Source organism: Scomber scombrus, chromosome 19 (genome assembly GCF_963691925.1).
Source record: "Scomber scombrus chromosome 19, fScoSco1.1, whole genome shotgun sequence".
NCBI classification, from domain to species: domain Eukaryota; kingdom Metazoa; phylum Chordata; class Actinopteri; order Scombriformes; family Scombridae; genus Scomber; species Scomber scombrus.
Window position 1 is genome coordinate 16805614 of NC_084988.1, and position 133036 is coordinate 16938649.

Below are 133036 nucleotides of genomic sequence, written 5' to 3' on the forward strand. Positions count from 1 at the left end.
TTATTTATGTTTTTCGCCATGCTGGTAGCTCTAGGGATGATATTTTCGGTATATCAGTGGGTCAGTTGGTTTATTTTGGTCCAGACTATCTATATTTATGATTTAGCTCAAAATGCCAGAGTCATACTAAAACTTGAGACTGAAGCCAATGCAGAGTTATATTTATGTGCAATGCTGCACTATATGCAGGCTCCAAAAAACATCCCTGGTTCCAACTGACTTTAGTTCAAAGAGTGTCAACTATAGAAATAAGATCTGAAGACTTATAGTAGCTTTTGTTAAATCAGCTGTGATTTACAGTTTGATCACCAGCGGCTCTCCCTGGCTCTGTCATACTGAGTCCAACTATTGTCGCAATGTTTCTGTAAGTCGAATGTTACTTAATTGTGATACCTGCCCTGTAAGCACAATTCATTAAAGTAGTTCGAGTTAGCCGAAATGGGCATCACTCTGCATTCCCAGTAAGCAAGTATTAGCTTTGGTCCGAGGTAGCAGGGCATGTTCCCAGAGAGTGAAAGGTAACACCCTGCACTCCTTATTTAGAAGGTCCTGGCTCCGAATGGAAAAGATGGCAACAACCATAAGCAGAACTCTGGGCTTCAAATCAGCTCCAATCAAAACCAATAGATTTCACACCTCGCTCTGTCCATTTTTATGTATGGGTTTGATTCCTAATCTAATTTATTCATCTATCTCTCTGGGTGTCTTTATGTTGTTTGTTTTATTATTCAGGTGACTGCTTAACTGCAATTTTCCACAAGGATTAATAAAGTGGCCTACCCTACTCCATATCTATACATCAAACCTCTAATGTTATTTTGTGTTCTAGTTTCTGTCAAAGAAACCCTGATGGAATAGATTTTTTAAAAACTGTTTGGACGTTTATTGCATCTCTATATCTTTGACTGCATGAAGGCTAATCTGCTGCTTCTGACCAAACTTCTGTTTCCCATACATTCACTAAACACTGTCTGTCCACAACTTCATCTGTATCTTGCAAACCAAACTACAACATTCTTATTAACCCACAACTTTTTGCCCCCATTTTGGCAATTTAAAAGACAGACTAGAAGCTTACTTAAATGAATTGTGAATTATGAATTTTTACTAAACCATAATGAAACCCTTGTCTACTTCAAAAAGAGGATGCACTCAATACAATTACAAGCGGCCCACCACTGTCTTTGGTTAAAATGATATAAATTATTGCTTCAAAGTTGAAAACATCCTCTGAAATAAGAGAGCAGACATCACATCAAAGCGCCTGTACTATAGAGTACATTGTTACTTATTACTGAATCAAAGACTTCTCTTCAGCTGATGTAGAACAGAGAGAACTTTTCACTTAACAGTCTGCTTTCTCATAAATAAAACTTTTTTTTAATATGAACATTCACCCTTAGAAATTGTGGATGTGGCCCAAAATACATTATTAGATACTGCTACCAAAAACAGCATGACCCAGTTTTGTATGTGGGTTTGAACAAGTCTCTAGCAATGAGAACGCCTGCTGACCTTGCAGGCATAGTTCAGAATGAAGAGACTTAAAATCACTCAGATGCAGTCATTTACAGGAAAAATCTGCTTATATAATTTGATCCCATGGAATTAGAGATTCTAGTGGAAGAGGTTAACAAAAATATTGAGTTATAACACACAAAACAATTACCAGAAAAAACGCCATATTGGAGAATATTTGTGACCAAAATTTCAATTTCAATCCAAAAATATTAACACACAATTACCTTTGAGATTTTCTCCTCCCTGTATTTTGCACACTGGGGTTTGCACACATTTATGCACACGCAAACCTTTATATTATGTGAAAGGGAGATTATTTCGCTTTATAGATGAGTGCTGTTGCTGCATTAACTTGTAATGACTTTTGTTTCAGCACCAGAGCTCGGACTTTAAAAAGAGATGCTCTTACCTGGTCACCAGAACTGACAGACTACTGTGCCTGCTGTATTCGCAATGATGAGTCAGATGAAGGGCGGCAGGCAGGCAGGCAGGAAGTGCGTGACAAACAAACCTCTCACTGACACCTAAATGAGAAACTGCAAGTAAATGTAACAGTCAAAAGAAGTCAGAAAGTATGCGCCATAGCTTTACTTAAAATGCCATAACCAAAGATGCAGTAGAGGCTTGATGTGTGTAGGTGTTATCTTTTCACGTGTATTTATGTTTGTAGTATTGTGCTTCCCTTTATCATAAAATCTACCCACATTTGCTCATTGTTTAGGATGCTTCTACTTCTCTCTACTGTTCTGTCAAGTGAATGAGGGATTGTTTGTTTTATATACTTAGTTTTCACAGCTTTCACAATGGCACGTCATCACTGTCGTGCCCCTTGTTTGAGTCCACCCACCACCCACTGGCAGCACAGTGGGACTATCCTCTTCACAAAAACAAACATACTGAAGAGCCCAACAAGTGAATGACCAAACAAAACAACCAACAGAACGTACTTTGTCCAGAATTCAGATGATACAGAATCAGTTGGATAAAATTACATTTATTAACACTGAATACAGCAAAATACTGTATGTTACACATAACTGAAGAGTTGTATACTTCATAAAACAACAATAAAGAGCAACAACTTTCAGATATGAATTACTGAGTTTTCTGCTTTTTGCTTTTTCTCCAATATACTGTGAGTTGCTTACCCTCCCAAAAGCTGCAAAACGCAATCCAAAAGAGACATATCACTGTGTTACCTTTTGAGCAACTATCAGAGGAAAGAACTGGATTACTAGTGAAAGTATGTTAGATCAAGTGTGCCTCATTATCTTGATTTAATGTGATTGAGAAGTGTTTAAATGTGGGTGTGGTAAACAAAAAGTCAGCTGATATCGAGCCTAATGCAATTCTCCATTCATCATTTGTCCTTTTTAATCAATGATAATGACTGGTGTCTATATGAAACCCTGTGGAGGCAACAGAACAACACTCTTGAGAGAGGGTCCTCTCACCGTTATTTTCACCATAATGTCACAGCTCATGATATAGAATGATGAAACTCTTCTGTTTTAAATTAAACCTACACAATGTTGATTTTAGATGCTCTTCACTATGCACTTCAACGTTTTTTCCAGTGTTTGTATACCATCCATTAGTGTTGTACCTCATAGCAAACATCCCATAATAAGAACTTAAGGCAGTTGAGTGCATCAGATGTTTGCAGCCATTTAAAATGGAATACCTTTGTCAGCAAATGCATCTCTGTAAAGTTTCACTTCAAATCTCTGCAGTGGATTTGAGCCAGGATTGCTTTTTGCTGAGAGTACATCATTCAGGAAGTTGTAATTGTTTCAACTTGACTGCCAAATCATCTTAATAAAAGCCCATTTATATTATATTTATATTTTATATTCTATTTTTCACTCCAAGCTTCCCAGAAGCATATTGATCACTGGAGAAGAATGTCCATTTGTTAGGGTCGTTGTGTTGATGCCGCTCGCTGTACTAACTTTAAGCATTGTTTAAATTGATATTTTGTGCCAGATCCAAAGTGTTGCTTTCAGAGAAAGCTTACAGGCACTAACTAGCTCTTATTCTTCCTGTTATTTGTCTTGTTGTTATTGTAATTTTTCCTATGTCAAGTTTTTCTTCTAACTCAATTCTGTCTTCCCCCTCGGTGTCTTTTAAAATGTACTGTAGAAAACAATCTATACTGTATTGTAATTTGATATTCAGTGTGTTTCCACACAGAACACAACTGTCTTCCATAAAAAACAAGAGCAGGGATGCCCCATACCCCAATGACCCAAACATGATATGTGTTTACATTAAGTGACAAATACCTCTAGGTGCTGTGGGCCATACCAAACGTGAATGTAATCAACCATACGTCAAAAAGAGTGAAAATATGCAAGTCAACTCAGCATGGAGCAGCAGAGGAAAACGGTTAGACTGGGACTGTACTTTAAAGAAACAGATCCTCCTTTATGCAATACGCCCACAGCTGTACATAATTCATCAGTAAACCTATGTGGATGACACAGCAGTAAGGGGAAGGATAAAGGCAAAAAAGTGAAATATAAACAAAATATGAGGCCCATGGGCATCATATTATGTGTATTTTTCTAAATCATATACTGTGGATATTTATAATTTAATAATAAAATATGAATGCATTAGAGAAACCTGAGCATTCTTAAAATAACGTTTTGGGGTTTGAAATGTGGAAAAAAGTAAAAAAAAAAAAAAAAAGAAAAAAAAAAGAGAATTAGATGCAAGACTAGACATGTTTCATTATGGAGGATTTCCTTTACTTACCCGTATAAACTGATGTAGTGTTGATGGTAAGACAGAAATGGCCTGAGAGCGCAAGACTGTGATGCTAAACCCTGCCATAAAGGTGGATATTGAGCTCCAACAGCACTCAGTGGAATACCTGACCACACTGGTGCTGAATACCCAAATCACAAGCCATAAGAGGGCTACTTGCTATACTGCTACCCCCAGGGCACCAAGCCTGCTGGGCTCAGCAGATCGCCTTTTGCAAAGAAGTAGACATACAGTTAAAGTCGAGATTTGTGTTGGCAAGATTTGACCTGTTTTAGGGCAAACGCTAGAGATCATACAACAACATGACAAAAGGTAAAATGTCAAAAACAGCATAGTGCATGAATCCACTGTGACTCATCTCAACGAGGACAAAATATGTTTTGTATTCTGCGTGGTGACTCATTCACTTTTTCCGCCTCTTCTTCTTCCTGTCACTTTTGTTCTCTATCTCTCTGTCTCCTCGTGTCTCTGTACACATTCCTTGGAAAGCATTTCATGCCTGAGCAAAGTTTATCTGCTTATCCTCAGCCAAACCTCATTGCCCTCCTCATGGCCTGAGGTTCACAAGCTTTGAATTTTTTGAGCGACACATCCACTAAGACTTATCAAAGTTCCCTATGATGCAACTGAGGGCCCGTGTGTTGATGGTTACACACTTGAAGCGCCTGCAGTGTACAGTACAGTGCACAAAGTACAGTGAAGCTTTCTGCAACCCTAAAGCCCATGCACATGATATTTATACACTTCAACTTGTACATGTCTATCAAAACCACAAACATGACAGACAGAGAGACATATGTGCCCTCATAAAACAGCCCAGCCTCCTCACTCGCACTCTTGTCTGTACACATGCTGTCTGGCTCCTGACATTTGCTGTCTGACAGTGGTGGAGCTGAGCTGTCAGAGTGCATCTCATCTGCTTCCTGTCGCACTCACACAGCATCAGTCCCCCTGTGACTCTATACAGCTAAATGGCAAAATGCCTGCAGAGGAACTACAGGAGTAATTCTTTAATGGCTCGGTCATTGGCAGTGAAAATCTTTGCTTCCAGTTTTATATGACCGGTATGGAATTCCAACTATTTAACCTACTGAATAATATATCATACTACAAAAGATGAATGTCCAAGCCACCTTATGCATTACATGCGTCTAAATGGTTGGTTGTGATGTTTCATCCACTTATCCCTGTATAACAACCTCGTAAAATACCCTTTAATCTTGCCAACATGTTAGTGGAATCTGATGTTTGGGAAATAGTGAGCCTATTTCATAAAAGGTTCCTTTCCATTCAGTTCTCCCCTGCACGTCCATGTACAGATGTAATGAGTTTTTCTCTTTTTACACAGGCAGGAAATACAAAGGGCCTGATTTACTAAAGGTTTGCATGTTCGGTTGGAGGGAGAGTTTGATGGAGTGGAGGTCCAGAGAAAGTCGTGAAGTATTTTGGTCTCACTTTAGGTAGAAGTGAGACCAAAATACTTCAAGCTACCGTCCGCACGATTTCAGAATTCCAGTTTTCAGCAGGCTTCCAGAAACAGAACATAAAAAAGACGATTCTGTTGTACTGTGAGAAGCAAAAAAACATGAAATTATTCATTTGTAATAGAACTGAAATAATGAAGCTCGTGAGCATAAAAGTCAAACGTCACCAAGCATTGAACTGCGAGTCCCCGACCATTGAGACCTGCAGGCCTTGTTAGATTCATGTTGTCATCAGCTGGCTTTGTGATATGAAACTATAAAGTTAATAATAATATGTAATGTGATGTAAAATAAACTCTTGGCTTGTGTGCTAGAGGAGATATTCAAATCTAGGTATTTTGTTTTTGTACTGTATATACATTGTTCATGTGAGTATATTGTAGGGCTCTATTAGGAATGGCCAATATGACATGAAATCCATATAACTGCACATTGTTGCATGTACCAATAGATGAAATGGCAATTTCTTTTTTATTTTTTTAAAAAGTGTGCAAGCGATAAAATCAATAGTAGTAAAAAATAGTAAGATTATGTACCAGAGTAATATTGGTGTTGCCAGAATAATATAACTGAATCTGATATTGCAAAGATTTTAAAGTGAAAAAGATATTGCACAGTTAAACTGAAGTGATAGTATACCCAAAATACTTATATGGCACAGTAGTGTGCATTAAAAAGTGCTGTTTGTCAATTATTCAGGTCGGGTGGGTGTGTGGTGGGAGTGCTGATAAACCATACAAACCCCCAACCTGGATAATTGACAAACTGCACTTTTTATGTACACTACTGTGCAATATATTTTTTCTAATCTATACTTTACATGACAGTATTTTTAAAATGAAATTCACCTATGTTTCTCCCTGTTCTTCCATCAAGTATGTTCCAGAGACAAATAAACAGGGCACCAGCACCAGACATCATGGGGGAACACAAGAAAAAAATAAACGCTTACAATAGTGTCAAGAGTGGAGAAGGATGGATTGTGAGTATATAAACTCAAAATTGGAAATTGGATCATGGCACTGGCCCTGGCAGATTGCAGTTTTGATATTTAATCTGAAAAAATGGCAAATTTTCAGGCCTGATTGGATTAAGTGTTTGTAGATTTTACTCTGTCCATACCAGTTACCCACCAAGTGATGAAAAGCTCATCGCTACTTTCCATTCCTTGAGTGTTCGTATCGAAGAAAAAGGGGATGGATTTGTAAGTAACATCTAACAATTTCTTAAAAAACAACCAAAATGTGTTATTTTTTTACTCTGAAAGAACATATTACTTACTATTAATATGATTATATTAATTATTATTACTATTATTATTATTACTATTATTGTTATTATTATTCTCTCTCTGTGTGTGTGTCTTTGCCTCTCTGTCTGCCTCGCTCTCTCTGTCTCTGTCTGTTTCTCTGCCTCTCTCTCTCTGCCTCTCTCTTTGTCCACAGCTGATCTGCATTGGCAATTCGGAGGAGCACAACACATCAGTACGCATTGTGTTGAATGACGGAGTGACCATTCCTGTAGATGATGGTCTGACATGTGCCAGGGACAAGTAATTCATGAGTGATTGTAATTGGCAAAAATGTCAAGATGTGTAGAGTTGTTGGTGTCTGATCTAAAACATTTTGTCTTTGAACATGAATTCAAAACTATCTGATTTCTTCTATTGTTGTGACATTACTGTTATTTCTTATTACACAATATCCATAAGTCCTAACTGTGTATGATTGTCATGTTTCAGTAAATTGCTTTTGTAAGTATACATGTTGGTAAGACTAACTCGGTTACTAATTTTTTGTTTTGTCTTGTGAACATTGACAACTGATTAAATGGCCAACATTTTTACATCTGTCTGTTTCTCCCTTTAATGTTTTTTTTGTTTGTGCTGAATCTTAAGAATTACAAATGCCTGGTTATGTTTAGCACATTAAGTTGTAATAACACATTAATTAGTAGTTTCTGACAATTTTCAGTTACACATAATGTTAAAATAACACATTTGAGTGTACATTTACCTGACACAATTTGTGGGTTAAAATGGTTTACACATTGATTGTGTTCAATTTAAAACATGTGTAGTCCCTGAACACACTCGCCACGTGTAAAAATTCTATCTCTTTTTGCAGTGTACCAAGAAGAAAACTACAACAGCCATGTGAACAGTTGTACAAGGCTGTACTTATGCACAGCAGTGTTGTGCTAAACTCGTCATGCTAACATGCTGACAATGACAACAAGCTGATGTTTGCCATGTTTACCATCTAGTTTAGCCTGTTGACATGCTAACTAGCTACTTATTACATAACACACTGACATGGATGTCTATACATCATAACAATCCTCCCAAGCGGGGTTAAACTCAAAAGCAAATCTCATGGTGACACTAGAGGAAAAGTCAGGGAATCTCCAAAGTCATGAAGACTACATTTAATGGCAATCCATCTAATCCATGTTGAGATATTTTATTTTGGACAAAAGTGATGAACCAACCAACCAACATTGCCATCCCTGGAACTGTGCCGTTAGCTAAAAATAATGAAGTGAAGCATTATTATACTGTGAGTGACTTCTTACCTATGGTCTACACACCTGCTTAAAAATCTGTCGAGAGAGTATAGTGGCAAGTATCGGTATCCCAGACCTCAATAACCTCATCTCACCTATGTCTGAATCCTCCACAAAGAATTTTATGATCTCTGTTCAGCCACCACCGACAAATGGACCCAAGAGCACAGTAACATAGTTGCCTTTGGGCACCAGATAACAGCAAAAGGGAGCCAGTTCAGTGGCGGAAAGGTCTTTTTTTTTTTTATATTGTAGTGTTAGTACTGCAGTCAAAAGCATGTGAACAGAGGATAACTAAAGGCAACGTGGAAGCTTTTGATGTCAGCTTCTTTTGTGTGCAAGCCTCATGGCTTTTAATGAGGCAACCTGCCTCATTATTGGAGCTCTGCAAGGCCCTGACATAGCTACATGGTGGGACCGCCTCTACTCACTGTTCTGAGGCCACAAATTACAGCAGCTTAGCCCCTCACTGGGACTAGAGGCCAACCTAGTCGGCCTTTCTAATGGCACCCGAGGGACACAGAATTGTACATACACATATGTTTGGCCAAAGCCAGCTTAATAGGCAATTCCTTTGTCAGTCCCATTAGAGAGAAAGTTTGAGATGTGAGGCGCGAATTTGGGATCTTGCCCCTATCGATTGAGTGAAAATATTCAGTGAGTTGTGACACATAAGGCAGTGGTTTCTACTTTCAACACAGACTGGAACTTTTCTATCATTTTGTTTGGCACTAATTTGCAGACACAGTTAACTGGAAATAAAGGTTTCCCCAGTCATGCCAAGCCTGTGACTGCATTTTAATTTCACCTGGGGACAGCTTAAAATCAGCATGGCCCAACAGGGCTGGAAATATCATCAGCAGAATTAATTTATATGGCTCACAGTCTATTAAAGTCCGATTAACAATATTTCATTACCTGTTCTGCAACTCTCCTTAAGTTGCTTTAAAATGGACCTTTTTGAATTTGGATGAATTCTGATATGTAAATATCAGTTTGTTCTTTAAACCTGATTATTTTTCCAAAGCTCTTTACATAATACTTGTTATGAAAGTTAAATTAATTTCTTTCTCAATCCAGTGTTCTTCTCCCTTACAGTATGTGCTCTTTCTTATTTTCTCTAATTTCCTTATTTCTTATGAACAATATGACATATACTTTTCAATGCTTTATTTAATGAGATGATGATAAATACATAACTAAATACATAAATACATACATAAAAGATTAATTTAATGAGAGAAGAAAGGGATTAAATAATGTCCATGTTTGGGCAGAAAGCAGTGTTTGTGTTGAAGCAGATATTAGCCCTGTTTGAGATACTACTCACTCCCATGCCCGGTTTCATTACACAGACATCTGAGGAATTTCCATGTGATCTGACCGTGAGCAAGTAGCTTGAAATGACCTAGCATGCTGTCCTTCAGACTCTATATATAACCATTGGTTCATGTTTAACACTCAGTCCAACATCATCTCATTAATGCCAGAAACTACCAAGTTATTATCCTTTTGTAAATAAGCAGTTTATAGTTTGTATTTGTCTGGTTTTCTGACAGCAGCCTGTGAATACAGTAGATAGTATCTAGGTAACCGGATGTTCCTTGAAAAAAAGTAAAAGTTCCAGCAACATTTGTAGTATAGAACAACTTTAGAATAAATTTGTTCTATACTACAAATGTTTCTGGAGCTTTAACTTTTTTTCTCTTTCTCCATGCAACTTGGAAGTAGATGAAGTTGTTCCCGAAACTGTATCTACTCGGTTCCTTGAATGCACTAATAAGAGTTTTGTTGAAACTGTGCAGTGTGCGGACTGAAACCAGTAACTACTTGGATCGATACCAGTCTAACAACTGTATGCTTTGGATGTTTGCAGGAAGCATATAAATTATCAAGTGTACATTGTCCAGTTTATGACATAAACATGTAGAACCAGTTCAGATCCTGTGCCCATGTGCGTAATTCACATTAATCATTTTTGTTGAATTATTTGTGTGCACAGGTACGGTTGTTAACAGATGTTTTTGTCCTAAATGGTCACTGCTTAAAATTTTTACTCCATCACTGCAATACAGTGAGTTAATTCAGACCACAGACATGGAAGGGTGACAGGAAAGTCTTTTCACAGCCAGCAGGGATGTTGGACTGTGACAAGGTGGACCTGTCCTTGACACAGTCCACAGTAGAGGCCTGTTCAAAGCTCCTTGACCCTCATGCACCAACAGACTCTTGAAACACTTCCAGGTTGTCCTGACTGAGATCTTTTTTTGCATTTTATTTAATCAGTTATGAATATTGTCAGTTATTTGTATTCCATTATACCACTAAATATGCCATTTGGTGTCTGTTTTCATTTATTTGTGGAAAAATATAAAGGTGTTTGTGAATGCAAGTCCAGAATCAACATACTGTTAATGAGACTACCTCTGAACTCTCTCTCTCTCTGTGTGTGTGTGTGTGTGTGTGTGTGTGTGTGTGTGTGTGTGTGTGTGTGTGTGTGTGTGTGTGTGTGTGTGTGTGTGTGTGTGTTTGTCTGTGTGTGCTAAGGGCATGCTGAGACTTGCTGAACTCCCTTCTATACTTAGCACCAGCAATAGTCATCCTGCTTGTTCTTGATGAAAATTGCGCTACATTAAAAATGGTGTTTGTTGCCCAAAGCTGTAGGCAAGGTGCCGAATGCTAATTGGGTGAGATGTCTGTCAGGAGTCCTCAGTGGGCTGATACCTGCGGGCCATTTACCCAGCACTACCCCAACTCTCCAATAAGGTGTTTATTTTGGGCATAGAGCCAGTGCCCATCATGTGGTCTCCCATCCTCAGCGCAGACAATTTAGTATCCCACCACACACCAGCAATGAACTTGCCCTCACATACACAGCCCATCCCATGAATTTGGCATTAAATCACACAAATTCTGCTGTATTCCTGATTTGGGGCAAACCATGCTGTGTTTTGCCTTGAGACATGCTTTCCATATTGTGTCCGCTTTACCAGCTTGTGTCATATTCAGATTATTTGAGCATGCATCAGAAGCACTGTTGCTTGATTTTGAAATGAATATGCGTCAGCATGCTTGCAAATATAAATCAGTAAGTACAGTATGTGGTGTCACATGTTCATCAGTTAGATCGGCCCATTTCAATACCCCTGAATAATTAATAGATACATACAACGTAACGTGTATGCTTCATGAAGAGAGAGATGAGAGACGAGAGATGAGAGAGCCACACTTAATGGAAAATAAACACAGATGGCCTCCCCAACTGCTGAGAAGTCCTGATGCATTGGCTGTCAGAAGTATGGCCTCATACAGCTGGGCCATTGAGTAAATATTAAAAGTGACATCTCTTCAAAAGTTTCAGGATATTCCTGAAAGATGAACCAAGGGTAATTCATAAAGTGCACTTTGATGGTTTGAAGTGTCGTACTTGTCTTTTTAGGAGTATCGAGCATGAATCTTTAATTTACATCCTAAATAATGTGCCATGGTTTATTAATGAGATTTTCTTTCCTGTGGTGCTGTGTGCTAATTGGTCGACGCTCTAGTGATGAGTGACAAGAGAATAAAGCCAAGGTAGCCACTTTGAATGACTTACACAGGTTGTGCTTCTGAAGGTCTTGCATGGTGTTGCAGGGTTGAAAGCTGTCAGACTTCTTTAGATGTAGTTGGAAGCAAACTTTCCATGACTACATTTACCCACTGTCATCAACACTTACACAAATTCTCATACACACACACTTTCTCTCACACACAGAATCTCTGATCTCAGGGTAGGATGGACTTGTGAACAAAAAACATATGTGATGGAGGTCAGAGCTAGCCCACTTTTAGTTTGCAGCCATTTTGGATGAAAGGACTCTTATGTATGCCCACCCTTGACTCCCCGTCACACCACATGTGCTGGTTGAGGACAGGGGAGGTCAAAATCAGATACAGCAGTGTCAGTCCCAGAATAGCAGTTATTACGAGCTAAATCACTGCTGGTCATTTATCAACAGCAGAGATGTAGTGCACATCACGAGTCCCATCTCTAATAATGATTACAGCCTCATGGTTGCTGTCGTATTACAATCCTAATATTACATCTGCAGTCAAGAGAATCAAAAGATTCACAAGGTGGATGAAACAACAGCAATTGTATCTTTAATCAATAGCTTATTGTTCCATTTATCTTAGTGCAAGAAAAATGTGGCAACATAAAACCGATTCCAGATAACAACAAAACTCTAATACTCACTTTGGACTCTAACTGCCTGCATTGTTTTTATGTGCACAATAACTTAAAGCTGTCTAAGCTAACAGCCAAGTCCTGGGGCACAAAATGTATTAATGCCAAGTGAAAAACAACAGTAAATTGCCTTTATAAGCTTGTGTCATGTTGAAATTACCTGTGGAACACACCTGAGGCTTCTGCACAGGATCAAATGACATTATTGTCTCTGTTTTGCCTTTTCATTGTTGTCTAGAGCAAAATTACATAATCACATGCCTCTTTATCAACCTCAGGGAAGCCAAGAGATATAGAGGGCTGTCTGCCCCATGTGTTGTAGCAATTCTGCTCTCTGTGCTGGTTGCTAGCTTCAGCAACAACAAACATCTTTTCAAACATTTCTCACCATTCTCAGTGGTTGACCAACTACAGTTCCTTTAAAAACTGAAAACTATAGAAGAGCTTAGAGTAACTTTTAGGGTAACTAAATTATAGTTGCATTCAACTATGTGGAACAGTCACATGTTTAGTTCACCAATATAAAAACTTTCTGTGCTCTCTCTATGAACTTTACCACCATTACAAGAGCAAGCATCCAAAGGGCAGACACTTTTATCCACTGCGATGCACAGGCCCACTGCCTGTGACAGAAGGTCCACCGGGACTACTATTTCCCTTATTCAATATGCCCTGCTCTGACACTCCAAATGACACAAGCTGATTCTAGCTAACATTCAAGGAAGAGTAAATGGGCCGTGAATTGGAAATCCAAAACCGCTCAATAGAATGGAGGGAGATCTTGAAAGGCTTTTGAGAGACTTACCTCTGTGTCCTTCCTTGACTCACATCAGTCAGCATCAGTGTCAACCCTAATCATTCTCTGTGTTGATAAAAGCATGTATTATTCATAGACTGGAGGAGCAATTCTAGATTAAAATATACAATCACTGTCTTCATACTCATCATCAATCATCTGTTTCTGCTTATGCTAAGTGCTATTGCAAATTTTCTCTTCAGTTTTTCAATGCCATTCAGTGAGTGTGAATCACAAGGTGTTATGGTGCTGTAATTATCTTCATCTATGTTGCATCCTTCTTTGCAAAACTACCCTCAGTAAGATTGCGGTTCTTTGACAACCTAGTTATTGGAAACAAATGGCTCATCATTGTAGCTGTTTATAGTCATCGCCTTCATCCTCCCCCACGATTACCTTGATTAAAGCCATAATTTGACTTTTTTGTGCATTTATAGTCACACAAACACACACACGCGCGCAGTCACTCTATAGTGCGCGCTCTTGCTCACTCGCTCCAGATTCCGGGAGATTGGATCTCATTTGCGGGTGTCAGGCAGCCGCTATCAATATGCGGGAGACTTGGGATGTCTGCAAACTGTACCCCTAAAACCACAAGATGTTACTTTTACTCTATAGTTTTGCCCTCATACTCCGTCGTAAACAAGCAGGCAATATGCAAACTAGTTTTTGACATTTTTACTTAGACCATAGACATTTAAAAAAAAAAAAGAAGGACATAACCACCCATACTTACATTACACATTCATTTGTGGCCTTCCATTCAGAAGTTTTGTGCTTCCATTTTGACCATTGACATCTTGGATTTTTCGAACCAAAAGTGAACAGCGTCAAGCTGACCCTAACGCTAGCTGCTAGCTTGGTTAGAACGGTTCATTTACAGTCTATGGACTATGATAATGCTAATGCTAAATTTCAATAGTGAAAAACAGGTTTCAAACCATTAAAACAAAATGTACTTACCAGAAAATCTAAACAACCTACTCCTTAGAGGATCTTTTAGTACAACTGTTGAACAAGACTTTAAGCAACAAAAATGTTGCTGATGAATTCCATGAACTGAAAACACTGAATAGTGACAGTTATGCCTACACTTAGTCTGTGAAATTGGGGTTACGCCATGGTTACATTACCTAACTAATGTTGTCACTGTGGTAGTGATTTTTCAATCACAACGTAGCCACACCCTAAAGCATAATCTGCTTTATATTCTTTTACTCTAAGAAACATCTTTTACTCAAGAAAGCAAATATGTGTATTTCCCATAATGCAAAATTATTCATTTAAGGACTACAATACAGATCTTTAAGTTGATAAATACATTCTAAAATTAAATGTTTGCATCAATATAGGATACAAGCCTGAAAAATTCTAATTTGCACATGCCTCTCGGTTCTCAACCGTCCTCTCCAGGTATGTTTGGCCTGGTGTCAGAGCTGGGTTTGCACTTCTCTTGTCCCCTGCCGTATCAGCGTAATAGAACACCCATAGAGTATGAAGCAGCCTGTTCAGCTCACTTCAACCCTCGCTCAGCACGGTTCACCTCGCATCACTGTTCGTCTGCACTGCTGGCCCTGCAGCAGCCACAGGCTACAGTACCTCTGTCAGACCTTGGACATGAAACAGATCATCTGGACAAGAACCCGCAGAAATTCAAGGATAAGACAGTCCATTAAACTAGAGGTGATGTCCCGGTACTTGTTCAGTGCTGGAAATCAGGATTTCAGTACAAGAAGATTTGTGGTGTCATTTTCATGTAGAACATTGTTTTGGCAGTACACTTTTTCAAATTGATGCACAGACACATGAAGCACACACATAGTTCTTGTAGGGGGTCTGTCTGAATCTGTCTCAGGAAGATAAATTAAAAAGGAGTTGACAGAAGAAGCACATTTTTCTCTCTTGAGAATAGTGACTGAACATGTTTCCCACCCCTGTTGTCTAAAGCAAAACACTGCAAAGTGCCTTAGTCCAGCATGCATTCCCTAGAAAAAACAACAGAAGAAACTTCAACAAGTTTGTTTTGGTCCCACAGACTTTGCCATTTTTGACAACCCATATCTATCAATCCAATACTTTTACAGCTAGAGGAAAGCCTTAGATGTTGCAGATACAAAGGATGGTGAATGACGTGTCATTCAAACAGGCTATGGTAAAGGAATTGTGGTCCTCACATAATAAATGCCACATCAGGCCTGGCCTCAAGCCAGGGATCATTTCAGGGGCCAAAAAGTGTGTGTGTGTGTGTGTGTGTGTGTGTGTGTGTGTGTGTGTGTGTGTGTGTGTGTGTGTGTGTGTGTGTGTGTGTGTGTGTGTGTGTGTGTGTGTGTGTGTGTGTGTGTGTGTAAAGGTGAGACCAGAGACTATCACTAAACTTTTCGTAGTAGCTATAGCCTGCTTGCAACACAGGGTGGTGGTATAATTACAAGTACAAAGCAGCTAACGAGTGCTTGTGGGATTAAATACAAGATGTTTTGTTAAATTCACCAAAACTACAAGCATACAGGACAGTAACACTTCTGCGGCTGAGTAACAGCAAGCAGACAATAGGAATGTTAATGTTGTCCTTGCCTAAAAGCATTACTTTCCCACTGCTTCACCATCGCAAATTGTCAACATGCCATGCTGTTGTGAAAATGTCATTCATAGCCCACAACAGCTTAAATAAACTTTGGGAGTAACTCGACTCCATTTTCTTCAAAACAAAATGCTTTGGACCTGTTATTTCAATGCAATATCACAAATTAACCAATTCCTGTGAACTTTCACTTTCACAATGTTCACATTCATGTTAACTTTCACACGAATATAGGGGCATTTGTGAGGATACAGAGATTGAAAAATATATAACCTTGAAAATATTTTGGGAGGAAGTTGAAGTGGAGGTTGGTGGGCAGCCAACTTGGAGCTTGGAACCTTGCCTCAAGCTCCTATAGGCTCAGTGACACCGAAAGATATAACGATTAACCCCAATCTCCCCGACTTATTATTGAAACTTCCTCAAGGCTGCAATCAATTAGGTAACAATTCACTGACTAGCATCTACAGTTATTTACATTTTACAGTCTAACTTAACTCTAATTTTTACAGAGAGAATTAAAAAAAACTTGAACTCTTTGTCTTTTAAACCTTCTAGTGACTTTTTTAATTCACACACTGGCATCTTACTTTTTGCCCATATTCCATTCTCAATTTCCATCCATCTTGCTTGGCATTCCACACACACACACACACACACACACACACACACACACACACACACACACACACACACACACACACACACACACACACACACACACACACACACACACACACACACACACACACACACACACACACACACACTCAATAATACACTCAATACCATACAAACTCTATTGATGTAAAGTGTGCTTCAGGGAGGAACACATCTGTTAAAGATGTGGATGCCAGTGCTGCAGTGTTGGAACAAAGGACAGAGGGTTAACATGGAGAGTGCTTACTGCATTTACACACACACAGACACATATTTGGCCACACTTCAGTTTTACTATAATTTTAGGCAAAAGTGCTTTCCCTGTTTGGTGTAAAAATGCTAAATATTTTTAAAAGTAAATCTCAGTTATGTGTTACTGTTTCAGGCTCTACACAGATTAAGCCCTCTGTGATTGTTGAGGCTCACAACCATCATAACACTCATTTATAAGTATTTTGAGGAAGTTTTTGTTCTAAATATAAGGCAACCAGCTTGCTTATAGGACAAAGATCATCAGAAGACAGAGAAATATCGAGCTGTGTATCATCCGCATATGAATTGTGGGATTCACTCTTTCTTTATAGTGATGACAAGTGGCAACATGTACAAGTTAAAAAGCAGAGGTCCCAGAATTAACCCTTGTGGAACCCCTTAGATGTCAGAAGTCAAATTTAAGGACTTTTAAAAGGGAATCTCCTAAATGAGCAGTAACCTTTATGTCCACTGTCCTATCGTTTTGAGAGGTTACTGTAATGAAAAACAACATTGGATTGCACATTTCGAAGGTCTGCTATGGGCCCCAAAACCTATGTGAAGATGTACTAAACTGCCTGTCAGAGTTGTTTGTCTAATAATGTTTGTCTGGCAATTTCACATTCATATTGAAATTTATATCTAATTGCAAATCATCCAGTTTTCATCACTTCAGAATTACAAGCAGAAGGTGAATTTACCAGATTCCGCTGGAGGTTTTGACACACAGCGTCATTTGCACAGTCGTATTGAAAATATTAATTAATTAGATTAGTTGATGAACAGAGCAAGCTATGGATGAAATCACAGCTACTGAGCTCAAGTCAAAAGACACATCTTCATGACAGGTGAGCTAACTGCTCAAATTTGGTTTAAAACTCCAGAAAAAGCTATTTTTTTTGTCAAACTATTTCTAAGGTCAAGAATTTTTATGCTCAACCTTTTTCTCTCTCTGCTCTACTGATCATTTTAATAAAGGTCAAACACTAATTGAAACCACACTGAAATAAACCAGTTACACACACTTTGGTATTTTTTATAAATGGCAGAGGAAGATCATCAGTGTTGATGACTTAGTTGCACATTGAAGGAAAGCATTATGTTCAACAAATTTGAAATAAATTATCTATTAATGGTTTTGTAAAGGCCATCTGAGTTGATAAAGCTTGGTTAATAAAGATGGAACTCAGGCAATTTGCCCCACATCCTCTTTCTTCTGCATACCTTGTTATTATTATTATTGACGTCGCCTAAAAGCCTCAAAGACTGACAGGATGCGTCAGCGGGACCATATGCAGTGTCTTGTCACCAGTTGGAGCTTTCTCTGCAGGTCGCCAGCTGCAGGTGACAGCATGGATTGCGACTCAAGCTGCTCTCTTTTTTTCTCTCCCACCTATGTGTCACTCCACTGTGCCTCACACCATGTGGGGCCTGGGATGACAGGCCACATACATTCAGCAACATTACATCATCAATAGGTTATTTGGAGGAATCATGGAGAGAGAAGAACATTGTGGCAAACAAATCACTTGCTATGACATTACACAAAAAATATTGGATAATGAATTCAACACAGATAGGGGGCCAATAGCTCCAAATCAGCACTCCTCCAAATTCAATTTAATAGTCATTTTAAACCACAGATGTTACAGAACAGAAGGAAACATTAGTGTTACTGATGTTTTACTGTCATATTAACTATGAAAAGCTGTCAGGTCCTCCACCTGAAAAGGACAGTTGAATGAAGTGTAATGTCCCCTGGGTTGTGCCATTACACATTAAGGCGTAACGCCATATGTCCTGTTTTATCATGGACCTGAATTGGAGAACAAGCCCATGCAGTCTGCTTAGCAACAAGCTGCTAAATGACCTTAACTTTCCCTTTTTATTCTACAAACAGGTAACATAATGGAGTTAAAGGCACTTTAACATGCGTCAGTCCTTCCCAAGGGACTAAGTTGTCTTTATTCTGTCGTGTTTTGATTGATTTGACTGCTTGAATTTTAAAAGAATAATTCATGATGTAGGGAAATACACTTTAGATTAGAAGATTGATCCACTCTCACCTACTCTGTAGATAAATTTTCAGCTACAGCCAGGTGATTAGCATAGGACAAATACTGGACAAGGGTAAATAGCTAGCTGGCTCTGTCCAAAGGTAAAATGATTTAGCCAATGTATACAACATGTAAAATAGTGGCTTTAGAAATACTGGCGTATTGACACCTATGGGGCGGTATTCAGTTTCACATGTAATTCACCAAAAGAAAGCCAAATGAAGAAAGTCAAATATCTGTAATATTTGCTGAAACATGGCCATAAAGCATACATTCCCTCAAGAGGCCATTTGACAGGAAACTGAAAATGAGATTCATTTTGCCGCCTCCAGACTTAACAGCTACAGTAATGTAATAGGTATAATATCCCTGGTTATTGCATGTCTTAATTGTTGCTATTTCATGTTGTGATTGGCCTCCCACAGCTTTTATTATGTCAATTTGTTGAGAAGGATTATATCATTATCATTATTTCTCCCATTGCTGTAATGGCCACATAATATGCTAAATAATGCAGGACTTCTGTTTCACGTTATAATTCACATTGAGTTTTTTACCTAATTGTCTCACAACTTTTTAAAAAACAATTAGTGACAAATGAGGCTTTTCAATTTTGCAATAACTATTCATTATTGTGAAAGACAATTAGTCACTTTTTATGAGTCACTTTTACATTTTTAAAAATGCAGCTCACTAACAGGGTGCTGGAACAATAAAGACCAGTCAACATGCCAGAGCTGTTACGGGCATTGAGGAGAAAGAGCTGCTCTCAGCGGCAGGCTGCAGCACTGTGTGGTGCCTGAGGTGTGGTGACATGATGTGAGTTGACAGGTGGCACCATTGGTAATAGGGCTAAAACTCCCTTCATGCGGCCTGCTGAGGCCTTGTCTTACCTTACTGACCAGTGAGTGCTTAGCCAGTACTTATTAATTATTACACCATAATTTAAAGTTACAAAATGGTCACACTTAGATTATGATATAGATTTAAAGTTCTGAATGACTTAAATAAATTTACAGCTAAAGCCAAAGATTGAGTAGGGTTTTTTTTTGAGAGATTTGGATTAGCCGCAGGGACAGATGTTGCAACTCTAATTTTGGGACGAAGATGACTCACTGTCTCAGAGCATTCAGACTTGTTCTAACTTCTTATGATGTCAGTGAATGAACAGTGTGAAGAACAGTTCTAAATATATATTGGTAAAGGTATCCTGAATATCAAATATGAGTTTACAAATCCAAAGGGACAGTTTAAACATCAACATTTCTGGCGTTGATTTCTTTATTTTTTTTTCCATCAAAAGAAATGCACAGATCAGCAAAGCTACTACATACAAATGGCCATACAATAGCAATTTCATTTTTGTTCTTGTTTGAAGGTGTTCAGTAAATTCTGGTGTGTCATTTATACACTTTGTACCTTGAACATTTGCAGTTATGCTGCATTCAGCAAAATAAATAAATAAAATAAATAACTAAATCAAACCAATGCTGTTCTTTCATGTTCAAATGAAAAAGTTCTGCCACAAACTATATATCTGGACAGATACTTGTCACTGCTCCAAGAAATCTACTGTACTTACATACAATAAAGAAAAAAACAAAAGTTTTGCATAGCTTCATTGTAATGTAGTTACAGTACTGTAAGGCACTTCATGAAAAAAATAGGCTTTTTTCTAAAATCCTACATAATAAACCTTTTTGCCTCTTCATTCTAAAACATCATCTCGATATGCAAGGTTACAACATCTGAAAAAACAACAACTTCTCAAATCACATTTTGCACACTATGTAAATCTACTGTACTCCACCACTTTTCATTTGGCATTAAGTCTCAAGTTCAACATTCTCAAAAAACTGAAGTTGGGTTCTTGTGCATAATATGACTGACACATTGTCCCATAACCCCACACAACCCAGTGTTTCTCAAAACGAAATAAAAAAAACAAAAACAAAATTGTGCAATGATTTGGGGTTATGTGGAGTAAAAGGCAACACGCTGTCAAAAATCGAGTCCCAAAACTAAAAAAACAAAATATCTGGGCAAATTACAGGTTGTTTCCTCATAGACCGGCACTGTACCATCGGTGACAGAGGTACATCTGGTTTCTGTTTTTTAGATAAAAAAGTAGTTTATTGTCTCTCTTCAAGTCATACCAAAGAATTGGTGCGATGACCGTGTGGTGTTCAGTCCAGCAGCTGTATGTAGGACTACATATTCCAGCAGCCTACTTGGTATGGACAGAGGTAAAGAGGATGCATCTGCTCTATCCAAGCTGATCTTCGTACTGTTTGCGAAAGCAGTCTCCAGCTGGGAAGAAATCCCAGCAGCGCTCCTGGTACATCTTCCACACATATGACTCCTGAATGCAGATATACATGATGAGTAAGTACACATTTAAATTTTACTCAAAATATTCAGATATTCAGTTTATGGACATAAAATTATACTGTAGGTAAAGCTTTGACTGGTACTGTACATGTATATAAAACATGCACAGATAAGGGCTGAACAATTTATTGTTTTAATATCAAAATTATGATTTGAAAGCTTTTTGAATTGGGAAAGCCCAGATTTGAATTATAAATGTAAGTAACCATTGTCTTAACAAGCTGTTAGAAGTGAACGTTTAAGCCAAAGATTTTTCCAGCTAATATTACAATACAAGTCTCATTAGGGTCCGAGCATCCCTCCATGGTGCACCGTCTCTTTTTGATCCTCATAATAGACCAACAGAGTGGAAGAGTGGTATTTTCATACAGCAGTTTCAGACGGTTAGCTAGTCAGCACGGACACAGCACCGCTGTATCTCCCTCAATGACAGGATCATAATTGTCTAATTCTTTCCAATCAGTTGAAGATTCCTCAGAGAAAGGTCATTAGTGTAGAATTATACTGTACCTGGCCAGTGTGCTCTGTCTCGTCCTTGTTGATAAGGTACATCAGGAAGAACCTTTAGAAAAAGACAAGCCAATGAAACAAAACAAAAATGTCACACCAAAAAAAAAGAAAAGAAAAGAGCATGACAAGCTTTGACATTCTCCTACCAAAACATCTCATCACAGTTTAAACACACATCAGAGTGGGGAAGTGGTTTGCTGAGGCATATTTGATCAGTACGACTCAGTATTCACGGGAAATGTCACATTTTGTATTACTAGGAGGCTTCAAAATGTCTGACGCAAGAGTCTAAACAAAGTAACACCATCCCATCTTCATCACGAATCACCTGTTGTTTCCCAAATCAAGTGTAAATAAAACGGGCCGCCTTATCTCTGTGGGCTTCACAGCATGCCAGATTATGATGAATACTGTATGAGAACACACTATCACAAACCTATTTTCCAATAAAGTTCATGGCATTAAATAGTAATGAAGCAACATAATGAGGTCGCTCTCATATCCTCCGGCCTGCTTACTGTGAGCGCAAATGGACTGAGACTTGCTATTGTCACGGGCATTATACAGAAACACTGGATAAGCAGGGAGTGCAGGGGAAACAGAGTGACAGATGGAAAGAATACCTGAAGGGCTTTAGTGTTCTGGATCACTGGGGCTATTAGTGACTTTGGCCCTCATTCTGTTGTAAAGTGCTAAAGCCATCAATCATGTGGTTAAATTACAGAGAAAATGAAAGATATGTTGGGAATAGATGACCACGATGATAAATTAATTTGAAATTAACCCTTAAAGAAGAAAACAACATGTTTAAAGATTAGATTAAATGCCTAAAAGAGGGATACTCACAGGTAATTGGCCAAATTGTGCTCTTGTAAGGTGTGAGTCTCAAAGCCGTGAGGTGTTGTGTCGAAGTAGTCATTACCGATCCCACAAATGAAACACTTGGTCTGAAGAGGAGAAGGTTGCAGATTTCCATGTGTTACTCCACTATTAGAACCCATTCACTTTTATTTAAAAAACAAAACATTCTCCCTCTCACCATTTATTAAGACCTGAACACTTGTTAATGTTAAGAGACAAACTTCATGTAAAATATGCCAGACTGAGACAGATTTCTGCATGATACAGAATGCCTTCCTTTTTTTTGCTGTGTCCTTGTTCTATGGTGATCTTAGTATAATGTGCAATTTAGGTAACTACATAGAGCACTTTGTGTTCAAATGAATTCATATAATATGATATTATAGTGATATGATTGTATTTTCGGTTCATATTTAAAAGTTACTTTGTACAATGAATTTAAAAAAGAAAATGCATTTTATCTGCTGTTTTTTTGTAGATTTCACCACAATGCAGTGGAGAAGGATTTTACATAAGCAACATCCCAAATCTCAATCCACCCATGCTTCTTCTGAACCTCCATAGATTGGCAAGTATAAGAGAGAAAGAAATCTACTCTCACCTCCATGTCCTCTTTGACTTGTTCCTGCTGGTCTCTCAGCTCTCCAAAGGCATCAATGATCAAACCTGCAACCATAAAGGAACTTCTGTGAGCATATTGTATACTGTATCTATTTAAACAATGTAGCCACAATCTTACATCCGTCACTTCCTAAAAATACAGCGCAGAGCGTAATGTGTATACACTATTGGGAGGTCTTTATATGTGTGGTAATTTAATGAGGCTTTAGATTACTCAGGATAAACTCAGTGATTAGATTATTTAAAACACTCAGTTAATGTCATGAAGTTAGCTTAAAAAGGAGTTGTGGAGGAGGCCATCAGGTCATCACAATGCCAGAGCTCACCCTGAATGATGGCCAGGAGGATGACGATGACGAAGAAGAAGAAGGTGATGTCAAAAAGGATACGGTAGAGCTCATAGGGATCACCGGCTGGATCCTCAATCTCATCCCCAATGCCTCCTCCCGCTCTCACTCCAACGTACATGTGGAACAGGTAACACTGTGGAAACAAGTTGAAGGTTAGTTTAAGCCTAAACATGTCTAAAATGTAACGAAAAACAGTCACAGTATTGGTGTCAGTATGGGATATGTGATTGATCCTTACAGTCATCATGTCATCACACTTCATATCTGGCTCATCCTCATCCTCACTCTTGTTGTAGAACTTCCTGAAAAAGTTGAAGGCCACCACCGTGTAGAGGTAGACCACAACTGCCAGCAGGCCAACCGTCAACACCAGCTACAGAGATGCACAGATGTTACTCAGCAAAGTCTCATTATATAAATATCTGTCGATTTATCCTACTTGTGGTAGAAACTCAACAAACACAGCAAGCATTCATTTTCTATTGAAATCATTTACTCTATCACTAGGAATATAATGGAACACCTGTCTGTGAAACTTAATGTGCTGACCAATCACCCAGATCAGTTGTCTAACCTGATGCAGATTCTACATGGGTTTACTTGTGAATCCAAACAGCTACAACAGTGGAAGACGCAGTAAACTACATTTAGATTGACAGCAATGATTGATCTTGCTTTCTGGCTGATTCCTGGTGGCCTCGCCATTTTTGTGTATCTCCACCCTTGGAGAATGTAGTGACATTAAATTTTGATTAGTGCCTCCAGTCAGTCGACACATGAATCCCTGCAAGAACTCAGTCAGACGTGGGTTTTAAATGAAAGCCTTTTGAACTTAAATGGCAAAGGACATTGGGCACATCTAAATTCTCATTTATGCATCCTTGCTTCTTTCACTTGCATCTCTCCCAATTTTGTCATGAGGGAGACATGAAAAGGTACGGGAATTGACACAACACATACAATATTTATTAGATGACACATCCTTGCTCAGCCAAGCATCATTTTGAAGAAACATCCATTATCCATTTTAAAATGTGGCAGCTACTGAAAAAAGTATAGTAATACAGGCATTTTTCACAGGAGCTGGTTGAACAAATCAATTAAAAGTAAAAAGTAAGTCAGATTAGTCCACTGTGATGCCCATGTTGCTCTGTGTCTGCTGTATGTGTAAATAAGTTACAGTTTGCTATAAGACATAACCCATTGATACTGTAGGTTAGTAACATATAAGGGCTTGGTTCTGTACCCTGGTGGTCAAAAATGCTTCAAGCTGCTTTAGGTTTGTTAATAAATAGACATAAATCCTGCCACTTATAGAATCCTACTGAAGATTCTATTTGGTTCTTTGCCTTTAAATTTGACAAGAGGCTTGGCACTCACTTCTGACATGACATCAGTGGGACAATAACAACAATGACTATGCATGGAAACAGTGATAAGACTGGCTTGTGCCTGCACATGGGGGAGCACTGTTACAACCTCAACCTAATCCCAGCCACTAACTCTGCAGTGACCCCTGCTGCTTGAAAGAAGACCTACAGCCTCCTCCTCCTCACCTGTTTGCCATTATGTGTAACAGAGGAGAGGATGGTGCGGAGGGTCTTGAAGCCCATGGCGATGTCCAGCAGATGGGCGGCAAAAAAGAAGTTGTTGTAGTGGCCCAGAATGGACATGGTGGTGTACCATACTAGATAAAGGAATGACTGGTAAAGAAAGAGTGAATGAGAAGTTGATCAAAATCCATCTATTCTATCATAATATCATCTGTCAAACCATTAATCATCACAAAGTAAACTCAAACTTACATTGTCTGTAAACACCACCCCCATTTTCCAGACATGGTACTTTGTATCGATTGAGCTCAACCTGTCAAAAGAGAATAGTTGATATGAGGGCCCATATTTTCTGATTAACCTCTATTTCTGCTTAAAGCTGGTCCAGTCCTTCTGCTTCCTATCTATCTTATCTCTCACCATGACACCAGTGAGGCCTCCTTGGCGACAGTTTCCTCTGTAGGGTTGAAATCCAGAGCACTTTTGTCCAACCCCAGCAGCTCTGCTATTCTCTCCGCTCCATACAGATCTCCGTACTTTTTGATCACCTACAAATAGCAGCAAAACAGGAACAGAGGATGACACTGAAGCTGACATTCAGGGTATATCACCAGATTTGGCTTATGGTTTGAGTGCACAACAGATTACACTAAAATAACATAAGCCACTTACTTTGCGTTTGACAAATTTATCCCAGTAGTTGTTGGGAAAAGAACTGAAAGACAGCACAAAAACAAATTAGGATTAAACTTTTGTTTATAAAAGATTATGACTCAGAATTTAACAACTGCAGTTGACTTACGGCGTGTTAATAACCAGTCTGTCCCACTGTCCTTTGATATCATCATCAGATGGCTGCTCTGTGATGTAGAGCCCTGCAAACTCCAGTTTTCTTGCTATCTCCTTCTCCCGCTTGAACACGACCAGAGGCACCTGGGACACACAGGGAAATCGGCTGCATCATCAGTATAATAAGGCAACATTCATCAATTTGCTGTGTAGTCAAATGCTCAAAAGCATTGATGAAATACTGTAAAACAATGCAGAAAGTCTTTTCTGCATGGGATTTTTTTTTTAATATGTTAAAAACAAATGTTTGGATTTTTTTATACAAGGCTAAATAAATATATCAAAATGTAATCATGTGCGATTTATTTTTACTCCTTTAACGAAACCCACACTTGCTAAAAATAGTCATAATGTACCTTTGTGTTTATGTATCAGTGGATGTTACTGTACCTTCAGGTAGTAGTATCCCACTACACACAGGAAAGATATGATAGTGTGGAGTATTGCCAGGCAGCGAAGCGTTGGCGCCATGTAACCTGTGCTCTCCTGCAGGACGAAATACTCAAGGGCACCTTCCTCCTCCTCCTCCCCAGCTCTTCCTCGACCATTCCAAGGGTCTTCATCGTCTGAGTAATCACCTGTCACCTGAAAGACAACACGATATTTAGCAGTATTTACTGAAAGAAGACACTAACAGCAATGTTTTACCCCTTCACTGTGCAGTATATATCATGATAACTAAGCAGTGAGCTTACTTTGTAGAAGAGAAGAATAAAGTTGATAGCAAAGGCAACGAAAAGTGCCAAGAACCGGAGGTTGTAGAAGTTTCTGGCCAGGTAGTTCTGTGAAAAATAATAATGTCATATATTAATAGCAAATATAACTTTCAAAATGTGTTTTAATAACAGCTATATATAAAAAGGGAGATATCTGACCAGCATCTTGGTCTGATAGATTTCCAAGCCAGCGAAGAAGCTGGCCATGAAGGCCTCTGGTGGTTCTTTCTTCTGCCCAGTCCTCTTCTTTGGGGCTTTCTTCGCCTCCACTGAAGGCTCCGGAGGGGTATCGTCTTTGGCCTTGTCATGGTCCTTCTTTTCACCATCATCTGAACTGCAACAACATACTTTCTGTTAGTGACTGACAGTCATGTGTGTACATGTAACCTTACTGCAACACATGTCAAATGTCAAAGTCGAAAACAATTAAGCACTTCGAGATACAAACATATACACTTGAGGGTGATTTATATGCACACTTAGAAGAACAGAGTGTTTGTTGGATCTCAATTCACATCCCATCAGGAGTTGACTAAAGTTCTGTTAGATAGCTGACTGTGTAGGAATATTTAGCACAACAATTACATGGAAATTAAACACAGAGGGGTTTTAAGAATGACACCAATTGCAACTCTTCAGAGAATGAACAATGAACAAAAAGACACTCACTCTCCTTTCTCTGAATCAGACTTGTAGTCTCCATTTGAAGCCTTCTTCTTTGCAGCCAACTAGAACAAATTGATTATTGTTATGACCATCAATTACTGCTAAATGTAAAGTGAGAGAACGTCAAAATGCAGACATCACTGGTGTAGTGTCTCAAGTGTCTATTAGTTAAGACGTGATTAGGTGTAGCGTTATTCTTACTCCATTTGATTTAGTACTGACCTGTGCCTTCTTCTGCCTGACAGCACTGGCTATGGATGGAGCATCCCCCACTACCACCTCCGACACATCCCCCAGACCCGGCTCAGATCCGTGCTTTCCCTCCTTTTTAGGCTGTATGTTGAGCAACTCAGCCATCAAGTCTGCCTCTGCTGCATCCCCTTGAGCCATCTGCCCCATCTCCAACAATGCTGACGCTTCATTTGCCTCCATCTTCTCCGTCTCTAACACATCTCCATGTATCCCAAACTGAGTGGGATCTGGCATGTTTCCCAAAATGTCTGTTACTTTCATGTTCTTGGCACCTTCAACGAGGCCACCCCCAAACATAGTGGTCCACAAGATGTGGAAGAATCCCCAAATGAGGCTGTAGACAAAGTGGAAGAGGCCTGTTATGATCATCCAGAAGAAAGAGAAGAAGCCTCGTACCATCTCCCTTATGCTCATCTTCCTGAATTTTCTGTATTGCCGCCTCATGCTCTTGAGAGTGAGCAGCTGGCGAAAGTGGCCGAGGCTCTTTCTCATGGAGATGCAGGCAATTGTGAAGGCTGATGATGACTCCAACATCACACTCTCTTCCTCTTCTTCCTCCTGGTTCTCCACGACACTCTGTTTGTCATCTTCGTCTTCCTCTGGACGCTCCACTGGGTCCGGCTCTGAAATTTGAGAAGCTAGTTGCATCTCAAAGATGGTGTCCTCACAGAAGTTGACAAACAGTTCCATCTTCTCGCTTTCCCCACCTTCGTTGACCACATCAAAGATAAACTGCCGCTTGGACTCTTTTACCTGAGGCTTTTCCCACTGGGTACGACTTGACTCACTGATCTCAAAGTAAACTCTCTCGATGCGCTTGGCTCCACCCATGATCTCAATGCGACCCAAATAAGGCTCAAAGTAGCTAAGAACACTCTCAGCCAGGTCAAGGAATGTTGAGAGGCGAGCATCATTAGGCATGTGCTCTGAGAGATTGGTTAGCAACACAGCTACATTAAAGCCAATGTCCTTGGCAGGTTCATGAAATCTCTCCACAAACTGCTCGTAGTTGAACATGTCATTCTCATCAGCCTCAGCACAAGAGAGAAGAAACTCAATCTCAGATTGGGAATACTGCTTCTGGTTCTCCATGGACTTTTGGAAATCCTTCTTTGAGATTACACCTTTGCTCTCAGGGTCGTACTCCTTGAAGCTGTCCGAGGTGGTCAAGTCTTTCAACTTCAGGAACATGTCGAAGAATTTTAGGATCATCTCCACATTGCTGGAAGATTCCACCAAGGTGTCCACCATTTGTTTTCCAATGGTACCGTTGACAACATTACCTGTGAAATGATGAGATGAAATGAGGAAAGTGGCCAAAGCAAACTGTGTCTCAATACACACAGTACAAAGTGACAGCCTCCATGCAGATTATACAAAGCTGCTTTGGTAAATATTTGATTCAATTCAAAGCAAAACAAATGCATTTTCTGTTTGATCAAAGTCCTAAAAGTGACAATATCCTTGCAAACTAATGCTGTCTGTACAGCTCCTATGGTGAGTCAGCAAAAAGTAAACCTTCGAGAAGAGACAGCATCATGACGATCATGTCCTTCTGCAGGTCCAGCAGCTCCTTCAATAATTCAATTTGACTGGAGTCCTGTTAGTGATGGGAAGACAGAAAAAGGAAACTTTATGACTCTTGCTGCAGTATATCACACAGTCTGCTGATGGCCTCCCTGTAAGGACACCGTCTAAGTTGCATTTGGTGAGATCAAGGCTGCCACAGATTGGGGGGACCCACAATGGCCCTGCTGAGGCCCAGAAGGCCTGTCTAGGTAACAACCATCCATCAGCACCAGGGTTAATGTTACGTTACTGTCCAAGAGCAGATGGCTAGGTCAGGCTGACTCATTTGGGGTCTCTATGGAGCCTGTATTCAGCATGCCATAAATCTGAGGCACACTTTGATTCGCTAAACCCCTCCACCTATGCTCTCGTTCTTCCCCGCGTCTACTGCCAGAGACACAGCCCTTCCTGATCACCATGAGATAAGGTTAGGTGTTTAAATTTCATCCCACTGCTGGCTTATTGGGCATAGAAGAAATATTATAGATGAAGTCATATATCATACAGCTGAGTGGAATGACATATGTGCTTGTACTGCAGTAGCCTGAGGTTATCCTTGAGCTTAGAGGGACCTCTAGTGGCAACAGATATTTAAAGGGAGCACCTGGCTGATGGAGACGAGTACTAATAATTAGCAGTACCACCATATAAATATACATGACCAGTTAAGTGTAGAATAATTATTAAAACTTTTCAGAGTTTTAATTAATTATTAATAAAGCATGGTTATGTTATTGGATTATCACTGATTTGTTTAATCTATAACCATAATTTTAATCTTAATGAATCTTATTTTTATTCTATAATATTTTATCATATTTTATAAGGTAATCATATTTTTTTTTTGTAAATAAACGTACATCTTCATCTACACAGTAACCAGCTGTCAAATAAATGATTTATTTGTAAAAAAATAAAAATTAAAAAAAAAGTAAACAAGTATTTATTTATACTTAGAAATATAGTGGAGTAGAAGTACAGTAATATAACACAGAAGTAGATCTGCAATGGTAAGTTGATTAATACATTTTTCAATAGAAAATCTATCTGCAACTGAAAAATATTCCTGCTCGAAAAACATTTTTTCAACCAGAAATGTCAAACATTCACTGGTTCAAGGCTCTAAATTTGAGAATTTGTTGGTTTTCTTGGTCTTATATTACTGTACTTTATTATATTATGGGTTTTTGCTATACCAAGTAGGACATTTAAGGACGTCACCTTGGACACAGGATACTGTGACGTGTATTTCTTACCATTTTCTGATGTCTTACTAACAAAATGATTAATTGATTAATCGTGAAAATAATCAGCTGATTAATCGTTAATAATAAAAATAATCATTAGTTGCATCCCTTTTCAAGTAAAGTACAAGTACATAAAAGGTATGCTAAGGTAAGGTACTTGACAAATACATATCAACAGAGCCAGAGTTATATAAGAGTAATTACCTGGGATAACTTCATCTGCATGTTTGCAAAAACATGGAGGAAGCCCACCACTGCATCCCACAGCCTGCTGTGAGCCAGACTTTGCTGGTTCCCAATACATGGACCCTGATGCACACAGCACAGGTTAGATAGAGAAAACAGAGACAATCACAACATCAGAAATATATGATTTACTGTAATTGTGTATTGTAACTGAGGTTTTCAATAAGTTCTTGTTGTGTACCTGTATATACTCAGTTAAAGAGTTGAACACCTGCTTAGCCACTGCCAGTGCTTGGGAGAAGTTCCTCTGACCAGCCTCATCAATAATATCCTTACCAGAGTAGTACCAATAAAAATCACTAATGGATTCCTAACAGAGGAAAATAAAATACATCAAGCACAGAGTACAGCATGAATGAAAATATGAAATATATGTTTCTTGATCCCTCTATAACAATCTCACACCTGGAGTCTTAGTAGGTAATCTACAGTACTAATGATAATGTTGACTGTAGTTGTGTTCCCTGTCTGAGTCCTTAGGAAGTTCTGAAAATCTAGAACAGATAATACAATCAGGGGAAAAAAAACAATAATCGTCAAGATCAGCAATAATACAATCAGTCTAAAGATCACCATGCCTCTAAAACTATGTTGTTTAAATACGCGCAGCTCAATCTTTATTTCAGGTGTATGGAAAAGCGTATACCTACCATTGTTGTGACCCTCACAGAGAAGCTGCAGAAACCTAAATAGATCCTTAGTGAACTCATCATTCTGCAGTACCTTGGAACCTGGGGACAAGAAATTAGATTATTGTCCTTTTCAATGATAAGGTCAGAGACTCATCATTTTAATGTTAGTACAGGCAATACAGCTCACATTGCTTTCATTTCCTCATAAAGCTGCTGTCTACTTGTCAAACAGCATCAAATTATGTGCACTATACAAAGACAAGGTATAGTGCATCATCTCAAAAACTTAAAATAATGTCAATAGGAATAACACTGAGCTCTGTTATTTAACACCAGCAAAGCTTTGTTGTTTCTTACAAACAAAGCTTTGGGAGATTTGATTCTTAGTACAGTAAACGCTGGTTAGTATCATCAAAATTAACATAAAATGTCCCACACGAATGACAAGCACGGACTTCTTGTAAAAGAAGATGTGTGGAAGCTTGAGTCAGTTTGGGTCATCTGACCATGGACTGAACAATCTATCCAGATGTCATAGGAGCATGCATATGTTCCTTCAGTCCAAGGTAAAAAGAAAGTGTTTATTATGCATTCAGGGTAAGGGAGAGGGAGGTCAGGGAGGGGAGGGACAAGGATTAGGAGGAATGAAGAAAAGGAGATGATTGGACAGCAATCAAGATGTCAGCATTGCAAAGAATGAGTAGAATCTAAACCATGTATTTACCCCGCTCACTCACGTTGACTGCGACCGATGAGATAAAAAACATGATAAGAAGAAAACAAAGAAACAAAAAATAGCAGACATAAGCAAAGGAGAAGACATTGAGATTCCATCAGAAGAAGTAGGAACAGGAGAGAATGATAGCGCTATATATATATATATCTTACATATAACTCACATTGATTTGCAACACTGACATGCGGTTACAATTAGTAAAAGTATTATAAATACAGTCTGCTCGCTAGGCAGGTATTTAGACTACAGATTAGACAGACATACAGTCACCATCACTTATGCCTGAGTTTATGAGGTGAGAATGTGCTGGAATGTGCATGATAACAAGATATTTATATACTGTATGCAACCCATCGGATCAAATAGAGACCTCTGATTAAAAAGTGGATTTACATGTGGATGCAGTTGTGACTGTGAGTGCTTTTCATTGATAGACAGGACTTGGACATACAGTAGCACAGGTGTATCTGCATGATGGATATACATAAAGACATGATGACATTCAAAATGACGCACAGGATACATGATATGGAGATGGGCTTGTACAACAATAAAAGAGCAAAAGAGAGTTTGGTCAAGCTAATGGCGAACGTTGTGTCCTGTGGCCAATTACAAGCTTGACTACGGCGCAATGACAGCATGAATCTGAATGAGACGTATCATGTAAGAGTCCTAAATATTTCATTGGTGAGATCCCTTACAGTTGAGGTAGGGGAGAGTAAACAGATCCACTGCTGTGGTTTGGACCATGTAATAAAGAGTGATTAAATATACAGAGTGCTGCCGTGGGAAATGGTCTTGAATAAAGCTTTTATAATATCTATTTCATCTTGAGATACACAGATCTACAACAACAGTTTATGGTTTAACCTTCAGCAACGCAGAGCTTTGTTAATTGTTTGCTTAACTTTCGGCATTGAGGTCTTACCTATGTTGTCCTTTAATTACAGGTATACAAGTGCCGGTAATAGATTCTGTATGATACTGAGGTATAAATATACACTGTCCTTACAGCAACATGATCAAGAGTTTTCCCTGTTTTTTCTCCTCACTTACTTGATCCTTCCTCAGTAACCATCCCCAGACCCTCTGCTTTGTTTTGCCTCTCAAAGGCATTCAAGTCCAGGACACTGACAAAGATGAACAAACAAAAATTTAAAAAATGTTAACCTGCATTTTTATATTCAGTATTTCAGCATTATATTTTTTATGTTGCAGTTGAGAAATAAAATGACATTTGGCTTCATTACCTGCAAGACATCATCAGTCCAGATAAACTTTTGAAAAAGCCAACGTCTCTTTTTTCCTTCAGGTAGTCCAGCATTTTCTACATCATGATAAAAGTCGATCACAAGAAGTACAATAAATAGCGGGTTGATGCTATTAACCATATATCAGCATGAAGAGCTACATCATGTATACCTGCTGGACCAGTATGTTTCCCCCGTTGAGAATAGAAATGCCCAGTTTGAGGGTGAAAGTCACGATAGCACCAAGTCGACCTGATGGCCACAATCCATATGTCATAGTTACATCACATGTGCTGGTTGTACGAAGGTGGACAGGTTAATGTGTGTTCTCCTACCTTTGCTGGCACTGATCATCTGGAGCACCATCTCTGCAGCCCCTCGGTCATGCAGTCTTGCTTGCTGGTACAACATCTTTTGTTTCTCCATCTCCTTTTCCTGTAAGACATCATAATATGCATCACTGTATGACTCAAAAACAAAATGAAAAGCAGAATAGTATTCTCGAGACATCAATAGTACCTCAAATGTTTTCTCTTTTCCCTCCTCATCTTCTTCCTCTTCTTCCTCATCTGCACAACTCTGAAAGACAAAACAGAATGTAAAACCTGCAAAAGTTTGCTGAACCGCATAAACTTTGGCAGAAGCATTTTAGAGAATGAAGTACCTTTGCCATCATATCTGCATATGCAATATACAAAGGATCCTCCTCCAAAGAACTAACAAAAAAGGGAGATAAATATCCACTGGTTAAACCTTGTTAGAATACCATCACACATAATTATATTAATTGCCACTGCAATGTTTGTACAGTAAGCAGCAAAATACTTTCTCTCTGGAGTATGAAATATATGGCAATGATTAAGCTTAATGCAACAATTTATTAGCTGAAAGGCAGGCCAAAACTATTATCCAGCACAGATGGAGCAAATTGTGCTTGTGCCAGGTGGCCAGGTGTGTTACAGTGTATGTGTGACAGTGTGTGTGTATTTACCTGCACTCGGTCAGAGCATTGTGGCTGAAATGCAGAATGAGCTGGTGGAGAGGGTCTGGCTGCTTCCTGACCTCCTCTTCTTCCTCCTCCTCCACTTTGGGCTGTGTTTTCTGGACAAAGAGTCAATACTGGAGTTCAGATATGTTCGCTCAATATTAACTACACAGTGGGAGCCACTGAAATATGAAAGCACTTAGTTTAGACAATGCTGTAATATTAACCCACTTACCTTAAGAAAATCAAGTAGTATCAGGATAAATACATTGATTGGATACACTGGTAGCATGCAGATGATGAATTACAAGCACAAACATGTAGTCAGTTGCAGACACATCCACACACATGCTGGCACACACGCACATAAAGAGGGTGGTGTTTAGCAGCATTTATGGGTGTATAATGTAGTTAAGCATGACTCTCCATGAGCCCTGTTTACACTCTACGTTTGGCCGCTCTATCATTATCAAGGCGCCGAGACCGCACAGGATATCAGACACACTGGAACGATTTTTTGAGGGATTGCTGGAAACATGGTTTTGTGATTGGCCAGAAAGTTTTATGCTTAACTCTTTTTAGAATCCCTGTGGCTTTAAATCCACATATTGTGAAAAACATATGACTATTAAAAGAGCGAAAAGGAGATTAGATTTTCAAAAGTTGTATTAATTCAACATTTATCTTCATTTCATTATTGAAAAAGAAAAAGAAAAGCATGTCGTTTAGCACAGTGCAGTTTGTGCACGTGGTTCCAAAGTGCCTGCATGATAGTCTCTTATCAGAAAACTGCATTTATAGAAGCATTTAAACAGAAATCCTTCAACTCTAGTTCATAAAGCCTGTAAGCATTTTTAACAAATCTATGTAAATCATAGATTCTCATGGGCTACAAAGTGCAAAACAATTTTGAAGCACTTTTGTGAGGTTGTAAAGAAAGCAGGAACATTCTGTATTTCCTTTGCTTCCATTACAACAAATTTAATGTATGACAGTGAAGTTTTATGACTGTGAAATTTTAAGAAAGACCACCACAACTTTCATAAATTTCATCGGTAAGTCCAAGCATCATGACTGGATGCTCTCTTACCTCTGTTGGATGCTGTCCAAATACAGAACAGCACAATACCGGCTCTGACATCAGCGGTAATGTCATGCTTGCTAATAATGGGCATCTAGCTGTGAGAGTTCGAGGGCGACCCAGTGGTACATGGTGGGAGTGGGGCGCTTTCAAGCACTTTAGACAATGACACGAGTAAAGGAGAGCGGTAGGGCTGACGCTCAGCCCCCCCACAGTACACGGGAACCGACATGAGGGCACTGAGGGGACGACATAAGTACTTACTGCAAGGTCCTGCACTAGCTTCTCCTCAAAAGAGTACTCCTCTGTTTCTATCCATATTCTCTGATAGGCCAGGAGGAAGAGGTTAATAGAGCGATGCCTAGGGAGGGGTGAGAGGAGATTAGCCTGGGTTAGATAGGAGCAGAGCAAAGGTGGGAGGAAATCCCTTTAGGAGAGGTTAATACTGGTTAGTGTAGGGTACTGGCACATCCAACTGGTCACCTCAGAGGAAGCTGATTATAAATAAAAAGGTGTGATGCACAGGCTCTCTGCCAGATGGTTGATCTTGTCAGAATTTTTGAAAAATCTAGCTGTCAACATTTTTAATTTAAGACTGGATAAATGAGTTGAGTTAGATCTATTCTGACTTACTGTGGGACCAACAGATAGACCAGTGGAAAAACCAGTGGGAACATTTGAATGGGAGTTAAGATTTGTAGCATAAACCATGCCTGGAGGAAAGCATCAGGTAGTTGAGAAAGGTACACAACACTGGATCAGCACTACATTACCGTCAGCATGGAGAGCAGACTGTCATAGTCTGTGTTCTCATGCATTATCTCCAGCCAAATATGTCGGTAGGCATTCAGGAAGTAATTATTAATTGTGTGCCTGAGGGAGGAGGTACAGTATGACATTGAGGAGAGAACAAAGATTCAGACTAAATAGAGAAACAACAGAGAAAAGATTACATCGGAATGCATGAAACTCAAGGAAAGTCAACATTATACAAAAGATTCACATTCATCCTTCAAACAGGAATATATTATTCCAAACAAAAAAAAAACAATCAATTGTGCCTGCATTGTAAATACTGCCTGATAATTATTAGCTATGCTGGGACATATTTCACTGTCAACAGCTCTGAATAAATGAGTCATGCTGTCAGGCAGGCAGGCGGTATCATCTGAGTACATATTGAAGATGGCCTCCCCCAAGTTGGTCCTCATAATTGTTTTCCTCCCTACTGTAACTCTCTGCCTGACTTCCTGTGATTGAGTTACAGAGCAGCAGGGCATGAAATTGCTAGTGTCCCCTTTTTTCTATTCCTTGATAACAGCTGCGGGCCAGACATTTGTCCTACAAACCGGAGGAGGCTGTGCATTAATGCAGGGTCACAACCCAGGAAGACAGAAAATGAGAGTTGTGAGTCAGAGAGAAAAGAAAAAAGTGTGGTGGTATTTGGGCAGCAAGCATAAAAGTGATGCTGCAACGCCTGCTACAAGTTCCCATCTGCTAGGAGAACCATAGGGAGCTCTGAGCTACTGCTAATGTTTCATCATTAAAAGCCAGTTTATTATCATTTGTAGAAGTATACAGTAATACCTTGGCAGATTATAAAGTGGAGCCATGCGGAAGCAGGCTACGACCGCTCGCTTCCTCTGCTTGGACAGCAACTTCTGCCATACACATTTCTTGGATCTCAGTGGCTGCTCCACCTAATGGGAATAAGATATTTCATATGGCAACACTGAGTAACAGAAAACAACTCACTGCTAAGAACTGGTATTTTCATCAGGCACACAGTATTTGTCTCACCACTAGTGTTTTCTATTTTGGTGAAAGGAGAGGTGTGGTACAGAAACATTCAAGCTGCCCAGTGAACTTTTGCTGTCAAGGATCACTGTTATTTGTGTTTTGTCACCCATGACAAAACAAGTAAAAGGAACAGATTGTAAGCAGCAGTGGATTTTATGCTTTTATGTTGCTGTACCCACCAAAGTGCACAATTCATCTGCCTTTTTGTTCCTCCTCCTCTCCCCTTGTCTCTTTCCTTTTCCTCTTTCAAATAAGCTCAGTCATCCGGTTATGTCTGTCTCATTATATGTATTGTATGTTGTATATGTACGGACGGGATGGTTGCTGTAATTTCGTTGTATTTCGGTACAGTGACAAATAAAGCTATTCATTCATTCTTATGGAGCATATTTGATGTGCAAATTATTAATTAATATTTGCACTCAAAAAGTGGTGAGGGATGTGTTAATATTATTATTATATACCTGCTCCAGGTTGAAGACAGCAGCAGAGATCCTCTGGATCCGGTCCACCACCCTCTCAGGGTCTGGAGGGCCCTCACTCCTCATCACTATGTCCTTGTAAAGGTTTAGCTGCCACCTCACTGCAGGGTCCTCTGACTGTTTTAGAGAAGGGTATCAAACACAGAGCTGTACAGTACACAGTATATAGTATATGGAAGCTAACCACTTTCACTAATGAACCTAATTTCAACATGCTCACCTTTACTCGAAGGTGTAGATTCTGCCGAATATGGTCTTTGACCTCGTCATCTGTCTCTCTCTGTTGACCAATAGTAGTAAAGGATCAACTTGTTGTAAACAAATGTAAAGCTTTCTCATTTTGAAATGCAGTTGTTGAAATCTCTTCTTTAAAAGATGGATTTTCAATCAGGCAGCAATTTTATAGAAGTATTCTCACCAGGAGATAGCGAGTCTTGGCCAGGGAGATGAGTTCTTGGTCCCCTGGGGTACACATGTTTAGGCCAATTGGCAACATCTTCTTCAGAGCAGCCACAATCAGCGAGGTTTGGATAGAGTAGAACTCGCCACGCCTTTTTTTGTGCTTCCTCTCCTGGTCTTGTCCTCCAGACTGAAAAAATATCATGATATTAACCTCAGACAACACACAATGAAAAAAAGAAAAGTAGCCTACTATTAATAAGCCTTTTTTTAGGTAATACATATTGCTGAGACTAATGTTCCTTTCGACATTTGAACTGTTACCTTGAGAGTATTTTATGAAAGCTTATTTCACAGTGGGAGCACTGTTACTGTATTTGAACAAAAGCCAGAGGCAAATGAGACATTCGTTTTTCAGCACTGGCAAAATCAGAGACCAGACTAAATCTGTGCCACTGAAGTATTTAGAAGCCTAACACCTCAGCTGAAAAGGCAAGATGTTACCAGAGAGGGAAAACAGCACCGTTAAGCCATAGTAAAGCAGCTGGTTCAGTGAAAAATTTCCATATTCATAAATATATACACTGACACACATACACACACAAGGTACCACAATCCATCAACTGCAAACACACCACTGGCATGTGATCACATGATTTGCTACAGACGGGCCGGGTTTCATTACTCAACATGAGACATATCCCGCCCCCAAACACAATGAGGAATGACCAAAGTTACTGTGTTACACATGGTGATGAATGGAGCAAAGGTCACAAACAACCAGGTGACATAAAATATAACTATACTATAGACTATATAGCACAGCTATAAGCTATTGGCTTTTCTGCTTCATGACTGGAGCATATAAGCCAATAAGCTGGCAGGTAAATAGCGCATGCACTGCATCACTCTACCTTTTCCTTAAAGGACTGTTCAAGATAGAGATACAGCAAGAGAGACAGAAAGAGAAAGGCAGATAGAAGGGCCGTTAATGGAAGCACACAATCCTCACGTGGTCGTGCACTGCAATGAAAACCATTTGTTTGCCTTTAAACAACTTCAACAGGCAGACAAGAAATTAAGTGTTGAAATCCCTTAAATACTGAAAAGGGGTGAAGGTATGGAGAAATATTTGCTTCAAGGGATGACTGTTAGTTTCTGTTAGTTACTGTGGCAAGCATGCATGCATAAATTCACACACAGACACACACAGTCATACTTAAATAAGTAAAAGTCAATTTTATTACACTTATGTCATTAGTAAGAGGTTGTCTATTCCTTCTCTCATTCATAAGTCTGATCAGACAAGCTTTAACAACAGACGTTTCTCACATGTGTTTAATGCATATTATATGTGCGTTTACAATGGGCCCCCTCAGATTTTCTTGGGCACAATATATGTTAACATACTATATTAGCACATGTACACAAAAATGTGTTAACATGGCAGAAATGTTAACACAGATCATGTTTATCCACCTGATCTTTCTATACATTTTTTAAGGTTTTTTGAGCAGCTTTTCATGTTTCAAGTAGTGGGTAGATATAAAACCTACCTTAGCCATCTTAGTTTTACTATCTCCAGTCAGGAAGGAAAGGTTGTTGATTTCATTCTGGACCACAAAGTTCTGCTCTTCTCTTTTGAAATTCTGAAGAAAGACAAATGCTAAATGAATCCATTCATGTTTTTTGTAGTTCAACATGTAGTGTGGTAGAGATCAGAAAGCTTACATGTGACTTGCACCAGAGGATAAAGATTTCAGCAACCATTCTGAAGAGGTCATTGGAGTCAGCATCCGGTTCTTTCAGCCACCTGGACCTGCAGTAGAGGGAAGTGAACATGTGCCTCATATCCTTCTAAATAATGCTTAAAAAGAACTTGGTCATCCACGAGTTGGTGAGCTAACCTGTTGTTGTCCACGTAGCGGATGAGCATAGGGTAAAAGGCGTACAGGTCCCTGCAGAGGACAGCAAACTCATCCAGGATGAGCAGCTCGGCCTCCTGCGTGTCTCCTTTACTGTCCGCTTTTAACAGCTCCTCCTCAGCCACGACCTTTACCGTCTTCTTCTTCAGCTTCTCCAGTGTAGGTAGGAAGTGGCTTTTGAGCAGGTCAGCACGGGCCTTGCTGATGATGGGTTGCACATACACTGTAAACACAAACAGTGGGAAAAAAGGCAGAATGTCTTGTCGTTCAATTTAATTTTAAATATTTTAGCATTTCAGTAACATTTTATATGAATTCCAATGGTTTATCTAATTATAAACAACAGTACATCACACTAGCAATTCAACCATGAAAGCTTTTATATTTACAAAATGTCCTATTCTAAACTAAAAGATGCTGCTCCTTTGATGGTATTTTACAGTTGCATTGAATTGTAATGGTGCAGTGGTTATGGTGCAGGTCCCATGGATAGTGCAGGAGTCCTGTGGGTTGGTGTGACCATCACATTGTTTAGAAAAAATAAATATAAAAAGATCTTGCCAATGTTTTTGATGTAATAAAGATGTAATAAAGAAATTAATGTGGTGTTGTATACATTTAAAAATAAATTGAGGCAGACTACTGTAGTCTCAGGATATAGTAAACTGCAATAATCCAAGCCTACCTGCAATCCTCTTCATCCAGGAGGCCTCATCAATGCCCAGGTTGTTATTGAGGATCTTGAGGATGTTGCCAAGAATGAGGCTGAGGTGCTCCGAGGTGACGGTGGTGCAGCAGATGCTGCCCCCGCTGGCTGGCTGGTTCTCAGGTCCCCTCTCCCACCAGTAGGACAGATAGTTACAGAGCATGGGCAGTACCACCTCGATCACATGAGGCATCTCTGTGTACCGTGCTCCAGACTCAGCCATGTCATTGATGTCCTTCATCAGGCCGTCCAAACGCGGCATCCCAGGACACATCTGTTCAACTGAGTCTGAAATGCCGAGGACTAAAAACAATACAGAGGTTTAATATGTGATTACAACTATCACTTCAACTGTCAATTATTATACTGTACAGTATATTTATAATAATAGCTGATTGATTTGGCACTTTGATCCTCCCCTTCTAATTAACTCTTTTATTCTAGAACAATTGCATGACTTACTGGCTCGTTCACGTGCATTCTTGGTATTGTAGACAGAGCAGGGGTTGTAAGTGTTGAGCAGCGGCTCCAGGAAAGCAACAGGCACTGCCCCAGCCAGGGTGGCCAAACACTGACCGAGAGCTGGCAGCTGTCTGAGGGGCAAAGGGAGGATGAGCGAAACCTGCAGTGAATACAAGTTAATTTAGCCAGTGAAGTGTTGAAACACAATTTTGAAACTGGGATACCTTTCTACATAGATGTTTTTCCCAGTGCCCAGCGCATACAGGCTGGTCAGGATTCGATAGCAGGACACTTGGACATCATCCACTAGAAAAAAACATAATAAATAGAAAATTTGACAAACAACCTAAGCTGCCTACTGTCCTGCAATAACCATGATATAAAATATGCCTAGTTACCAGTATTAAAAAGGTCATTAACTTAGCAAATAAGTGCTGTATATGGGCTAACTGGCTAAAAAACATTAATTTATATTTACTGGGGACAATTGTAATGTACATTTGTGTAAGTAAGTTACATGGTGACATAATGACACAGTGTCTCACATATTATAATACATGGTGTCAGAAGTATGTAGTCACTGTGTTTTAATAAACTGCACGTTGACACTTGACTCCAGTTTTTTAGCAGCCTCTCCAACAACACGTTTGATCATTCTTTTACTGTCAGGACTCACAAAGCAGATCGACTCCAAAATGGTGCTGAGTGATGTGCTCAAACAGAGCGGTTAGGATGGGGAGCAAAGCTACGGTGGTGTAGTTGATATTTTGCGACACCCCTTTCATCTGTGAGCGAGAGTGAGTGAACTTCCCCAGCTTCAGGTTCTCAAAAGTCTTCTCCAGGTCCTCTGCAGCATTCTCAAAGAATGTCCTCAGTCCCACCCTCACCAGCTCTGAGCCCGACTTCATCACTGTCCTGTTGGAGGGAAAAGTGAATGTGATAAACGACTAAAACCAAATGAGATATGCAAGGGCAGGGCTATAATGAACCACTGGATATCCCTTGGTATGCAAAGGACAGCGCTGTTTACTCACAGTAGGACACACTCACGTATGCAATTACTTCGTTCTCAGTCGGTGAAGGTTTTAGTCATGAAATATGAGACGTGCTTATCAACCTGACTGCCCTTACACTGACAGATGAATGATTTATTTAACACATTAGGTGGATATTTAAATCCAAGGTGAATGTCGGAGCTTAGAAATACTGTATGACACTCTGAAATAGCACAATGCATTAATATGATTAGTCTGTCAATTTTCAGCATTTCACAGTTCATAACATTGCTAAATGAATTACCCATTGTTAAGCCTTCATGTGTCCCAGTAGGAAGGAGAAATGAAAGACAAGAGTCTGTGGGCATCAGCTGTAGCTCTTTAGCACAAAATAAGACACAATAATACATTGCCGATTTAGCCTCATTATGTGTGAGCTGCATTAACAAACAGTACATTGTCTCTAAAGAACATTATATGCCTTGGGCAACGTGTGCTGCATGAAATTTGTTTTGCTTATTTAAATGCCAGAGGATGCTCTTTGTTAATGTCAGCACCTCCCACGAGACGGTGGAGTAATAACTGTTTAAAAGAACATGTTGATGACAAATATACTTCTCTTGAAATTATAGCTTGACACTAGAAAAACAAAAAGGACTGTTCAGTCATTATGGAACAGAGGGCTTTTGTTAACATTTTTACTAAACTTTCCATTTCAAGAAGAAAAGGCAGAGGTGCCAAGTTTGTCGTGAGTTTTATCTGCTGCCAAATGTATACCCACCTGGTGTCCAGGGTGTGTGCCAGGATGTGAAGACAGCTCACCATGGTGGTGGAGTCACTCCCTACAAGACACCATGAGCACATAAGCAGTCATTAAGATGTAAACACACACACTGCAAACCATGTTTGGGGGTCTTATTTCATAGTTATGTACCAACAAGAGCTACCAATCAAATAAAAGTATTATGTTTAGGTTTGGTTGGATTGAAATCTGTCTACTGTAATTACTGGCACAATTATTAAGTTAGTAAAACATCAGTTGCATTCTATAAAGAATAATGGCAAATGTAATCTATGTAAGTATTTACATAATAATGTTAACAACACAATTATATAGAGCACTATCCAGAACTGACAAAAGAAAAATATGTATGTTCAAAGTATATTCAACAAACATTTATTCTTTGAAAGCTTCATACAAGTGATAGGATTTTTTTTTTTTTTCAAGCAAAGGTATGGGTATAGGTAAGCAATAGGTAAGCAATATGAACTCCTAAAATCTAAATAATTATTTCAGTGGCTTTTGTTTAAGGGTTGCCTCTGCAGGTTTATAATATTTCAATCATAGCTTTATCTTGAGTTAAAAAAAAAAGGTACCCAAAAATCTAATAGTCTGCAATCTATATTTTAAAGTCCTCCTTTATTGCCACTGTTAATGTACTGCCTAAGAATACACACTAAAGTTCATGAGTCAAAAAGTTCCCCAAGAGAAAAAAGTACAAAGTGATGAAGTGGCAAGCACACAAGCAACACATACACACATACATGGCTGATCAGTCAGTATTAATCACCTTACCAAAGAGTGAAATCCTATGTCTGACAAGAGCTGCCAGTTTACAAAACAGGCTGCAGGTGTGAAGGTTAGAAAAGGGAAGGAAATCAGAAAATTACAATGAGTCAACTCTTGGAGAGAAGATTAGGAATACAGACTATAAGAGTGTAAGATTTTATGTAATGAATGGTGAATTGTTACTGGCATGCATTGTTGTGAATAAATGAAACTGAATGTTGTGACTACGTACCTGGTGACCATTTCCTTCTCCTTATTAGAGGCATAACCGCTGCTGCTCAGGTTCTTATTGGGCGAGGAGAGAAAGTAGAGAGAGTGGTTCTTGAAGTACTGGTCGATGAGGGGGAGAAGAACCTGAAGGAAGACATTGATGACGACAAAATAGAATCAGCTTAATGGAAATTACATTTGAAAGAGTTCAATCCTTAAATGCATCACATCCTTACTTTGGCAAAAAACTTGATTTCTTGTTCATGAGGTGACCTATCTGTTTTTCCACTGGCAGCCATGGACTCTGGATTAAGAACATACAAATGTTATTTAACATTAAGTAACAAGACTTTAACATGTCTCTTGTAGCCATGTGCTATGTTGTATTATCATACCCAAGTGGGCGATGAACTCCTGGGCTGAGTCAACATACTTCAGCAGCTTCTTGAGGAACTTATAGGCAAACCTTTTCTCCATGGAAGATGAGTCCTGCTCTAAGTCCTTCAGACCTCTGTAACATAATGACAATTTATCTATAAATCATTTCTCTTTTCATAGCATTGATGGTAACTACACATATCAAACGTTACAGTTATGAAGTAGTGTAAAGTTTCTGGAAGACATCAACATGATAATGTATTCAGGGACACATCCAGTGAAGTATTTGTTAACCTTGTGATGCTGTATCCATTGATTTGCAGAAAGCGGAAAAGATCCTGCGCCTTCTCTCGATCACGGGCCTTCTCCTTGGCTGTCAGCGTGTCGTAGGGCACCAGCAGAGGGTGTGTTCCCCCACCTGAGACCACAGACAATCCAGTACTCAGTGAGTGTTAATGAGCCATGGGTATCTGCTGAGCGTCTGTGTGAAGTGACATGGAGTGGATGCACCTCTCAGCTGAACCTATTTAGTCAAGACCAGCGAGTCAGACACATCCATATGCTCACAGGCATATAAAAACACTCCAACGGCGACTCTTTGCATCCATCCACCCACACACACAAACACACAAGCACATACTGTCTTTCTCCCTGTTTTGTGTGTATCAGTACATAAAGTGGATGTATGATTGACTTCATTAGTGAATCACCTCTGCTTCCAAGGTCACTCTTTTTCTTCTTGGCCCAGATGTTATGGTAATTCTCAGCCACCACCTCCACCATCCCCTTAGACCAAAGACAAAAGAGACAAACGGTGCATCTCAGTGAGGAGCACGTTCCCGCCCACATCGCTCATCAATATTCAAGAAGCACTGCTTTTCATCTCATATTCAGGCTGAGGTATCTTTAGATGTGAAAAAAAAGAAAAAAAAATACAACAAAACAAATGTGCGGTCACCCACCTGTAATTCTCTGGACAGAACCACAATGCTTGTGTCAATCGGGCTTGGATTAAATCCATTTGCCTGGAAGTGTTCAACGTGAGATACAGATATACAGTGAGGCACAGTGTGATATTAGCCATGAACTAACTGTATAATAACACAAGATTTCTGCTTTACTAGCATGTCACACACACACACACACACACACACACACACACACACACACACAGATATGTAACCCCTGACCAGTATTAGTAACTAAAAGTGAAAATATTCTTAATAATAGCAAATAGCAACGACTGCTCCTTTTAATGCTTATACAAATGTGCTTGTTTCAGAGGTTGGTGAAAGAGACATAAAAATCAAAATATAAAAATGTTTTTAAAGGATGATTAAGATTTCATTTTCAGGCATCATGGATATATTAGATTTTCATTAAAAGAGTTTATCTCCATGCATCTGCATTTTGACCTGTTTACAGTGTCTAAACATTTTTGAGGAACAAGTATGTCTAAATGTTAAAATTTGCCTCTGTCCTCTTGATTGCACTGTACCTGTGAGGTCTGAGAGATTTTTCGCATTTTCTCATTTTCCCTCTGTTGAGACATGCTCTCTCCATCCTTGGTCCTGTCGATGCACCATCCCATTGCCAGCATACTCTTTAGGGACTCCCTAATTGGCCATCTGTAAATCTCCTTCTCCTGAAGCACCAAAGAAGAAAGAGTGAAAAAGAAATAAGCCCAGAGGCATCTTTATCTTTTCAATAAATTTTCATCCTCTTCACAAAACATTCTCTACCTTCTCTGTCAGAGCTTTATAGGTCCTGAGCTGAGGGTGAATCTTGGCCTTTTCATCCACACAGTCTCCATATTTCCACCCCAGCAGCACCTGAGGAACAAGTACAGTGGATGTAAGAGTGAGAGCGAGCTTTATTGCCTTCAGAGCCCATTGAGGACATGATTTATTATTTGAAAAACTGGGTAAGAGATTAAGTATTATCCTAATAACAAGCCCTGAGTCACCAGAGAGCTGTAACACAGTCTCAACCCCAGAAAAAGGCATTCATACAGAGAGACAAAAAAATGAACTGAAAAGGGAGCTAAAGCACAAAACAAAGCTGGCCAAGCTCTGCTACAAAAACATGATGTAGAAAAGGTTCACCATAGGAACTGAAATGGAGGCAAGGCCAGGTCTCTGATGGGCATTTCTCAGAAACTGGCCCAGATACAGCTCCCAGACCCTACCGCAGAGCAGCTGAACACATTTTAAGCAGGTTCCAAAGGACTGACCCTGTTGAGGACTAGACCCCAAACAACACCACCTATGCCTCTGCACCAATTAGTGTGGAAGAGTAGAAGGTCGTTTACGTCCTCTCCAATATATATCTAGGGAAAGGTCCCGGACCGGATGGGCTCAAGGGCCACGTATACTTAAAGAGTGCATGGCTCAGCAAGGCAGTGTAGCTCTTCCAGCTGTTCCTGAACGCCAGCTTTATCCCCAGGGCATGGAGAGAGACAACCATCATCCCTGTTTCCAAAAAAACCTCATGCCAAAGCCAAAAGTGATTTCAGGCCTGTGGCACTGACCTCCATCCTCTGCACATGAAGTGAGCGGTTGCTGGGGAGCTTACCACCATGTTGGGCGAGAGTCTGGACCTACTCCAGTTTGCCTACAAGGCGAAACAGGGAGTTAAGGGTGCCAGCCTAACTCTTTAGGATACAGTGGCCAGGTACCTTCATTGTAAGACATAGGTCAGGATTTTATTCATGGACTTTTCATCTGCTTTTAATACAGTAAACACAAACACACTTTTACACCACATCCAACAACTAAATCAACACAACATTGGGATGAACACTATGGATTAAGAATTTTTTTAAAGGACAAACCGAACATGTCAGAGTGAATGGTTTTAAACCAAGAATCATTGTTTTAAACTATTTTTTAATATGGTGATGATATGGTCTGTTAATGATATGGTGTTGCATGACGGTCGAATGCTCCTTGTCCACATACAGGCAATATGAGGACACCATGGATCTCTGGAACTGGGAGAGCTCATTGGAACTGACTATCAGTGTGGCCACAGAGCTGTGTTTCAGTGGGTGCCCGGCACCTGGCACCTGTCTCCTGCCACCCTCTCTCTGAACCACACAGTCTTGAGGGGCAGGTGGTGGAACAGGTCGAGATCTTAAACTGCTTGGGCTCTGAGATCAAGCATCACCTGTCCTTCAAACAACAGGCAGACGGTGTCTACAAAAAGACCCAACATTGCATGTTTCTCCAGAGGAGGCTGGAACATTTTAATGTCAGACAGGACATTTTAACAACAGTCCTTACATTCAACATTGCATCCTGGTACAACTTCCTCAACAAGAAAAACAAGAAAAACTCCAAAAAATCATCAAGCATGCAACCAAAATCACCGGCACCACTCAAACCTATCTTTAGAGTTTAGACCTTTAGAGTTACACAGTAAAAAGAAGGCAGACTCCATCACAGGACCCTTTCTCTCTCCCCTCACAGCTCCTTTCAGCTCCTCCCATCAGGCAGCCGCTTCACAGCACCTCTGGCCAAAAAGAAAACCTCTTTAATTCCCACTGCAATATCCAATTTAAACAGGACCACATAGACTCTCACTACTTTTTAAAGCAGTTTTGACCATGTGCTATAACCATAGACTGTATATAAGAATCAATTTCATATCTTTCAAGGGTGTATGTTTTAATGTTGTTTGTGAGTCCCTAAGACAACTTTCTATCATTATGTAATAGACAACGTTTTTTGAATCTTGAATCTTTTACATTAAGGAGACATAGTACATTTAGTTCCTGCTGCTCTCAGCTGTTGTTACATTTTTGACAGATGCAACATTGCAGGCTAAGCAGTTGGCACAAAAAAAGAGTACCGGCCATCTTCACAGAGAGTAGCACAATTATTGTCAGCATGCCCAGAGTAATAACAAAAAGGAGGCATCGCCACCAAGGGGAGCAATGTTGTGATATTAGAAAAAGAACAATATCAAGAAATTGATCTGATCTTCCTCTTTTACGTGGTTGAAATGCTGTTCAGTGCATTTTAAGTGTCTTTTATTACGACACTCATTCCACATTTAATACTGCACCATTTAATGACATTTTCCCAGGTGGAGACTCTTATCTTTGGCCTTACCTTCTCTGCCGACCATTTCTCATGGGAATGCTCTGCATATTTGTTGGCAAAGTGCTCAAGCTTCTCTGGAAGGGCAATGCTGAAAAACAAATGTGACAATTAATCAGTTAATATGTGTAGATGCATGTTACTGTATGCTTTATCACAACACTTAAAAACAAAGGTGTGATGTAGAAAGTCAGACTGGTACTGTATTTCTTATAGACATGTGGCTCCAGTATGGCTTACTTAGCTGTATTGATGGGTTTGGGGTCAAAGTTGCCCTGAGCATCTATAGAAACAGGCTTCTCCACAGTAGTACTAATGGAGGCATCCACATAGTCAGGTGGCAAAGCTCCAGCTATGGCACTGAGGCAAGGCATGGCCATCTTGAATAGCTCTGGGTCATATTTCTGCATGGAGAGAGAAAGCAAGTTACAGTGTTAAATATATAATTTAAATCTGTTTGTACAGACAATACATTTTTGCAAATAGTACTTTTAGTGAGTGTAATGTGTTTAGTTGTTCATTTAACCTCAAACTTAAATAGAGCTATAAATCTGCTCCAGCCAAAGTGGCAGTGCAGTGGCCAGCGGAAGAGACATTAATGAAGAATTATTCTAAAAGCTGAAGAACAAGCATGCTTAGAGGCTTTGGATCAATGATCGCTGTCCAGATATTGATGTTTTCAGACCGGCCCTTCGCACAGCCTCGTTTCATGAGTGTGCAATTAGAGAGATATGCTGAGTCCAGCCATCTGTATCACGAACAGACCATAAGATATCTGTGGCAATAAAACCCCTGAATACATAAGAGTTAATCAAGTCCGTGATGAATTACCTTTATTTAACTGTTGATCGCTTTTGTATTAGAAGCATTTGTGGTATTACATTCTCATACCACTGCACTCCAAATCAGCTTGCACAAAATGTTTTTTTAAAACACAGAAGATTCAGAGTCATAGCTTTTGCTAAACACATGTAAATGTCTATAAAGTCAAAAAACAAGTCACAACCAAATTGCTAAACACTGCTGATGTTCTCCCATCAAAAGTGAAATAGATGAGTGATCCCTCACCCTCTGGGACAGAGAATCAAACACGCCCCAGAAGATCTTCTTGGTGAGCAGTAGTTCATCCTCAGATGCAGTACCGTAGCTTCCCCAGCCCGATGGGAGGCAGTAGTACTTCCAGTTCTGCTCATAGTGGTTTGTTAGCAGCTGGAGGACACACAGAGAGCAAAGGTCAAGGCATGTTGAGTAATATATATACTTTGGTGGACAGTACACAGGACAACTGTGTTTTCAATTGCAGCCAACAACCATGCAGCCAGTAAACAAACACTAAAACAAAACACTGGCACTAGCCCATGCATGTGTAGTAAATAGCACCTCAGAGGAAATAAGCTCTCCCACACTCACACACACACGCACAAATGAAACCCAAATGTGTACATGAAAGTAAAGAACAAGTGTGTCCACCATTTCACTGGCTGGTCACATTCTATTACATTGCCAGTATTTCTTTCCTGTGGCCAGACAGATGAAGTGTAGCAGTGGAGCCAACAAGCCTGCAATCACACAGTCCAATACTTCATCCCCTTGTTTTCCCTCCAGTAGCTGCCCGCTTCTTCCACGCCACATGATTAACACCACGGGTGTGTTGCAACTGTGTACATTTGAGTGAGTGTGTGAGAGAGTGAGAGAGGGGGTAAACACCAGTAACATTATATTAAAGTTAGACCTTTACTGGAGGTCGTTGAAATAAGCTGCTGGTACCTTCCCACGAAACTAACAAGCTAATAACCTGAGGTAATAAAGCGTGGCGATGCGGTGACCACACTGACAAAACTGAGGTCAGGTTTAGTCGAAAGAACAGAAAACATCAAAATGACTGATAATGAGGCAGACAGGAAACAACTGAAACTGGGGCATGCAGGCAGGGCAACAGGGGAAAATGAGATAAGGGCAAGATATTAAAAAAGAGTGAGAAAAGTGAAGAAAATGTTACCCACCCTGAGAGGCATCTTGCAGTAATCTGTAAGCAAGGGCACATCAAAGACGAGGCGGTGCAGGAGCTGCTGCAGCATAGAGGGACGAAGGTGCCTGCAGAATAAGGTGAGAGAGAGATAAGAGCTGCTGCCCTAGGCCGTCTTTAACCATAGCATCCTCAGACTCTGACCTCTTCCGTCACACTGACTTAGAAAGATATTTTGGGAAACCAGACTTTGAGCTATAATAGAATTTCGTAAGAAGGTTGATAAAACATACTGTTGATCTTTTCTTTTACTGTCAGCTGAGATAAAGGGTTGGGTATTTGGGTCTTTGACGTATTATCGCCACTCAACAAAAAAATGCACACAGCCGACAGAAACTTTTAACTCTACTAGTTTTGTATGCTCCTCACTTGCAGACAGACAGCAGGCATTCCTCTATGGCGTCTCTCTGAGCCTTGGTGAGTGAACGGCCCTTGGAAAGGCGGTAGATGGTGTGCAGAGTGGAGTCGATGAGGGTGGCATAGTGCTCGGTGCCAGCGAAGAGAGGGGCGCAGCGGGTGAGGAGGGGAAGCATGGCAGAGCCAATGTAACGGTTCATAGCCAGCGCTGTCTCGGTAGTACACAGACCCTCCTGTAGAGAGAGGGGGCCCAGGTAATTAATGACAGTCATGTTAACATTTAGATATGACTTTATGTAAAGTGAGACTATGAAACTTTTGAAAGAAATAACACCTCTACCTTTTGCAAAAGAAGAAATGATGTTGCTTAGCTTATGGTGGCTAAAATTAGCTAATGTTAGCAGAATTTACATAGATATTGCTTTGTAATTTGGGCTACTCTTATGCTATGTTTTATTATGTATTGTTATTCAACAATAGGTACATAATTCTGCTTTAAAATGATGTATTTGATGACTATTATTATCAGATATTGTTTGAAGAAAGAATATACAGTACATCTTACAAATACTTACTGCAAAACAAGTTAGCAAGCAAAGCTAAAAGGAGTAGGTGACTAACAACAACAAAGAGATATCAGATTGTTACACATGCTGCCTAGATTAAATTAGCATGAATGTCCGTCAGTGTGAATAGCACTGTGTGATCTGCTGGATGTCAGACATGTCTCATTGTTGTCTAGGGAATCACAGGAGATTAACTCAAACTAACTACTGCATTGTACATAGCACGCACAGGCACGGGTGTCTCAGCTCACTGAATAACTGACTTCTTTAAACAGTAGGCCAAGTGCTGGATAATACCTTTTCCCTTGTGTTTAACTAAAAGAGTGCACCATGTGTAAAAATTTAGAGTTCATTGGGCCAGCTTTTTGTTCAACATTTTGTTAATCTACTTAAAACTCATAATATACTTTTTGTTGAAATAAGAGCAGGCTAAAGAACAACTACATTAATCAACTCAAGAGAAACTTGAACAAAAGCTTAATGAGGAGCTCCTCGTTAGTATAAAAGGTTGTCCAGTATTATTGATCCTGAAACCCCCCGATGAAGTTCATGTTATGGAGGATGGCTGTACATTACTTCTCTGCATTGTTACTAGCTCTACCTACCGTATCCAAGGAGTTTGCAGCCCTCAGGTCAGAGAGGAAGCCCACTTCGAGCAGGTGAAGCAGAAAGCTTTGGTCCTCAATACCGTACACCCTGTCCAGAAACAGCACCATAGGAGCCTTGTGGTCTGGACAAAAGCTGGCTGACATGTCCGGCTCTGTCACTGAACCATCTGAGAGAGATCCAGATGAGGAAAAGAAGGTGTGGCGTATTTAGAACAGAGCAATCCCTTGCACATTGAAATACCTTGAGAACAGCTCACAGTACATAATGGAAAGTCTTTTCTGATTAGGAGACTCATGTGTATTCATTAGGCAGCATGCAGCATGTGGATGAGTGTTTTCTGGTGCTAGAGTCACGGCTCGCTGTTCTCACTTTTGGCCTGCTGTCAGAGCTTGTGTGGCAGTGCTCACAGCAGCAAATTTAAAAGGCGAGTCTTGCCATGCTTATGCAGATCAATCAATAGAGCAAGACAGCTCTCTATAGAAATGATCTGGCTTACTCAGAACTATGGGAGTGTGCAGTAAAGCGTTGTGCTGATTAAAAAGGCATGAGCAGTGAAATGAAATCAATAACCTTCTGCCTTGCACTAAATGTGCAGAGTTTCATAACCATTGTATTTTGTTGTGTGTTAGAAATCCTTTTGTAGAAGAGACAAATGAATAGGATGTGTCTTGATTGGAGGTGTGGAGGTCAGGTGACATGCTGCGTGTTATCAGACTGAACATCCTGACTACCTTTGTTGGTGATGGGCATTTTGAGTGGTATGCTAATAATTCCCACGAGGTCCTCAGTAGGCACCAGAGAGCGCAAAATGGCACGAATACGTAGAGCTTCACCTTTCCCTTTGTTGATGAGCTGAAGAAGGGAGAAGGAAATGAAAATAGGAAAAATCAGAGGAAGTTCAGGAAAAACAATAATAATCACAATTTATTGCAAACATACGTGCATCTCAGGAGCACAACGTCCCAACAGGTCAATGAGTGCAGAGTAGAAAGACATGATGGCATTGCCCATATGAACAACCTCCTCCTCATCGTCACCATCAGCAGACCTAACAGCAAAAAGGTGAAAAGAAAGAGAAAAGAAAAATCATAGCAAAGATGTGAGGCACAGTTAAAAAAAATTATATCAGGGAAAGGGGATGAGCAGCTACTCTTAAAGGGGACCTATTGTGCTTTTCCTTATTTTCAGTCATATAGATAATGTTACAATGTCAGATGAAATGTGGCCAAGGTTTCAAATAATCTACGTATGTAGAGGTAATCTCTGTTAGCAAAAGGCATCGGCTTCAGACGGCTCTGAACACTCGATTGTTTCTCTTTCAGCTTGAGATGACAACAATTTGTGATGGCTTTCATGATAGTCATCTTAAAGAGACAGGAACTGAAACTGCCTGTTAAGAAACAAAGACTGAACTGAGGGGCTGCATAAAGAGCCAGTATAAGATGAATAAGGAGGATTTTTTGTGTCATGCAAAGCTACTCTAGTTGAGTCCCAGAATAAAAATATAGAGCTGGAAATGAGCATAGTAGTAATAATAATGAAGAATAAGTCCTCAGCATTGATTTTAATAAGCTTTGCTTGATCTTCAGGGCTTACACGTCAGAGCTAACTCCCTGGACGGAGCCTGGCAGGTCTAAAGCAGGTGTCTCAGAGATCTTGATGGCTTCCTTCATGGCAGCCAGCAGGCCGTTCCCTCCCTCTCCCCTAAGGGCGGGTCCGAAACACTCTGGACGACGGATGAGCAACTTTACCACAACGCTAGAGTTCTCCTCCACGCTCTCACCTGGAACACAAATTTTAAAATTATTTTGATGGAAATTGAGTAAATACAAACCAACAGTAAAATATATAAACACACATATAACTCTAACATACACACATCACTATTTTATTAAATGTATTGAAATGTATTGAGCAGTATCTGATTTTTTCAGATTTTTGTGTATCTACCACTACACCTATATATTCTCTTCTTCCACCGGTGTGTAGTAGTGTTTGCATTTTTCTGGACCTAATATCAGCAACTACTGATCACACCAATTGCTCATGCTATGGAGATCTTCTTGCAGATGGACTGTGTCAATGTCCTTTGTAATTACTCTAAATATTTTTATGTCATCTGCAAAAATTAAGATTACACTTGGTAACTCTTGGTAAATCCTTTATTTAAACAACAAAGAGTACAGGGCCCAGCACAGACCCCTGTGGAACTCCACACAGTTTTTTTTCTGGTTTCCAGCATGAAGTGGCACAATTTACCACCACCTTCTTTTAACTCTTCATACATGCAATAGAATTGTATTTTTGACAGTAGTCTTTTATGAGAAACTGTATCAAAAGCTTTTTGGCAATAACTGCAATTAAGTGACTGTCCTCTATCCAATGCTACTGACCACTTGTCAAGAACTGTGAGAACCTGAAGTATAGTCATTCTTCCAGATATTAATACATACTGCCTATTGCTACTTCTGATGGTCAACAATATATAACCCTGATTAGATTTTCCAGTCTTAAATACTATTGATCAGACTAACTGGCCTGTAGTGTCTGCTAATTATGTTTCCTTTTTTTGAAAATTGCACTGATTTTCTGCCTCTTTCCATTCACAGGGTAAAATGGATCCTACTAACAATTGATTATATAATACTGTTAGAGGTTCAACAAATCACACAAACCAATTCCTTTTAAAATCCTATGATATATTGCATCTGCCCCTGGTGAATTATAGACGTCAATATTCTGTAGAGGCAGTTTTGTATTCTCAGTGGTTACAGTATTCTAAAACATTTGCTTCTATTTGCTTAATTTCCAATTTTAGTATTTCAGGTACATGCCCTTCAGCTTTTTCACAGATACACTGTTAGAGTAGTCTGGCAATGTTTTTTCCTTTTCAATATCATTTTCTGTTTTGGGGGAGTATTATTCTTCTTATTATTCTGATTCTGATATATAAGTATCTTATTTATATGATTCCAGATAACCTTTGGTTTCTGTTTAGATTGTACTGCTTCTTCGTAAGTCTTTATTAAATACTGCTGTACCTTTGGGTTTTTCCTTTTTCCTTTTTGTAAGAGTCTTCTTTGCCATGGAAAAGGTTATTATTATTGTTTTTATTGCATCTAATCAGATTTCTAATTCCCTAGGTGCTTCCTCAAAATTTGTCTTGTTTTAATTCTTTCTTGTTAGTCAATTTCACAAGTTCACTATCCCTAAGCTTCAGGCAAAACTCCAGATAGCTTTTGCCTCGAGCAACTGAATGAAGGTGTTTAAAACGTGGTTGGACTGCTGCTAGCATGTAGTGGAAGAATATACAGAAAGAGAGAGAAACAGAGTAGGGATGTTAACTGTAGTTATACCATTGACGAAGACTGCAAACCGCAAGAAAGAGAGGTAACGCTCTCCCTCAATGGGGTTCCAGCCAATGTCCGGATAACGTTTAGCCAGAAGCATCGGACAACTCTGGAGACCACAACCTGCCAGGTAGGTGACCACCTGCAAATGGAACACATAAATAACTTCACATATACTGGAGCTCAATACTAATCAAAATTTGATGTGTTACTTCTTGGTGATTTCAAACAGTATATACATACTGTTTTTCTAAATCAATCAGTCACATAGACAGTACAGTAAATTTACTCAGAACAAAAGAGAGAAGGGTTAGAGGACTTAGCCTTACCTTGTCCAGATCAGGTTCCTCCAGTGCCAGAGCCAGGCCGTTGTTGTCCATCACAGAGGAAGCAGCCACATCTAGAGGAGTGGAGCCCCTCATAGCTGGTGAAGCTACAAGACAAATCACACACTTAGGTTCAACCAAAAATGCTGAATGCATCAGCTTGTACCCATGCTCACATGTCTAAACGTTTTGTTATGCTGTATTTGTATTAGTGTATTAGTCTGCTGTGTATAACTTATAGTAGTGGGAGGTGCCTGCAGCAAACAGCAGGGGGTAGTGTTTTCACTCTTTCCAAATCTCCCCAGCAGCTGATCTGCCAAACACTGGTATACATCACATATTAAGCTCCACAGGGTTTGTGGGGATCAGTTTGTGTTGTACTATGCTTATGCATACATTACCTGTAATCACTCTTGTAGAAATTCAATTATTTCAATTAGTAAAATAAAGTTTTCATTTTACTTATACTGAGCTGCATCATATAAATGGTACTCACCTGTTAAATAAGCAATGTGTGTTTGTGCGTGTATGGATTCATGCGTGTGCCTGTGTGTGTGTGTGTGTGTGTGTGTGTACAGATGACACTCTCTTGCCCAGCAGGGTGTTCGCTGAGACTGTGGCATCCATCGCCATCTTCTAACAGAATGGGAGATAAGTCTCTTTGCTGATAAATTCCCAACACTGGTGCACATGCTGAGACTCAAAAATACAAACGTCTTCTTAGGTGCAATGCTAATATATAAGTGTGCTCAGAGGTACAGAGCAAGTCCTTTGATGGCAAAAGGGTGATTACAGCATATAATCCATATTCATGAGAATGCTGAGAGTTTTTAAAATGTGTCTTCCGTACATACTCGAGGTGGTTTTTAAAATACAGTACCAGTCAACAGTTTAGACACGATTTCTCACTTAAGCGAATGGGAAGATGTGTCCAAACTTTTGATTGGTTCTGGATGTTTGACCTTTGTTTCATAGGGAATGACAATCCCCACACTTGGTCTTCAAAGTCTTGCTTGACTTGACATCAGTAGTCATTGGGCTAATCTTTAAGTAGCATGTTGGATAATAGTAAGTAAGGCAGCTAAACTGAGACATTGCGAGTTGTACCCACCGAGACCCACGCTGCTATTCTCTAGCAGGTAGCTAAGATGGTCGAACATGGCTTTCTGGTTCTGGCGGCTGATCCGGCAGAAGTAGCACAGGAAGCGACAGCAGCTGGCAACCATCTTGGGGAAGGCTATTTCCTGTGGGGTAACACATGAGAACACCAGGGTCAAAGATCCAACCTGGTTGTATTTTAAAACACGAACACTGTAATTAAAATCACCACCAAGATTACTGTTCAAAGTACATGTTGTATAACAGGTGTGTTTTTGCCAAGAGTAGACACCATGTTTCGTATTATCTTTATGTCTCTACAAAAAAACAGTTATTTAATATCAAATGGTTTTGGAAAGGTTGCTTCTTTATTCTGGGATACTGAGTTTACTATAAAGACTTCCTCTAAGCTTGTTACTAAAAAAATGTCCTTGCATGTCTTCTGTCCTAATTAACGTCTAAAAGACCTGACATCTTCACACACTGCCAGCTAACCACATTCTGCCCTTTCTACCCTCCCTCCCAGGCTGTGCCACTGTCAGCCTGAGGCGAAAGCCCACCTACTGGGACCATGTCTTCATTAATGTGCGATCACCATGGGACCATATTCCACACAGAAGTGATAACACGTAACACTGACTTAAAACACAAACGTTCAATGCGAGCAACATCATTTCCGTTGAGGCGGCGCAGTGAACTCTGTGGGTGCCTCTTTAACAGCCTATGGAAGCAGACTGAAATATAAAAGTAGAAATTGTTAAACCTGGGATTTGTCTCCTCCGAGAACATTGACCATGACCTCCATGACAGTCTCATGCATGCCCAGTATTCTCATCAGGTTGGGGTGCTGGTAGAACACCTTGTTGTTCATGATGTCACTGAATAGAAAAACAGACCAGACATGAAATGACTTAATGTTCTCAAAAAGAGACAGTGCACTTCAATACTTTGCCAAATTAGCATTAGCAAGACCAGAAAAATTTATAAAAATGATTCGTATTTAGGAGAAAAGTTGATCCAGTAACTCAAACACATTTAACCCAAGCATAGCTTCACTGCGGCAGCCACAACCTACCCCAGTCCATCAATCATAAGCTTTTCCTCCTCTTTCCCCATACGAACAGACAGCAGTGATCTGATCTGACCAAGAGCGGCTAAAAGGATGATGGTGTCCTGGACCGAGACAGCACTGATGGTGTAAGTCTTCCTCATGGCACGGAGGAGCTCTCCAATGCTGTCGTACTGCCTCCTCAGCAGGCTGAACATCTTGCGGACCAGCTCTGAGTCCTGGATGTGACACTCCTGGGCCCAGCTGACCATGGTCTGGGATATCAACTCCTTCAAATTGGCTGCAAGGAAAGTTTGGTGAACATGGCTGATATTTTTCATTTGATCAAATATTGTCAAATGTATAAAACATTTCTTTTTAGTTAGAGTATTTTTTTCCCTTATAGTTAGTACATTTGGTTGGGGGAGAAATCCACAGATATGTCTGAGTCAGATATGTTTTATAACACACTTGAAACACATTTTACAGGGATGGCTCCTGAAAAGTCACTTCAAGTCAAACATTACATTCTTCTCAGAGACAAATGAAAATGATCTCCTGAAAAATAATTAAAACAGCAGTAATTATTTTTTGGTTATTTGGCACCAGTGGAAAAAACACAACAATTACATATTATAAGCTTATAACGTTCTTAAATTCGTTCGTAAATGTGTTAGCCAGCAGTTGCATATCTACACACCCAGCTGACACAAGACATTAACATTAATGCTCTAATAAAGACAATCAGTGTGCTTCAGTCTTTTATCTCAACATAAGCATTAATTTCGTTTCACTTTTCTTTTAGTTCTGTTTTGTTCTCAAACTATTCCTCTGTCTGTTTGCTGTTTGGTGCCGGGCAAGTAAAATACAGATGGCTTATCAGAGCTTTTGTTCTGCTGTCTGCTGTGTGTGGATACAACTCTGAGAGTGGTGAGAGTGAACCACAACAGTAAAGTTGCGGGCGTAAGAGCAAAACAATGAGCTGAAAGATGATGCTCTATACAGCTGAGAGGAACTGCAGAGTCGGGTATCTGTGGGATTAGTGCAGGTTGTGTAGCTAATATTGTATATATGCAAGATTATAATTAAGGTAATATACAGCTCTGATTATAGAATTACTCATTATGAAGGTATGAGTTAAAACAATGCAGACTTTTCTATTTTCAACAGTCAGATAAGATTTGTGTGTCAAATGGCAGAGGATGACTTGCTTGAGTGCTCGCTGCATTTTCTTACAATCCTTACCTTCTATCATCACTGGCCTTATGAGGAATCAATATCAAGACATGGCAATGCATTTTAAAGTACATCTGCTTTAAACACACAGCACGCACTTATAGACAGACATCAACAGACACTCAAACACAAAACTAAAGGTGAAAACCCTTCCACCTGACCTGGTGCTCCTTTCTACACAACTCGTACTTGAGCACAACAAAAAGAGAGAAGCGATCCAAAGGCTGCATTTCCAGACTAGTTCAGTGATGCAAAAAAGTCCTTGAACACAGAATAAAATGAGACAGACAGCCTCTTCAAAGTCTTTCACTCCAATTCAGCTAAAAGTACTGCGTGCATGTACAGTATCAGCCACTTCTACAAGCCCACGCTTTTAAAGGAAGGGCAATCAGCTGTGTTTCAACAATGTCAGTTATTTTCTTCTATTCTGTGGAAAAGAAAACAGACTTTAAGTGCTCATTCAAGAAAAGACACATTTTCAGCAGAGCAGAAAAGAAGCCCTGTTATATAAAGAATAGTGAATGAGGTGTTAATAGTTTCAGTTACAGTACAATATACTGCTTCTGTGGTTAAATGGAGACATTTTCTTGGACCACTCGTATGTGGAATATAAGGCTAGAAACTAAAAACCGGGTCCATATTAAAATCAAATCCAATCAAAACATTTTAATTTCAATTCTGCAGATTAGTTCCTAAATGTGATAAGCCTTTATTATTGCAAACAACTGCTACATATCTGCAAGGACATGATATCCAACCCTCATGGGTTACTTCAAGGCTTTATTAAAGCTGTATCAAAAGGGTGTGTGGGTGTATTTGTGTCTGTTCTTGGTATATAAATACACAAAGAAGAGACAGACATCAATTAAACAATTTAAAACCATAAAAGATGGAGTCATTTACACAGGATTGATTTCCTTGAAAGTACTGCAATTAGGTGATTGTGTTTTTAAAACCCCCGGTTGATTGGATCTGTTGGTTTTCCAAAGAGTATTTGACATCAGGCTGTCAATCAATGGGCGTTTTGTGTGATAGTTGGGGGAGTCAGCAGAATTTCACAGTCAGCGGTAACCGATCCTGCCGCTGAGAATTGCGTGGGTGTCAGAGAAGGGGCAGAAGCACCAGCTTGCTCCAAAATGAGAAGCAGCGTTTCTCCATCTCAGCCAACATGCTTCACAACACCTGATTCTCATTCTGTCACAGTATCATGCACACTTGCTCATTGCTGCTCTGTCTGTCTCGCTCTTGAACACAGTCCTCCAGCACTTTCTCCTCACTACACCCCAACAAACAGTCTTGAGTTACATTGATGGAAGCCAGCTGTTTTCATGGGATGAGAAATCACAAACAATCCCTGTGCTTTCTCTCTCTCTCACACTCAGATCTCTTAAGGGTTACTCATCATGTCTGCACATTAAATGAGTCTGGTGGATAAACCATTCATCAGAGGAGGAAAACTACTTCTGTCCCCCTTTTACTTTATCTCTATGAAATAATGGCAAAGATGACAGCGCCTTTTGTATCTTCAGGGTCTCACGGAGCAGATGACAGAAGGAAGGAGAAGTTATAGCTGGAGTCACAGCACACAATATATCTTCTTCCCTCTGGCTTTCAAAATACACACAAACAAACATACATTGACTTTTCACACATACCTACAGATAAAATGAATCTAATTCTGAACGAAATGAAAAAAAAACTATATTAACATTACTAATCAACCCCTTTGCCTCAAGACCAATTTCCTTTCCGTTTGATTTGATTGCTGGGATCTGAGGCTCATTTGGAACGATGGCTGACTCAGTCGATGGGTTGATATATTGTATACAGGTGCCTGAGCAGTCAGTCTCTCTCCCCTCTCTAGGTTACTTGGTTTGGTTGGACTGTGGTTGATTTATATGTACATTACTGATGAACTGACTGCATACTTCATTTAGTTTTCTTAAATGAATGTATTATATTCCACATTTTGTCTTTCCTTTGAGGCAGGTTGTGATAGCACACACTGTGTCCCACTATGAAAGAGACAGGCAAATATGGTTTCCACTCAATACTTGCTATCAACATATATAATCACAAAATTATTCGAAACCCCCCCACCCCCCACCCGTACTTAGGTAAGAGAGGTCTGATGCCAGCAGAGATCTAATTCTCTAGTATTCCACTTCCTTCCCTCACTTTGACGCCTACAGCTGTTGCAGAAGTAGAAGTGATGCTCCTGAACTGCAGCTGCCACCACAAACCAGTCCTCTAATCAATCAGCACTTACACAACACCCTGCAGACATCACCACCACCCACAGTAGTCTTTTAAGAAGAAATACACATTCCTCTATTTTCATCCTGCCTCGCTCCTTGGAGATCGGTGCCGTGGTCTTCTGTGCTCCACGGCAAGGTCAAATCCAATCCCAGTGGAGAGATTACCTTTCAGTGTCTGCAGTCAGCAACACATTTTGATCCCGAATTTACCCATCTGCAATTTGGCCACTTCTTGTTGCCAGCATTACTTGCAAGAATAGACGGGGATGATATGACGATGGCAAGATTTCTAACACAATCTCAGAAGGGTTTTCGAATGTTATAAATTTCACCTTCGTTATTCCCCATCTTGCCAATGAAGGTAGACACACACGTCTTGCTTATTGCCAGAAGAGGGTAAATCTCAGAAAACATCATATATAAAAAACAAGTTGTTGCCATAAAGAGAGACAATAAATAAAACAAAAAAATAACACACTGCATTTTACATTAAGGACCATCAGAACAATGTAGAATATTTTTCTTTGACCAGCTAGGCAATAATGTACAATCACTGACTTGACTGGTGGTCAACAACAAAGTGGCAGTTGAGATAGAAAATTAGATACAACTTGTTCTGCGTTTATACTTATATGGCACCCCAATTATTGAGCACGGTGATTGAAATGGTTTTTGTTCCTGTGTGTTCTCACACTTGTGCAGTTGTGCCTGTGCACGCACACATGTGTGTCTATTGGTTTAATCAGGTGAAAGATTCGGTTTTATCACCAAATTTTTTTTCTCTCATCTCTCCTGTCTCGTCTCCCGGAAGATGCTATTCACTCTGGAGCCTCTCCTCTAGCAGCTCCGTATTACCATAATGAAATTGAAAAGAAATTGAAATGGAAATGACTGCCACCCGGTGACTCAGTTCACATGACACTGGCAAATAGAGGTAAGACTGAGGGTGCTAGTGCTGCAATACAGGAGCCTCTGCTTTTAAACTCTCTCCCTCCCTCTGAGCCAGAGACACAGACAGAGAGAAAAAGAGGCGAAACACACCATAAACAAGCAGAATGCAGTGGGAAGTAAATGGAGAATGTGTGCTTTGAGTGCTTGTGCTGTTAAAGCAAAGTAATAAATGTTGCACAAACCATTAAAGCAATTCAACAACAACTTCAGGAACACTTTTTTTTGGACATTTGTACTTGGAATTAAAAGCTCATAAAATACATTTTAATTCCAAATTACAGGATCTACATGTGTGCTTAATCTTCCAAACAACCAGAAAAGTGTCTCACCTAGATGGAGGCATAATGTTACAGCAGGTACAATACAGTATTACTAATATTAATTTAAAAAAGAGATTTCCTCACATGGTGCCTCTTGCTCCTTCTCTGTGGGTTCCTCTGTTTTATGAGGCTGTCCTGTGATCTTGTTCACCAGATTGAGGAGGCGACCTTTAATAGATGTATCTTGCTCGTATTCATCTTCCTCCATAGGGATTCCTACACAACACAAACATATAGATAGAACACTACATCCATGGAGCGCAAATAATATTAAAGCAATATCTCTGTCAGGCTTGGCCCCTAGTTGGGGTTGACATGTCATGTGTATGATGTCGATTGTGGCATGTACAGATTTTCCTACTATTCTGCACTTTCAAGCCATCTTTTATTGTTCTCTGTGTGAAGGGTGCCATGAGAGTTTGGCGCTTTTGCGGCAGGGCTGAGAGTGCCATTAGATCGGTGGTGCCACAGACGGTTGGGCAATTCAATTATTTATCAAAACATCAAGATGTCAGAGAAATCTGAGAGGCACTGAACTATATCTCTTCTGCCGAGACACAGAGAGAGATGCAGAGAGAGAAAAAGAAAGCATTTCATGGAGTAAGTGCCGGTACAATTCATCTCCTGTTGACAGCTCAAGCAATAGCAGCTAAAATGCACAATTACTGTGTATGTGTTTCACCATATCCATTTGAAAAGCTTTAAATCTAAACTGAGAATTCCTTTAGTTTTGTCTTATTTTGCATACACACTGTAAATGCAGCCTGTTTTACTCAAAGTGACTGCAGTTCATATTGAATACAATTATTTTACATTGACAGTGATCTTCATCTCACCACAGTGGAGCTGTAGCTGGTTGTGAAAATCATAGAGTTCCCCCTGGATGTCTGTTGGACATGGACAGTCCTCACCCATACTGAAGGTCAGCAGCATGTTGATCTAAAATATAAATATAAATGAACACATATGCACGTATAAACCTAAAATAAATGGCCTCTTCTCTCTAACTGAATGGTAATTCTTCCCTTCTACAGTCTCCGAACATGTTTTGATCTCATTGTAAGACTCAAAGACAAAAAACAAACAAAACAAAGCAAAACAGGTTAAGTGGTTTATTCTCCCTCAGTCCTCACAGACCAAAGGACACCATGACAAGCTGTGAAACACTGAACTCTATATTCAGTTGTATGTGTGTGTCTATGCCTGCAGTTGAGTGTGTGCTCTCACTGGAGCAATGCAAGCACAGACGAGGAGGATGAATTTGCCTTGAGGTCTTTTTTAATACACACATACACACCAAAGAGAGTGCTTTAGGGAACATTTGAAGTTAGGACCAGCTGTAATTCACTCTGGGCCTTGGAGCCAAAATGAGGAAATTCAACGAAACAAAAACCAAAAGGGAATCTGGGAGTGGGGAGGGAAATTGGCAATGCATGTGAAAAATTACAGAACTTATATAAAATTTCCCATATGAATCATCTAGCTACATGCATCATTTGAAGCAGAGTGCTTACAGGCTTTCTTTGCAGACAGCTATAGACATACATGTACTTTATTATAAGATTTATCACTTCTGACTGTGGCACAGTTCCTGGCATTTACACTCTGTGGCTGATTTGCACCTTTACGTCACATGAGCATCATTGAAGTCACAGGGCAGACATGTGAGTTGTCAGCGTCACATGAATAGAGGTGCGAATTCTTGTGAAAGATGTCACAAATGCACTGCAAGCAGGAGAAAAGCTGTGTTACTCCAGTTCGCAGCAGAGGGCTTACAGTGCCTAAGGCTTTCTGTAATCTTGGAGCATGTAGATTTTCCCAGTTGAAAATGTGGCTTTTTATTACACAAAAGAGTGAGTGGAATGGTTTTCATGAGTGTGCAGGATGCAGTGAACCTTCATCAATATCAGAAGCCAAATGACATATGCAACGATATGTGAAAAAATATCAATATTAAGTGAAATAATATGGCCCTATTCTCAATGAACAGAAGTAGTCAACTTTATTATGTTTCTATGCAGATTTGCACATACATTACATTATAGAACTGTAGTTAAAAGTCTCATTTTTCATTGTGGTGAAACTTTAGTAAACTATATAATAAAAAGGAAATGCCTTGCCTTAAGACACCTATAAAAACTTTGAAACTGCTGGCTTAGATAATGGGAACTGGTGAATTTTGGGGAAATGGCTGCTCACCTGAAACTATTTTAGATATATTAGTTACATCAGTGTTTCTAATTACTTTTACATCCCTCTTATCAACCCTGCAGTGATTATAGCCTTGTCTCACCTGTTCTTGAGGAGGCGAGCGGAACTCTTTGGTCTTCTTCGCAGTGACAGCTGCAGACATATTGAGGGCCAGCATTAGCTCGTTGTAGCGGAACTTCTGGTTGTACTGCAGCTTGGAGACAAAGCTGTCAGAAAATGACACAATGGCCTCGATGCGATGCTTCAGCTCGCAGTCGCAGAAATAGTGAAGCAGTTCGCACATCTGGGGAACAGACAAGGGGAGGAGACATGCCAGTGCATAAGCCCAATTACTTTTGCATCACTGTTGCACACCTAGACGGCAGCTGTTAGGAGCAAGTCTGCAAGGAATACATACAAACAACTTTATGGCTTCACGTTGTCTCACTTATTAAAGAGACATTTTATACTCAAGAGATCATTTGTTCGATACGAGACAGGGCCATTTCATGTTTGACTGACTTTTGAATGAGTCTATTACAGTGGAGCAGTTATGGAGCATGTGATTGAGAGCACAGCTGTGTTAGTCTTTAGCAGTGATATGGTACCTGTAGATGATGATGTTCATTGATTTTACATGTTTTGGCAATTTACCTTCAGTGGTTTAACACATATAGGATTATTCTAAATCTGTTCATGTGTGCGCATTATTACCTGTCGTTTGACGGGCTCAGGCAGCCTCTTCTCCAGAAGTCCTTTTATTGGCTGTTTAGCCTCTTTGGCTGCCTCCTCTTCTCCAGCTTCCACAGCCTTCTCCTCCGTTCCTGTTAGTCCTTCCTTGTCTGTGGGACCTGTGATTCCTTCCTCACGTGTCTCTCTGAACACATTTGGATCAATGAGCAATAAGATCTTATGTACATCCTCACTACATAGCACACCCATAGTCAGCAGGGTGCTAATGAGCTTCAAAATTGGCACAAACTGGTACTCTACACCACCTCCTACGGGATCACGGATATGGTGCCCACCACCTTGAACAGCCTCTGTCAACATTGAAATTGATTTCTCCTTCAATGCATCCAGTGGGATTTGGGGACTAAACAGATGTTCCCGTTTGATGCTGATGAAACAGGGCGGAGTGAAGTTGAGGCGGGGTTTGAGCGAGGTGCTAAGCCCCACCCCTGGCGGGAGGTGCTTTTTGGAGGCATCAAAAAAGAGGCGGATAGAGCGCGTCTCGGCTGTGACCGGGATGATGAACTCATCTTTCATCATGAGTCGTGCTTCTTTGGCTGTCTCCAGGTGGATGCTGATCAGGACATTGTAGAAGCCCTCGCGTAACATGCCAGACAGGTACTGGTTGTCGATGGTGTATAAGAGCTGTGATTGGTCCAGATGGCTGCAGAGGGCATGGGCCACACGGGTGTTGCCTAGAGCACAGAGTGCACAGTAGAGCTTCAAGGTGTGGTAGTGGAACTTCCTCATGTCCTCCTGTTCAGATAACTCCATGATGTCGACACACCTTTGAAACGATAGGAAAATTATTGCAAATACACTTTGATGTTATTATTTATTTAGAGACCAGACAGGTACTATTTGGAACATAGGATAGCAAAATAAGTGTAATGTTTGACACAGAAAACAATAAACAATATTTCTTCATTAATAATCAAAATTGTAGTTATTTTTTATCAAATTTCTGTGGAAAATGAATGAATATAGTGTATAAGCACATGTCCTGCACCTGTTCTCCTCAGGTATGTGTACAGCCAACATCTGCAGGGGCTCCACACACTGGACCACCCAACCGTGTCTCTCGTTGACCCTTGCCGTTTCCACCTTGAGGAAGATGTTGGGCATGCGGCTCCACAGCACTGCGTTGATGGTCTGGACATATAGACGGGGTGGACACTGGGGGACTGGGTTCTTATGTTCACTCTTAAAGATGGCTGATGACAGAGGCATGGCATTCTGGAGAGAGCGAACAAACATGGATGGGTGAGCGATTGAAGGATTATTGCAAATTGTCGATGCAATCAACATAATTAACCAAATTTTAACTGAGGCCTGCTGTATCTTTAGTGCCGACATCAACATGCTAAAATACTAGCCTAGTGGACCTAGCTAAAGGGTGTGTAGCTGTCCATTATCCTGGATCTCTGAACAGTAATATATTGAGTAGAATGAGCTTAGCTGTGAGCAGTAAATCATTCATGCAATATAGCTGTGGCAAAGGAACATTACAGAACCAATTGGGAACTATACCTTTATTTTAGCCAGCTCGAACTGGAAGAGGTTAGGGCTGGTGGGTCGCACAAACACAGCAGGGAAGAGCTTGGTGTTAGGTTCCACCTAGAGAAGAGAAAAGAGAAGCTAGTTAATAAACAGAAAGTTGACATCAAAAGCTTGAGCGGCAGCAAGAGAGCATCACTTGTGGAAAGCAGCTTAATGATGCATCATGAAACTTCACTACTTAGTATATGCATATGTGTGTGTGTGTGTGTGTGTGTGTGTGTGTGTGTGTGTGTGTGTGTGTGTGTGTGTGTGTGTGTGTGTGTGTGTGTGTGTGTGTGTGTGTGTGTGTGTGTCTGTGGGTGAGTGAGTATGCATGATCATTCTGAAGCGTCGGCTGGCGGGGATGACTCAGCGCTGGGTGACGCCATAAAGAATTTCAGTGAGCGTAAGAAGATTATAGCCCCTCGAAAGGTTCTTTGAGATTTAGTTCTCACAGTACATCTGAACAGGCACATTCAAAGTCTGAAATTCAACAATTCAGACATTACTGCTCTTTTACAAAAATTTGCAATGACTTAAAATAAGTTTACTCTCAAAGTCAAAATGATAAACTGCAGGTGGATTAATAAAACGTAGAGTGGACAGGTAGTGATTCCAAACTGACTGATAGGTGGATGTATGGATAAATCACATGTAATCTTAAAAATCAACTCTGTGTAATCTACAAATCCTTACAAAGTCTAAAAATGCCCTGAAGCAGAAGAGGAATCTCAAATAGAATTAAAATATCAGTAACATATACATATACTATATTTGCTTTACTAAATAATACTGGACTTCCTGTCCTTTACCAATTACTATAATTTGCTGTTGTCTTCTTATACACACACATTTGAGCTATATTCTGTCAAAAAGTTTAGTTTGGACAACATATACATTCATTACCTGATAGGATGTTGACATCTCTCTGCCATTGACAGTGAAAGTCACTAAGCCAGTAGCCAGGTCTATCAGACAGCCAATCTCCAGGTCCACATTGCTGCGACTTGAGCCATGAGCAGCGTTGGTCACATCGCCACCCCACACCATGTAGCAGTTACTCCTCTTCAGGCTATCAGCGTAGTTATCAGAAATTAGTCTTGTCTTAAAATACAACAGTAGTAAAACATTTTGTTCTGAACACAAGAAAAAGATCGTTGCAAAAGTTTGTCAGGAAAAAGTCTCACCTCTCGTGGACCCGTCCTCGCTCGTCACCCAGGGTTACAGTCACTGATCTGTTCTTGCTGAGGTTAAAGTTGTTGCTATAGTAATGGTAGTCTGGAGTAACCCAGCCAACCCACACACCAGCAGGGTCCTGGCCAGCGAAGACCCTTACAGAGTGGTAATACTGTGATGACACACAAAAGTTAGCCAATACTGTAGGTGTTGCATCCAAAATATATATGTATAAAAAAAAAGGTTTAAAAGATTATTCAATACCATAGTGATGCTGCTGTAGTCCACTCGTCTGCTTTCATCACTGTGCCTCACAGATCTTAATGGATATCTATCAGAAACCACATTCAACAAGCGTCAATCAAGTGCAGTTGATTGATATTAGTACAGTTGTGGTCTTTAGTTTTGACTGACTGAGCAATGGCTGATAAAACACACATATATAACCACATCAAATGTAATTCAAATAGTCACAGACTAACTGAAACTAAACTTGAAGGATGTCTTTTTCTCGTCATGATTGTCAATCATTTTACAGTATATCAGCACACGGTAGGTAAACTTCTAAGGAACAGCCCATAATTGAATGGAATATGGCTCAATGAAACCCAGTAGAGGTTTCAACCTGTATTCTCTTTTAAAGGAAGTAGAAGTCATGTGAGGTCATTTCATGGGGACTTTAAAAATGTGATTTGTTGTAGGTGAGCACCTGTGTTTGACTTTAAGGGACTCTTCTTCATGCACTCCATTCATGTCTACAACAGGACTAGACTTGAAGAAGGAGTGAAACTCCACGGGCATGCTGAGACGACAAAACACCATGTCAGCGTTGCTGTTCTGGGTGCCAAATGTCTTGTGGGTGACTTTAAGACAGGGGGGGATGTCGATAGTGCCGTCAATTCTGGTGACCTGAAAATAATCGGGACATTTTTTGCATCATACAATGACCAATATTGTAGTTGCAATTAATAAGTATGTGACTGTGTTAGTACGTACTGCGATGTGGTTGTGGTCCTTCGGCACATTGACAAAGGTAGGCAGACGCTTGCTGAACCACATGGTGAGCTCACGGTTCATGTTGACAGCGAAGGGTTCGAATCCTTCCTGAAGGCCACACATCGTGTAGTATTTGAAGGAGCTAGCGTCTTTCCCCAGGTTCATACGACCCACTTGAGACAGGCCAAGGCTACACACTGGAATGAACCCTGAAGAACAGCCAGAGGAAGTAAGAGAGGGGAGTAAGAAGCGGAGGGAGGAGAGAATAAGGCCTCTAAGAACACACACAGCAGGAGGGGAGGCAAAATCAATCCAGCTTTTGCAAAAAGGCAATTTACAAGTGTCACATTAAATAAGGGTGATTTTGTTACAGTGAACCGCTTATTTTTCACTTATATCCCCAGCTTGGTCATTCTAGGTTAACACTCCCTGCCCTTTATTAAAATATGTGAGGAAGATTTTGAGGCATATGACGACACTTCTCTCTACAATCACCTTATCAGTCTTACACTCCCTGACCTACTGTAAAACTTCTATAACGGGCTCTGTTAACACACACACATTCACACATTTTCTCACCATCCTCAGTTTCAAAGTCAGTGAAACAAAGTTCAGAGCCCTTGGTGGTAATGAGTATCTCTCCATTAAGTGTGAAGATCATAGACTTGTCCTCCATGTTGATCATACAGCCCACCACGTCCCCGGCATGCCAGCACCGCCCGAACAAACGGCTGCCCATGTTCAGACAGTGACCCTATGTATAGCACAAGCACACAGAAAAAGAGTATAGTATACAGACTACACAAAATGTCAAACTTAGTATTTTGGTGTGTTTTCTTAACATTTTTGGACTTGAATCCAATAATCAAGTGGAATTTCCCCACGCAATGTAAATGGTTATTCACAGAGACTGATTTAGGGGTGATTGACAGCTTACCCTGTATCCATCAAAGACAAAAGCCAGCTCATCTGTGCCAATCTCCACATCTGGCTTACATCCAGGCCTCGCCCAGCCCACTCTCATGTCTCCTCCCGTTACAGCGTCAAATTCAAAGTACCACTTCCCGGCCTTCACCGCATACGTCCTCTCTACTCTGAAGAAGCGGACTTTGTCAATGCTGAGCCGCTCAACTACTTGTCCTGCTAATTGGAAGCCACAGTGTCAGAGGAGGTGGTGAAGAGAATGTGTGATTAATTTTATCCTTTATTATTTGACAGGTTGTGCATTTTTATAGGCATAAGCTAAATCCATAGGTCAAACATACCACCTTCCTGGTCTGAGGGCTCAATATTGTATCCATAGCCAATCAGAGTGCGGATAGCCTCCCGTAGGCTATCCCGATTTGACTTCTTGGTGCGCTCATCTAGCAGAGCATAGGGAACCAGGCGAGGGTTGCGCTTACTCTTCAGATCCTGCAAGAACAGAGAGAGAAACTTTTATACACACTTTCAAAACAAACCTATTTCCCAAGAATCCCTACTCACCTCCTCAATTGTAGGCTGGCTCAAGGGAGCCAGCTCAATCATACAACTGTTGTGTTTGTTACGACTGTGATGTCAATCCCAGTAATTGAGAAGTTAATTGGCCATTTATTGCCATCAGGCTACTGCAGCACACCACATCCTTTATATTTCCCATGTCATGTCCTATAGCTGTGGTTCCACTGGGACTGGGTCGAGGCGCAATCATGGAAATATATTATATATTATAAGCAGATTTGTATGGCTTAATTTGAAATCTTGTACTGGTTATGCAGATCCAAGGTTGTTTGTTTGGTTTGAAATGATTGCATATCATTAATGGGATTCATTGGCAATCCTGTGATATTTTTACAAAGAGTTGGTCAGTTATTTGGTCTCATGTTGTCAACTTATAAGTGACCCTTGAGAAAGAGGGGGGACCAATTGTCTTGCAGTGTTCAGTAAGGTAATTTAGGGTCAGTAAAGTTTAATTGGTACACTAAACTTACAGTTAAAGTTCAAATTGATAGCTAATTGTTAATTTATATGAATCAATGACTATTAACCTTAATGTGTGTACTTTGCCTTCAAAAGGTTTTCGGGATAAATGCCAAATTTTGAAACTGTCCAAACCAACAGGTACATATTAGTAGATGTAATCTATGCAATATTCACACTGCTTGTACTGATTAAAAAGCAAAGAAAGAAAGAAAGAAAATTACCAGTTAGGTGTGACATCTACATGGTATATTTGCTTGTTACTCTGAGCTTACAGGAGATTTCAGTCCAATCTATAGACACTTGCTGTCAAATGACAGGCGTTCATACAGAAAGCATCTTTTTTCCACATTATTGGCAAAATACAGCAAAATAGATCAACCTTTGATCACCCAGTGTTAGAAGAATGATTACATTTGGTAATATATTGCAGGGTGCATTAAATCTTTTCTCAACATGTGCTGTAAATGATGTCTACAGTACCAAAATACACTTAAAAAGCTCATCTAAAACACTTGCCTATCTCTGCAGCAGTCTGTGTGTGTGTACAGTTTTAGTACTTTACTCTACAGATAAGAAAGGACATGCTGTATCCACTGTCTTTGTGTACAATATGTTCTACAGGTTGTTGCCCTTTACTGCAGAATATCTTCCTGTGTGTTGAATAATGACATATAGCTAAGAAAAGTCAGACTAAACAAACTGTCTGACAAGTGCACTGGTAAGATATAGACTGGATGGGAAGTACATTTATGAACCACAAAGGAGAAACTGAGCACAAAATGAAGACGGTAGCAAAATTGAAAACAGAAGAAACACTTGCAGACAAAGAGAGTTGTTTCCTTAAATGTTTCTAAAACTAAAGCTTAGACCTTAATGAGCATCTTGGGTGCGTTTTTACTGTACCTGCTGTATGCCGTAGGTCCACCCCTGTTTGATACGGTCCTTGGCCCACACATTGTGTGCATTCTCTGCAAGTTTGTCTACCAGCAGCTCCTGACCCGGGGTCAGTTTTATGTCAGAGAGGTCCAGAGGGGTCGGCTTATAACCATTGGACATCATGTAGCTACAGAAAACAAATAATGGAAAAAATGTATGTTTCTCTGAATCATGAAGGTCTGAATATCTGAAGATTGTAGACTGGGTTAATACAGCAGCTGATTTTTTTAATTCTCTGTATTTAATGTAGAGGAGCCTGAAGGACTGTTTCAGTTGAAGATGATCTTTTTCTCAACTTGTGTATCTTTATAATAGTCGGGGCAATCATAATCTGTATTTATAGACAGCTTTGACAGCTTTGATTTTGTACAGTAAATGTAAATTGTGCTCTTACTTCTTTGGGAGTTTTATCTTTTTGAGGGAGTCCTCTGCATTTGGGTTGACCTGAACAACACGGCAGCCCAATGCCAACAGGGTCCTGTGGGGCAAAAACAACATACAGAGACAATAGGTTTAGATCCAGCAGGGTAATAGATGGGTAGGGGGCATGTCCAAATCTGTCAGAAGAAAAAAGCCAAGGAATACACAGGGCGTGAAGTGCTCTTGACAAATTTTCTTCACATCTTCTGAGAGGACAAAGTGACAGGAAAAATGAGTTTGATGTCACTCAGACACCCATCAGTGTCACCCAGATGTGTCTGCCATTGCCACATATCAAAATTAATCACAGCAAACCATAGTGTTCTCCTTTATCATTTAAATACCATTTATGTAAAGCACTTGTAATAGGTCTCACTGGGACTGTTAGAGGCAGAAGTTGGGTTGTGCAGAGCATTGACAAGTGGAAAAGGGAGTACTGACTGACAATCAGCAAGACTTGTTTAGTTGTGCAACAGTAGAAATGGATATTTCTGACCACAAATATAAACGCATTTATTTTTATCTTTACGGAATTCTCTCAATATACACAAAACAGGTTAGCGCTGCTATCACACCAAACTCCATTGATGTTTAAATGTTTTGAAACTGCTTTTTAAAAAATGTATGTATGTTAACTTTTTTGTTTATTGTCTCTTTCCCACCAGTACGCACTTCTTCTTCTCTTCAAAAACAATAGTATGACCGTGGAGAAAACCAAACTGTAATTCTCAACATACTTTAGAGTTTCTGTTGACATCTGCAGATTGTAGTTCTTTTCAGTTTCTGGCAGCTTGGAGAAATCCACCAGGCATGGATGCTGCCGCTTATTATCATCCCTTATCTACGAGAAAAAGAAAAGTCACAGAAATAACATTTCAACATTCCTCTGTCGCCTGCAGTGTTGCTCCACAGTAACTCTATATGTATGTACATCATGTGGGAAGGTTTACTAAACATATGCATATGAAATACACAGCCTTGTCACTTAATGTCATTGTGAACTAAGAAGAGAATGGGAATGTGGTCTAAATACAGGGTGCTACTGGTTGCAGTGATAAGACAGTCTACTCTAGTGAACATGATATGAAGGAAGAATAAGAGAGCATGTTTTCTTGGGGGAGATAGAAAGGTGTATGACTGGAATACCAAGTGAGAGGTGTAATGCCTCTCATGAGGCTGCACTTTGTACCAAATAATCCCTTTGGCAATGCTGCTCAGAGGAGGCGGCATGGCAATGGTGGATATTAACCAAGAAAACATGCAGGGCTGTGTACAGATATGCAGCTGTATGTGTGCGGGTCCAGTGAACACCAGCCAGCTCTTTTGTGAATAGTACAAGAACTCAACAGAAAATCTCGTCTCTGGCGGTTCTTCCCCGTATAAAATTATATTTGTGGAACAAACAACACCTGAATGCAACCAGAGCTAAATAACAGATGCGTTGCTTATCCCCTCTGCTTTACCACATGTACTGTGAATGTTGATGTAATTAAACTCACCAAATGACAACTACAGACCACAGAAGGAGCTGCAGTGGAACCACATCTACAATTAAATATGTGCACTGATCTGGTATTTCTCAACAAGTTTTACCACCACAGACACACTGATCGTGCCTCTGTCTCCCTGAGACAAAGAAGCAAGACTTCTTAATGATTAAAAGATAAATATTTCTGTTTTAACAAACAGGTGTCCTACCTATCTTCATCCTATATTAAAGATTCTGTCAAGGTGTTTCCCGCATAAAGGTACGTATTAGTAATAGAGGGAGGATGCTCATACATGTATGTTTGTATTATAGACATAAGAGCTGCGTTCCATACTGTTGTTTTGTTGTCATCTGTTCCTTTAAGGGCAAAACAGGTCACTTTTGTTATTCATTGGCTAATGTACAATAAACCAAGAGTCAGCAGTGAGTCTTTTGCAGAAAAAAAGACCGATTATGAATCTTTTATAAATTGTAGTTATAATCACTACTTAAAATGGAATTATGAAAATTAATCATTTTTAGTGTTTTTCCACTAAATAATGAAAAAATTACTTCTTTGTTTATTGATGCTCGTGATGTGTACAAACCTTTAAAGGACTAATTGGGCAATTTGAAAAATATATTTATTGCCTTTTTTGCTGAGAATTAGATGAGAGGATCAATAACTCAGCCAGGAGAAGATTAGCTTAGTTTATCAAAAATATGGAGAAAAACAGCTAGCCTTGCTCTCTCAAAACTTTTAAATAACTCCTACCAACACCTCTAGAGCTCACTAATTAACCAGTTTTATCTGTTTGGTTTAATTCGTTCACAAATGGAAAGAGGAATCTTCCCAGAGTCTCCGCTGAATGCAGTGTTTAACTTTGTACAGAGTCACGCTAGCTGTTTCCCCCTGCTTCCTGTCTTCATGCTAAGCTAATTTTTCCCGGGCTGCTGCTTCATAATGAACACACAGACATGAGAGTGACATCAATCTTCATTTCTAACTCCCTGCAAGAAAGCAAGAAAGACCTGATAGCAGGTTTCAGAGGTTTACATTTTCATGATGGCATGACACTTGGGTATTTTCTTTCAAAACTACTTAACTAAAAGCAGAAAAATTCAACTACAGGGTTTCTTCTTGGTTTATTGCAGCGATGAAAAACCCTGTTCTGCCCTTAGGTGAAACAATACTTTGTAATTTATGACTTACTGTATACTAAAACACAGACACAATGAATCTTCTACCTACAAACAAACTGGAATGGAGCTCCTAAATGAATGGTATGAAAAGCATCGATCATGGACAATGAGAGCGTTCTTTCCACTTACCCTCTTTTTTGGTGTGAACCGCAAATTATAAAAGAGAAAGCAAGATGATGTACAGGCTTTTGTGATGGTTCAACTCTAATACTATTACGACTAATGCATTTAAAGCTGTTTTTCTTTTAAACTCAAATATGTTTAGGAAATGTGTACTTGTGATTTTTATTTCTCCAGAAACATGGCAAAATGTATGGATTATGCTTTTTAATCTTTTGATCCAGAGTGATGATCTTGTTGTAAGTGTATTATATACATAAAGGAACAATCTTCATTTTCTGACCTTGCCGTACGACCAGCCCAGCTCAATCTTATTCATGCCCCACAGCTCATGGATGTTTTCAGCCAGCTTGTCCCGAACCTTTTCCAAATGAGGTGGCATAACAATCTAAGAAAACAGGCACAGTGTGTTTTTAATGAAACATTTCTGCATAGGCTCTGAGACAAATTAATGTCTTGTAACGCTATTTCTGTGAGTTTACCTGGCTGGTTTCCACAGGTGTGGGAATGAAGGAGGCCTGCGACATGAACTGAGTGGTGCCCAGCAAATCTCGGACTCCGTCCACATCTCTCTTGTACTCTTTCACCGGCTCCACCTTCATCTTCTCTTTCGGCAGCAGAGCCTCGTAACATGGAGCATAACTTGACGGAGGCAGAAATTTAAAGTCGCCATGTCGACCACCCAACAGGAAACGTACCCTAAGGAGATAAAATGTTGGTTATCTGTTGGCTTATTCGATTAACAGTAAATGGGGAAAATCTCATTATATGAATGCAGTATAAATGAACAAAAGTGATGATCAAAGAGCTAAAACTGACAAAAGCAGCCAGTGAAAGAAAAACCAAACACACAGCCAAAAGTGCTGCTTTTCCTCCTCTTAATCCACTTCAATCATTTCCAGCCTGTGCTCTAACAGCGACAAGTTTAGCTCTGAGAGTGAAAAAAACATCTCAGGCCATCATTGTGAAGAGGCTCTCCTGAGGCTGCCTAAAATAGTTACTCAAGTAGTAGTTGTGACGCAACTGAGCCCATTCTGGATGCAGCCCTCAATTATTGAGTAGCGAAGATGTGTGTCTGTCATTTTCTGGAACGGTTATCTCCACAGAGATGTTCACCCTGTTCACTGGGTCATGTTCACCTAGCAAGCTCTAAGATGTCAGAACCAAAAAGAGGTCAGAATGTGCCACTTGTCACATTAAATGCTGAGCATTAACTACATCATAAATTGTGCAGTAAGACATGGCTGAATTACAAACAGACTATTTTGTAACTTGGTAGTCAGATTTGGCTTAGTTTTTTTCTTTAAGCATCAATTTTACAGTAATTTTTTTTTCATTGTGAAATGAGGAATGAACTATCTGAAGAACACTAAAAGATACCAATTGTCAGAGCATAAGAAGACATCTTTTATAGCAGTAATTCAACATTACATTGATTTTTCATCTAGGTTACCTTTTTTCCTGACTAGTTTTGTCTCTCTGCTAAACTAAGCTAATGTGTCCTGGCCACAGCTCTACATATAAAAAAAGAGAGTGGTGTGAATCTCTCGCCATAAGAACAAATAAGTTTATACCCCAAAATTTTTTTTTTTAATAAAAGAACAGTGAGGCTATTAAATGTGACAAAAATTATAAAGAAGAAATTTTAAATTGGTACCAAAAAGGTGAAAAATAATTAACAACTTCTATGTTCTTTTAATCTATATTGCATAATCTCTTTCTCTAATAAAGTAACAAAAGTCTAAAATGTAAAAAAGCTAAATCTGCTGAATCACATGCAACTCTTAATTCCCTTTCCACTGCGTACACACTATCTGGTATGGCAATACCTTTTGAGAATTCATTTTTATTAGCAATTAGGACTGGATTTATTTTCTGATGGCGTACATGACCAAATAAAATTAGCCTCCTGGTGTCTCTGGGCTTCAGAGAGTGAAAGCTGTAATGCAGAAGGCCGCTTCACTATACGAAGTGAGAGCCAATCATGGAATCATGGAAAAACTGCTGGAGCTTGAAATTCCATTTCAAAGTCTTGTCAATCACACTATCTGTGGTTACCATGGCAACAGGGGGGGAAATGAAGCAAACCTATTTTACCTGTGTCCAATCTCAAGGTCATGGCGATAGACGCATTTGGACCAGAATAAGTGGACGGATTAAATTAATTTCATGCAAGCAGTGTCTGTGTGAGTGTAGGTTTGAACAAATAAATATATATATCTTTATATATATAGATAAATATATACATATCTATATATATTTATTTTGGCTTGTCTGTGTCATCTGTCTGTGCTTGTGTGTCGCATATTCATCATCACAGCATTTTAGAGAGTCTGCTTCACCCAACACACAGAAGAAATAAATAAATACTCACTTGACCCCTGCAGAGAAGCTGACGACAGGGAAGAAGAGCCCGTCTGTGTTGAAATTTTCAAACATGCCCTGAACGGGTTGTCCGTTGATTCTGAAAGAGATGCTGGGAGCTCCCAGGTCCAGACAACAGCTCACCACATCCTCTGAGGTCAGAATGTGCTGGTTCATTGACGCAACCGCCCGTGGGATACGACCTGTTCAGGACACACATATGTACACAGTTATGTGAAATATGACCCAGTGGGTGATGCTGGCATAGATCACGTCGCTTACACACATAAAGACATACACACAGGACACACATTTTTACTCACAAATACACACAGTTACACACACTCTGGGCAAGGAAATCATCCCTGCAGGGTGCAGATGCTGTCTAGACGCAACCTGGCTGTAGCCCAGGGTTACTGCTCATGTTTATTACATCACCTTATTATGATCTGAGTTACATGTACACACAAACACTTTACCTCCAAACACTGACCTGACCAGAGGTGAAGTCCATCAAAACCATAGGAATAGAGATCATCTCCAACGCCATTGCCCCCCCAACCCTCTCCGCCCCCAGGGTAAGGAGCATAGCCTTTAGTGTTGGCCCAGCCCACTCTCAGGTGGGAGGGCTCACTGGTCACAAAGTGGTCCACCTGGTCAATCATCAGCTCATAGTACCACTTCTTATACTGAGCTGAGCCCTCGCTCACCCCAAGGAAGATGTTCGGTCTCATACTGGAAATGAAGTAAAACATGAAATCATTAAGTGTCCCACAATGAAAGTAGAATATTCTCAGATATTCTTACATTTAGTTGTAATATGTTGAGTTTTTTTTCTTTCTTAAAACTAATTAAAAAGTCTGCCCTTAGGACAAGATAATTCAATTTGCTTCCAATTCATTTGGTTCCTAAAAATGTGTTGATATCTTGAAACGAGGCAGAGAAAAGCATATGATTTCACTATGGTCAGATTGGTGAGATTAAATCTGAGTTAAAATTATATTGCCCTAACTGGCATGTTTCTTTTCACTGCATAAAGACTAAAGTTTTAGGACCTTAAAAGATAATAAGAGATTTCACATGGGCTAAGGCCCACTGTCATGTCAGTGTACAGTGCCTTGTTATTATAGTCACTTCGTGGTTGATTGTACATTATCCATGTTTGAATTTGTGAACGATGTTGTTAAGAGAACACAATCCACACACAACATGTAGTGTTAGTAGTAGATGTGTAGCATGTATACTCAATTACATGGGCCAAATATTGCAATGCTGAATTTACACTAACCCACAATGGAATCAGCTCTGCAGCTGGTTACACCAGCTGTTCATAATTTCAGTTTAGCCTCATTTTAACTTGAGCTTTTACACATCAATTAAAATGGGTTGCACCACACAAACTAGTTCTAACGTGGAGGTTAGTAGTTACTAAATATTTAGACTCAATAACTGGGAACAGCTGTTATGTAGCTAGGTTAAAGTTACTATAAGGAACTTTCATTTTGTGTTTATTTTATTGGCCCCTGCAGACACAAGCTAAATTAAAATAAAAAATAAAAACCAGCAGGTCATACAAAGCAACAGAATTAAAACAAGCAAATCCTGAAACTATTAAGACCGAGTACAGCGCAAAAGGGCATAATAAATCATAATCATAAATCATTAGTCTGGGCAGTCAATAAAATTAAATACTATCTATTATCATACTACTCTAAAACACACATTTTTCTTCAAGCATATACCACTTGACCTCTTAAAATTGTTATTTTTGGCAGTTATGCAGGCAGTTACAGGTCTATTTTTCAGTGACTTCCCACATTGCTTTGAATGGACAAATCTTTAGTGACTAAGACATCCTTTGTCTTTAATGGTGCAACCTTTTTAAATAATTTGAAAATAGCTAGCTGTTGAAACTTGGAAGCACAAAAAGTCCGAAATAAATTTACAAGAATTTGGTGCAACAGTCATGTAGATCAATCAGAGACTGGAACTTTAATTACTTGCTTTTTCCTTGTGTAAGATTTACTTACTTCCTTATTTCAATCATTTAATTTGGCAATGTAATTTTGAAATGAAAAGAAATAACTAAAATCTTAAATTGTATCAGAGAAGCATGATGTTGAAAGGAAATGGTGCATGAATGGTTTTCTAACCTTTGGACATCATTGACCAGCTGGGTTTGCAGCAGCAGATCTCTCTTGGGCAGCAAATGATCACAGATAAGGTTTTGATTGGTTCGCACAGCTACGCCGTTACACACACATAGCGAGCAGAGCACATCCAGAATCTAAAGAGAGAAGTGGAGGCAGGGTGGAGGAACATAAGCAACAATATTGAGAGGAAGAGTATAACAGCTCCCTGACAAATGATATTAATCTCTGGTTATGAATCCATACCTTTCTAGAAATGACTAATCATTTTTGTCCCTAAACACTGACCAATTTACTGCTTTAGGTAAAGCTTATTTTCAAGCAATCACTGCATAATTACTCAGAGATGTTTATCGGGGGCAAAAACATGTCCAATAATATTCCTTTGATGTTAGCTTAACAAAGCCATAGAATTAAATGGGCTGGAGAGCTCAGCCATGGGTGACAGGCCAGAGCCCCCTACTCTTTATCATTGGCCCTTTTCTCCTGTTTCCATAGCTAAATGATACATTCAGGCTGATTTATGACCCAGGCCAGCTGGCTGCCTTCTCTTGATCTCAATTCCCTTTTAAAGAGATTGATTCACGATGGGGACACACTGCACCCAAACCCCCAGGAACCCTCTGTCAGCGATGAAACTTTGTATGCTGGAAGAAGGTGTACAATGAATTAGTAGCTAAAGAGAAGGGAAGAAGAGGTGACAAAGAGCCCCAAAGGGAACTGTTACGGAAATGGATTTGCATCCGGTGAACCATTTTGGTGAGCTTAATGAGGAAAGAACTGAAGATGACTGGATGCAAGGTAAACCAGCAGTGTGCAGTTTCAGTGGTTATGTGCTTTCTTGCTTGACAAAAAACAACATAGAAGTGATTGGTGATGTATCAGTGTGCATCTTAAGGAAATAATTCAACAAAATGTTCTTATTCACTGTCTTGCCGAGTTTATTGAGAAGATTGATACCACCCACTTGTGCTACATATCTACCATACAGACATGATCTATCTTCTCATTGTCTTGTACTCATTTGAAATGTCCACCACATTCTCTTCGCTGCTAAAAAGAGATACAAGCAATGTGTGTGCAGCCTGAAGGTGAAAGTACTGAATGTGGTTTCTCAGCAAGACAACAAACATGTTAATGATTATTCACAATTTGGGTTCATTGTACAACATTCTCCTTGTAGCCCAAAGGTCTGATCGGTAGTGCTGCTCACCTTGTGATTTCGTCCGTGCTTGTAGAGTAGTGATATGATGGACTTGATGTGTCCTCTCTGGATGATGTTGAGGGCCTCGGGGCTCTCAATTAGAATGCAGTGTAGAACTTCCAGGATGCCTGCATAGCCGCAAATTCATCAATTAGTTAGAGGAGAAAGACACACCAGAGGACACTCCTCAAAGAAACATGTAGTCCACTTTGTTCAAACAGGAACACTTAGATACTGTAACTTCTGGTGCATGCTTTATACTTAAAATATAAAAGTATCTGAATTATTTTTTAGGTAAGCAATGTCATCTTTTTACATCCTTTAAGACTCATATTCCTGTTGAGGACTGCTGGATTGCCATCAAAGGGACTTGATAGTTTCGTGATGTCTCTGACAGAGGAAAATGCAAGGTATCTCACAATGCTGTTTCACAGGAAGCTCAGGATGTGTGAGAATAATAATGAGCGTACCTGAAGAAGACTCCAGTCTCTCCAGCTTGCTAACCAGCCAGTCCAAGTTGTTGGAGAACTGGGTGCAGTTGTTCCTGTTTCCTCTAATTAAGGCCGCTGCAGGGCACAAGGTAAGTATGCATGAGTCAAAATCTTATAGGAAAGAAGAATTTTTTTTGCAAAGTAGTCTGATGGATCCCTTCAGTGCCAAATCTCACTCCTTACACAACTGCAAAACAATGTCACCCAAAGGTGGACACCTTAAATTCAAGCCCAAAGCCAAAGAAGGGAGAGGTGCTGCTTTGACACTCTTATACATATTAATTTGGAAGACGCCTAAGATAGAGGGAGGGAACAACACAGGGAGAGAAAAGACATAAACACAAGCAAGCACAGACACACACCCACATATGCCCTAGCAAAGAAAGACAGGGTCACCCAATGCAGACAGACAAGGAAGAAAGGAGGGGGGCATCCCAAATCCACTTATCGCTGCACCGGAGCAGGTGTGTGGAGGAGGGAACAGGGGAAAGGAAGAGACGTGGCTGGAACACTAATACGAGCAAGGAGGTGAAATCAGTGTAAATAAGAGTGTGAAGGACACACTTAGAGGGCAGAGGGGCTTCAACGTGGCAGGATGAAAGATAAAACTCAACATTAAATTCTCTCCTTAAGAATGGGACATATTCAAGAAAATCATGCCTGCTTACAATTTTCTGCTCAGAAATGCAATTTTATGTCTCAGTTGGTGAAAAAAAAGCCAAATATTGTATTCATCAGATAGAGGATGGCAGACATAGAGGGAGAGCAAAAATATATATATCTTTCCCTGCCAGGTCACTTTAGTTAGAAACATATATATGTGACAGAGCATATGGTAGCAGTGCATGAGGTTAAAGGGATTTTTTTGGAAAGGCAGGGCTGATGACATTGGGCTGTGGGAACATTAAGACCACCATAAGAACAACAGCATAAAGAGTGATGAGAATTGACATTCAGGCTTTGGCAGTTAAAATCATCTGGCAAATAATAGACCCCCCAAATAGTGTGTGTGTGTGTGGTGATTGATCTCGCTGGGGTGATGCCCTAGAGGCACATGACGTAAACGGGAAAGCCTCTTTGTATGCAGTGCGACACATGCCACCAATTCTTTTCTCCAACAATGTGGTATTATGGGTCTGTGTGTGTGAATGTTGGGCTTTGCAGTTTCTGGCAACCTCAGAATTCAATCCTCCAACCTGAAGAGTCAGTACATGGCTGGTTAAATACAAGGTCAACACAGCTCCTCATCACAACTGAACCTCTATACTTAATGCTGGAGGTGCTTTATCCTCAAACAAAGATGTTCATCTCTGAGATTTAACGTGGGTTTGTCTATATATGTGTGTGTGGTAGCCAAGCCTCTTACCCAGCAACTCATACAGCAGGTTGAGAATGTCTTTCCAAGCTGCTCCTGCCTCTGACCCAGCACACTCCCCAAAATGGGCCACACTGTTGTACACGTTCAGACGGTCAATGCAGTTAGACACCAGAGTCAGCATGCCCTGAGAAATGACCCAACTCGTTAAAATCACGATAACCAAATGAAAACAAAAATAAATATGAAATACACACATTTTACACACATAATACAGAGGTCTTAATAACAAGCTCTCATTAGTATGAGAGCTTACATTGGCGAAATCCTTGTCTGCAGTATTTAATTAGTTGACCATCATGAACACAACCATGATGGCTCTCTGCTGTCTCATTTGGTGGTCATGTCATGGTGATTTATTCTAAAGAGAAATCTCTATGGTGATCAGATATGCTAAATGGGGGGCGTAAAAGACTAAATGAAAATTGCTGATGATTTATAATGCCAAGAAAAAAATCATGACTCAGCTGTCTGCAGTGATAAATTGACCATCTAAATGTAATATATTAGGGGTGCGACAGAGGTGTGCTATTTTAGTGTATTATTATGGAAAGAATGGTAAATAAGGTGAAAGATGAATTGATGAAATCTGCATTATAAGCAGCAGATATTACAAGTTCTAAATTGTATGATAACTGCACATATATTCCATTATATTCCAAAGTATTTATTAATGTTGGCTTGAGGATATGGTGGCACATTCATTTTGTTGTTGTAGCCTGTTAGAGCTAAGGGGAGTTTAGATGGTTGACATCATAGCCCCCCTCAGTAAGGCAGCTGACATTTCGTAATTGATGAAAGCAATTTAGGTCCTAGAGGCTTAGCAAAAAAGCTTCAGTGCATTCGTGCCAGCCTCTGGAAAACTTATAACACCAGAACTGCTGACACTTTCAAATGCAATGCCTCCAAATACAAGATGGCATTGAAACACACCACAAAGAATCAATCGCTTTAGCCTTTCACAAACTTTGTCTTTTGCAAGTTTGCCACTGCTTTCAGCTCACTCTTATGTGCAGTCACTTACTGGAACTGCCTCAATCACAAGTCAAACTCTTTACTCTTAATATTTTTCTTCACAATAGAATAGCTCTTGGTATTATTAGCTGATATTTCATGGTTTGTGAGTTTGCCTTCCTTGACAGTGAAACTCACTTCCTGTTTGAATAGATTCTGCCTATTCTTGAGTGACCGTAGCTTGATCTGCCTCTCTTCGTGCTCCAGCTCAGCGTCAGGGAGCTGGAAATAGGTGATGAGGTCATTGAGGGTTTGGAGCACCTCCTCGATCGGCAGGGAGACCAGTGCCCTATTCTTAACACCTAGACAGTCCAGGTCTCTGGAAGAGGGAGACAGAGAGAGCACAGAAACATCAGCACCCAGACAAACTGGGAGAAAGGAGCAATAGATGATGTCCCCCACTAATTTCCTTGATCTTGTATAGTTTTTAAAATACTACCATTCATCACAAATTACCACTGTGACACAACACAGTGAACCTTTGATACAGACACTCTGACTTGGAGGCTGAAAAGACTTGAGAGGCTGCAATGACTAACACAATGTTTAGCCCACAGGTTCATCCATGCTGAAATGCTGATTTCCGTTGGCTTACTAAAAATAGCTCCTGTCGAACGCGTGGGAGGGGTGTGGGGAGATGTATGTGTCACAGCCGCAGGGGAAGCTGACAGACTCTCACATGTTTCCGCCATGAGTGCCCTCAGACCAACCCAGGGGACAGTGGGCCATTTGATAACAAATAAGGGTAGTGGAAGCATCCACTTACGTGCTCCAGGGCTTCTTTTCTCGTAGCCGGCTGTGCGTAGCCGTGACGCTACTGCACTGTTTGCCATTTGGAAACGCATGACTGGACCACTGAGTGAGCTGTCTGGGGCTTTGGCACCCCACTCAGTCAAAACTCACAGCGCAACTCTCCACCGGGTACTTTCGCGATCTGGAGGGACGTTACATCACGACTAAGTGGACTGCGTGAGGATCTCAGGAGATTTGAGATGTCTGTTTTGTAGGCTATATATGTAATTTAGTGATGTGTTGCAGTTGGGGACTCTTTGCTTTATCATCTGTAGACATTATGCTCAGCCATCCTCGGTGTGATGCTTACGTAACTTGTATCAATTACAGAACATTTTGTCTATTACCCTAATAAAGTGGCTGATGACAAATGCGGGCTGTAATGTGGTGTAATTGGGCAATTTGTGCGATCACGTCACTGTGTGCGCCAGTGAGGAAAAACAAAGTTTTCGCAGTGTTTGGCGTACCTGATGAATCGTTTAAAGAGTATCGTGGTGTTGCGGATGATGCGTGCCGCTCGGGACTCCTCGTGTTGACAACGCTGCAGGGTCAACCCGTCATCCATGTGTCCTTCAGAATGTAGGCATGCCTTGAAATGTGTGAGGAGAAGAGACAAGAGCGTGAGACACAGCCATGAGACAATATAGAAGAAGGACCAAAAAAGGAATAGGAAGCTGTTTAATGGAGAGAATGTCTCCAGCCGTCCTCAGGCAGCACTGAGCCACAATGTCTAGAACACAGGTGCTGACTCTACAGGCTACCTGGCTGTGTTTACATGGAGGACACATTGTCACGCACATTATCACACACACACCCCTATCACTTCTGTCACAGTAGCCAAGAGACAAGGTTTAAATTAGGTTGAGGTAGAGACACAAACTAATGAACAATCATCTTAACTCAATCATTTCATTACCCTGAAAATAATTATCCTTCTCCGAGGAATCTCATACATTCATTAATTTTGTTTGTTTTTGTATATGCCTTGCATTCTAAGTTGAAGATGAAATGGTGCACACTTGTGTTTGTCTTCACTCACTCGTCTCTTGAGGGGACCCAGACGGGCAGATTTGACATCAGGTGCCTGGTAGGAGAGCCAGAGTCCCGTGGCCACGTGCATGACGAAACAGAGTGAGTCCCCATATTTAATTTCTGCCACCCCCATGCCCTCGATGTCCCGCTTGGGGCTCTGCTCCAGCTTCTCCTACACAGGGGAGGAGAAAATAAACATGTCAAGGCTGTGAAACGGATGAATACGCTAGCAAAAAAACCCAAACACGTGCACATACAGACATACTGGATGCAGATTTATTCTTAATCAAACCACCGACCAAATGTCAACTGCATCTGCTGCTGAGTGCTCTATCCAATGACAGGAAGGGAGGATTGTAATTGTTTTGCAACTACGATCAGATATAACTGCAAACCTTAATTGACATGAAGAGGCCATGATAAATGACTTGACTTATATTCTATAATACATGCTTTAAATCCACATTGGAAGGGTCACTAATTGGCTTACAATCATGGGCCATATCTAAAACTCCATTACACAGAATGGAGCTAAAATGTCAGTTCAGTCACAGTCGGAAAGTTCAGCTAAATTAACCTCTTTGGCGTAGCTTTTGATGGTGCAATAATTCTTGTAATTTTCATTGTCCTTGAAAAAATGGTGATTTTCCAGTCCAAGGATAGTGGGTGGTTCATTAGTAAAGGTTTAGAGGTGATCCTTTGTAACTCCCTCTCTGTGGCGTTTTTATGAGGAAGTGTGTGGTTAATCCCATGTGACACAGGTCACCTTGAGGGACAGCAAGGAGTCCAAGTTTCATAAGTGCATGTCCTTGCCTTAGAAGCTCTGAAGCAGAAGGCGGTGGCGATGGTGTCGGACCTCTCCTGGTCCTGCAGCACCAACCCCTTGTCCTCGGTCAGGGCAAGGTAGTGACCAGTGGTCAGGTGCCGCAGTCTGAAGGGCTGACCCCAGCGGATGTGGCTCCCACTCCAACTATCAAGGTCACCATGGATACACACACACACACACACACACACACACACACACACACACACACACACACACACACACACACACACACACACACATTAAAATGCACACATAAAAAATGATCAAAAGTTGACTTTTGTAAGCCCTGGATGCCTAATATACACTAATTAGTTGATCTAAACATTGCTGCCAGCTGTTAATTATCTTGCATGCCATGAAGCAGTGTAGGATAATTAGCAAATAGCTGAAAACATTTAACTAATTATGCACTTTGTTTCTATTCAGGAAACAAAACAGGGTCAAAATATGGTCACAAGAAGTGAAAATGGAACAGGAGAGATGCATCGATGTGAGGTTGTAAAAAAGCCAGGTCCAAAAAATGAGAGAGTGATACAAGGAAAGAGAAAGAGGGAGGGTGGAGATAGCTCGATAGAATGAAGAGACAGAGAGGGCATAGTGCAGCTTTAAATCATAGGTAGGGACAGGAGGGAAAGGACAAATGGATCCTGAATAAAACAAAATAGAAAAAAAGAAACAGCAGGCAGAGAGACAAAATGCAGACAAGATGGGGAAAAAATAAAATGATGGAGGAATACAAGGGCAAAAATGAAAATAGAATCTAGCAGGCAGTGAAAAACAGGATGGAAAACAGATCATGTAAGACACAGCCCACCTGATTCGGAGTGGCTCCAACCTCCACAAGGACCTGGCCTTGGCACCAGCTTTACCCGTCTCATAGTTGACTATCCTGGGGATGCCAGAGAAACATGAGTGGGTGGTCTGTCTGTGGATGCTTTAAATGTCTAGCCACCACTGATACTGTCAAGGTCATTCTTTCCGACTTAGAAGAATACCACCTCTTTACTCTCATTTGTCACACTGATATTCACTGGGTGGATGTTCATCTCGCACGCATAAACACATAAATACTGAAGCATAGGCTGTATTTACTCTGCCGACAGCAGCGTCACATCCTTCAAACAGAGACATGTGTGCCCCGATAACCCACAGCTACACTGTCTATCAGTGATATGGGTGACTGGGTCCAAAGATAAAAGAAATCGCTCATCAACCCCCCCGGTGACAGCTTGGAGTGTGTTTGATCTGCCCCAGAAAAACAGAAGACCTCTAAAAAGCATGCTCCTTTTGTTTAATTTCAAGGGAAAGCTGGAAATTACTTTATAATCCAGCCGCCATATTTGCCATGCTGGGTTCTAAAAATAGTTACATTACTTACATTAGTACTGTATATGTGTATGTATGCCTGGGAGGAAGACATATCTCCTGGCACCTGGCTGAATGATCATGGGCCTTGCTGCTGTTTTGACCCACTTCAAGTCCAGTGTGCCATTTTTCTGTGGCCTACCTCATCTGTGTTGGCACCATGCAGCTATACTGTAGATAAAAATAGCACGGCAGCCATTTTTCCTCCCATGATAGCCAGGTGTCACGCCGGTCAGAGGCATTTTGATGGCGGTGGGAGTTGAGGAATCATTGGTCAATCACAGATCAGTTAGCCTCTCACGTGCTATGTAGCTGGTTTGCCGTCACTAGAGTGACCCTAATGCTGCAATACATTCTAGGTTAGTATAATCTAGGTGGACTCACCTCTGCTGCTCCTCACTTTGGTCTGATCCTGGGAGGGTCACTACTTCATCATGTCCGTGGAACAGCCTCATCACATGGCCACCTAACAGGTAGCCTATTGGAGGAGGAACAGAGCATTAATATATTGTGACTCTGGACATTTCATTTCTGTTGCTGCGTTTGCCTCCATTATGAGAACTTATCATATCAGAGATGCCATCTGGAAGAGAGAGTATCTAGATCACAAAAATGGATTATAAACTCAGAGATCATTTCCATTTGTAGTATATTCTCAAGTACTTATAGTCACTAACAAGCATTAATGCTGGGCATGTTCACAGCTGAATAAATTACACTTTTAGATTTAAAAAACATCCATGTTTCCATGTTTCCATCCAGTTAAATTAGATGCTTTTTTATCAAACAAATGAAACACCAGTTTATTTGCTGTGAATATTCGGGGGCCTTTCCTAATTAGTGAAAACTTGAACCCAGCTTGAGATATATTTACTCATTCGCATTCATCTTACAGCCTACACCCTCTTCCTTTTTTCAAGTGTGTATGTTTTCTCTCTTACTTATGTTTAATATATATATATATATATTTTTTTTTTACTTGCTTTAGACATTTTGCAAACTTGTGGAGAAGATTGTGGTAAACATTGAAAATAAAATAGTGGAAACAGAGATTTTGTGTAAAGTCTCTACCTTCCTCTATGTTGCTACCAGAGCAGATGGGATGGACGTTCCATAGTGTCTGCATAAAGGAGGCGTCCACCTGGATGTGGCCATTGGAGATGGATAAATGCTGTGGGACACAAGGACACATTATATGCAGTTTTTACTTACATTATGTCTACTGAGTTTCTTAAAGATTGTCAGTAACCAAAGGTGGAAAAAATACATCAGCATTAACCTGCAGTCAGACAGAGACAATATGTAACACATTTGTCAGAGGAATCTCTAAGAAACTGTACTGGACATTGGATTTATTTTATTTTTTTAAAAGTGAAAACTCAAAAAATCAAGATGACAGTATGTCAACTTTTAAGGCAGCACTCAGCTAAAGTTTAAAACTATCTGTAAGCGCTGATGTGGAAAGAAACTCTGCTATATCGCTTGAAGCATTGAGGGCACCATAAAACTGACCGACAGATGCCTTGAGTGTTTGGAGATTCATAGCATCTGGGGGGCTCTAATGCTCTGTGTGTGTGTGTGTGTGTGTGTGTGTGTGTGTGTGTGTGTGTGTGTGTGTGTGTGTGTGTGTGTGTGTGTGTGTGTGTGTGTGTGTGTGTGTGTGTGTGTGTGTGTGTGTGTGTGTGTGTGTGTGAATGACTTAAGTCACTTTCAGGGACACAAACCAGACTTAAGGCCAGTTGGTTGGGGACAGCATGTTCAATTGGGACAGAAGATGTGTCCCTAATTGGTAAAACATGATTTTTGGGTTAGTGGTAAAGGTTAGGTTTAATAGTGATTATGGTTAGGGTCAGAAATAAATGTAAATCTATGTAAATGAGCAAAAAGTGACTTAAGTAAATGTTTGTATTTGTGTTTTCCACTGTTTTGTAAATCAGACTCTTTCCAAAAACACATTTTATGGCAGCTGTGTCCTGATCATCCTCTCTCCCCAGAGTCTCTCTGCTTCCCTTAGGTTCTGCATGTCCCCACAAACCGCTGTGTAGGTGAAAGTGACAGACTACCAGATTGACATTGGTGACAGTAAGGCGATCATGGTCATCTGGCCGTGCCCCTACCGCCACAGGGGGTAAACACAGCCTGGCTGCTGTCACCATATCAATGGATCAAGGGGAACATGCTTCCCAGGGTTTACATCGCACAGTGCTATGCAAAGGGGGCAGGATGGTCTCATAGAAAAAGAGCTGAAGAGGCTAGTTCAGCAGTGCAGTGGGGACATAATCATTATTAAAGGCAACGGGATGTGGGGATGTGACGAGGATGATAAAAGCAGCACTCTAAAGAAATCTCAACAAAACGGTAATCATAATCCTACAAACCAGACATTTCCAGCACAGATCAAATTTTGCTTAATGCAATTGTTTGCATCCAGAAGGGAAAAGTTGTTTCTCTTAATATTCAGTAGGATTTAAGCCTCCTGCCGGAGAAAGGTCATGGGGAAAGCGCAGTAACCGGATTGGGATAATCAGAAATTTTGTCACATCAGGGAAAGCAGATTTGACGCCCTACTACTAAGACCTCTACATTATGCATGCACACACACACACACAGACACTCATAATCAGCAAAGCCTCAACGATCAAACGCCAAACAATATCAACTTACGAGGTATCGCTCAGAGGACACGCTGACGAGGATGAGGTCATCACCGATGCGCACCTTCTCTCCTTCCGATCTCTGCTTGGAGGCAGGGTGGATCGTCCACCAACAAGCCTCACCTATAGTGGTACACACATGCAGGCACACACATATATAACCTGTCTACATGTTTTCATTTGAACAGTTTTGAGAACACCCTGCCGTCACTGCTCATATGTCATCTTTACATACTATGTATGTAATAAAAGGAGAGTAGGCAGAAAAGAGGACTCAGACACATTTAAATGCACCATGGCAACAATCTTTTCAAGTCATTTTGAGTTGACTGCTCATTTAATGCATGGTATGAAATAAATAATAATGCAAATAAGAAGTGGGTCCAGGTATCAAGATACCACAACAACATGATCAAATGTGCTGGGGAGATGTAATCAGCACTAACAAAAGAACCACACTGTGAGTCTACAATGCTCCACAGGGAATATTAACTGAGATGCTGAAAAGACACACACTGAAATTTGCTCGTGAACAAATAAGGTGCAGCGAGAGAGAAAGAGAGATAAAGAGGAGTCGGGGGCTTGTGGAACATGGAGAGTAGAAAGAAAGAATAGACTGAGTGAAAGAAACCGACAGAGAGACATAGAGACAGACAAAGAGAGACATAGCCGGTGAGGATGAAAAAAAGAGGAAGAGGTGGATAAAAGCAAACCGTACCAGAGCTTTTCTTTTACCTGTTGAATCCTCCTGCAGGCCAACATCAAAGGACAGCTTATCTGTCTGGGACCTCGATGTCTTCAAACAGGCCAGGTACTGTGGTCAACAGACACAACAAACCACACAAGACAGCCGTCACGCTCACATGCTGCTTTTCACGTGACTGTCATTTACTTTAACTTCCAACACGGTCTAAATCCTACTTCTGTCATAATCAGGTTGTAATTTTTATGATGGTGACATTGATGGCGATTGTGTCCAAACTCTTACCATGGAGCTGAAGGTATGCCGCAGGAGGATGGCGTGTCCGTACAGAAGAGTCTTGTGTCCGCCACTCTGCGCTGCCTAAAGAGATCATTCGCACACACAAAAACACACACACAAACACGCAGTTATACGTCAGCGCTATACAGCCCCAGCGGTCACGCTCCAACTGCTTCGATGTACGTCCGACCTTTGGCACTGACTGTTGACCTGGGCAAGGACCTTCTCGCCGACGATGATGACCTCAAGCAGGGGCCACATATCGCCTGGGGGAAGGGTTTCGCCACCCCATCTCGCCAATAAGACATGCAATCTGACTTGCCACAGGAGATGGTGTATCTGGCTCCTGTATCCATGTGCGAACAGGATACGGGGACATCATTCCTGCACTCCGACTACAGGAATGTCGGAAGGATGCACAACTACTGTCAGTCTCTAATGCAATATTAACACTGGCAGAGAATGACTCCCACTCTTATAGGGGTTTGGGTTAAGATGCAGGAGGGGAACAAATGATATCTCTACAGGTAGAGATGCAAAGGGGGGTTCTGTTGCTGCATTTTGTTTGGCAAGCAACTCCCATGTTACTCACCTTCCTTATGAGCCTCTAGGAAGCATTAAGGTAAGAAAGAGTGTCATTATTCAGAAAGAACAAATGTTCTCCTGAGCCTTTATGTCTGCCACTGCCTTATTTTAATACAAATGATCAAAGTCCTGGGGGCACATGTGATTGTCACTAAGTCAATTTTTTAGAGAGGGATTAAGAAAAACAAGTTGAATAAAATTGGCGCAGGATCAGGAAATAATTACTGAAACAATGCCAACAGTCTAGTTTAATCACAAAAATGCAATCACAGCAAGACACTAATGATGTGTATCTACCAGTGATGTAGATTTGTTTTCGTTTTTTTTTAACAAAATTACAGTTTTAGTTGTTGGTGAGATACATAAATCATGGCATTGTTTCATCCAATCATGCACCATCTCTCTCTCTCTCTCTCTCTCTCTCTCTCTCTCTCTCTCTCTCTCTCTCTCTCTCTCTCTCTCTCTCTCCCTCATTCTGTTACTTCTTTTTCTCTTTCTCTCTCTGTATCCTGATTGGCTACTGGGACAATAGTGGGACTGTGATTTGATGCAGTTGTGTCGTGCAGACTGCAGCACTGGCTTCCAGGCTTCTTCTGTGCTGCTGGCTACTGCTATACGCTGGCTGAGGTACTGAGCTTAATGCGGCGAGGCACATCCAGCTGCAATCACCACAACCAATAAACCTAGGTCTCCTTCTCACTCCCTTACCCCACAACTGGGTAGTGTATTACACAGGATGGAGTACAGTGAGGGAAACTGTAGCTCATATGAGTTAGAAAAAAATTATCTTCTACACCTGGAGACATTGCAGCAAATATTGAAAACACCTTGAGCAACTGAAATGAGCACAACTGCTTATTCAACCATAAAGGAAAAGACTATTGGACTATCCCTCGTCTACTGTTGCTGCTGACCACAAGTGACATCTTCCTATCAATTTAAAGGCATGACATTTAGTAGGAAACAGCCTCCTGGTGTGTGAACCCTACAGCATATTGTGTGTGTGTGTGTGTGTGTGTGTGTGTGTGTGTGTGTGTGTGTGTGTGTGTGTGTGTGTGTGTGTGTGTGTGTGTGTGTGTGTGTGTGTGCGCGTGCGTGTGTGCGTGTGTGTGTGTGGCCGCACTGTTCTGGTTTCTCTATAAGGGAAGTGAGAGAAGCCACAAGCTAACATCAACCTAAAAGAAAAAAAGGTGGCAGTGATAGCAGAGGAAAAGAAACACCAGCATGCCAGAGGTCGTCAGAGCAACTCTGCCTCTTTGACTGACTGATCTCATCATTTGCCCTTTTGACCGGCGACCCCCAAATCAAAAGGGTCAGTGCATTCTGGATGAGTGACGACAAATTCACACAGAGTGCTCGCTGGTGGTTATTGAGCTAAATGGGGGTTGGCATTTACACTAACTGTTAGTGTGTTGTCTTTTCATATCCCCAATGGTCCCTTCTGTGTCTCTCTGGCTTCCGGCTTAAACAGGCTGGACTACCGATTTGCTCGAGCCACTGTCTATTGATAAGCCCATCTGTTCAAAGACATATTGATCTCAGAGCCTCAGCCGAGACATATTCAACCTCCATTTCCCCTTTAATGGTGCTTCCTCCAGTGACAGTTCAGCGCAGGCGAAGAATGATGAATAGGCAGACAATATCGAAAACAGATAAACGTGAGTGTAGAGAATGCACTGAAGTAACAGTGAAAATGGCCCTCCAAGCTATCTAAAAGTCTCTGGGGTATTTGCTGCAAAGGAACATAAGGTGTGAAAGGTTAAGAAAAGAAATTTGACTTGAGAAAACTAGTGGTTTAGAAAGTATGAAACCCAACAATATTAAGTGTTACGTTAAAGCCTTAGAGAGGTGCTGATGCAAGAAGAGTAAGGCTGGACTAGCAGTTAAATATGTCCATTTGAGTGTTAATTTAGCGTTAAACATTTTGAGCAGCCTTTTTTCTCTGCTGTAGCTCATAATTCCCTGCTAGCTATAGCTCTTCCACAGCAGCAGTGGAACCAATGGTCTTGATTTCGTCATTCTGCTACAAAAACAGTCCACCGCAGCCTCAAAGCTCTAGCCCTGACACATCCATTCATCTCTGAAGTCAAGTCAATGAATATGAGCCTCAACAGCTGAGGATTTATGGAAATTCTCACCATCATTAGCTGTGTGGCATTAAAGGGTGAAGTGGCGAAAAACTGAAAAGACTCCAAGTGATGCTGAGAACTAATTTCAGTTTGCATCATCTTGTAGCATACAGCCAATATGAGTAAAAGAAGATCTTCTGACAAATGAGAGCTTATCCTATGTGGGGGGTGTGCATAAAACAAATGACACTGCAGAGAACATCCATCTGAAACCCCTGGGGGCAGGACTAATGTTAATCTGACGCTAATCCAGCATTGGTGCCGCTCTAGTTCTCCAGCAATGGAAAGTGAGTTGTATGAGAACTGATGTGTGAGGGGAACCTTATTGGAGTCTAAACAAAACTCTATTTGTCTTTGTCAAGTTGGTAGGAGCTCAGACACAATCTACTCAACCAGTGTGCGCAAAATAATCCATATGATCATCCCTTATTTCAAAGCATTGACTTGAGTGTTTGCATAAACCACCAGTTCTAATGTAAAGACAAAAGCCATAGGAGGCTAAATCAGGAGTTAAACTACAAGTGAAAATTGTGTATTGTGGCTAATCTACTGCATCATGCATAAGAGATGACAGGGTAATGGCATGACTGGTGAACATACCCATCGGTCCGGGCCGCGTGTCTATCATGCGGGAGATGGAGATTATACACAGAAAATAGAAGATAAAGATGAGAGAATTACACATCTGTCACAGCAATGAGAAAGAGAAGGAAACAAACTTGCAAGAGGACAGTTGAAACAACATCAGGAGCAGAAAACAGAGAGAAGAATCAGCGTTGATTACAGTTTCTACCACTTGCTATTGATTACATGTGCAGATTCCCTTCGTCACGCCTCCCGTTATTCTTTTAAAAAAGATATTTCAATTATTCAAAATCTTCTGTCAGCAATATAATGCACTCTTTTCTTGAGGACATGAGGACATGAGGCCCCTTTAGGAAATGCTGCAGTAATGCCAAGGCATCCCCTTGATATTCATCAATATTAATAGGGGCCCAGACCTCTCTGCAGCAGGGGTCCCCAGGCCACAGTAATGGGCCTATTTTGCCCATTAATCTCTTTTTAGTGACTGAACAAGTTAAGAATATTTAACTTAGCTGACTGAATTCACGACAGTATACAGCTTTATAACTTCTCTTCTCATTTTAAATGTCTAAACAGACTGGAACAACATATACAGTATGATTCAGGGTGACTTATGAAGAGTTGAAGTACGGAGTGTTTCTCATCTGCATCACTCACCCCTTCACTGTTCTGTCCGCTCTTAGCCAGCATCTCCTGCAGGGCCCGTACTGACAGAGACTGCTCCAACACAAAGTTACAGATGCACAGGTCTGGAGGAACATACTGCAACAACAAAAAAAGTAGGTCTCGGGTTAAAAATTAACACAGCACAATGTTCTCACAAACAAGTTTCTAAGGTTACTTTCCTTTTACTTTACATACAGAATTCCTCTGTGTTCTCATTTTTGTACTTTTAAGCTGCATGAAGCAGATTTTTGGAGCTTTTAAGAAGGTACCTGAGTGTTATCATGTGGACAGGAAAGAGTATATATTGTAAATATTGGACGCATAAGAGATCATTTTCCATCATCTCCAGTTACTATAACTATGATAAAAATGAAAAACAATGGCTTTTGGGTGCAAGGAGCATGCAGTTTAATCATTTCTGGGTAATGAAATCCTTGAAAATGTTATCTTATGGTGCCTGCCACTAAATTGCAAAATTGCCTGCCGCACCTTTACTTTAAATGGATGTCACTGCCATAGCTGTTCATTAGCATACAACCTGAATAGGTGCACAGTAAATGTAATATTGCTTGTAACTTTCTTCTCAGCCGTCTCTTTTTTAAACTTTAGTGAATGACTAACTGGTCTTGGTGTATGGTCTTGCTGTGCAAGAATACAGTAAAAAAAAAAAGTACCATCTAGAGCAGGCATGTCCAGACTATTCCATAAAAGGCTGTGTGTCTGCAAGTTTTTGTTCCAACCAATCAAGAGCGCACATGATCCGACAAATCAATTCTCTGCAGACCAGTTGATTAAATGAGTCAAGCCTGGTGTGCTCCTCCTTTGTTGAAATGAAAACCTGCAGCCACATGGCCCCTTATGGAATAGTTTGGACATTCCTGATGTAGAGCACAGTGCAGTGTGCATTGTACAGCATGTCCTAAATGTATGAATCAAGAAAGTAAAGAAAGCACCTGACTGAGAATACAACTCTGCTGCAACATCCCACCAACACAGGCCCAGCTTTTCTCCATTAATAAAAGGATCACTACAGCCACTTGTCCTGCCTTTCATCCAGATTCATTTTGATTTAGTAGGTAAAGACCATTTTGCCATATAAGCAAAACAACCAGAGATCATCAGGAAAATGAAAACTGCTCACGGAGACTACAGGGATCTTTGATTAGATGCCCACTCATAAAATCTGTGCTGACTTCTGCATTTATACCATATTTGAACCAAGTTTGTCTTAATCAAATAGACCATATTCATTAAAAAGCATTTTAGAAACAGATTAAGTGCTCTCCGGGCAGTCCAGCAGATTAGCCAGGTCTTGGACAGAGAACGGTTTGAAAAGAGAAGAAGCCAAATTGCATCCAAACCAGGGCAGCACTGAATGGGACAGGAGAGAATACAGGCAATCCACTGACAGAATGAGGGAAGCAGCAATGAAGATATCGTGGGGTATGGCTACAAGATAAATGATATCAACCTAAACACTCTCTCTGGCCTCCTTACTGAGTATCTTAACACCTCCTAAAATGGTTCATTCTAACCTCATTTGCAAACTTCACACAACCCAGTTTAATGTTGAAGAAACTATGGGTTCACATGTATGATCATCGGGATTTAAACAGCTGCTACTGTGCAAAACCACAGTAGCTTGATTATTAAACTGTGTTACAGTATGGACACTCCAATTGGGAATAGAGATGACTTGATTTACAGCGGCATATGCCAGTCTGTTGAAATCCAACAACCCTGCTTCCAGTCTCATTGGATGGTTGCAGATGACAGACACACTCCCAGTTGTCAAAACCTCTTAATTTAGACATCCATTTCAGTGACTTGTATTATTTTGAGAGAATTTATTTTAATCCCTCATGTCTCATTTATTTTCTAGCTATACAGACAAGCAGAAAAAAACACTCCTAGACATTCACTTAAAGGAATAGTACAACATTTTGGGAACTACACTTTCTTGCCTAGAGTTCGATGAGAAGATCGGCACCGTTCTTATCTTCTTAAATTTTAGCATAGCATGACTGAAAAGGGGAGAAGCTAGCTTAACTCACTCCAAAGATCAAAACATCCACCTATCAGCACCTCTATGTCGTTCCCTATATCTGGAGTCTCCGCTGGTTACCTGGTAACCTCACATTGATGAGAGAAGACTCCAGAAAGTCACCACGCCCGGCTGAGAAATAGTCCAGTTCAAGCAAGCATAAAATCCCGACTTGCTGTTTGTAACATGTAGTTTGTAACCTACAGTTTAGCTAGCTTTAGAGGTGCAAACACTCTAATATCAATACAGGTATGAGAGCTGTATCGTCTCATCTACACACATCCCTTCCCTTCATTCTGTAGGCAGAATAACAATGTTGCCTTCTGCTTTATGCTTAGCCAGCCATCTCTCTACCAGCGTCACTGTCGACAAATCATAATAAATGCTCTGGTGGGAAGCAATCCACCCCCACCCTCATCTCTCAGGGTGACTAACAGTGGACCTTTGCCCCCTCCACAATCATAACTGTAACAGTTGGTGGGGAGGGTACTGCCTTGGCAGTGAAATGAAGGTCTAAAAGAACTAGAGAAGAAGCTGAGTCCAGTCCTGTCAGGGTGTCCTATCACAAGGCAGAGCAGGGAGACAGCTTTACAGCAGCTGGGCCGTGCTCTGATGTTTGGTTTATCAGCAACCGTTTGATGAGGGAAAGAGCCTAGCTAGATGTCAGGGTAGGATTGATCATGTCTTCATTTTTGTCTCCAGAAGGGGGATCAAGGCAGTTAAAACTGATTGCCCTGTGGAGGTGAGCTTCCTTTTCAGCTTAATTAGAGAGCTACTAAAACTATTAATTGAAGAGGTAATTAAAGGATCTAAAGCAAACAATCAGCAAATATCAACTGGTTAGTGTTAGCATAGGTATATGAAAAGAACTGTCTTGATTCACATACAAAGACACAGCATGACTGCCATTATGGCATGGTGGCATCTACCCTCCAGTGGTCATAATATTGAGTCGCTGACAGGCAAGAGCTGCTGGTCGTATATCACAATCAACCAGCTTCTAACAGGCTGATTGATGTTGCCATTTAAACCGCGCACTGTTTAAATCAACCTCATCCTGTAGTGCTGGTTCTGTGCCCCATTATTAGACTAGTTCACCAAAGAGAGGAGGCATCCTATTTAGCCGTCCAGGCCCTAAATTGCTGTCTTAGTTTTTTTTTTTTAAACCTAACAATCGTTGATCCTAAAGGTGGGGTGATGCCTTTTCATAAAACCAGCAGGCAATGAAGACAAAGTGCCAGATAGGGAGAACATCCATCACATCTGTCAGGTATAATTACCATCCAATATGGGGTGAAAGCCTCACCTACCTCTGCACAGAATAACCCCTCCACCCCCACTCTTTGTGAGAGCTGCTGGAGGGCAGGCAGGGGTTGTTGAAACGAGAGAAGTCACCAAATGTAAGGAGTACATGGATCTTTGCTCACATGTATTAACAAATTTCTGATCTACTGCACATCATTCCTTCTTCCTCTCTCAGCTTTATTTATTTACACACATTGTATGTTCCCAGTGCCTTGGCTTTAGAGAAATTAGTCTCAGACAATACTAATGGATTATGATTAAAAGACACTCAATGTGGAAAAGCCCATTAGGCCTACTGTCAACAGGCTACAAGAAAACATTAATGCCAGATTAGCAGCAGAGCAACATATGTCAGGGAGAGGTGAGAGTATCCTGGGATTGCCATGGCTCTTTCTGGATCACTTGTTGATTTTGTTATGCAATAGGAAGTAAAATCTTCAGTAACATCAAGAACAAAAAAAAGGTTGAGGATGCTCTTTATAACTAACACACAAAAGTGCATTAATATGGCAACCCACTGATTACAAACGCAAACAATTAAATTGAACTCATTAAAACTTTGCACTGAGTTGCACAAACCAGAAAAATGCGTCAGCAGCTACAACCGTGCTGCTCAGCTGCAATAAAGCTGTAGGCAATTACAGCCAACGACAGCACTGTTTATGAAACAATCCATCAAATACGTCCAGGGGCGTAATTTCAGGGAATTATCATTTGACGGCGGGCCCACAGAGATGCCGATGTTGTCCCTGAACCCTGGGAAGAAAAGCTCATCAGCCAGACTGCGGTGGATGTGAGCTGTTGTTCCTGCTTTGATGATGTGCTGAGCTGCCTTCCTGCTCGTCTCTGCTTGGCTTCACTGATTGTTTGCTGGACCTAAACAAGGATGAACTAAATGGATGTTTGGTTTCCACGGAGCTCTCGCCTGGGTGAATGAATCCTTTCATCCGGTTCACATTTCTGCAAACTGCTCCATGTGACATGTTTATTATATTAGTGTGTGTGCGTGCATGTGTGTGTTGGAATACATTTCATGGCAGAGCTCCACAGAAAACAAACTGGCTCCGTCACAGTAAGTAGAAGATGATGATTTTTTTAACAAGGAGCTGAGCAGAGACATCGCATACCAATAACATGCATCTCTATGTTCCTTTTCAGATGAGAAAGAATCAAACCGGTGTTTACCTTTGCTTCAGATGTGGGCTCCAGGTAACACAGCCTGTTGCCCAGCCCCTCAGCAGCCAGGCAGAACTTGCGATTCTCCTTCTGGATGCAGGCCACGCACTGGAGGACCACTTCATCATCCTGTCAAGACAAAACAGACTTCAGTCTGCATGTCTGTTCATGTGCGCGTGAGAGTATAGACACTGCAAGTGTAAATGTGTGTGCATCATGTCCTGAGAAAACCCCAATTCACCCACACACATGCTCGTCCGACTCCATTGATCGGGGGGGACAGAGGCTTTTAAAGTGTTCCCTCTCTGGTCAGTGTCCCGCTAACAGTGGTAGAGGAAAAACACCAGACAGATACAATAGCATGACTCTCAAAAACTCATTCATTAAAACATTTATTTTAACTTACTAGGTACTTGTATGATTTACTGCATAATTTACACATTATCTAAATAATAAATCATTGTATGAATAGCTACAGCTACACTCTGAGCATTCTGAGTAGTTTAAATGACATGTTTGGTGATATTCTATGTTAGAAGATTATAATAAATGCTGTGAAAAGACCAAAGATAACAATGAACTGATCCTACTAACAAGTATTGCCAGTGCAGCCTCAGTATGATGTAATGTATTCCTCTGTGTCATAGATCTCCATTGCTGCCCAAAAGCTATTAAAAACACATCAATAAGCCACACAGTTGCACCAGCTGACATGTCTCTTCATTACGACGAACATGGGTAGTGTTGTTTGTTTTGAGTCAGTCCTACACACTGTAGAGTGTCTTACTGCAGTAATTACTCACAAGAGCAGCGAATCTGCAGCTGAAAATAACACAACAAATGCACTATTTGCTTCTGACTGAGAACTTCTGCTGGTTAAGGAATTATAGATTTTTGTCTTTTCGAGGATTTGAGTTTGCTGAGGTGTCCTTGAGCAAGACTCTGAATCTCAAGGTCATCCAGAAAGTTCTGTAATTTATCGTGAATATCTTGTATGTGGATACACGATCATTTAACATTTGTCAAGCATATAATGCACCACAAGAAGTTAAACCTTATGAATAACATATGCCTCCCCCCTCACACAGAGTTATCCTTTTTCCTCTGCCTTTGCCCAGCTAATTGGGGGGTTTTCCTCTCTAAATGTGATGATCAAACACATCCATGGCTGATCCCTTTGAGTCGATCCAGTCTCCTTTAGGCTATTTACTCTCTTTATATGGTACAAATGAGGTTGGGGAAATTGATTTGAACGTTCAAGGTTTTAAAAGAAAATAATGGTCTGACTAAATGAATGCATGTTCTATATGTAAAAGAGACGGCTTGCAGTAGTTTTTATGTGTAAGATGGTGTGTGCATCTATTTTAACATGTACTATAAGCTTATATTCAGTATATTTCTGGTATAGAAATGTCTTGTTGGATGTCTAGCATTTAGCTCCCAGTTCTTTGATATGTCCAATAAAAAGGGAGCAAAATAAATCAAATGGTTAAATCTTGAATGCAGATGAGCTATAGGCAATAGGCTTGCTTTCTGTCTTTGTGTATCAATTGTATTAGGTAATGTTTCATAAAAGGCAGGTGCAGTACTGTAGCTCATATTCTTTTAGGAACCCAAGAGCGGAAAACAAACAACGCTGTAAACGCTGAATTGGACACGATAGCAGAGCAAGCGGAAATCTGCTGATATGGGCTGCTATGGGATGAGGAAAGTGGGGGGTTTTGGAGGGGGGACTTCTGCACAATGGCCAGCTGCATTATTTAATGTGAGGAGGATTGTGCTGAGAGGAGAGTGCAGCAGTACAGTAGTAGTAACAATAAAGCACTCCATTACAGTGCAGCACTATGTATGAAAGAGAGAAAAATAAGGAAGCATCTTCATGTCTGTGAATGCATATGTGCATATACTGACTCTTTTTTATAAATTTGTTTGGATGCGCTGCATGAAAATCAATATGACAAGCCTCAGGGCCCTGAATGGACACATTTTTTGAGCTGATGCTCATGAGTGCCTCAGATGTGGTTCAGGGGGAGATTATAATTCTGGGCGCATTGTGAGCCTTTGTCTGTAACGACTTTTACTCGCAATAAGTGAAAAAAATACTGTATGCAAGGGTGTGCAATATCATATTCTTCATGATAATAACCAGTTTTTAACAAGATAAAAAACTGTCATATCTTGATATTCAAGGCTAAACCCGGTGCCTAGTCTGCATCTTTCTATATGTAGTCCCATTTTATCTTATCATACTTTATATTTACTGTATTTATTAATTTTAAATGTTTGTTGATACTGTGTCTCTGCCATTCGTCCTCATCAATATCCTGTATTGTCAATTATCCTGTAGTGTTTGTTTTTAACATAGTGCAATGAAGCCAAGGATTATTTTTCAACAAGGTGGACAATAACGTTTCTAACTGTCTACTAACAAACATATTCTCATCTTTTGAATACACCATTGCAATTGCTGACACGCTCTTTCATTTTGACGATTATCGGGCACTGTTTATTTTTAAATGATCCCACACATACTGACCTGGTCTCATAAATAAATCACTAGTCTGTTATTTTGGCCTTTTATTGAATTTGTTGATAATAACAACAATACAGAATACTGACAGCCTTATCCTTATCCAGCCAATTCTGAAAAACTAACTTGGAAATTCTATTTTGAATTCCCCACCAAAAAATGGTGTTATTGCTAAACCTTTGTGTGTATTCACACTGATAAATGCAGTCCATCATTATAAAACACATAAATGAGATACATGTTTATGTACAGAAGGAAGCAGATGTACTTGCGATAGCACTGATTGCTGGAATTGATTGTGCTATTCATGGGACTGTAGAGACTTTGGAGACTCCTGGATCAATATGAAAATGTTATTCAACTCAGATTGAAATGAATAGTATATGGCAAATCAGCGTCTCGACTGGGCTGGAACATGCAATCAGTCTCCCTGTTGAGGGAGCAAGTGTATGGTTGATTTGGGCCATATAAGGACAGTATCGATCCACGCATCACATTCCTGCCTGTCCAAGTGCCAAGAATGCACACATACAAACAGACACACAGACACACACACACACACACACACACACACACACACACACACACACACATACACAAGAGGCTAACTCTCAAGTCTCAGGATTGGCCCCGTTCCCACGTCTCACCCCCGTTCTAAAGTACAATTAAATATCTGACAGTCTCTCTCTCTCTCTCTCTCTCTCTCCCTCTCTTTCTCTCTCTTCCTCCCTCTGTCACCAACCCCACTTACTCATCCCCTGTTTTACCTGACTGCTACAGAAGAGGAGAGAACATTCGTTGATATCAATCATTCATACAGTGAAGCACTAAGTGATGTCAGCCAGGCTGCAAAGAAAGAAGATGCTCTTCTCAATTTGGAATGGTTCCATTTAAATCTGAAGAAAACGTCAGGTTTTAGGGGACTCTGCTGTTTTTGGGTGTCCATTTGCAAAGATCTCTGTATTGTATCTCTGTATGAACAATTGAAAAGGTGGAGCCAAATCTGAACTTCTACTGTATGTGCTAATCTAGAAGAAATCCAAATTCTAAATCCAATTTACCTAATAATTTAAATTACAAAACAGCCCTTCAACATAACAACTTTTTTCTCAGGTTTAAAAAAATGACACATCTGTCACAGGTTAAACAGATTGAACGAAACATAAATCATTCAATTGCCTTAAAGCAATGTGAGAAGTGAATTGAGTCTCCCAAGGGCACCTTGAGAGTGAATTTGACTCTAACATAGTATTCCCTCTCTCACTGCTGTTCTTTTGTTCTGTGTAAACCCAGGCATTTGTCATCCCCATTTATATTTCCCCAGTATATGTGTGTGTGCACTAAAACAATAGTGTAAAACTCTACCTTGCTCCTACGAGACTTGTGTGATTAACACACAAGCATATCAATGAGCAGGCTCAGCTTATTTTCTTGGTTTCAACCAATCACGGTCTCCCGATGCGCAGGGGAATGATGACATTGGTGGAGACTTTTGCATAGTGACAGGTTGGCATACCAAAGGCCTCCTCAACAACGCTGCAGCAAGCCAATCACTGTTTTGAACTGGAAAGCACAGAAGGCTGAGATTCCTGTAAAACACCAAAGTCCTGAGTCTGGACTTCTAAATAAATTATCATTATTGATGATAGTAGGGAGTGATTACAGAGTTTAGAGGCAAGTAATAGGTTGTTGTGGCTCGAGAAAATACAATCCTGGCATTAGTGTGCAATTATTTAAAGAGCATCTCTTTCTCTCTCCTGTATCTCTTTCTCTCTTCTTGCTTTACAGTACACTGCTGCATATATAGTATAGTTTTTAATTCCAGCCCCCCAGACAACAATGATGAGAAGTCAAGGGTTTGTGGAGTGTAACCCCAAGTTATTCTCTTCCCCTTAAGTACTGGGATACGTACAAGCAATCTGAACCAATATGCTCTCAGGTGGAGTCTGGAGTACCTAAGCCTTTGGTTTGGAGAGGTGTCTACAGCATTTCAGCAGGTAGCACAGTGTAGACCATGCCATCAGCTCACGTGAAGAGACTCTTAACACCTTATCATGCACCACACAGGGCTGCAGTGCTTTGGCAAAGTATTCTCAAGTACATCCTGGAGGCGCCACAATAACAACTGTAAAGCTGGAGTCACAAAATTTGTTAGAGACACAAAAGACACACAGAGGAATATCTCTCTGCAGGAAAACAGAATGTTTCCTCTTTTTTTTCTTTCTTTTTTTCTCTTTTTTTTTAAGAGCACTGAGAGTCTGGGTCTGATGGCAACTGAATTGCACCGGTATTTCATGTGTTGCTCCAACGCCTCCCATAAGGCTTGTATTTCCACTTCTTGCACTATGCTACACCCAGCTCTCTATACTCATGACATTATCATCTCCTTTCATTTTAGATGCTATATCTCAAGTTTAAAGCATCCCGGCCGCAGAGAAAATAACAAACACCGCTTAATAAACACTTTAGGAGTGCAGTGTTAAAACTCCCAAAAGACAGAAACAACATAACAAGTGGTGTCACTGTTAATGTGTCTCACATTCAAATCCATGAAGCAGATTTTTGGCTTGGAAGATGCTTTGACGCTCTAGAGAGCTGCATACATCCATGTCACCTACATGTTCTGTCACCAGTTTTATGTGTTTTATAAAAATGCACTGGTGCAAGACGATGTATAAATGTCTAAAGGAGTTCATAAAGGAAAGGCAATTACACCTCCCGTTAAGAAGAAATGGCCACTGCTAAGTATATCCCATCAAAGTAAAGACTTGTGGTGATAAAATCAAGACTCTGCTCCTGCAGCTGCAGCAGCTCCTTGCTCTCTGCCTCGTTCTTTGAGGTCAGATTTGTTCTGGCTTCTTCAGCTTGATGTGGTGCCAAAGAATCTGGTGAATCAACAGCAAATTGATCTGAGGGTGGCACCGCGTGGCCCTCTGGGAGAAGCTTGAAGGATATAGCACCACAGGTGAGAGAAGAGGGAAAGAAAGGAAAGAAAGGGAGGTAGAGAGGCAATGGAAAAGATTCCTGCTCACAGGAGCAAACACAATCAAATGCACCACACACACAGCATTTGCCTTCTCTTGTCTTTGTCCCCCTGTGACACAGCTCTGCAGTGTACTGGGTAATAAGTCTCCATGATCACCAGGGGCCTGCTGCCAGTCAACACTGTACAGAGCCTGGCTCACACATGGAGACTTTGTTCAAGACAGATTGATACAGCTGGTCAGACACTACAGAACAAAATACAGCTGAGCAGTGGTTTCACCCCCTACAAGCACTCCCTCCGTCTCTCTCATCTCACACCCAATCTCACAGTGTAGATACAGGACATGGCCAGGTGTTTCCAAGTACTATTGGCTGTCCACAGAGAAGAGGAGATGAGATGAGAGGAGAAGAGAGGAGAAGAGAGGAGAGGAGTGACTACAGACAACAATGACGCACTGCTAAAACATTTGGGAATTGTTGGCTTAACCATCTGTTAATTCCCTCTGGTCAATTTAGGTGTAGATTATACATATTACATGTGATGTGCAGATGGTGTTTTGATGATTTAGGATCCAATCTCACTGTATTTGTCACTTCTTGCTAAATCACCAAATGACAACAGTTAACTGGATATTTCCACTTCCCCCTAAACTGCATGAATATGATTCACTATGAAACACACATATTCCAACATGTATGCAAATACATAAAACAGAATAATTCCTACATGTATAAAGGTTCACCAGTTAAATTGAATGTATAATGTATCCCCTAAAACTGTAATTTTAATAGTTGATTGCTTTTGACCACAGATATTTCCTTTCAACCAATTTATACATAACTGAAATCTTTACTATATTTTCTTAAGTTGTAATGGTGCAACCTGATTAGCTTTATTAGTTTGAAACTAAGAATGTAGAAATTAGTTTAAAACAAAACAAACAAAGGATTTATGAGACATTTTTCACGGCAGACATTTTGAATGGTTATAGCAGGTAAAGCACAGGTGGAACTGATCAAATGATCCATGGCTCATTTCATTTCAAATGAGGAGTTGGCAACCATTGATGGCATTATTGCACCTGTGCTTTCCAACTTTGACATGTCAAATTGTACAATACTGTATTTGTAAATGACGATCAAATAGAGGTGAATATTTCAGCCTCACTGGGTAGACTGAACCTGCAAGTGTAATACTAATTGTAAGATGCACATTTCCTTTTTTTCCCCCATCATTTCTTATAAAGGTCTTGTAGTATCAGAGGAAGCGCTGTAAGACAAGAAACGTTGTGTCCCAGAATATTCTGGTGCTGATTACACTCTGCTGGCTTACTGTTGGAGTGATTCATAGACTTGTAGTGTAATGCTCTCTCACATTGTGGCGTGACACACACAGAAATTGAAAGAGAAAGAGAAAAAAGTTTGACTAGAGGAGCGGGTGCTTTGTTCTCATGACTCAGTGCTGCTGTGTATTTGAGAGTGCTAATGCTCATCTTGAGGCAAACTGCTCAACATGCAGCCCTCTAAGCACAGACAGAATGATAGAGAGAAAGGAAAACAGGGCAATAGAGTGCACAATAAAGTCACACACACGCACACACACATACATACATACATACATACATACATACATACATACATACATACATACATACATACATACATACATACATACAAACATACATACATACATACATACATACATACATACATACATACATACATACATACATACATACATACATACATACATACAAACATACATACATACATACATACATACATACATACATACATACATACATACATACATACATACATACATACATACATACATACATACATACATACATACATACACATCATTAAAAACCCCAGGCCAGAGTGACACCATAAATTAATCTTGACATCCGCTAAAATTTCAGCCTCCTTTAAAGGCTTTGCTAAGGGTGCTGGGGATGACAGCTACCCAGCTTGTTATTGAGGAGTGTCAGTGGCCGGTCCCTGGCACAAAATGCACACAGCTGCATCCTCAGCTGCATTGGCGCGGTTAATGCAGTTTGGAGAATCTTTAAACACATTTCCCATTTGTACACTGTTAACACAAGATCAAAACTTACAATCTGCAATGTCAGATCAAGTCAAGTTTATTTAAAGTTGGATATGGAGGTCACAGCTTTGCTCCAGCATGATCCAGCCCAAGAAAATGTGTGCCTTGAAATATAACCCAAACTATAATTTTGTCGCTTCATTATAGCTTGGTAGAAAGCATGTAATTGTCTGAAAAGAGCATGGCTGTGTAGTTGACTTCCTAGAATAAATAAATGAGAAAATAACTCTAAGGCACTGAAAGATAATCTTATCTGCGTTGGTTCAATAGTCCCATCCATATCTAATCCTCTCAGGTTGTTTCTGTGTGTTTGTAACAGTCATATGGCACATACTGCACTTCAGACCCAGACTGTCTAATCACTGTAGGCAATCTAATTACCCAATCACTATACACTCACACTATACAGCTGAGAACAGCACCAACCATATGGACCGAGGCAATCCATCTAAAAGATTGGACAGGTACGGCGATCAGCGTGAACCAAATAGCTTGGGGTGAAAAATGGCCACATCTTAAATGACACAGTGATTGTAGCTGCTGTTAGCATTGCAATGTTAGAGCAAAGCCTTCCTATTCAAGGATGCTTATTCATCTTAACTCTTATGACTATTTTCTTTATGTTGTGTGTTAGTATGATCATTATATTAGAGCATTCATGTTAGAAGTCAGAGTATTTATACATTAAGAGTGAAGGCTGCTACAGGTCATTTGAGGAGAAGTTTATAAAGAGTGCTCTGCAGGCAGATCTAACCCCTCCCAGGTCTAGAGGTATTAAGCCTGTGTGCATGCTTCAGTACCGAAGGACTAGAGGAAGGCGGCTGTAAAGTGTTTCATTGCCCCTTGCAGCACTGCTTCCCCTTTCCCGGCGGTGGCTTTAATGTGAAAGGCTAAGTAAGCATTTTCATCACTTCCTTGCTGGCTACTGAACGAAAAAAAAGGAAAAAACACGAGACTTGAGCATCACTGTAATATGTTTCATATTTTACGATGAGGCAATACAGTGACTATAGGAGAAGATTGGGGTAGTATTGCATTTTTCCCCTGACTGCACAATGGCATTGGGGATGCTCAGGGGCAATATGTGACAGCACTATAGCTGGGGCTCGCACTGGAGAAAGAAATGAACAAACTACTTTCCTCACCCACTGCTTCCCCTTCACAAAGTAGCCTCATTTACTGAGGGGATTGAGACTTTTTGTTGCAGGACACAGAGAAGGGAATAGAGGCTGGTTCTACTTTCTGACAAGCAAATGTGTTGTATTTTTAGAGGAAAAGGCTTTCTGGGGGCCCCATGGGAGAGCAGCACTAACAGGTGCATTTGTAACCATCCTGTGTCCGGGAAGCGAAGCATGAATTTTGACTCACCATTTCAACTGTGTGAGGCTAGATAAAGACCCAAGTGGTGCAGGGATGGAAAACACACTTCAGGTTACTTTATCACAAAGTACTTGATATGTGGCCTAAAATATCAAAGGGAGCAGTGATTGCAAGTATTTCAGGATTGCCATGGCCTACGCTCATCCACAAGGAGAGGGTGTTATGTCATTTGCTATCTCCTATATCTATCTGCCATTGTTTTAAAGAAATAGTTTTTGGGTAATACACTTATTCACTTTAGATGAGATGATCGATATCACTCTCATCCATCCTTTATGAAGCCAGAGCTGGTGATTGGGTTAGCCTAGCTTAGCATACAGACCAGAAACGGCGCGAAGCAGAGCCTGCCTCTGTCCAAAGACTCAAAAATCTGCCAACAAGCACCTCTAAAGCTAATTAATTAACACGTTATATTTCATTTGTTTAATTCACACAGTAACTAAAGTGTAAAAACGACCACTTGCAGTTGGGGGTATGTGCCAAGCTATTTTTTGGCTGGGATCAGCGACTTTCCTAGTTGTTACCTTGAGGCTGCCAGACAACCTGTGGAGACTCCACACTTCAGTTTTTGTATGAATCAAATGAACAAGATACAATGTGTTGATTAGTGAGCTCAAGGTGCTGGAGGGCAAATTTTTTTAACTTTGGACAGAGCCTTGCATCAAGTCTGGTTGCTAAGCTAAGCTAACCAACTTCTGGCAACAGCTTTGGACAGACAAGAGAGTGGCATTGATTGTTTCATCTAACACAGCAACAAAGTAAAGAGGTATAATTCTCAAAATGCCTTCTTCTCCTCAAAATGCTGACTTCATTCTACAGTTGGTGCTAGCATGTTTCATATTTTTGCGATATAAATGTGATTCTATCACCAGCAAACTTCATCTTATCCATAGCTCTAAGTGATATCCTACAATTCCAAAGCCCTAAAGGGAAAACTGACCTCAAAACCAGACATTTGTCAAGAAATACACAGTTTTATATTCTAACTATAATAACATTACATAAAAAAATTGTTGATATTATTTTTTCTTATCCTGTTCTGCGCAATGTAACAGTATTACATGTATCCTCTACATATGCAATAACAGTGATCGCAGTGTCAGCTTGTGCAGGATAAAAATATCCATTGTCCTTTAAGGCTTGACATGACTTAAATTCTTCAGAGTGCTCATCCACATGCTTGTGAGTGTGGATCTGTTGGGCCCCCGGCACAGAGGAGAGCAGAGATTGAACTACAGCTGAGACACCACTGTGTCAAAGTCTATTTGTCCAGAGACTGGTGATGATGCCCAGCTGAGGTATTCACGTGTCGAAGCTATAACACAGCTGAGACTCGGAGAAAAGGATCACAGAACAGAAGGCAGGCATAGTGCAGAGAAAGTTTGACTAAGTGACAATTGCAAAATTTAGGGATATATCATCCCAAAGCACCATGTCATGAAGAAGCAGGTGGGAAAAAAGAGAGGCTGAGAGTTGGAAGACAGCCTCTTGTAGGGTAATTTTTACTGCATCAAACATCACCCTGCAGCACTCTGATCTGTCATACAGTTCAGTAAGAGGCCTGTAAGAGCTTGGTAAAGTAATGTTTAAGTGTCAGCTCCTCAGGTATATTGCCACAATAACACTTCTCCAAGTTGGGAGGGAGTGCTACCGGGGGAGGTGAAAGAACCGAGCCATGCTGCAGAGATACTCAGCCCAGTGGAGGGATAAAAAATGCTCCACCATCTCTATGTGTTCCCTTGCCCGCAAGGCCAACTATAAAAGTTGTCACCAAAGAAAATGACAAAAAGCTACACAACCATTTAGAAGCGAATGCTCTTGAAATCAAATAATGCATGTGTGTGTGTGTGTGTGTGTGTGTGTGTGTGTGTGTGTGTGTGTGTGTGTGTGTGTGTGTGTGTGTGTGTGTGTGTGTGTGTGTTATCTTTGCTGTACATGCAACCCTTATGAATCTCCAACCCTGCTGCTTGCTGGCAAGTGCTTTTTTTATAATGCACATTGTTGACTCTGCAGCAACAAGGCCCAATAAAGAAAGTGATATCTCTTTGTCTGTGCTGGTGTGGTGCGACACAGAGGTTGTTAAAGAGGTATGAATCTTTTATGAGGTAGGAAACGCCATCGTTGTCAATATCTGATGAAAACGATGGGACTTTGGCACCACTTTGGCATCACTGGAATTTCTTGACATAGCAGTTGTTGTTGGGCTGGACACACCTATGTGTGAAGATCCTGCACAATTACACACCATTAGTCGAGTCAATTAGATTATTTGCTAACGTGCATTGGTGACACTGGGAGTGCCTTCGCCCAAACATAACAATCTGGCATTACATTTCAGAGGGCTGTCAAGGTTTGCTCAAAACCTCAGTAAACTCAGAGAGAGTCACTCAACTTTCTCTTATAAAAGGGGGGTAAAGCGAGCCTTGACGTTTTAATGATTTTTAGCAGCGATAACATTTTCTGTGGTAACGTAACTGTCACTTGCACAGATAAAGAAATTGTAAGAATGTTGTAGTTGCACTTATGAAAGATATGTGTGCGGGAAATGAACTAATACTTCTTCATGTATCTACTGTATGTAACTGTTCGTTAGCGGGAATCTACACAAACAGATGAGTCTGTCTGTTCAAGAAAGTTAAATGCATTTTCAATGAAAGCTTTAAAGCGTTCAGCAAGGGCTACTGACACATTCTTCTCAATCAGATCTGAATCTGTTTTATCCTGAAAAAAGTTTTAAATTAGCCAAACTTTTCTGGATGGATAGCTTTGGTGCCATCCTTGCAGCTAATTTGAACTGAAAATGTGATTATATTTGGTTTGTTTAGGGTAAAATGACACCAAACAATTAAACCTTTGAGGAGGATGTAATTGATGCAGCGTACCCCATCCTGCTGCGTAGCCACTCAACATCAAATGATCGAGAAAACAAAGATAAAACTGAGAAAGCCTGACAACATCTGGAAGATTCACGCCCAGACACTAGAACTAATTTCCTATTTCTTTTGTTCTTGATAAAGTACAATCACTATAAGACAAGCTATTCTGGAATCTATTTTTCCTATACTATACATTATGTGCAAAGCAGACATTTATCTGTAAAGGTTTGGCTGATTGAAGGGCTAAAAGAGGAATAATTTGTAGTACAATATAATATACAATATAGTGGATGAGAGGACTATGAATGCATCCTGTTGGGTTGAGAAGCAACGTACAAGTAAAACTTTGTGCAGGCCACAGATTTTCTACAATCAGTGAGCAATGCCACATCTCCAAATAGGATGTCATACATAGCCACAGCCTTTTGGAATGTAGCAGATTTGGATATTCAGCTTTGTATATGAGAGCCAACATGTACTGCCAAGAAGAGATGACAAAGCGTAGCAGAGACAGAGATGAAGAGATGGCCCTGCTAGCTATGGAGGAGGCGGCAGCTAACAACAGGCTAACAGTGGCTGGTGGTAATGCCTGCATGGTGTGTCTTTTTTGGGTTAAAATTCAACCAGATGGCAGGAAGGGAAATGAAAAGCAGAACAGCACAACATCTGTGAACAACATAGCAGTACAATAGAATACATAGAGCTTGCTGACTGGAATTTCTAACTGTGCTCAACATATTTTTCACACACTAATTTGGGTTGTGGCATTAGAGAGACAAGTGATGGCATACCACACCAAGCTATTATCCTATTACCAACTAAATAAGCAGCCCTATTTGAAAGAAACAGAAATGGTGGGGAACAATCACGTCTGTATGTTCTTTGTATGCCGTCAGTGGTGCTTGCTGGATTAATTGCATTGTATTGTTGTTGGTCAGAGGCAGTCAAGCAGGATATGTGGAGGTGGCCCAAGCACAAAAGAAGGTTAAGAAAACCAAAAGGACTACAGCTCATTGACATCAGTGCTATTTGTAAAAACGGGGGGGGGGGGGGGGTATTTGGTCTGTGAATAAAGTGAACAGCACAAGTGGAGTGTCAGTCAGTGTATAATAGATGTTTTGTCCCTATTGTGAATAACAGCTGACTTGTTATAAACAGAGAGTGGTTATATGAATGTAGTGAATGTAATTATAAATGTTATGAGAAATAAACAGTATATTTGAACTGGAACGTTTGCCGAGTTACACAATTACATGTAGTTATTATGCTTTTTCCTTTTAAATTATTCATTAGCTTTGATGAGGTGTGAAAGTTTGTTTGGATACAAGATTTTGCTGAAAAGACCAATCTACTTCTTATTATGGAGAGCAATTTAATACAGTAAATAAGGGGATTGTTTAAATTTAATTCCTAATTAGATATTCAAACTATAGTTTAAGGGATCAACTATTATATTCAAGTCTTTCCCAAAGGGCTCTTGAAAATAATCATCTGCGAATGTGTGTATAGTGGTGGTTTAATACATTGTGTATACATTAAAGAGTAGATGAATACCTTAAAAACCTTTAGATGCTGGCTACATAAAATCTGTTAACCTAATGGCGTGGAACCCATTTGGATCATTTTAAGTATAAGGTAACATGAGGTCAAGGAATGCTGTGGCCTGCCATGATTAAATGAATTTAAGAGATAGTGGAAATACTATTTATTGCCATTGATTTAGAAATAGTATTTTCTGTTGATGAGTCATTTTTGGCCAAAACATTTAATGAGGTCAATCCAGGTGATGGATGCTTCCTTATTTAACTTTATTGAACTTCCAGATGTAAGTCAATCAATGTTATCATAAACAGGACACCTCGTTATGATAATCCATGAGAAAGCGTCCTACAAGAATTCAAGTTAAAAGCCATTTAACATCCTGACTATTCAAAATTTGTTTCCGCATATCAAGTCAAGTACATTTTTATTTATAGGGCCCGATATTATAAATTTGCCTCAGTGGGCTTTAAAATCTACAGCATACAACATTGTCAATCCTTGGACTCTCGGTTATTGATTAGCTCATACACAAAATGAAAGATAGCTGTATCAATAATAAAATTAATAATCAATTACAATCTTGCACTTCTAACACAAAGTACATCTACTGTAATTATATCAAGGACCAAAGCAGCATGTCAGTAATTAACACGTATCAGACAGAAGTACACATTAGGCAGAATTTTCATATCAAGGCATGCTAGACTTAATACTACAGTTGAAAACATAAATGGGAGACGCGTTAGAGGTCTTAAACTAAAAGAAAATAACAACAGGGTCTTCGTAGGAAGGAAGCTTCCTACACTGCCTCATTAAATATTCATGCTCTGAAACACCAGATCAATCAGGCCCCCTTACTGCATGCCACTGACATTACTGAGGAAATTTCTTCATTTGGTGGCACGATCAATAGCTCATTACAGCAGCTTTACACTGAGTCGTCTCTGGGCAGGCCTGCTAGCTTAATTCCCTCTACATCACAGGCCTATCTTATCTGTCCATCTTCATCATGCAACAGAGAGAAACATCCCCTGCTGAGCAACAATCACACGCCAAACCTGGCACTGACTGACTTTTCTACAAGTTGAGCTTTTGAACGTTTTTTGAAAGTACAAAACTGAGAACTGTGAATTTGTCTGAGGTTAATGCTAATGGGTTATATGAGGGGAATCAATACTGCAGCAGGGTTTAAGTATATGTTCATATGCAGTGCAGAAAAAAGAGTATCTATTTGATCAACAGTATGCCTTATGCATGACAACTTTGCACCTGAAGTAGTTTAAATGCAACATATCCAGGCAAAGAACCACAATAAATCAATTCAATTTCACACTTGTTTGTTGCCCAAGACATGTATGTAAGGTATAAATCATTTATATAAAGATTCACACACAGCATCAGTTTTCTGCATCTCATTGGTGAGTGTAACATCTGACAAAATGATAAACTAAAAACACTTAATGAGAGAATACCTCCGTGAGAATTTGCCTCAAAAATTGACATTTTCTTAGTTTCATGAAATTCACTTCTTCACAAAACAATTTCAGAGTGAATCTCTGCGCTCAAATCTGCACCATTATGCTCAAAATGCCTCTTGGTTGCTAATGAAACTGAGCTATTACTTTTTTAATTCAACCATGAAATGACAGCAGACCTCATCATAATGACATTAGAGCTACCCTCCTTAGTGTCAAGTAGAATGCGATGATGTGCTGAACTAAATTCCCATCAGTGAGAACAATTTCATGGTAATCTCTAATAATTATACACAGGGCAACTGACAGAGTAACAGGAGGAGACAAATATGAAGCAAGTGAGGGACACTTGTGGTCAAAAATAATCTGTGCAAACAAGTATCAACTTAGATAGGACACACTGAAAGACTGAGAAATTATATTTTTTGGCATGTCCATTTCCAGAGTAATGAAAGGTCAGCTGTTCTCTGCTAAAGTAATATGGCCTGACTAAAACTGATTCTATGCAGTTTTATATAGAGAATACTGTATCTCCGACTGCACGCTGCAGATCAAGGGCACCTTTGATTGCCTCTGGGCCACAAGGACCTGTTAGATACAGCCTCCACCTCCCAGGATCTGTCACTTCACCATTTCAAATCGCAGGTAACACATACAGATGCATGTCGATAACATGCTATGCAACGATGGATCACAGCGAATATAAGAAGCCAAAAAAGAGCAACTGCAACAAAGGAAGGAAAGGAGACAACCAGCAGGGTGTTCACAGAGACATGAGTGGGTGAGGAGGCAGTGAGTTCTGGCACTGATGTAGGGGGCATACAGCACAGCAAAAATTAACACTTTACTGCTTTACTCTCTTATTTGTTTCTTTCCTTATGTGGCTATTATATTTTTTTGTTTGCTTGTTTGGCTCGATGCATTACATCTGTGTTGCCGCATTGACAGTCATCGCCTGGATGCAAAGTGAGACCAGCGCTTTCACATAAACAAGCCGAGCGCTGCCACAGTGCATTAGTCACAGCCCCAGTCTGGCCTTTTCAAAGTCGCTACTCCCACTCAAACTGCTAATAGATCACCAGAATTTGATATTAGCCTAGCAGGGATCCTCGCAACAGAGAAGTTGTGCGCGGTGTGCCTGTGCACGCATGATAACACTAATAAGTGGCCTTCTGTCAGTAGGGCTATTTCACTTAAAACAAAAAAAGCGGAGTGAGTCCATGACAGAAGTTTGGTACCATTCCCTCTTCTTCCTCTGCTCTCCATCCGCTCTAATGACACAACACACAGTGGGCGACCAATTCATTTAGAAAACTACTCTTGCATAATGAGCTGCCCTAGCCATGTTACCTTAAGCTGATATTTTATTCATACTGTTCACTATACTGCTTATTATGAAGCGGCTGTTGGTGAAGCTGTAGCAACCGAGGACATTTTCCCAATTTCCACATAGGAAAAATAAAGTTCCTATAGAATATGCAGCCTTATTAAACTCTCTGTGCAGCACCTTGCCCCCTCTGACATTAAACAGCAGTTTGGGGGCAGCTTTTCTCTGAGTCTCCTAGCTCACAATCAGCGCTGTTCCTCTTCCTGTAACATCAAATTACCCATGGCTGAGGCATGCTCGCTCGTTTCCCTCTCTTCCTTTCCTCCCACCGAGTTTATAGGCAGCAGTCCGGCTGGGATAATGTCTGCCATCACTCCAGGGAAATTACTTTGTGTTGTTAGGGAAAATGCAGATTGTGAACTGCTTTATCAAGCTTCTTGACTCCAGTAACAGCCAACATTTTGAATGCCAGCAAGAAATACAATGTCTAAATATCCTTACACACTGTTTGACACAAAGTTGCACTGACGTGAAGCTAAGTTCTGAGCCATGCGTGTGTCTATGAGTATGCATATGTGCAACCAACTTGAGCATTCGTTTCTGCAGGAATGACTCAATCATGTACTGTAGAGAAATGTGGGCGCATGAACATGTATGTGTGGGCATGTACATACTTTTGTGTGTATCTGTTCTGTTCCTCTACATGGAGTAGATCAACCGTGCCTTGCTTGAACTGATGAATAATTTCTGCACTGTGCTCTGCTGTGGCACGTCTGGTGCAGCCTGACTGCACCACACAGCTAAAGCTCCGCATTTGCATTCAACACACACACACACACTTTTACATTAATGTACACCAAGCTCGCTCACTGCGCCTCCATCCCAACACAATCCAACCTTTCAGCTGCTTCCCTGTGTGAAGGGATGCAACAAGCTGCTATGCCCTTTTTTTTTTTTTTTTTTAAGTAACAGCAGTTTCCTATTAGTCAATATCATCTTATTTTTTTCTCTCAGGGTTACCACTGGGGAAAAAATGTTCACTGTGAATGGGACCAAAACAGTCAAATAAGCAAAAAGTACTAAATCCACAACTCTCATATGGGGCTGCCTCTTATAATCCTGATTGTGGATTGGCGGCATTTTAGGTTGAAGCCCAGAAAAGAGAAGTAACGGTGCAGAAATGTCAGCTCTCTTTTGGAGTGGCAGGCATGCTGATGTGGTGACCTCTGTGCGCTGTGGTTTAAAGGTTGGGGGACTATGGGACAAATGAGCAGTAGGGTAGCAGCCTTTAGTGAGACGAAAGAAAGACACATTTTAAAGATCACTGCCATTGCTGGGGATATGAAAGCTGTTCAGTGCAAAAACATATTCAAGATTACATCACGTATGTTTTTTTAAATGCCTAAAGGTAGTGTTATTGGGCTGTGTGGACCTGACATTTTTGACATTTTTGAAGTAAATGTGTTCGATTGTGTTCGAGAAAAACATAACTTGGTAACTATCATTTACAGGAAAACAAGAGCATCTCTGCTCTGTTTGCCTCAAAGTACAGCAGGTTACGCATATGTGAGCAGCTTAATAAAGGGAAACCACAAGCAGCAGTTCCAGTGATATGTGCAACCAAACACCTCCTGCCGTCTCAGGGGTCTATCTGGAAGACCTCCAGCTCTTTGCTCCTTCATCTCTCCTAGACAAGTGTGTATTTTCAGACATGATACACCTCTCTGTGCATTTTACCATAAGTGAGCACATCATGTCATCATCTATATTTTGTCAACAGCGGAAAGTATTCCTCTCTCCTCAAGCACTGCCAGATATTTCCAAGCATCTCCACACTCACCTTCAACTATACATGTTCTACTGTAGTTTAAGACTGAAGATAAGAAGAGCAATTAGTCTACAGCCTATTTAATACTAAATTACAAGCATAAAATCTGTCTAAATTGGCTAAATCTACATTTGTAATGTGGCAAGGGTCCAACAATAATGTATTAATCAGAAAACACTGTCTTCAGTACAATTGCATAGACCTTTGCTGCTGCACAGGAACCCTGGGGCTACTGTCTGGCCAGGCAGCCTACACTGCCAGGCAACCACGTTAGAATAGCTTATACACTAGAATACAGCATGCATATTGGTTAAGAACTCCCTTTTTTCCTAAAGGAGATTTAAGTGATGCTACAAGAAGAAGCTTTTCGACTATGCACGTCCTTTTAAGACAAACATCAGTGTTTTTCACACAGTCGACCTCTGCCAAATTGAAAACCATTAATGGCTATAACGGTGCAGCGAGGTTCATAGGTAAGTTTTACATGGTAAGGGAAATAGTGCTGTCAACTTCTTGATAAAGAGACTGCAGAAAAGACAATAGCTCTCAGTGAGCGATGCGCAAAACAATAGGGCACTATCACCGCCTCTAAGATCTGCAACAAGCTATGAAGGGTTATCAAAGGTTATGGGATCAAATAACATCTGTCAAGAAAGCCATCAATTGGCAATCGACAGAAATAATCTCACTCGCAATGTAACATGAAAAAGAGAGCTGCACATATTTCCACAGCTGCCGGCGCAGCGCTTCAAGTACAAGCGGCAGGAAATGTACTCACAGTTCTGAGGAACTGGATTTCATCCTCTCCTTCTCCACCTTCAGCCATGGCTGCAAAGGAGCCTGTTCAGACTCGGGAAGCCTCCGCTGGCTCCTCTCTCCTATCGATATTAGCATATAGCTAATCCACGGCCATACAGCGGGGAGACTACCGCAGCATGTGTCACTCAAACCCCTGTGCTCAAGCCACGCTCACCGACCGGAGGAGGAGTGTGTCAGCATCGGTGGGCTGGAGCAACTGGGGACGGTGTGGCGGGGAAACAGGGAGAAGCCAAGTCGTGTAGCCAAGATACAGCAGCGGGGGCTTTATGTTCGACGTCACCGGCAGACCATATTAATACAAGCGTAAAAGTGCGAATATTCAAACGTCAGTGCGTTTAATTAAGTGAAATTAACGCTATCTAATGAGTGTCACGTTATTTTTGGGGTTTCTGGCCCTATCTCATGGCTCCGGATTCTCAGTAAACGTAATGTTTGGAAGGAAATCGGAAAGCAAGATTATAATGCTAGCTGCTATTTGCAGTGCTGGTCCAGATCAGCACCATGGTCAGCACCCCGCAGCACAGACATGCTTCTGCTTCAACACAACGTGATAATCACAGTCTCCCAGGCTGCTCAAACTAAACTTATGTATTATTTTTTTGAAAATCAATGCTGGGATAAACATGTTAGAACTAATCTCTGGACAGGGAATACAATGTATTACTACTACTGTGGGTTTTTTTTTAAACAGCCATGTAAAAGAAACATCCTCCTCTAGAATCTACAGCATTTCCTAAAATATACATTTTACCCTAAAATGTAATCTTTACACGTTATAAAAATGTTGTATCTAAAATGTATGTATAGGGCTGGGCAACATATCGATTTTATATCAACATCATGATATCAGAATATTGTCTTTGATTTTGGATATCACAATTAGAGATGCACCAATAACAATACAGATATCGAATAGCCTATCTGTCCGATACTGAGTCAAATGGTTGGATCGGGTATTGGTGACAATTTGTTGATCTGGTATCAGATACATTTTCAATAAATAACAATTCAGTACATTTATATCCATGTATTAATTTGTTACATTTTCTTTTACAAACTTAGGAAAGCGATGTTTAAGTCAAGCTTGATGTTTCCTCACACATAAAATAATGATCACAGTCTCTTCCACACAGTGAGGCATTAAGCTTATTGATTAAACACTGGTATTTGATCAGTACTCAGTATGAGGTGATACCCAAAGCCAAGGTATCAGTATTGGTACCCTATCGGGCCTGAGAAAGTTGGACCAGTGCAACCTTAATCGCAATAACATGATATGACAGTGTTGTCTCTTCCTGGTTTTAAAGGCTGCATTACAGTACAATGATGTGATTTTCTGAACTTCTAAGGCTGTTCTAGCTGTTTTATATTTACATGTATTAATCGTATCCACATTACTGATGATTGTTCATCAAAAACCTCATTGTGTACATATTTTGTGAAAGCATCAATAGTCATCCCTATTAAAATCAAAAATATCATGATATTCGATTTTGTCCATATTGACTAATATTTACTATTACATTATGTGTGAAAATGTCAACAAAGATGGGATATAAAAACCTTAGTAAACTTACTTTATGTGGGTTCAGTGTCAACAGAGCCAATAAAGGAGATGAAGAAGATTCTAGCCTGCGAAAGAGACAGTTTTATTGTAAATGTATTCAATTATTTAAAACATTTTATTGGATGAATCATCATTAAATTATTAATTAAATTAGATTAAAACTCAGTAAAAAATTAATGCATGCCATGCAGGGTCTTTTACTCCGTGGGCAGCATATGCTAACACTGATGAGTCTGGCCTTGGTTATCCCAAAGTTGGGCCACATCTGACCCACAGCCGGGGTGTAATGAAACCAGTTTATCTCCACAAAACAGTAAATAAACCTGTAGGGCCCCTTTTCAAAATGCGATGCTGCCCTCTAGCGTCAATGATGTGACCTACAATCCTGTTCTACTCCTGCTTCTGCTCCTACTTCCTCCCTTTCCTCCTCCTCACCTTTTTACATTTATTCCATTGAGTCTCTTTTTTAGCATTCGCTAGTTCCCCCCCTATTCTTCACTCCAGCTTCTTTTTAATACAATTATCTCCCACCTCTCCTTTTCCTTCTTTTACAGCCAGATTAACAGCCGCTCTGATGAAAAAAGCAAGCTAATGATATTCATATTTCTGCACCCCTTGTAAAATTCACTCATTACATTTCAGTCACCTTATAAAAGTGATTACACAAGCTGTAGCGTTTGTGAGAGCTGCATAGCACCACGAACCCCTTTGGATCTCTGAACTACTTAAATAGCCAATTTAGGTATTTGGATTTTATCATTAATAACTGATACCTTTCAGGGTAGCCACATATAGATTATTTGTCATGAGTCATAACTTCTTGAACTCTAAACCTCTAATTTCCAAATTCCAAGCCTAACTTTCTACTGAATTGGATTGAAATCCAACCATACATGCATACACATATATTAATATATATGTGTGTGCGTGCGTGCGTGCGTGCATGTATGTGTTTGTGCTTGCGTGCGTGTCATGTGACTTGGGCGGTCACGTCATCTGCTATATTATAAATAAGAAGAACAAAGTTAGAATTACTGTAATTATTATACTTCACAAAATAAGGAAACCTCTTAAGCACTTTCTGAGATATCTTGTACGATAAAATATAAACATAATTGGGATGCAAACAACCTCTCTGGTCTAAATAAATACACAATTTAAGCGGGGGGGGGGGGCGGGGGGCGGTTATAAATAGAAACAGTTAATGCACACATTAGCCACTAGGTGTCTCTGTTTAGTGCAGAATAACGTCAGTTTCAGCCATCAAGTAACTAGTCCACTACTGTACCTTTCTGTGCACGTATCTTTCTGCATGTACAGCTTAATGTTAGTCTGGGAAACACTGGCAACTGCTGCCAATGTTTAAGTGAATTAACTGCAGCTAAACATCGTTTCTTCAATGCTCCAAACAGAGTCTGAAACCCATCACATGGCCTACCTGCAATCTGCAGCTGCACTGACTCAAAATGTTGGGGGTGGATAAATGATGAATAACCAATCACAGAGCAAGGAGCCAAGCGCTTAGTTTTACCATTGGACCAAAGTTCTGTCAATCACGTTGAGCAAGCCCAGTGAGGCAGCGGTGAGCACTGGCTGGCTGCAGCACTGAAATGTGAAGAGATATTTACCTTGTAAGTTAACCGGGTAAGTGACAATTTATCTTCTGCAAACTGCTCTACTTTTACCAGCTGCAGGTGCGGTTTACTGTAGCGCACTTTCAGCTTCTAATTAAATATATGACATCAAACTGAAGCTAACATGTACCTACACGGGTTTTCAATTTATTAGATTGTAATTAAGAATACATTTAGTTAAATATATATCTTGATTTCTGTAGCAAGTTTGCATGCAGCAGCCCGAAAGCCGTACGGATAGTCAAATTATGCTGCCATTTTAACACAGTGCAATGCACTCTGGTTGTTGCAAGGTGACAGTAGCCCACGGGATTATACTGTGATGTAAACAGTTGGGAGATGCAAAATGCTGAAGTAGGCATTTGGAGCACAAGTAAGAAAAACGTGCAGGTTTTGCTTGTAAATATCTGTTATAGCAGCCTAATATGGGGCTCTGCATGTGTCGTCACCTTGTGTGATTTTATGCGGCAGCTTGTGAAATGTTGATGAAATGCGGTTTAGAAATGTTTCATCTGCTTATACAGTAAGAAGAGGATGGAGATCTAAAAAGGGTTAGGAAGACATGTCTAAAATACTAAAATAGAATCACTGTGCAACTATAGTTAAGTCTCTGCAGTGTTGGAATCGATTCAGTTAATTAACAAATGGGTTTTTCACTGACACTGTGTTGTTGTATACTGTCAAACTAGCTTTGCATTGGTTTTTATATCTGTAGTGACCCATATGTGAAATAATATCTTTTGTATCTTTAAAATTTAAATCATATTTTATTTAAAGCTGGAAGTTCACATAAGATTAATAAAGCAGTTTTCTGGATATAGATTGTGTCTGATGTATAGCTTTGTGCTACTTTCTCTTTGGCAGCATCTGGAAAGGCCAGGTGATGAATAACCAGAGATCACCCTCTGCAGTCCAAGCCCGGTCACTCTGTCTGGGAATCACTTACTCAGAGTACTTGGGTGATTAACATGGCACCTATCATGGAGGGCACACACACGGTTTTGCTTCTGTATGCACCCATCCATGAGCTGAGCAACATCAGCCTGTATTTCCCCAAGAGGCGGGCCCCGAGCTTCAAGTACAAGAGCCGCGCCCCTCACTCAAGACGGGCCTGTAATGACCATGACTGGGGAAAGGAGGATCTCGCAGTGTCCGAACAAAGAGGCCAGTCTTCCAACTCCTCAGGCAGACTCCTCAGTTCCCAGCAGGCAACAAAGGAAGCTGTTGCAAAGCTCTGCTGGCTGGCGGCAGAGCACCACCAGTTGCTGGCTGATCTCTTATCGTTGTGCAGGAATTGTACCAACAAAGTCAAGATGGGTAACCAGGATGGGAAAATCCAGGATTACATAGAGGGTCAGGAACTTCAGTCTGGAGGTCAGATTCTCAGCACCAGCAACTACTCCCTCACAGTGTCTCCAGAGAATAAGAGAGCTACATCTAAGAGCAGAAAGCTGAAGAAGTTGGGAGGCAAGAAGCTTGACAGTGCTGAGGATTTCCTACACAGTCAGATGAAGAAGAAAGTTATGAATAAAACTTCATCTTGTGAACGTCCTGCCCAGAAAAGCGTGTCCATATCTTCAGTCTCAGTAGTGGAACAGATCCCGGGTATCTCAGCCTCTGTCCATGTCTCTGACAGCCCAGTCACTGGCTCTTATGTTAGTGCAGTCAGTAACCCTATACTGCCCATGGTAGAACCCTTCCAGATTGCCCGTGAAGGATGGGACTTCATGGAGGACAATCGGACATTTGACCCTGACATTGATTTTTGTAATGACTTCTCAGAGTATGACAGTGAGCTGGGCTTCGAATCGTCTTTTTGCAGCCTCATGGAAGGTCTGACCCGAAGAGAGAGTGGAAGCAACCTTCGACCACTTAAGAGGTTTGATTCATTGGCTGAGACTTCAGCAGAGAATGTGTCAACAGAAAAGTCCGCTCAGCAGCTGTATGGTGAAATCAACCAGAGGAATACAGGAGTCCGTGTGGTGGCTAAAGTTCAGGATGTGGAAGGGAGAGTGCAATATGTCAGCCATACAAGCCCAGACAGGGAAGGGCCCACCAAATCATATCCAGGGACCAGCACCTGCCCACAGGAACATGGAGAGTGGAGAGGACCAAACAGAGACCACCTGCTGGGAGTCAGTAGAGAAAAAACAGGTAACAAGCTCTCTGAGGGGTTACGTTTACCCCTAACCCAAACCGCTGAACCTTTCCCCCCAGTCAAACCTCACACAAAGAGCCCCACTTCCCCTTCTCTCGCTGGGGTGTTCAACACGTCCTTCCCTGCCTCAAACAGTCTCCAGAGCATGTCCCCAGTCCTGTCCCCTCTGTCCTCCAAGCAGCCAAGCCCACAGCTCAACCACCGTATTGTATTGCTATCAGACAAGGATGTGGACCACGACCGAGACAGCTTCAGTAACACAGATGAGGTCAATGACAAGAACGGCAACAAGCGGGCTGTCACGCGTCTGGATCTGAACCTCAGCAGGCGGCCAAGCAACTCCAAGTGGAATTCCTCCAGCAACTCCACAACAACAGGTGAGTTGTTAAAAATCACGCCGCTCCTACTCTGAACACAGAAATTCTTGTTTAAAAACTCCCTGGCTTGATGTTATTGTTGACACTGGTGCTTTTTAAAAATCTTAGTAACAGTATTCATTAGTCAGAATGTACCCTTCATCTGGCATTGCTGACGCTAGATTTCAAAGAGCAGAAAAACAGACGATGCCTTGAAAGCAGGAGTGTGTTTGAGATGCCTTGAAAGCAGGAGTGTGTTTGAAAGTGTGTGTCATACCCACTATCTGAGGTTGTTGCTGCAATGCTCCAGCAATTACTCTGCAGCATTGTAACTGGCAAGCATTTTCCACATATTGATTTTACTTTGTCACTCTAGCTGATAACTTTTATTTTCCACAAAATAAACTACTTAAACCTATAGGTAAACACGACTTTCCTAAAATGCCTCTGTTAGTTCAGTTAGTTTTTGTCTGCTGTGTTCCGGTCTGGGCTTTGACATGTGACCACAAATTAAAAACTACCCAACAGAGTCGTACAAGGGGCAAGCAGGGCCTGAGAATAGTTTGGCTGATGATCCATTTTAACTCTCTCCGCACCACAGTGAAGCCAAAGATTAGTGGGAGTGTCCCAGATCAAAGGCTCAAAGTTGTCACGAAGTTCGACCTGACCAGGGTTCTCGTGAGCATGGTGTGAACTGAAGCATTGCCAATTTGGACTCTGAGGGATCTGCTGTCCCTCCCCCTAAACACACATCATACCCAGTTCACAGGAAACTGACAAAGGATCAGGAACCCAACGGGCACAAGGGTTACACAAAAAAGGATTAGAATTTCCTCATTTGCAGAGCTTCCGATTTAACAGGCCTATTTTCATAGGCCTATTGTATTGCTTACAATGACAAAACAATAGGGTTTAAACACCCACAACATACACGATATTTACAAAGCTATAATAATGTCATAAGCTTTGCTCAGGGTTTGTCAGTGGGAGGTAACCACTGGCCATTGGTCGCCTTAATTCCTAAGCCTCACCTCATAATAGTGTTGTATGTAATTTAGCATACGTTATGGTCATGCCATTCAGTGAACTCGTTCCCTCTGATAAGTAAGGAGGTGTCTGTAGTTTATACATCTTTACTGAAGTTGCTCCAAACTGTATAATCCAAGCTGTTACAGTCTGATACTTCAAAAAGGCCTTGTCATAATTGTTACCCCTGCTTTTAGTCAGTGTGCTACAACCTTTGCTTTAATCTTCAGCAGCAAACAAATGGCTTTCCGTCAGTTATGTAATTTACTAATAGCAGGCGGATAGTGGTTGGACTTTCTGTTATGTTCTTGTTGGCCGTTATTTTTTTAAAATATTGCTGAATCCCAGATTATTTGAGTTTTTATGTTATAGACTAGTCTTAGCTCAGCCAATACAAGCAACAGTGCTGAGCTCATCAATGGGCAGGGGAGGATTGAGCTGAGCTGTGTGGAGCTAAACTATCTGGTGGCTAGGGTATAAATAACCCAGCTTTACTCGTGGAGATGATTTGGATCGATTCCCACTGAAATGAAACAGCCCCTGTTTGTCCTCACATAACTAGGCATGCACAAAGATGCTACACACTCAGGTGACACACATTAACATTATATATGCACACATTATCCACATTGTTTGGCATTAAACACGTCCTGATTGTTTTTATTTTTTATTTTATTTTATTTTTTGTCTCTTCAATATACTTTCAAAAGCCAAAATTGACATTTGCTTTCAAATGTATTGTGAGCTTTGTTTTTTCTTCTTGAGAGGGAGATTGGATACATTTCTTAAGCCCTCATCAGATATGACTGTGTGCTGTTATACTCATAAAGAAATAGTAGATAAGTCTGAATGATCAATATTCACATATGTAATCGCCTGCTTCATACTAGACACATGCTACATGCTGTAAATTCATCAGAGTGAAGTTAGTCTTTAATCTGAAGCAAACCTCACTGTGTCGATTTTGCTGCATCTTAGCTGTTTACTAGATCGATGTTGTGCTGCTTGATAATTGAATGCACTTCAAATGCTAACACAGATAAATGAACATCAGAGGGTCCAGCCAAAAGGGCTAAGTGGGTCAGTGTGAAGCTGGCCCTTCATGATTTGCCAATGTCGAACTAATTATGATCCAGGCTCTTTAATCTGTACTCTAGTATTGAGGCTCGGTGCTTATTAATGAGTGTGATTATGCAGACAGGAGTGGTAATTTAGTAACAAATTCTGCTTTTTACTTCATGTGTTAATGTGCCTGCACTGCAGTCTGTGTAACAGAATATTTTATGCATACACTTTGGTATGTGTATCGTGTTCACACAATATTGATTTACAGTTTTTCTTTATGTTAGTATTATGCTGTTTGTTCTCACAATACTTATTAGCTTTTGGATAAGGACTGTCAACCCAAATACCATTTTAAGCTGCACAAGAAACATTAAACCTGTTTAGTTTTGTTGTTGTTCTCCAATTACACATGAAGAAAATGTGGGTTTGGCTGTGTAGCTGCCACATGCTCTATTTTGTTCATTAGCTAGCAGCTAAATTGTCTTTCTGTTGCTTGGTGTTGGGCAGGTAGCTTACAGTGGGGTTAGAGTTAACCAAAACAGTAGAAATGTGGGCTGGAAAACCAAAACAATGAGCTGAAAGACTCTACAGCTGAGGGGAACTGCAGAGTCAGGGGTCGTGAATCTGTATGGGCTTCACATAAAAAGCGATTCTTTTCACATTACACAAAGTAACTTTACATCCATTGCTATTACAAAATTATTGATTGTGATTGCTTCTTTTTTTTTAAATCACATTTAAGGCCAATCAGCCTCTCTCTCTTTCAAATGCCTTACTTATTTTGTTGTCTGACATATGGCAGGCAATACCATAATCAGATTACCCAATACGGCAAGGTCATATGAAACTGATCAGTGCAGAGTATTTCACCCTGCTCTCCCTGCTCTCCCTGCTAGCTGTCATTCAACAGAAAGTGCGCTGCCATGCAACATTGTTCCTCCCAGTGAGAACAAGGGGCAACTCTATCTAGATAATGAAGTGCATTCTGCCAAAACAGGCAAAGAGAGCTTCCTCTCTCTTAGTCTGTCTCAAACTATTGCTCTGAACTGCATACTACATGGAGGGAAAGGTGGCGCAAAGGTCTCTCTCTTATATAGCATAACCTGTTAATGACTCTGCAACACCAGCACCAGGCAAATGTTGGCTATGTTCAATCTCATGCTGTAGGGAGTTTGCAGTATGAGCAGCTTTATATGGCGTCTACACTATATAAAGGGGATCGGACCTATTGTGCCTTTCCTTATTTTCAGTCCTACATATGTTACAATGTCGGATGTGTCAAATAATGAGATAATGTATAGAAGTAATCCCTGTGAGATAAATGCACCAGCTTCAGATTGCTTCTGAACTGTTTTTGCTGCTTTGAGTCCAAGCCGATCGTAACAAATTTATTTTATATGGTCATCTGCTCCACACACAGCATGCAAGGTCACTACTCTGCCCTGCTAACATTATGGCATTTCCCCCTTTTTTTCATGGTAGTTCTTACAAGCCATGATTCAAGTCACGCTTGCCCGCTGTGAGTGTTTTTCCATTCCACAGCACAGCAAAGTAAACTAAGTAGTTTATCTGTTGGAGGTGTGCTGGTTGTCTGTAGCTCTCCATCATCATCATCATTACTGGGGCTGTTTCTGTTCCCTGCATTATTTCAAAGTGAGCTGCTTAACAAATAACTCCAAATTTCTCCAAATTGTGTTGTCAGTCAGTTTTTAGCACCGCTAAAGAAGCTCTAATTTGGTCAGAAACATGTTTCATTTCCTGTATATTCTTCACAATAATACTCTCCGGTTATTTAAAAGCTTTAATATGAAACAGTAAAGCAGGAAATGTTGGGTTTGCATTAGAGGTAACTCAACATGACTCTGATATAGTTCCCCCTGGACAGGCTTTCAGAAAGCTGGCCAATCAGAACACAGTGGGCTTATAAGGAGGGAGGGCCCTAAAGAGACAGGAGCTAAGATTGCTCGTTAGAGACAGAAGCTGAACTGAGGGGCTGCATTAAGGGCCAGTATGAGATAAATAAGTTGTTTTTCTTAACTGTGAATCATGCAACGCTACTCTAGTGGAGTATGTACACACACCAGTGAACTGAAGCAAAGCTAACCAAATTTCCTGTCCCCCAGTCAGTGTCCTGCCAGTCCCAATGAAAACACTGTTCCATCTTGCTCAACTCTGACTGTCCCCTTAGCAACCAGAACTGGATTTCAAATGAGTAATAATGACTCTGTGAGTATCTTGTCATGCTACATTTCTGCTGTGGCCCTCAGGGTACCACAGCATTTTCTCTGGGTTTTCACTTGTAGCTTCCCTTGCATTGATCCAAACCAGTCAGTCAATCAGCCAGCCTGACAGCCTTGCACAGCCAACAAGCCTGCGTGGAAAAACAGCTGTGACAGGCGCAAAAGAAGCTGGCTGATTTATTTAAGTCCTGGGTTTTTCATGATTTATATAAAAGTCTATTATCCTCCTTCCTGGCTAAAAGTGATGGAGGGGGTGGAGACTGCCAGATGTTCTCATCATGCTACATGGCCCAGTTATTTTACTTTGAATTATGAGGTTATAGATTTTTGTGGATAAAATGGGGCACACTGGGTGAACCTGTTTCAATGACTTTAATAAGAATGAGAGACTGCACTGTGTATGGAGGTAGAGTAGTGCTTGGTAATTAATTAATAGATTTGCATGTAAACATTTCTGGCCTGCAGTAGTACTTTGATAATATAGAGATGATCGAGTTCACTAATTGCTGCTTGTTAACTGAACAAAACAGTCAGCCTAAAGGTTTAGAAGAATAACTTTGCTTTTATCGTTTTTTATGTCTGCTTGTGCTCAGCAAAGCTCTCCCTGACCACTGGATGAGTGGTGACCAGCCAGAGTGGTAGAGTGGATTAATCCATCACCACTGACAACACCCACCTGTCAGGATCTGACATTAGATGGTCCCAGAGCTGTACCAAACACAGATATTTTTTCATTAAACTGATAATGCTTATAGTACCACAGGAACACCTGTCAGCTGCTCACTCACACACTGTGATCCTCACTGTTAAATTACTGCACTATCAGTAAACACCTACAGTTATGCCCTTAGAAAACACCTCCACAGTATATGTTGTAGATGTGTGAGATATAAAAGTCTCTATGAAAGTACACTGACCCAGCTTTTAGAGCAGCAAGGAGGGAGATTAAACAGCAACAAGCACACAGTTTCCCCACGGCCCACTTGAGATCACTGTGTGCATGTGCGTGTTTGAGAATAATAAATTAACTGCTAAATAAGTAGATGCAGTTTGTTCATTACCTAATGCATCTATAGAGTTGCTAGTCCAATCTGTGTGCAATTGTTACATTGCAGTGCTGTGCGTTACTTCACCATGTCTAGTATACAGCAGTGACATCACAGCTTCACTGCAGTGTGTTTTGATTATAGTGGGATGCGGATGTGCTCTTGTCTCTCCCTGTCCAGATGGTGGCAGTGTGGGCCACATTATACATATTTAATTAGCTGACTGACTGGCAGTATGCAGGCACACACACATAATTCATTTATCCATAAATAGTCATGTTTTTCTAGAGAAGACAGGCCACAGCAAACATATCTTAATGGGTGTTCTTTGTTTGTTGCTTATTTAATATATTTAATAATTTGTGAAAGGACAATATTACATTAGAGTCTGTCCACCTGCTTTCAAATGAACCAGGCATTGTGGAGAGAGCTGTTTCTGATCTGTACTTTCCTTGGCCTGGAATGAGCTTAATTCTGCATTTGGAACTGGCCCAGCCTACAGTCAGCAGTTCCCACTGTGGGACCATGCAGCACAGCATTATCATAATGAAAAGTTATTAATCTAATCCTATTTTTTTTTTCCTGCTGTCCAAGTCCCAGATAACTGGAGGGACTGCAGGCATTGCTGCTTTCCCATAATGACTGATTGTGCTGAATACTGAAGCTGAATTTCAATGCTTCCATTTTTCAGTGAAACCCCCCAGTTGGTTATATGTGTGTGGGCTCTCATAACTGAATTTAAAGCATTTGGCTGAGAATCAGACTCTGGGGATCTATTCAAGGGGACTTCCTTTTTTATTAGAAGTGACTGCCAGGCAACAATGCAGTAATACTGTATACCCTGCTCATAAATATTCATTGCAAAGTGAATGTATGGGATTTATTGAACAGGAAGTTATTATGTTTCTCAGTTTTCACCTCACAATTCTGAAATGAACAGGTCAAGGTGTTGTCTTACAGCCAGAAGAAACTGAGGTTACCAAGCTTCAAGATCTGTACCCTCCCCCCCTCACTCCCAGTGTGTTCTCTTCTTTTCTCTCCTCCTACTTTCTCTCCTCATTCTTTCACCTCACTTTCCCTGCCCTATATCTCGTAACTTGTTCTTTTCCTCTTTTTCTTGCATGGCTGACTCTCTTGAGACAGTGAATGCATGCCATAGAGGAAATGGGTTTCTATGCACATGAGAGAAGTAGTGGAAATAGCTCATGTGTTGGCATTCTCGGGACAAGCCTGGCTCCTGAAGTTAATACCATGTGACTTGTTCAGGTTGTAACGCATGAGGAAGGTTCTGCAAGTTCAGGCTGTGTCTACAGTGTGGTACAGAGCTGTAAATATAAAAGGCCAGGTGCTCTGAAACACATCCAGTGTACTGCAGCAAATAAAATCCTATTTGAATTTTTAAATCTACTTTTATCCTGTATTAGCTTTGCTTTCCAAAACTGCACTGTGCATGTAAATGCCCAGTCAGGAGAGGGCAGTGTCTCCCAATCTAAATTAAGGTGGAGTCTTACATTTCCACTTTTTCTGGTCCTGTGGATGACTAAACACAGAGTCACACAAATCACCTGCACCTATATGCAGCTGACACTTGTAGTACAGTGGTAGTGCTGAGCAATGCCATTTCATGGTTCTGTTTCAGTGAACATGTCATGAATGCAAATCAATATTAGACAGTGTTATTTAATTTTGAGATCAGTGCTGTGCAGCCGCATGTCCTCATTGGATCAGCATGGCTTGCTGCTGGGGTTGACGATGGGAATGGGCTGAGTGCAGATAAAAATAGCTGTGTGCCCTGGGGCCTGCAGCAAAACAGGGGTTTCTCTTGCTGCCTGTTTGATGCTAGAGGCCTGCATTCTACCTCATTCCACTTTTATTACCTTTGCAGGTTACACAGGAAAACAACTTGCCTCAGTCAGTGCTGCTTATATGCATGGTCACACATAATCACTGGTTATGTTTGGTGTTTTTGTTATTATTCAATGCTGTGATTCCATGCACAACATCGCACATTAATTATGCTGCTGTTGCCTGTTTGTTTGTGTGTTTTTCTATAGAGGACTCCCTCCTGCGTCAGGATGATATTTGGATGCTGGATGGCGATGACCCCCAGGAGCCCCTTTCCCGCCTCCCTCGCCCTGATCACCTGGACTTTCTACGCATCACACCGCCCGAGGATGACATCATCGGGGACACACCCTACAATCCCAAGCTGGAGTGCACGGTGAGGGCCCTTGAATATGAGTAGAACAAACATGTACAGGCCAATGTTAGCTGTAATGCCTACTTTCACAGAGCAGTGTACCATGGCAATTTTTTTTCCCTCGGGCACTCATGAGGATTTCTCTCCACTCGGGCATTTAACCACCTGATCATACATTCTTAGAAGTGGATTAAAGGTTCATGGATTCTAATCTGTAGACTGCGGTCTTAAGCCAAAACTGACTGAGATCATTCCACTCAAGCCTTTCTTGTTCAGAGCAAACACAGAGAAATCTCTTTTGTAGCCTTTCTAGACCATTTTGTACACCATAGAAAATAAGGGTACTAAATTGTCTTTTCTTATAGCCTTACCTTAATAGCCTACACTGTAGTATAACTTTTTGTTATGAGCAAAGGTTGCAATACAAAAGATTTAGATTGCCAATGGGCATGTTATTTAAGTAATCCTACATTATGTGTGCCTAAAACAATATTGCTGATTATATTTATGCAAATAAGAGTGAAATTAAAATGCAACCAAGCTGCACTTGTGAATCATCTAATAGTGTAATGTTGAAAACATATTTCCATCTCTGTAAGTCTCCAGAACGTCATGCTTGCCTTGAGGTAGACACAGTCATTCCTGTGGCTGGCTACTTGGGTGTGGTTTTAGGCAGGTAGAAAGCGCATCAGCACAAGTCATGCATTGTTTCTCTGAGACACAATAATAAGCTCGACTCTGAGCATAATGAGTTAACATACCAACACAAAGGGCAAGCAGAATTAGAC

General features: G+C 40.5%; 1 protein-coding gene across 1 annotated transcript; it reads right to left on the reverse strand.

Annotated features, from left to right (window-relative positions):
- Positions 1-21137: 21137 nt before the first annotated feature.
- Positions 21138-118963, reverse strand: LOC134000437 (ryanodine receptor 3). The gene is made up of 107 exons (XM_062439778.1): positions 118916-118963; positions 100094-100213; positions 95551-95655; positions 94909-94929; positions 92187-92201; positions 91601-91675; positions 91348-91426; positions 90623-90735; positions 89030-89129; positions 88343-88436; positions 87408-87482; positions 86581-86737; positions 85775-85939; positions 85203-85324; positions 84082-84262; positions 82921-83056; positions 81534-81629; positions 81073-81191; positions 79863-79996; positions 78203-78444; positions 77720-77912; positions 75828-76044; positions 75629-75733; positions 75355-75357; positions 73292-73395; positions 72529-72612; positions 72102-72261; positions 70502-70649; positions 70174-70376; positions 69816-69990; positions 69237-69445; positions 68950-69149; positions 68505-68571; positions 68252-68412; positions 67971-68136; positions 67056-67142; positions 66535-66761; positions 65508-66312; positions 64897-65097; positions 63440-63542; positions 62688-62819; positions 57866-58139; positions 57554-57668; positions 56804-56936; positions 55696-55799; positions 55373-55508; positions 53613-53799; positions 52956-53064; positions 52748-52868; positions 52013-52182; positions 50854-51074; positions 50462-50552; positions 49527-49667; positions 48699-48862; positions 48471-48549; positions 46098-46187; positions 45854-46000; positions 45318-45380; positions 45066-45141; positions 44650-44773; positions 44373-44488; positions 44214-44281; positions 44000-44121; positions 43774-43823; positions 42979-43039; positions 41879-42117; positions 41427-41508; positions 41203-41333; positions 40720-41043; positions 40017-40257; positions 39841-39928; positions 39666-39758; positions 39024-39038; positions 38129-38299; positions 37931-37990; positions 37693-37827; positions 37016-37128; positions 35693-35789; positions 34354-34463; positions 34027-34078; positions 33882-33941; positions 33698-33797; positions 33535-33614; positions 33363-33439; positions 33169-33242; positions 32101-32118; positions 31395-31475; positions 31150-31238; positions 30926-31054; positions 30703-30807; positions 29201-29282; positions 27653-28965; positions 27434-27492; positions 26924-27098; positions 26744-26830; positions 26439-26633; positions 26002-26132; positions 25872-25914; positions 25620-25747; positions 25452-25512; positions 25203-25349; positions 23885-24019; positions 23623-23779; positions 23277-23341; positions 22661-22761; positions 21815-21866; positions 21138-21275 (listed from the first exon to the last, which is right to left on the reverse strand). The coding sequence occupies exons 1-107, from the start codon at positions 118961-118963 to the stop codon at positions 21180-21182; spliced, it is 14700 nt and encodes a 4899-aa protein (XP_062295762.1). The 3' UTR covers positions 21138-21179.
- Between the last annotated feature and the right edge of the window lie 14073 nt (positions 118964-133036).

What these genes read in the sequence shown, in the direction of transcription:
- LOC134000437 (XM_062439778.1), bottom strand. Translation starts at nt 118,963, where the DNA reads ATGGCTGAAGGTGGAGAAGGAGAGGATGAAATCCAGTTCCTCAGAACT. An exon ending in GAATAGCAGCGTGGGTCTCG is followed by an intron (nt 55,800 to 56,803) that starts GTGGGTACAACT and finishes TTTGTCTTGTAG; the next exon opens with CTTCACCAGCTATGAGGGGC. An exon ending in GGAGTTCATCGCCCACTTGG is followed by an intron (nt 44,282 to 44,372) that starts GTATGATAATAC and finishes TTCTTAATCCAG; the next exon opens with AGTCCATGGCTGCCAGTGGA.